Raw genomic sequence first — 121,896 nt, 5'->3', positions numbered from 1 at the left:
GTTATTAGTTTTTCTCAAAATGTGATTTGTGGGCCCCCCTCCTTGAGAATCACCTGGGAATTTTGTTGAAAATCAAGTTCCTGGGACCTATCTCAGTCCCATCAACTCAAAATCTTTGCAGGATGGAGACCAGGGGTGTGCATTTTAGAAATTTCCTGGGATGATTCCGACTTGTACCGAGATTCTGACCATCCTAGACAGAACAAAACTGCGGCCATGCTTTCTCATACTTCTAACATCTAGTATAGTGCTTAACACAAAGGAGGCACACAATGAACGTGTTCCAGTGAATGAGTTAAGTGAGCAGCACTAGTCAAGGCAACACAAATATAAAGCGAGTATTCAGCGACTGCAATTCCAGATACCAACAGATGGCGCTGTGTCAACATCTGTGTTTTAACCCGATGGGGAGGAGGAAGACGGGAAATTTTGTTTTACAGGAATTCAAGACTAGACTGCTGCGTAATTGAATTTTTTTTTTTTCCCTACCCAGTTTGTCTACCATTGTCCCACTTGAATGACTAAATTGATTTCTGAAGGCATGAAAACTTAGACAAGAAAAACAAGTGGAAAAAGTCTGGTCGCAGAAAAGAGCCGAGCAGGTAATGAAAGAGAAGGGAAGGATATGCTAATTACCCCTATTTCCATCCTGCTGATGGAAAGCTGCTCCCAGCCAGCACTAAGTGTTGTGAAATTACCCAGAACGTTCAAAAGAATAAGCGATTTCTGCAAGAGGGTGGAGTCATCCTGTAATTCTGTTAGTCATCCGCGTTTCCTTTACAGACTGTCAAATGACTACGTGACTAACCTTTTAAAATCCTTTCCCTAGTAGTATGAAGTCTGAAAGCCTGAGTATTCCTCCTGGGCTGAATACTTTATTCTCCTGAGGTGCTGGAAGCGAGCCTCACAGTCTAGAAGCCAGGGCCCCATAGACCACTCTTCCTCCTGCTTCCAGCCTGCCCTCTCGACCCCCAGGGGCATCCGTGTGCAAATAACTGATAGGGCTGGCATAGGGCACTGGGAAGACTATCAGCAGGGCCAGAACGAGAAGCTGAGCTGTCTTCCTCCCAGCACAGAGCTTTCTGCCAGAGGCCCTCTGGAGGTAAGGGGTGGGGGAGGGGCTTCCCAGAGCCTTGCATGGGGAGAGGAGCAGTAGACACAAAGATAGACACAAAGGAGAAGCAAAACCCTTGCTTTCTGCACAGCCTCCCAGCCTTACTGGGAAGGCACAATTGAAAGGCGTCACACAAATTTCGACCTGGTAGAAAATAACTTTCAAGTTCTGAATGACTCAGTATAAACTAGATGGAAGTGCTTGAAAGAAGTGAGAGACGATACAGTTTCCCTTTTGCTTTCTTTTTACTCCTTGAACTGTCAAGTTCAAAAGTCACTAAAAGTCATTTGGTGGGGGGCTAGGAAGTTGGGACTTCCTGGATGGCTCCTGGTCACAGCAGCAGGCAAGAGCATCTTCCCAGAACCCCCACATGGGTTTGGTTGTCCTCATGATGAGGGGTAGATGAGGAGAGTGGGGGGGAGGTTGGAGAGCACCAAGCAGGAGATTGCCGGTGGCAGATGTTCCTGTCTTTGTCCAGTGTCCCCTCCCCCAACCCAGGATCAGGGGCACGTCTGGGCCCAAGGGAGCTGTCCCCTGGAAGCAGGAGGGCCAAGTCTGCCCTAGCTGCAGGTAGCACCCAGTGTCTCTGACCAAACTGAGCACTGGGCCTCAGAGAACAAACGTGTTTTACAGAATCTGAGCAGCTTGAGGAGTAAAAGCAGAAGCACTACCAGTAATCTTTCCAGGAAGTTGAGGGCCTTGCCCAGGTGGCTGAGGTGAGAGTAACCAGCTGGGGATAGGTTCCAGGGGCCACACAACACAACCTGTGTTACAGCAACGGAAGCAGATCTGGCTCATGTGGTCAGGGAAGGGCAGCCTGGAGGAGAGCAGGAGGCCAGCCAGCCAGAGGCCCTATCCCTGTGGGCAACGCCCTGGCCAACAGGAGTGAACTGAGCAAGGGGCCAGGACTCAGCCTCAGGGTGGCCGTGGACCAATGCGGGTCTGACACTGTCTCTTTCTGCTGGTAGCAGGGAGAGCACAACGTCCAGACCAGAGACAGGGAGATAAACTTCCTCCTGACCCACAGGGGATTGTGGAGGGCAGTGCTTGCTCCTGGAAGGGATCCTGCCCATGGGAGGATGGGCAAGAAGAGCTTCCCTTCTATTCCACAGGCAATCCAGAGAGGGTGGCCCTGCTGGATGCGGGAGTCTTTGGGAGGAATCCCCCTCCCTTAAGTCAGGGGAGGGTTAGGAACAGATGCTGCTGGGGAAGAACTCTGACCAGACTCTTCCTGCCCTGGAGGCTGTAGAAGATAAACTTGACCTGACAAAAACTGGGCCAAGGTCAAAGTTGCTCTGGGCTGGGTCTCCAGCTGGGATAGGGATCAGCCACTGGCTGCCCAGAGGATTGGGTTCTCTCTGTAAGAGCTGGGTTTAAGGGATGGGGTCATGGGAGTCTGTTCCCTGGTGACTGTTACTCCTGTGATTGCAGGGCTGGTTCCTCCATCTTCTTAGATGGTTGATTAGGTGCAACATGGAATTCCTGATTTCAGTCCTCAAACCCATTCTTCTCTCATATTCCTCATCTCAACTGGTACCACCATCTACCAGATTGTTTAAACCAGAGAGCTAGACGTGATATTTGGTTCAGCTCTTCCCCTTCATATCAAATCCATTAACAAGTCCTATCATTTCTACTTCTTAAATATATCTCTAATATGCCCACTTCCTTCTCTCTCCACAGTAATCAAAACCATCTGTCATCTGCTGCCCAGACAATGGGAGGACCCTCTTTGTTGGTCTCCCCACTTCCTCTTTCAGCAACCCCCTCCCCCAGCCTGCATAGCACCCACCAACCAGTAGACCCTCTCTGTGATTCTTGGGCACCCTGGTTATTTATTTCCTTCAAGCACTTGTCACAAGCTGTATGTTTATTTTTGTCTTGCACTTTATTGTACATCTCCTTCACTAGCTTCTGGTACCGTGGGGAGGGGAATCTCGCCTGTTAACTTCTTTGCATTCTTGTATCCTTTCTGCCTAGCACAGTGTCTGGCACAGACTAGATAGTTTTTAAATGAATGACATTAGGTCTAAGAGTTTAGGTTTTAGTTAGTAAACAATGAGGACCTATGACACATTTCAGAAAAAGGACTAATAAAACATAAGGACGTGTTAGGGGGAATAATGAAGAAGCAATTGGATGGACATGAATTTGAATCCTCCTTACTAACATCTTTCCAGTTGATGAGGCCTAAAGTGGTTGGTGTTGTGAAATCCAAGACGGAATTCTGGAGACAGTTTAAAGGAGAATTCTTTTTTCCCCAGCTTTATTGAGAAATGACTGATACACGTCACTGTATAAATTAAGGTGCACGGCATGATGGTTTCATTTACGTACATTGTAAAGTGATAGCTATGTTAGGATTGGCTCATACCCGTCTTCTCATAAAGATGCAATTTAAAAAAGAAGAAAAGAATAAAGGAAAAAAATATTCTTCCCTTTATGAGATAAAAGGAGAATTTCTGTCTTTGTAAATATGTGGAGAAGAAAAGAGAGAGGCATTGATGTTGTAACTTTGGTGAACCAGAAAACTATCATTACTTCCTCTGTTAAAAAGAAAAGGGATGACATGACTGGAAAAAAACCTCAGATTTCAGCAGAAGATGAGTTCAGCTTTTAGACATGTTGAGTTTGAGATGATTATAAATATTTCTTATGGGCCACTGATAACAGCCTAACTGGGAAACTTCTTTGACAATTTAGTCAGTCATGAAGTAGTCATTGAGTTTATTAAAGTTAAGGAATTACAATAAGTTCTTTAATTCTAGCAGAAAGGAGAGAGTTAAAACTTTAACATTCTGAATCCTGTGTTTAAGGACACAAATAATTTTGTGCCATGATTTTGTTACATAAAACATGACCATTAATGGGTATGCCATTTGTCCATTGAATATAGAAAGATTTTATTGTATGAGTATCAGTCATATATGATTTAATTTCTACTTATGACAATATATAATGTTTTATAAATAAGAGGGAAAGGGGGAAACTTTTTTTAACTGAAAAATAACGGCTCATAATGTCTCTTGCTGACTATCTTTGGGGTGAGCACTTGCCTTTATACACCAAACATATGTAAGCACAGAAGTTACTAAATGTTCCCAGAAATCACTGGAAATTTCCCTCCAAGAAGTACACACATGTTGATGTTTCTTGGAATTCCCCGCAGCTGGTTTCTCCTCTCTGGTTTCCCTTCTCTGGTTTTAGACAGCCTTGGTCCCCAAAATCACTGGGCTAGAATTATACAATAAGTCCATTGTTCCAGTACTTCTCCCTGAAGGCAAAATTCAGGGGTTTGTCCTTTTTGTAAAAAAATAATAATAATAATAAATTATAGTCCCAGGCTTAACTATGAGCTATTCTCTGTGTGGTTTTTATCTCTTAGAGGATTGTCCCAGCAAAAGTGTTTTTTATGGTTTTAACTTGGGAAGGTGGTGGTGGGGAGGAGTGGGCAGGGAAGGGAGAAGAGACTAGTGCATGTCAAATTCAGAGTTATCCGGCTTATTAGAATGAACAACGGTTCAGAGGTGAGGGACTGGGAGAGAGAATGGTCTGGAAATAATGACATTGAGAAATAGACCAAATTCAGTCAGTTCAGTCACTCAGTCGTGTCCAGCTCTTTGTGACCCCAGGGACTGCAGCACGCCAGGCTTCCCTAACCATCACCAACTCCTGGAGCTTGCTCAAACTCATGTGCATCGAGTCAGTGATGCCATCCAACCATCTTGTCCTCTGTCATCCCCTTCTCCTCCTGCCTTCAGTCTTTCCCAGCATCAGGGTCTTTTCAAATGAGTCAGTTCTTCACATCAGGTGGTCAAAGCACTGGAGTTTCAGCTTCAGCATCAGTCCTTCCAATGAATATTTGGGACTGATTTCCTTTAGGATGGACTGGCTGGATCTCCTTGCAATCCAAGACACTCTCAAGAGTCTTCTCCAACACCACAGTTCAAAAGCATCAATTCTTCGGTACTCAGCTTTCCTTATAGACCAACTCTCACATCCATACATGACTACTGGAAAAACCATGGCTCTGACTAGATGGACCTTTGTCGGCAAAGTAATGTCTCTGCTTTTTAATTACTGCCCAGGTTTGTCATAGCTTTTCTTCCAAGGAGCAAACGTCTTTTAATTTTATGGCTACAGTCACCATCTGCAGTGATTTTGGAGCCCAAGAAAAGAAAGTCTGTCACTGTTTCCACTGTTTTCCCATCTATTTGCCATGAAGTGATGGCATGATCTTCGTTTTTTGAATGTTGAGTTTTAAGCCAATTTTTTCACTCTCCTCTTTCACTTTCATCAACAGACTCCTTAGTTCTTCACTTTCTGCCGTAAGGGTGGTTTCATCTGCATTTCTGAGGTTATTGATATTTCTCCTGGCAATCTTGATTCCAGCTTGTGCTTCATCCAGCCTGGCATTTCGCATGATGTACTCTGCATATAACTTAAATAAACAGGGTAACAATATACAGCCTTGACATACTCCTTTCCCAATTTGGAACCAGTCTGTTGTTCCATGTTCAGTTCTAACTGTTGCTTCTTGACCTGCATACAGATTTCTCAAGAAGGAGGTCAGGTGGTTTGGTATTCCCATCTCTTTCAGAATTTTCCAGTTTGTTGTGACACACAGTCAAACGCTTTGACATAGTCAATAAAGCAGAAATATTATGTCTTTCTGGAACTCTCTTGCTTTTTCTGTGATCAATGGATGTTGGCAATTTGATCTCTGGTTCCTCTGCTTTTTCTAAATCCAGCGTGTACATCTGGAAGTTCTTGGTTCACATACTGTTGAAGCCTAACTTGAAAGATTTTGAGCATGACCTTGCTAGTATATGAAATGAGTGCAATTATGTGGTAGTTTGAACATTCTTTGGCATTGCCCTTCTTTGGGATAGGGATGAAAACTGACCTTTTCCAGTTCAGTGGCCACTGCTGAGTTTTCCAAATTTGTTGGCGTGTTGAGAACAACACTTTCACAGCATCATCTTTTAGGATGTGAAATGGCTCAGCTGGAATTCCATCACTTCTACTAGCTTTGTTTGTAGTAACGCTTTCTAAGACCCACTTGACTTTGCACTCCAATGTCTGGCTTTAGGTGAGTGATCACACCATCATGATTATCTGAGTCATTAAGATTTTTTTGTGTGTAGTTCTTCTATGTATCTTGCCACCAGTTTTTAATATTTACTGCTTCTGTTAGGTCCATACTGTTTCTGTCCTTTATTGTGCCCTTATTTGCATGAAGTGTCCCTTTGGTATCTCTAATTGTCTTGAAGAGATTTCTAGTCTTTTCCATTCTACTGTTTTCCTCTATTCCTTTGCATTGATCACTGAGAAAGCCTTTTTTTTTTTTGCTTTCTGGTTTTTTTTTTTTTTTTTAATTTTTTATTAGTTGGAGGCTAATTACTTCACAACATTGCAGTGGGTTTTGTCATACATTGACATGAATCAGCCATGGAGTTACATGTATTCCCCATCCCGATCCCCCCTCCCACCTCCCTCTCCACCCGATTCCTCTGGGTCTTCCCAGTGCACCAGGCCAGAGCACTTGTCTCATGCATCCCACCTGGGCTGGTGATCTGTTTCCCTATAGATAATATACATGCTGTTGAGAAAGCCTTTCTTATCTTTCCTTGCTATTCTTTGGAACTCTGCATTCAGATGAGTATATCTTTCCTTTTCTCATTTGCCTTTTGCTTCTCTTTTCTCAGCTATTTGTAAGGCCTCCTTAGACAACTATTTTGCCTTTTTGCATTTCTTTTTCTTGGGGATGGTCTTGATCACTGCCTTCTGTACAATGTCATGAACTTCTGTCCATAGTTCTTCAGAAACTCTGTCTATCAGATCTAATCCCTTGAATCTATGTCTCACTTCCACTGTATAATTGTGAGGGATTTGATTTAGGTCATACCTGAATGGTCTAGTGATTGTCCCTATTTTCTTCAATTTAAGTCTGAATTTGGCAATAAAGAATTCATGATCTGAGCCACAGTCAGCTCTTGATCTTGTTTTTGCTGACTGTATACAGCTTCTCCATCTTTGGCTGCAAAGAATATAATCATTCTGATTTTGGTATTAATTATATGAAAATGTCCATGTGTAGAGTCATCTCTTGGGTTTTTGGAAGTGGGTGTTTGCTATGACTAGTGCGTTCTCTTGGCTAACTCTGTTAGCCTTTGCCCTGCTTCATTTTGTACTGCAAGGCCAAACTAGCCTGTTACTTCAAGTATCTCTTGACTTCCTACCTTTGCATTCTAGTCCTCTATGATAAAAAGGACATCTTTTTTTGGTGTTAGTTCTAGAAGGTCTTGTAGGTCCTTATAAAGCCGTTAAACTTCAGCTTCTTTGGCATTAGTGGTTGGGGCATAGACTTCGGTTACTGTGATATTGAATGCTTTGCCTTGGAAATGAACAGAGATCATTCTGTCATTTTTGATATTGCACTCAAGTAGTGCATTTCAGACTCTTTTGTTGACTATGAGTTCTACTACATTTCTTCTAAGTGATTCTTGCCCACAGTAGTAGATATAATGGTCATCTGAATTAAATTCACCCATTCCTGTCCATTTTAGTTCACTGAATCCTAAAATGTCGATGTTCACTCTTGCTGTCTCGTTTGACCATTTCCAATTTGCCTTGATTCATGGACCTAACATTCCAGGTACCTATGCAAATTTGTTCTTGACTGTGTCGGACTTGACTTCCATCACCAATCACATCCACAGCTGTGTGTTGTTTTTGCCTTGACTCTGTCTCTTCATTCTTTCTGGAGTTATTTCTCCACTCTTCTCCAGTAGCATATTGGGCACCTACTGACCTGTGGAGTTCATCTTTCAGTGTCATATCTTTTTGCCTTTTCATACTGTTCATGGGGTTTTCAAGGCAAGAATACTGAAGTTGTTTGCATTCTTTTACCCAGTGGGCCCCATAATTCCTACAGTGTTGTCATAGCAAAACACTGGAAATTGTTGTGGATTGTTAAATAAAATGGCCCATCCACACAAAGGAAGCTATAAAGAGAAATGAGAAAGAACTGTGTATTCTTCTGTGGAGTGATTTCTAACACATATTTATCAGTTGAAAACTGACATGAAGAAAATTCTGTATAATATGGTACTGCTTATCTAAAAAAGCTGAAAGAAGAGAGAATAAAACTATATTTTATAAAATAAGGATAAACTAAACTTAAAAATATCTGTCATTTATATGGGAGAGGGAAGGGACAGGATAAAAAGGATGGAAACAATAGCTACATTTTTCTACATATACTTGTGTTTTGTAAATTTTACCTAATTGTGAAACAAAGTTAAAAACTTTTTAAGTCCCTAAAATTGGAAGCAAATGAAACAAATAAGCCTAAGTCTATAATAAGTAGATGGCATAACTACAGAGAGTGGAACTATTTTAAGACTTTTAAAACATAGGAAATTCCCTATACATCCCTTCTGGTGTATACTCTGGGGAGAAAAACAAATGCTGTAAGTTCTTTTTTATAAGTGTATTGTTGATGTTATAATTCTTGTTCTGACACTAGTTTTGTGTTTTGTGGGATAAACCAAATGAGAATTATGTTGGGGTCCTTGGGAATCAGGTTTTTTGCGAGGGGGGCAATGGAAGCAAAGATACAAATGTAAGAATAATGGAGTTAAATACCTTGAATCCTGAATGGAAGTACCACTACAAATTCACAGTATATTTTTATCTTAAAAAGAAAAAGTATTTCTCTGCTTTGTCTCCTGAAAAAGACTAGAAACAAGGACAATACAGTAGATTACCCAGATCTACTTAGTGGCCTACAGTTCCCACTAAAAGAAGTCAGAACTTCTTAGGAAAATGATTGATTTTAGATGAGAGACAGAAAAGATACAGGTTGATTCTGGAACACCATCTCATCCAAGAAAGCAAGGATGTTATTAGGATACACTTGAATAAGGCAAAAAGGTTCAGCAACCAAGTAAAGAGTCACTTCTTGGGACTTGCCTGGTGGTCCAGTGGCTAAAACTCTGTGCTCCCAATGCAGGGGGCCCAGGTTCAATCCCTGGTCAGGGAATTAGATCCCACATACCACAACTAAGAATTCACATGCCACAGCTAAAGATCCTGCATGCTGCAACTAAGACCCAGTGCAGTTAAATAAAATAAATAAATATTTAAAAGAAAAAAAGAGAGTCACTTCTTAGAGAGAGGGGATAATTTGGTTATTATTAAGAATACTAACTGAAGTGATTTGAATCACATCAAATATATTTAAATTAATGAGCTCATAAAGGCTCACATACTCCCAAATCCCCAAAGGACACCTTTGTAGAACTCATTATTTTGAAAATTGGTAGATAAATGAAAAGGAACAAATGCAGATCTTATGTTTCCTCTGTGAACTGCACCTCAGCTAGCCAGATACTAGATGAGAAGAAGTTTCTCTTCATGGAGATATTCGACTTAATAAATGAAAAATAAATAATTGAGTTTGAAAAGTACCATTGTGCAACCCCTCCTGATGAATTAATGGAGGTAGGCAATGGTCATCCCTGGCTGCCAACATGAAAAAGAAGAGTCATCTAGACATTCTACGCCTCATGACAGAGGTGCACATCCTACCTATAGAGGATGCCTTCTGCTCCCCAGTGCCCCATTACCCCAGATTTGATCCTGAATCTCCTGAGTCCTCTAATATCTGTTACTCTCAATATTTTTGTTCCTAGGAGATATTTGGCAATATCTGGAGATTGTTTTTTGGTTGTCCCAGTTGGGAAAGGTAGTGCTCCTAGTATCTTGCAGTTAAAAACTGGAATTTCTGGAACTCTCTTGCTTTTTCCATGATACAGTGAATGTTGGCAACTTGATCTCTATTTCCTCTGCCTTTTCTAAATCCAGCTTGAACATCTGGAAGTTCTCTGTTCATGTACTGTTGAAGCCTCACTTGAAGGATTTTGAGCATTACTTTGCTAGCATGTGAAATGAGTGCAATTCTACGGTAGTTTGAACATTCTTTGGCATTGCTTTTCTTTGGAATTGCAATGGAAATTGACCTTTTCCAGTCCTGTGGCCACTGCAGAGTTTTCCAAATTTATTGACATATTGAGTGCAACACTTTAATAGCATCATCTTTTAGGATTTGAAATAAACCAGCTGGAATTCCATCACTTCCACTAATTTTGTTCATAGTAATTCTTCCTAAGGCCCACTTGTCTTCACACTCCAGGATGTCTGGTTCTAAGTGAGTGACCACACCATTGTAGTTATCTGGGTCATTAAGACCTTTTTTGTGTAGTTCTTCTGTGTATTTTTGCCACCTCTTCTTAATCTCTTCTGCTTCTGTTAGATCCTTGCCGTTCTGTCCTTTATTGTGCCCATCTTTGCATGGAATGTTCCCTAGGTATCTCCAGTATTCTTGAAGATATCTCTAGTCTTTTTCATTCTATTTTTTCCCTCTATTTCTTTGCATTGTTCACTTAATAAGACTTTCTTATCTCTCCTTACTATTCTCTGGAACTCTGCATTCAGTTGGGTGTATATTTCCCGTTTTCCTTTGCTTTTTGCTTCTCTTTTTTCTCAGCTATTTATAAAGCCTCCTCAGAAAACCACTTTGCCTTCTTGCATTTTTTTTTTTTCCTTTGGGATGGTTTTGGTCACCACCTCCTGTACAATGTTATGAACCTCTGTCCATAGTTCCTCAGGCACTCTGTCTACCAGATCTAATCTAATAATGATCAAAATCCTCAGACTAGGCTTCAACTGTATGTGTACCAAGAACTTCCATATGTACAAGCTGGATATAGAAAAGGCAGAGGAACAAGAAATCAAATTGGCAACATCTGTTGGATTAAAGAGAAATCCAGGGAATTCTAGAAAAACATCTACTTCTGTTTCATCAACTATGCTAAAACCTTTGACTGTGTGGATCACAACAAACAGGAAAACTTCTAAAGGAGTGGAAATCCCAGACCACCTTACCTGCCTCCTGAGAAACCTTTATACAGCTCAAGAAGCAACAGAACTTTATACGGAACAACTAACTGGCTCAAAATTAAGAAAGGAATATGTTAAGGCTGTATATTGTCACCCTACTTATTTAAATTATATGCAGAGTACACAATGCGAAATGCTGGGCTGGATGAATCACAAGCTGGAATCAAGATTGCCAGGAGAAATATCACCAACCTCAGATATGCAGATGATACCACTCTAATGGCTGAAAGCAAAGAACTAAAGAGCCTCTTAAGGAGGGTGAAAGAGGAGAATAAAAAAGCTGTCTTAAAACTCAACATTCACAAAAGCAAGATCATAACATCCAGTCCCAACATTTCATGGCAAATAGATGGGGAAAAAGTGTAAACAGTGACAGATTTTGTATTCTTGGGATCCCAGATCGCTGTGGACAGTGACTGCAGCCATGAAATTAAAAGATGCTTACTCCTTGGAAGGAAAGCTATGACAAACCTAGACAATGTATTAAAAAGCAGAGACATCACTTTGCTGACAAAGGCTTGCATAGCCGGATGTGAGAGTTGGACCATAAAGAAGGCTGAGTGCCAAAGAATTGATGCCTTCAAACTGTGGTGTGTCTGAATCTTTGCAGCCCTATGTACTTTAGCCTGCCAGGCTCCTCTGTCCATGGAATTCTCCAAGCGACAACACTGGATATGAATCTTTTACAAATATTTACAGATGAAATGTTATGTTGTCTGGGATTTCCTTCAAAATAATTTAAGATGAACATGGGTAGATGGATGGAGGTCTAGATGAAGTAAGATTGTATGTGAATTAGTAATTGTTGAATTAGGTACATAAGTACGTGAGGGTTCACTCTCTAGTATGTTAAAATGATACACATAAAAAGACTTTAATCATATATTTTGTAAAATGATGGTGATCACAGATGGTAGTTTTTTTAAAATGTCCTTTACTTTAAAATTAAAAGGTAGCATCTTTCTTTGTCAGTGTATTAACTATCTATTACTGCATAACAAATTATTCCAGAACTTTGTACCTTCAAACTATGTTATCTCATATGGTTTCTGAGTGTTAGGAATCTAAGGGTAGTATAGCTTCATGGTTCTGAGTCAATATCTGTCCTAAGGCAGTAATCAAGATATTGGCTGAGGCTGCAGTCACCTGAGGGCCTGACTGATCCTGGGTGTCCCTCTTTCAAGCCAGTTCACTCACATGGCTATTGACTGGAGGCCTCAGTTCCTCGTCGTGTGGCCTCTCTGTAGGGTTGCTGGAGTGACCTAATGTCAAGGCAACCAGCTTCCCTCACAGAGAGAAATCCAAGAGAAAGAACAGGTAGAAGGCTGCAGTGTTTTTTATGACCTAGTCTTAGAAGTCACACTGTCACTTCTGCCATATTTTATTTGTTAGAAGTGAGTCAGTGAGTCGAACCACACTCAAAGGAAGGTTAATTAGAATCTACCTGTTGAAGGGCATATCAAAGAATTTTTGACATTTTTAAGCCACCACAATTGATCTCCTTCTTTTTCCTTTTAATTTTATAGGTCTGTAACATCCAAAAGTGATAAAACTTTAGTCTCAGAAAACCCCTTCTAATATAAAATAGACTGCAGAGCTGGTTTTCAGTAAATTGAGGGACTGTACCTACATTTTACTCATGAGGTTAAGGTGCCTTCTTACTTATTATCAGAAGAGTCAATCTAAATTCTAGTACTATACAATAGTAAGTTATTTTAAAAAGTGAAAATGATATGTTGAAACAATTTGAAAGGAACACGTAAGGATGAAAATTCCCAGTTAAGAAAGTACTGAAGGGTAGGATAAATTCTGAAGGATAAATTCATTTGTAATATCAATAAAAATGCTCAGTGGGGTGAGAGGAGACCAAATATATAGGACTGTTACCAGCAATGAACAAAGGCCAACTCTTAGCTTCTCATCTTCCAAATATCCCCAGGCTTATCATAATGAGAAACATTCATAGTAGCTGGATATAATCCTATAGTTTCCTTTATTGAAAACCTTGTCTTGTGCAAAATGTGTGCTATAAGCTAAATAAGGGTACTACTTCCTCTGTGCCCTCCAGAACTTCATACTGGCTTATAGCTACTCTCATATCCCTTGTAACTTATTTTTTGCATGTCTTTCATCTCCATCATGTCAGAGAATCTGAAAGCGTAGTTCTTGGACCCCTTGCAGCATGAACACCTGGGAAATTTTAAAGATGCATTTCTAGAGCTGATCCCACACCTAACAAATTAGAAAATCTTAGATTGTGTCCCAGGAGTGTGCATATTTAATAAGAGCTCCAAGGAATTTTTGGTACAGTGAAGTCAAGAACCACTAGATTAGGCTGTGAATATATTGGAAACAGGGTCTGTATCTTGTTCATCTCTACATTCTTAGTCCTTTATCTTATGTCCTTGTACATTTGTTAGCATGGCCAACCCTGGCACTCTAGTAGGTGTTAGATAAATGTTTATGGAATTGAATTGAGTTGGGAAAATATCTACATATTATGAAGTTTTAACTTCACAAAGTCATGAAGAGATTCTGGGTGATGAGACTCTTGTGTGGGTTTGGTAAAGTTGTCACATATTGTTTTGCCTATCTAGCATCTGTTACCTCTTATGATAACAGAACTTTAATTTTCTTTAGGGGAGTCACTGCTCTCTGTTGCTCCATTCTTGTAGTTTAAGAGACACTGATGCTACTTTCTCTATGAAGGGTGTGAGCATGTGACTTAGATTTGGCCAATCAGAGCACCATATTCCTGCAGACAACAGTGATTGTGTCACAAATGGGTATGTGATCCAAGCAGGGCCAATAAGAGCTCTACTCTACATTTGCTGATGCTATTGGGAAAAAAGTGGCTTGTTCATGCCGAGTTTGCTCTGCTGGTAGAACATGAGTTTGGATTTTCTAATGACCATTTTTGCCTCCCTCTGATGTACTTTCTGTTTCTGTAGATTTGCCTGTTTTGGACACTGCGTTTAAATGGAATTTTACAAAGACTGTGTGTGTGTGGATAGCTTCTTTCACTTGACATACAAAGTTCATGCATGATGTAGCATGTATCAGTGCTTCTTTCCTTTTTTGGCTGGGTAATATTCCAGTATGAATATACTCTATTTTGTTTATTCATTTAGCAGTTAATGGGCATTTGAATACCTTTTAAGTTTTTACCTTTTTTTTTTTTTTAACTTTTGGTTCTTATTTATTTATGGCTGCACTGGGTCTTCGTTCCTGCATGTAGGCTTTCTCTAGTTGTGGTGCAAGGGCTTCTCGTTGCTGTGGCTTCTCTTGTTGCAAAGCACAGGCTCTAGGCTCACTGGCTTTAGTAGTTGTGGGATGTGGACTCAGTAGTTGCGTCACATGGGCTTAGTTGCCCCACAGAATGTGGGATTTTCCTGGACAAGAGATTGAACCTATGTCCCCTGTGTTGGCAGGCAGATTAATAACCAATGGACCACCTGGGAAGCCCCCAGTTAACTTCTGATGAATCAATAAATTCCTTTTTATGGTTAAGCATTTTTAATACAATGAAAGACTAGTTCTGCATAAAATATTGGGCCATATGATTGGGATTTGATGGAGGCAGTGAATAAAATATAGGAACTTAAGACAGTTCTAGAAAATCAAGAATGTATGATTTATGTAACAAAGCCACATTTATGTATTAGGCATCACTTCACACTGCAGGTTTCATAGTTGTAAATCCTAATGTTTCATAATTGTGATATAATGCTTGTTGCTTTAAGATTGGCAACTGGTGGGAGTTACCTGGTGGTCCAGTGGTTAAGACTCCTCGCTTCTACTGCAGGGGGCACAGGTTCCATCCCCAGTCAAGGAACTAAGATCTCATGCTGTGTGGCATGACCGAAAACAAACAAAAGGTTTGCAACAGGTGCCTTAAAAATTATACTCTGACTGTTTATCACCTGCTAATTATCCGCTTTTCTTTCATTTTCACAGTCAGTGAAGAGAATTTATGATTATCTGTGAAAGAGAGGTCCCCCACCCAGCTCCTCTCCCAAAGGCTATGAAACAAACACAGAAACTTTTTCACATTTTAATATTTATTTTTATTTATTCATTTGACTGCACTGGGTCTTAGCTGCAGCCCACAGGATCTTCTATCTTTGTATGGCATGGGGAATCTTTAGTTCCAAACTCTTAGTTATGTAATGTGGGCTCTAGTTCCCTGCACTGGGAACTCAGTCCCCCTGCATTGGGAGTATGGAGTCTTAATGACTGGACCACCATGGAAGTCCCCTCAAATTTTATCAATGTTTTTCCTGCTAACAATTATAGAAAAACAGAAGTTAAATATTGTAATCAGGGGGCTCTGAGAATCCTAAGACATCTTTAAAAGCATTAGTGATGGGTGTCCCTAGTTATCAATACACAGTGACTCAAATAACCATGATGGTGTAGTTACTCACCTAGAGCCAGTTATCCTGGAGTGTGAAGACAAGTGGGCCTTAGGAAGCATTACTACAAACAAAGCTAGTGGAGGTTATGGAATTCCAGCTGATTTATTTCAAATTCTAAAAGATAATGCTGTTAAAGTGCTGCACTCAATATGTTAACAAATTTGGAAAACTCAGCAGTGGCCACAGGACGGGAAAAGGTCAGTTTCCATTGCAATTCCAAAGAAAAGCAATGCCAAAGAATGTTCAAACTACTGTAGAATTGCACTCATTTCACATGCTAGCAAAGTAATGCTCAAAATTCTTCAAGCTAGGCTTCAGTAGTATGTGAACCGAGCACTTCCAGATGTACAAGCTGGGTTTAGTAAACAAGGGAATTCCAGAAAAACATCTACTTCTGCTTCATGGACTACACTAAAGCCTTTGACTGTGCAGATTACAACAAACTGTGGAAAATTCTTAGAGATAGGAGTACCAGACCACCTTACCTGTCTCCTAATAAACCTGAATGCAGGTCAAGAAACAACAGTTAGAACGGGACATGGAGCAACAGACTGGTTCAAAATTGGGAAAGGAGAACAACAAGACTGTATATTGTCTCCCTGCTTATTTAACTTCTATGCAGAGTACATTATGCAAAATGTGGGGCTGGATGAATCACAAACTGGAATCAAGATTGCTGGGAGAAATATCAGCAACCTCAGATATGCAGATGATACCACTCTAATGGCAGAAATTGAGAAGAAACTGAAGAGCCTCTTGATGAGAGTGGAAGAGGAGAGTGAAAAAGCTGGTTTGAAACTCCACATTAAAAAAAGCTAAGATCATGTCATCCAGTCCCATCACTTCATGGCAAATAGAACAGGAACAAGTGGAAGCAGTGACAGGTTTATCTTTCGGAGCTTTGAAATCATTGCAGATGGGGACTACAGCCATGAAACTAAAAGATGCTTGCTCCTTGGAAGAAAAGCTATGATAAACCTAGACAGTGTATTAAAAAGCAGAGACATCACTTTGCTGACAAAGGTCTATAGAGTCAAAGCTATAGTTTTTCTAGTAGTTATATGTAGATGTGAGAGCTGGACCATAAAGAAGCCTGAGCACTGAAGAATGGATGGTTTTGAACTGCAGTGCTGGAGAAGACTCTTGAGAGTCCCTTGAACAGCAAGGAGATCAAATCAGTCAGCGCTAAAAGAAATCAACCTGAATACTCTTTGGAAGGACTGATGCTGAAGCTGAATCTCCAGTACCTTGGCCACCTGAGATGAAAAGCCAACTCACTGGAAAAGACCCTGATGTTGGGAAAGATTGAAGGCAAAACAAGAAGGGGATGGCAGAGGATGACATGATTAGATTGCATCACTGATTCACTGGACATGAGTTTGAGCAAACCCCAGGAGATAGTGAAGGACAGATGAGCTTGGTGAGCTGCAGTCCATGGGGTTAAACTGTCAGACACAACTTAGCAACTGAACAACAACAACTAGTTATCATCCAAATATAAATGGGACTTGGGCTTATATAGCTCAGTAGTTCCAACCTTCTTAGATGTTCCCTTAGGAGAGAGGCATTTGTCATAGAAGGACAGACCATTTGACTTGTATTTCTTGAAACTCAGAAAGTCTATCACCTCCAACACCTTTAACACCTTTGATAAGACATTTAATCAGGTGTAGGAGAGAGCACAGGCTTTAGAAGTCAAACAAATCTGGGTTTGAAAACCAGTGTAGTAATTTTCCATTGCTATGTAACAAATTACCACAAACTTAGTTGCTTGAGCCTGCACTAATTATCTCACAGTTGTTGTGGGTCAGAAGTTCAGGCATGGCTTCATCGGGTTCTGTGCTTCAGAGACTGTCAACCTGGACTAGGTTCTTATTTGGAGGTTCTACTTCTACAACTTCAACTTCTAAACTAGTGACTTTACTTGGATGTGTAGCTTTATGTATTTCATCAAATTTGGAAAGTTTTGGCTCACATACTCTTTCTATCCATGTCTCTCTCTCCTCTTCTGTGAGACTCGCATTATGTGTATGTAAACATATGCCTTTTTTTTTTTTGGCCACACTGTGCTGCTTATGGGATCTTAGTTCCTGACTAGGGAACTGAACCCATGTCCCCTGCAGTGGAAGTTCAGAGTCCTAACCACCAGGGAATTACCCTCTTTTTTTTTTTTTGTTAAGCTTCTCAAAGTGTGATCCTTAGGCCAGAAGCATCAATATCACTTGGGAAACTGTTAGAAATGTAAATTCTCAGGCCCTAACCCAGAGGTACTGAAAAAACTCTGGGAATGAGACCCAGGAATATGAGCCCTCCAGGCAATTTTAATGCATGATAAAGTTTGAGAACCAATGTTTTATCCAGTTATAATTTATTAATATAGACTAGCCATGCGTGTTTCAATGAATTGATTAATTCATCAACTGTAGTCACAGTGATTAAACACCTACTAGATGCCAAGCACTGAACATACAATGAGATGACTTCTGCTCTAATTGATAGGATCCAGTCCTCAGGCACACTGGATCACAGAGTGTTGTTAGGAAGGCTGCCACATAAACAGGTTTCAAGAGGTAATAAGAGGGTATATATGTGGAAATGTACTTGTGACTAGTCATTGTGGGAGTGCAGAGAGGAGAGTGAAAAAGCTGGCTTGCAACTCAACATTCAAAAAGTGAAGATCATGGCATCCCATCATTAAGTGCCATCACTTCATGACAAATAGATGGGGAAAAAGTGGAAACGGTGACAGATTTTATTTTCTTGGGATCCAAAATCACTGTGGTTGGGACTGCAGCCATGAAATTAAAAGACGCTTGCTCCTCGGAAGAAAAACTATGACAAACTCAGACAGCATTTTTAAAACCAGAGACATCACTTTGCTGACAAAGGCTTGCATAGTCAAAGCTATTATTTTTCCAGTAGTCATGTACGGATGTGAGAGTCAGACCATAAGGAAGGCTGAGTGCCACAGAACGGATGCTTTTGAACTGTGGTGATGGAGAAGACTCTTGAGAATCCCTTGGACAGCAAGGAGATCAAACCAGTCAATGGTGAAATAAATCAAACCTGAATGTTCTTTGGAAGGTCTGATGCCACCTGATGTGAAGAGCCAACTCAGTGGAAAAAACCCTGATGCTGGGAAAGATTCAGGGCAGGAGAAGAGGGTGACAAAGGATGAGATGGTGGGATGGCATCACTCATTCAGTGGACATGAGTTTGAGCAAACTCCAGGAGATAGTAAAGGGCAGGGAAGCCTGGAATGCAGCAGTCCCTGGGGTTACAAAGAGTTGGACACAATTTAGTGACTGAACAACAACAAGAGAAGGAGCACTGGAAATAAAAAGGCATCCTAAAATTGGAGCAGTGTAAGAAAGAGTTCCAGGCTGAGTTGACTAAAAGCCCATTGAACCATTATGATTTGAATAAAGGAGATGATAAGATAGCAGAGTTGGTGGAAGTGTGGTGTTGAGCAATTTTCTCTATAAACTGGGAAGAATGTGTTTCTACCCTGGCCTCTAAATCCATTGCTGAGCTAAGTACACTTTCATCACTGTTGAAATGGGAGTAATCATGGAGGTAATTATAAGAGAAGATATTTATCATTGTGATATATATCAGTGTGAAAGAAGAATATATGAAGGGATTTTAAAAATTGTAATGGACAATTCTGAAAATAAAAGCAGAGAGAATTGTATCATTAAACCCCTATGTATGTATAACCCAACTTTTGAGGTAGTTGTTGTGACCAAATGAGATCATGTGTATAAAGCCTTTATACAGAGCCTTAATATCAGTTCAGTTCAGTCGCTCAGTCATGTCCAACTCGTTGCGACCCCATGAACTGCAACATGCCAGGCCTCTGTGTCCATCACCAGCTCCTAGAGTCTACCCAAACTCATGTCCATTGAGTCGGTGATGCCATTCAACCATCTCATCCTCTGTCATCCCCTTCTCCTCCTGCCCTCAATCTTTCCCAGCATCAGGGTCTTTTCAAATGAGTCAGATCTTCGCATCAGGTGGCCAAAGTATTGGAGTTTCAGCTTCAACATCAGTCCTTCCAATGAACACCCAGGACTGATCTCCTTTAGGATGGACTGGTTGGATCTCCTTGCAGTCCAAGGGACTCTCAAGAGTCTTCTCCAACACCATAGTTCAAAAGCATCAATTCTTCAGCGCTCAGCTTTCTTTATAGTCCAACTCTCACATCCATACATGACCACTGGAAAAACCATAGTCTTGACTAGACTTTATAGGAATTAAGACCATCCCCAAGAAAAAGAAATGCAAAAAAGCAAAACGGCTGTCTAAGGAGGCCTTACAAATAGCTGTGAAAAGAAGGGAAGCAAAAAGCAAAGGAGAAAAAGAAAGATATACCCATTTGAATGCAGAGTTCCAAAGAATAGCAAGGAGAGATAAGAAAGCCTTCCTAAGTGATCAGTGCAAAGAAATAGAGGAAAACAATAGAATGGGAAAGACTAGAGGTCTCTTCAAGAAAATTAGAGATACTACGGGAACATTTCATGCAAAGATGGGCTCAATAAAGGACAGAAATGGTAGGGACTAAACAGAAGCAGAAGATATTAAGAAGAGGTGGCAAGAATACACAGAACTGTACAAAAAAGATCTTCACGACCGAGATAATCACGATGGTGTGATCACTCACCTAGAGCCAGACATCTTGGAATGTGAAGTCAAGTGGGCCTTAGGAAAGCATAACTACAAACAAAGCTAGTGGAGGTGATGGAATTCCAGTTGAGGTATTTCAAATCCTGAAAGATGATGCTATGAAAGTGCTGTACTCAATATGCCAGCAAATTGGAAAACTCAGCAGTGGCCATGGGACTGGAAAAGGTCAGTTTTCATTCCAATCCCAAAGAATGCTCAAACTACCACACAATTGCACTCATCTCACATGCTAGTAAAGTAATGCTCAAAATTCTTCAGTCAGGCTTCAGCAATATGTGAACTGTGAACTTTCACATGTTCAAGCTGGTTTTAGAAAAGGCAGAGGAACCAGAGATCAAATTGTCAACATCTGATGGATCATTGAAAAAGCAACAGAGTTCCAGAAAAACATCTATTTCTGCTTTATTGACTATCCAAAGCCTTTGACTGTGTGGATCACAATAAACTGTGGAAAATTCTTCAAGAAGTGTAATACCAGACCACCTGACCTGCCTCTTGAGAAACCTGTATGCAGGTCAGGAGGCAACAGTTACAACTTGACATGGAACAAGACTGGTTCCAAGTAGGAAAAGGAATATGCCAAGGCTGTATATTGTCATCCTGCTTATTTAACTTATATGCAGAGTACATCATGAGAAACGCTGGGCTGGATGAAGCACAAGCTGGAATCAAGATTGTGGGGAGAAATATCAATAACCTCAGATATGCAGATGACACCACCCTTATGGCAGAAAGTGAAGAAGAATTAAAGAGCCTCTTGATGAAAGTGAAAGAGGAGAGTGAAAAAGTTGGCTTAAAGCTCAACATTCAGAAAACTAAGATCACGGCATCCGGTCCCATCACTTCATGGCAAATAGATGAGGTTACAGTGGCTGACTTTATTTTTCTGGGCTCCAAAATCACTGCAGATGGTGATTGCAGCCATGAAATTAAAAGACACTTACTACTTGGAAGGAAAGTTATGACCAACCTAGACAGCATATTAAAAAGCAGAGACATTATTTTGTCAACAAAGGTCCATCTAGTCAAGGCTATTATTTTTCCAGTGGTCGTGTATGGATGTGAGAGTTGGACTATAAAGGAAGCTGAGCACCGAAGAATTTATGCTTTTGAAGTGTCGTGTTGGAGAAGACTCTTGAGAGTCCCTTGGACTGCAAGGAGATCCAACCAGTCCATCCTAAAGATCAGTCCTGAGTGTTCATTGGAAGGACTGATGCTGAAGCTGAAACTCCAACACTTTGGCCACCTGATGCGAAGAGCTGATTCATTTGAGAAGACCCTGATGTTAGGAAAGATTGAGGGCAGGAGAAGGGGATGACAGAGGATGAGATGGTTGGATGGCATCACCGACTCAATGGACATGGGTTTGGGAGGACTCTAGGAGTTGGTGATGGACAGGGAGGCCTGGCGTGCTGTGGTTCATGGGGTCACAAAGACTCGGACATGCCTGAGCAACTGAACTGAACTGATTAGATGGAGTCTTTCAATAATGGCATGTGTACCAGTCAGGGTTCAAGCAAAAAAGCAAAAGAGGTTAATTGTAGGGATCTGACCTTATCAAGTGTGGGGGCTAGTTTCATAATCTATATGTGACTCTTGTCTTTGTACTTGGTGATAGAGCTCAAAATCAACAGGGATGAGCTGGAAGCTGCATCAGTCGCTCATTGACTCCAAGCCTCTAACTTTAGTGACCAGCAGAAGACAGCTGTCCTTTATCATGGAGCCCATGACAGCTGGGGCTGCTAGGATCAGGTAGGAGCTAGAGGACCAGTGAGCCTGGCTGCTGCTACATGCCAACAAGGTAGTTATGTGAGCTGCAAGGGAGCCTGGTACCTTGTAGTGACCTTTGAAACATAAAAAGTGTGGCTGTGACTTCACTTTTGCCTTTTAAATCTCATGTAAGGTGTTCTTTGCAGTTTGCTTGGCAACCCGCTCCAGTATTCTTGCCTGGAGAATTCCATGGACAGAGAAGCCTGGGAGGCTACAGTCCATGGGGTCACAAAGAGTCAGACGCAACTGAGCACACATACACAAAACTGAGAATTACACACAGAAGGGGATTCAGGGACATGGAGTTTTGGTTATTCATCACTGTGTAACAAACTACCCCCAGAGCCATAGCTTAAAATAGTAACAATCATTTATTGAGCTCAGAAATAGGCAATTTGGGCAGGCCTCAGTGAGGACAGCTCATTTGTGCTACATATGGTGTCAGCTAGGGTGACTCCAAATACTTGTCAGAGGCTGGCTGGGGACTGGAATCATCTGAAGGCTCCCTCACTCCCATGTCTGGTGGTTGATGCTGGCAGCTGGAACAGCTGGTGTTCTGTCTGTGTGGTCTCTCTGGCATCGCAGCTTCATGGTAGCCAGACTTCTTATTAGAGTTCAGAGTTCCAAAGACATGAGATGAGAGAGGCAGACAGACAGTGACAGGCAGACAAAGCTTTTGTTCCGGTTCTGCCATTTATTAGTGGTGTCACTTTAAGCAAGTATCACTTTAAGCATTTATTCTCTCTGATCCTCAGTTCTCAAATATTAAAAATCAGAACTTATATTGGAGTTGCTGAGAAGAAGACCCTTAGGCAATAATTTGAGTGAAAATAGTTTATTTGGAAGTTAATCCCAGGAAATATCAGAAGGGAGCTGGGAAGCTTGCAAGGAAGCCAGTAAAAGGTACTTAAGCAAGTAACCCATTTGGCAATGGAAGCTTAAAACCTCTGGGGAACCCTGGGGAACCACTGTAGAGCTTATGTCTCAGAACTAGGATATCACCTCAAACCAGCCATTGGGTGAGGACTGGGTGGAGGTGGAGGGTGGGGGGTGGGGGTGGGGAGTGGGAGGTGGCTGAGGGAGAATTAATTTCCAGCAGTTTTGCTCTGTTAAGTTCCACAGGTGAGAAGAACCCTCAGACAAAGAGATACAGGTGCTGTTGGAGGGAAATTAAGCAGGTTTGCACTGAAAATAGTAATAGCTGAAGGGATATGAACAGGGCACTGACAGGGGTTGATACAAAGAGTATTAGTTGTTTTTTTAATGTCGTTGAATAACTAAAGTGAGATAATACACAAAACGTCCTCTACTGGTGTGATGGTTTCAGTTTTTGCTTTGGGATCCTCCACATCAGGAGTCAAAGGAGGCATTCAGAGGTCTTGGAATTTTGAATACTGTCAACTTCCTAAAAGTAAGTCTCAACAAATGACATTAATGTATATGGATTACCACTTCCCTCAATGAACTTCACGGCTGATCATGTTAAACTCTGCATTGTTGTTGTTGTTCAGTAGCTAAGTTGGTTCTGACTCTTTGTGACCCCATGGATTGCAGTAGGCCAGGCTTCCTTGTCTCTCACTTCCCTGTCCCTCTCACGGAGTTTGCTCAAACTCATGTCCAGTGAGTCGGTGATGCTATCCAACCATCTCATCCTCTGTTGCTTCCTTCTCCTGCTTTCAATCTTTCCCAGCATCAGGGTCTTTTCCAGTGAGTTGGCTCTTTGCATCAGGTGGCCAAAGTGTTGGATCTTCAGTTTCAGCATCAGTCCTTCCAATGAATATTCAGGGTTGATTTCCTTTAGGACTGACTGGTTTGATTTCCTTGCAGTCCAAGGGAATCACAAGAGTCTTTTCCAGCACCATAATTCAAAACCATCAATTCTTCAGTGCTCAGTTTTCTTTATGATCCAACTCTCACATCCATACATGACTACTGGAAAAACCATAGCTTTGACTATAATAGGGATCTTTGTTAGCAAAATGATGTCTCTGCTTTTTAATGTGTTTTCTAGGTTTGTCATAGCTTTCCTTCCAAGGAGCAAGCATCTTTAACTTCATTGCTGCAGTCACTTTCTGCAGTAATTTTGAAGCCCAAGAAGATAAAACCTGTCACTGGTTCCACTTTTCCCCCTTCTATTTGCCATGAAGTGATGAGACTGGATCCCATGATTTTCTTTTTTGAATGTTGAGTTTTAAGTCAGCTTTTTCACTGTCCTCTTTCACCCTCCTCAAGAAACTTTTTATTTCCTCTTTGCTTTTGCTATTACAATGGTATCATCTGCATATATTAGGTTGTTGGTATTTCTCCTGGTAGTCTTGATTCCAGCTTGTGATTCATCCAGCCTGGCATTTTGCACAGAAATATAAAGTAATATGCACAGAAGGTAAATAAGCAGGGTGATAATTAACAGTCTTGATTTATTCCTTTCTCAATTTTGAAACAGTTCATTGTTTCATGTCTGGTTCTAATTGCTGCTTCTTGACCTGCATACAGATTTCTCTGGAGATAGATAAGATGGTCTGGTATTCCCATCTCTTGAAGAATTTTCCACAGTTTGTTGTGATCCACACAGTCAAAGGCTTTAGCATAGTCAATAAAGCAGAGTAGATGTTTTTCTGGAATTCCCTTGCTTTCTCCATGACTGAATGAATGTTGGCAATTTGATCACTGGTTCCTCTGCTTTTCTAAATCCAGCTCGTATATCTGGAAGTTTTCAGTTCACATACTGCTGAAGCCTAGCTTGAAGATTTTGAGCATTACCTTGCTAGCATGTGAAATGAGTGCAAATTGTGTGGTAGTTTGAACATTCTTTGGCATTGCCCTTCTTTGGGATTGAAATAAAAACTGACTTTTTCCAGTCCTGTGGCCACTGCTGAGTTTTCCAAATTTGCTGTCATATTGTGTGTAGTATTTTAATAGCATCATCTTTTAGGATTTGTAATAGCTCAGCTGGAATTCCATCACCTCCACTAGCTTTGTTCACATTAATGCTTCCTAAGACCCACTTAACTTCACACTCCAGGATGTCTGGCTCTAGGTGAGTGGCCACACCATCATGGTTATCTGGGTCATTAAGAGCTTTTTTATACAGTTCTGTGTATTTTTGCTACCGCTTCTTAATCTCTTCTCCTTCAGTAAGGTCCTTATGGTTTCTGTGCTTTATCGTGCCCTCATTTCATGAAATATTCCCTTGGTATCTCCAATTTTCTTGAAGAGATCTCTAGTCTTTCTCGTTCTATTGTTTTCCTCTGTTTCTTTGCATTGTTCATTTAAAAGGCTTTCTGTTTGCTATGCTCTGGAACTTTATATTCGGTTGGGTATATCTTTCCCTTTTTCTGTTGCCTTTCAGTTCTCTTCTTTTCCTGGCTATTTGTAAAGCCTTTGCTGTCAGACAACCACTTTGCCATCTTGCATTTCTTTTTCTCTGGGATGGTTTGGTCACTGCCTCCTATACAATGTTATGAACCTCTGTCCATAGTTCTTCAGGCACTCTGTCTACCAGTTCTAACCCCTTGACTCTGTTTGTCACCTCCACTGTATAATCATAAGGGATTGGTTTAGGTCATACATGAATGTGCTAGTGGTTTTCCCTACTTTCTTCACTTTAAGTCTGAATTTTGCAACAAGGAATTCATGATCTGAGCCACAGTCAGCTCTTGATCTTGTTTTTGCTGACTATATACAGTTTCTCCATCTTCAGCTACAAAGAATATAATCAATCTGATTTCAGTGTTGACCCTCTGGTGATGTCCATATGTAAAATAGTCTCTTGTGTTGTTCGAAGAGGGTGTTTCCTCTGACCAGTATGTTCTCTTGACAAAACTCTGTTAGCCTTTGCCCTACTTCATTTTGTACTCCAAGGGTAAACTTGCCTGTTATTCCAGATATCTCTTAGCTTCCTACTTTTACATTCTAATCCCCTATGATGAAAAGGATGTCTTTTATGGTGTTAGTTCTAGAAGGTCTTGTAGTCTTCATAGACTCTACAGATGACCATTATATCTACTACTGTGGGCAAAAATCCCTTAGAAGAAATAGAGTAGCCCTCATAATCAACAGAAGAGTCTTAAATGCAGTCTCAAAAATGACAGAATGATCTTTGCTCGTTTCCAAGGCAAACCATTCAATATCACAGTAATCCAAGTCTATGCCCCAACCAGTAATGCTGAAGAAGCTGAAGTTGAATGGTTCTAAGAAGACCTACAAGACCTTCTAGAACTAGCACCAAAAAAAAAAAGATATCCTTTTCATCATAGGGGACTGGAATGTAAAAGTAGGAAGTCAAGAGATACCTGGAATAACAGGCAAATTTGGCCTTGGAGTACAAAATGAAGCAGGGCAAAGGCTAACAGAGTTTTGCCAAGAGAATGCACTGGTCATAGCAAACACCTTCTTCCAACAAGAGATGACTCTACACATGGACATCACCAGATGGTCAATACCGAAATCAGATTGATTATATTCTTGTAGCCAAAGATGGATAAGCTGTATACAGTCAGCAAAAACAAGACTGGGAGCTGACTGTGGCTCAGATCATGAACTGCTTATTGCCAAGTGAAAAGTGAAAGTCACTCAGTTGAGTCCGACTCTTTGTGACCCCAAGGACTATACAGTCCATGGAATTCTCCAGGCCAGAATACTGGAGTGGGTAGCCTTTCCCTTCTCCAGGGGATCTTCCCAACACAGGAAATGAAACTAGGTCTCCCGCATTGCAGGCAGATTCTTTACCAGATGAGCCACAAGGGAAGCCCAAGGATACTGGAGTGGGGGGCCTATCCCTTCTCCAGCAGATCTTCCCAACCCAGGAATCAAACCAGGGTCTCCTGCATTACAGGCAGATTCTTTACCAATTGCCCTGTCAGGGAAGCAGAGAAAATTCTTCAAGAGATGGGAATACCAGACCACCTACCTGCCTCCTGAGAAATCTGTATGCTGTCAAGAAGCAACAGTTAAAACTGGACATGGAACAACAGACAGGGAAAGTGGTACGTCAAGGTCGTATATTGTCACCCTGCTTATTTAAGTTATATGCAGAGTACATCATGTGAAGTGCTGGGGTGGATGAAGCACAAGTTGGAATCAAGGTTGCAGGGTGAAATATCAATAACCTCAGATACGCAGATGACACCACCCTTATGGCAGAAAGTGAAGAGGAACTGAAGATCCTCTTGATGCAAGTGAAAGACGAGAGTGAAAAAGCTGGCTTAAAACTCAACATTCAGAAAACTAAGATCATGGCATCCAGTCCCATTACTTCATGGCAATAGATAGGGAAACAATGGAAACAGTGAGAGAGCTTATTTTCTTGGGCTCCAAAATCACTGCAGATGGTGATTGCAGGCATGAAATTAAAAGACACTTGCTCCTTGGAAGAAAAGCTATGAGAAGCCTAAACACCATATTAAAAAACAGAGACATTGCTGACAAAGGTCCATCTAGTCAAAGCTATGGTTTTTCCAGTAGTCATGTATGGATGTGAGAGTGGACTATAACAAAAGTTGAGCACTGAAGAATTGATGTTTTTGAACTGTGGTGTTGGAGAAGACTCTGAAAAATCTCTTGGACAACAAGGAGATCAAACCAGTCAATCCTAGAGGAAATCAGTTCTGAATATTCATTGGAAGGACTGATGCTGAAGCTAAAACTCCAATACTTTGGCCACTTAATGCGAAGAACTGACTCACTGGAAAAGACTCTGATGCTGGGAAAGATTGAGGGCAGGAGAAGGGGACGACAGAGGATGAGATGGTTGGATGGCATCACTGATGCAATGGACATGAGTTTGAGCAAGCTCAGGAGTTTGGTGATGGACAGGGAAGCCTATCCTGCTGTAGTCCATGGAGTCACAAAGAGTGGTACTCTACTGAGGGACTGAACTTAACACCTCTAATAGCCTATAGGAGTTCAGACCTTCCAGCGGTTCCTCATAACTCTTAACCCACATAAGACTAGCCACCTTCTTTAATCTTACTCAAACTCTGACCCCTTCCAGAAGCCCCTCTTTCCCCATATGTTCTGGAACTCATGATCTGGTAATATTTCCCAAGAATAGCTGCAAACCAACTGTATTATGGAATTGAACTCCCAAGTCTGCAGTCATTTTATACTTAACTGTGTTATCTTCGAAGATTTTTGAACAGAGGAGTGACATAATCCAATCTTTGCAAAGATTTTGGTGTGCACGATTAGAAGATGACAGAGGGAAAGAGGGAAAAGCTGTGTGTGTCTAAGGTATTACAGTTACCCATTTTGAGGCATGAGAGGCGGGAGAACCCGACTTGGTGATAGTAGAGGAAGCCACTGAGGTGAAAGTGGCAAAGCTTCGTGTCTAGTAAACAATGGCCTGGTATCTGAAGACTTCGGTTCCAGTCTAGCAGTGTTGCTGGTGTCTTCCTCAAGTGTAGGGAAGGAATGACGCTGCCTCGCCGGGTCACAGAGCAGAGCGAGGGGATAAAACTGGCTGCGTGCTCAGCACTGTGTCTGCAACAGGGTAAAGCGCGCCAATCCTGTTTTCTTTTCTATTAAGAAAAAGCGGGGGGAGATTATACCATCCACATCCCAGAGATTGCCGTTAGTGGTGAGCCTAAGTACCGGGCATGCTGTCCACTCCCCTTACCCCTACGGGGGAAAGACCCCGAAGAATCTGGCAGGGAGGGTGTGCTCCAGAGCGTTCGCTCCCCGGCCTCTCGGCAATCCACCCCCCGCCCCAAAGCTCCTCCAGCCGAGAGCTGTTGCCGGGGCCCGGGCGCCGCCCAACTCCAGCGCAGGCCAATGGTAGCGCGGCCTGGGCACCGCCCAGCCGCAGTGAAGGCCTATAGCGGCGCGGCACGGGCACCGCCCTGATTCTCCGCCGGCCAATAGCGGCGTGGCCCGGTGCGGGGGCCCGCCTCCAGCCGGGCGGGTAGGTGGAGAGGCGGTCACCGGCTCCGCCTCACTCCCCTCTGACCCGGTGTCTCGTCTCTCTCTCTTCCTGTTCCAAACCACGTGGACGCGCCGGGGGCTGCGGGAGGGAACCCAGGCCGCCCCTCCCGCTGTCGCTGCTACTGCCAGTACCGCAACCCCCTCACCCATCCGAAGTCGCCTCGTCCCTGCTACCCGCGTCTTTGCGGAGGGCGTGCACATGGCGACCCAGGCGCACTCCCTCAGCTACTCAGGCTGCAACTTCTTGCGCCAGCGTCTGGTCCTGTCCACTCTGAGCGGGCGCCCTGTCAAAATCCGAAAGATTCGGGCCAGAGACGACAACCCCGGCCTCCGAGGTAACTCCGGGGCGCGCAGCTCGCAGGGTGGGCGCAGGGCCCGAGGGGAGACCGCGCTCTTTCCCTGGGGGCCGGCACGCAGGGAGCCTCCGGGTTCCGTGGGCGCGTGGGGGAGGGCTCGCAGCGCGTCGCCCCCCGCCCCAAGAACGCGCCTGAGGTTGTGGGGAGGCGGGGTCGCGCCCCGAGGACTGAGCTCTGGTGCGCGCGGCGCTCCGCGTCTCGCAGCCGCTGGTAGTAAACAGCTACACGTTTTCCAGCATTACGTGTTGCAACATAGCCCAGGCATCGCCCCCTCGTTTGTCTTGAGTCCCTCTTGCTCTCGCTATAAACCTCTCAAAAGAGAGAAACAGTTTGTTGGACCGAAGTGTGGTGAATGGGCAGATGTAAAGACGGAGAGAGATGTGGAGAGAGCGAAGTACCACTGGTTGGTTTGGTCCCCTGTCCCAAAACAGGTCTCAGAAGCAGATGTCCCCTTGGTCGCCACCGGCTATCCCTGTCGCCATGATTTCTCGGCTGTCCTCACACATCTCCTTGCGTGTGGATTAAAGAATTTTTAAAAATTCTGTGTTTGTTTTCAGCCGTCACTGTGATTGGTTTGTGCAGGACAGAAGCTTTGAGATAAATTTGTAACAGTCATGGGCCTAATTGCCTTGACTTTAGTAAAGGGTTCATGACAAGTGCTAAACTATAGGCTTCAGAGCTCTCTTTTTGCCCTACAGGGGTGAATAGGTGAAAAATAAGGCCCCATTTAAATCCATATCAGGTTAACGGTGTCCGAATTTCAACTGGTCCCCTGGAATAAGCCTCATTATATTTAAAAGCTTCTGTCTGGTTATTCCGAATTGGGAAAATCACTTCAAGAAAAAAACCTCTCTGCATATTGAAGGAGAAGAGGGTTTGTGGTTGGTCCTGGGAGCTTTCTGGGCCCTGTTGGTGTGTTTAATTTTGCACTGGCTCCTATCGTCAGTGGCCAGCCCGTCTCATCATCTGTCTGAATGCATTTTCTGGATGTTTCTGCCTCTCTTGAAGGGTGATTGGTTGCACGTAAGGGGAAATGCCATGTCATTGATGGAGATAGAAGGTTTCTAAGGAAAGAACCAGATGAACCCCTGTACCATGGAGAGGAACCTGGTGACAGTGAGAAAGGCTTCTGTTGGTACATGATTATTAGTGCCCTCACTGTCCTGAAGAAGTTGAGGGGCCGCTAGCATGGTTTTTGCCAGATGCTCTTCCTCTCAACATTTCTTACCTTAATTTTGAGTCTGACCCTTGGGCGAAGCAATTGCTTGATTGCTCTACTCTGGTATTCCCTATCAACCCTCCCATTAGCCCCCTATATTAGCCTAGAGAACTCATAGCTACCTGGATGTGGTATGAAGACAAGGTTCTAGGAACACTGGGGATAGCATTTTTAAATAGAAGTACTTTAGCTCCCCAGGTGGCTCAGTGGTAAAGAATCTGCCTGCTCATTCAGGAGACGTGGGTTCAGTCCTTGGGTGGGGAAGATCCCCTGGAGGAGAAAATGGCAACCAACCCCAGTATTCTTGCCTGGAGAATCCCACGGACAGAGGAGCCAGGAGGGCTACAGTCCATAGGGTCACAAAGTCAGACAAGACTGAGTGACTGAGCATACATTCATACTTTAGCCTGTAGACCTGGGATTTCTATTGGAAATATCGTGCTCATGAGATATAATTTAGTGATGTTTCCCTTTCTCCCTCCTGAACTGTTTGTATCTCTTCACTGCCACACACATGAATGGAGCTTGGGCACTTGGCATTTTCCTGAAAAGATACAAGGCTCTGGTACCTGGGGACGGGAGTACTGGTTAGCAGAAGTGCTGGTATTATATGAGGAGCACTCTGTATAGCCTTATTTGCCTTACCTTATTAATATACTAGGGAGTAAAAAGAGACCCTTAATTTAGACCTTCTTGGCTGGATTCAAGGCCTCAGAAATTCTGTAGACATGTATTAATTTCTACGGAGAGAACTAAGATATACGTATATACGTTCATTCATAGACATATATATATATATATGTCAGACATATATATGTAAGTGTATTTACATACACACATATAAATACATGTAGCCCCTGACACATGATGTGATCATAGTCGAATGAGTCTGTAGTAACTTCAGTGGAGATGTAGCCAACGAATGTCTTATCTGTCATCTGTCCCTTTCTGGCTCTTCCTGACTTAGATTCTGAGAGTTAGAAAAAACTCAGCATCTCCAATAAAATTTTCAGCTCAAGTGCAAGAATTATATTTCCTGAAGGTGCTTACTTAAGTATCTTCTCTGGTGTGAGCTTTGGAGGGTGGAGGTGGCATCTCCAGAATAGTCATTCATAAAAGATTCATTGAGCCACAGGTTGAGCACAGCTTTGTGGAGGTGTAAGCATGAGAAGCTCATTGCTCCGCTCTCAAGGAGCTTTCTGAGGAACAGCTGAGAGAGTAGGTATCCTGAGTAACTTGAGGTAGCAAGTTGTAATGGGGCTCCGCAGAGTTAGAGCAGCGGCTTGCCCGGAGATTATGATGGAAGACTCTCTGGATCTTCTGATCTGACCGGACAGGACTGAGATGGTGGCTTCGGGAATCTGGTGAAAGAAACAGCTTTTAAGTCAAAAAGTTCTTCATTTTCTTTATTTTGTGGAGGTGTATACCCTCCGAGGTGGCACAGTGGTAAAGAATCTGCCTGCCAATGTAAGAGACGGGAGAGATGTGGGTTCTCTCCCCGGGTTGGGATGATCCCCTGGAGTAGGAAATGACAACCCACTCTAGTATTCTTGCCTGGAAAATTACACGAACAGAGAAGCATGGCAGACTACAATACATGGGGTTGCAAAGAGTCGGACAAGACTGAGCACACAAAGGTGATGAATAAATTCTTCATTTGTCATGGTAGATTGGGAGTTGAGAGCTTGGGCTCAATTAGATCTCTGTTTGAAATAGGGTTCTGCTTTTGCTGTTAGCTATTGGAGCTCCTGAGCCTCAGTTTTTTTCATCTGTAAAGTGAGGCCATTACTACAACTTCAGAGGGTCATGTGAGAATTAAATGAAATAGTGCTTGAAAGTACACTCAACAGAGCCTGGTGTGTAGGAAGAGTAAACACTAGCTGGTTTTATTTTTTGTAAAATAAAATTTTTGTTCACTGGTATAGTTCCGTTGTCTGGCATTCAAAATCTGTTCCTGCTTCTATATGGAAAATTTTCGAATATTTAATTGTACCTTCTCTGTTTTCTTTTTAGGCTAAAGGTTTCCTTTTAGGTGATGGCTTCCAAATATTTGTGTGTTATATGTATAATGCAGTAGTTCTTAGGCAGGAGCAGTTTTGCTTCCCAGGGATATTTGGTAGTGTTTGGAGACATTTTTGGTTGTCAAAACTGAGAGGCTGCTCCTGGCACCTGGTGGGTGGAGCCCAGGGATGCTCCTAAACATCCTACAGTGCACTGGACAGCTGCCCACACAAAGAACTATTCTGTGCAAAATATCGGTGCTGATGTTGGAAAACTCTGCTCTTCCAGACTTAATTGGGCTTTCCAGGTGGCTCAGTGGTAAACAATCCACCTGCCAATGCAGGAGATGTGGGTTCAATCCCTGGGTAAGGAAGATCTGGAGAAGGGAATGGCAACCCACTCTAATGTTCTTGCCTGGTAAATTCCATGGACAGAGAAGCTTGGTGGGCTACAGTTCGTGGGGTCCCAAAAGAATCGGACACACTTAGTGACTAAACAACAGCAAGAACTGAATTTAATTGTTAAGCTTTTTCTTTTCTTCATATCTGTAATGACTGGGAATCACAGCATGAGGTACCAAGAAAACAGCAAGAAGATTCAGAAGGGGATGAGACACAGATCAAATTGTGATTTCAGCTAGATTTGTTAATCTCTTAAATAGATTATTTTTCTCCTCTGAATGAGGAATTGTAAACAATGAGAAGAATTTGAATCCCAAAGAAAGAAGATCCTGGAATAGTTTTTATTAATTATGCAGCCACATGTGTAATATTTACTTCACTTTTGAGGAACATGAATGATTATATTGCCTCATTAGATTCTTTCCATCAGTGAGGAGGAAATAAATATTCTTCTGTTGCTGTTTTACTAAAGGTAGAAAAGGCAAGACATGGTTAAGTAAGATAGCTGGTGAAGTTAAATATCCAGTCAGTAACAGAGCAAGAGGCAGACGGCAGCCAGCTCCAGTCGGCAAGGCCTATTCCCCCAGCTGACTGCTTGGTGGACTTGAGTGTTCCTCAGATTATAAAGCAGCTGCCCAACATGCTTCTGTTTCTGGATTTCACGAGGGCTATATCCTGCAGGGTTCCGTTGAATTAACATTTTCTGGGCAAAGGTGAGCTCCATATGGAAAGAATTCACAAGAATGATGATTTTTTAAAAGTGGGAATACAGAAATGATGGACTTGGGTAAGAGCCCTGATTTAGCACTTAGGACATGGGATTGCTGCTACCCATGTCCCTGAGTAGGTCACATGTTTAAGCTTTGCTCTGAAACTGGAGAGAGGAGATCTTTGGTCCTCGGGGAGTACTGCACGTGGCTTAACCAGATGAGTTTCTGAAAAAGGAGGGGTAAGTGAAATTTTAATAAAAAGAATCCTTTAAAATGTGCTGAGGAAACATGCCACATGGAGGTCCTTAAAGGTAAAATGTCTTTTGGCAAACTGATACATTGTTTTGGGGATAAATGTGGGTGTTCATGAATTGGATTTTGTAAAAGGAGAATTGTAAGGGCAAATTATTTTTCTTCTCTGCTCTCAATACTTCTGACACCAGATGTGTGGGGTTTCCTTTCCACACCAGGCAGTTCTCCAATTCCCAGTGGACATTCACTGGGTGTGCTACAAATTTAACTCAATTGTGAACTACCTCAGTGGTAATAACATTAAATCCCACAGGTTAAGGACTTAATCTCAAATCCCAGTCACAAGCCCAGACTTCGTAGCAACCAGTTATAATTTGGGGGTTCCCAAACCCCCTCCTGAGGTCTAATAATTTGCTAAACTTATGTCTCATGAAGCTCAGGGAAATATTTATTTGCATTTACCAGTTCATAATAAAGGATATAAAAGATAAAGATGAGAAGTCAGATGAAGAGATACATAGGGTAGGTCCAGAAGAGTCCTGAAGGGGCTTCCATCCCTGTGGAATGGTGGGGGTTTGTTATTCTCCCAGAATGTGGATTCTTTTGTTTTGTTTTAAACTAACCTGAAGTTCTCTCCTTGTTCAAGAATTTTTACCAGGGCTTGATCTCCAGGCCCACCTCCGCACCACACCACCCCCGTAGAAGTCAGTAGGATTGAAAGTTCTAACCGGCTACTCTTTTGATTTTTCTGGTGACCAGCCCCATCCTGAGGCTGTCTAGGGGCTCCACCCTAAGTCAGCTCAGCAGCATAAACTCAGGTGTGTTCAAAAGGGGCTCTATGAATAGCTTTTAAAGTAGACTCCTGTCACTCTGGAACTTCCAAGGTTTTTTTTCTTTTTTTTTTTTTAGGAACTCTGTGCTGGGAACAAAGACTAACTGTATTTCTTATTATACCACAGGATGTATCTGTACTTTATTTCAGTATGGTCTGGGACTCAAAGTTGTTGATAGATAACTGGAATTGGGGGAGGCCTGACCACTATACTAATGATAAGCGTGGATTTCGTATTCCTACCAGTAGTGAAGGAATGATTTAGTTTCTGTGCATTCTTGCCAGCATTTGGTGTTGTCACTGTTTTTAACTGTAGCCATTCTGATTAATGTGTAGTGCTGTCTTGTAGTTTAATTTGCACATTCCTAATGGCTAATGATATTGAATAACATTTCATGTCTTTTGCCATTTTCTAGTAGGATTTTTTTTTTTTTTTCTGTTAAGTTTTGAGAGTTCTTTACATATTCTAGTCCTTTGTCAAATATGTAGTTTCCTAGTTCCTGGTATTTTATCTCACTCTACAGCTTGCCTTTTTATACTGTAACATGGTCTTTTGCAGAGGGAAAGTTTTAATGAAATAGAATTTATCAGATTTTTCTTTTACTGCGTGTACCTTTGGTGAAAAGTTTAAGAACTGTTTGCCTAGCCTTAGACCTGAAGATTTTCTTTTTTTTTTCCTGTAAGTTTTATAGTTTTACATTTTATATTTAAGTTAATATTTGTATGAGGTTTAAAACTTAGGTCAGTGTTCATTTTTTTGCTTATGAATGTCCAACTGCTCTAGCACCATTTGTACAAGTGGCTGTCTTCCATTTAATCACTTTTTAACAAATCACTTTGTTAAAAAAAAAATTGGGCACATTTGTGTGGGTCTCTTTCTGGGTTCTCTGTTCTGTTCCACTGACCTTTATGTCTGTCCCTTTGTCAGTACCACACTCTTATGATTTTTGTTGTTCAGTCCCTCAGTCGTGTCTGACTCCTTGTGACCCCATAGACTGCAGCACACTAGGCTTCCCTGTCCTTCACTATCTCCTGAAGTTTGCTCAAATTCATGTTCATTGAGTCAATGATGCCATCCAACCATCTCATCTTCTGTTGCTTCCTTGTCCTTCTGCCCTCAGTCTTTCCCAGCATCAGGCAGGGTCTTTTGCAATGAGTTGGCTCTTCGCATCAGGTGGCCAAAGTAGTGGAGCTTCAGTTTCAGCATCAGTCCTTCCAATGAATATTCAGGGTTGGTTTCCTTTAGAATTGACTGGTTTGATTTCCTTGAAGACCAAGGGACTCTCAAGAGTCCTCACCAGCACCATAATTTGAAAGCATCCATTCTTCTGAGCTCAGTCTTCTTTATGGTTAAACTCTCACATCCATACATGACTACTAGAAAAACCATAGCTTTGACTATACAGACCTCTGTCAGCAAGGTAATGTCTCTGCTTTTTAATACACTGTCTAGGTTTGACATAGCTTTTCTTTCAGGGAACAAGTGTCTTTTATTTTCATGGCTGCAGTCACCATCCACAATGATTTTGGATCCCAAGAAAATAAAATCTGTCACCATTTCCACTTTTTCCCCGTCTATTTGCCATGAAGTGATGGGACTGGATGCTATTATCTTTGTTTTTTGAATGTTGAGTATTAAGTGAGTGTTTTTACACTCCTCTTTCACATTTGTCAAGAGGCTCTTTAGTTCCTCTTTGCTTTCAGCCATTAGGGTCCTGTCATCTTCCTATCTGAGATTATAGATATTTCTCCTGAAAATCTTGATTCCAGCTTGTGATTCATCCAGCTCTGCATTTCTCATGGTGTACTCTGTATTTAAGTTAAATAAGCAGGGTGACAATGTACAGCCTTGATGTATTCCTTCCCCAATTTGGAACCAGTCTGTTGTTCCATGTCTAGTTCTAACTGTTGCTTCTTAACCTGCCTACAGAATTCTCAGGAGGCAGGTTAGGTGGTCTGGTATTCCCATCTTTTAAGAGTTTTCCACAGTTTGTTGTGATCCACACAGTCAAAGCCTTTGGCGTAGTTAATAAAGCAAAAGTAGATGTTTTTCTGGCATTGTTATGTATATAATATTTGGGTGGGCTGATCCATTCAACTTTAGTCTTAATTTTCATGAGTGTTTTAGCTATTCTAGTTCTTTGCCTTTTCATATAAAGTTTAGAATAATTTTGTCTTTATAAAAAATCTTATTAGGATTTTGACAAGAACTGTGTTAAACCTATATGATAATTTAGGGAGAGTTATCATCTTTACTGTATTGAGTCTCCTAATCCATAAACATAATGTATCTTTCCATTTATTTAGGTCTTTGTTTTCTTTCATCAACATTCTGTAGTTTTTAGCATTTAAGTCCTGTACGTGTTTTGTTAATTTACACCTAAATGTCTCACTTTTTTGAGCAGTTGTAAATGATATCTGATTTTAAATTTTGGCCTCTATGTGTTCATCAATAGTATATAAAAATACGAATTTTTTTTTTTTTTTTTTATGTTTGTCTTGTGTCCTGCAACCTTGGGCTTTCCTTGTGACTAAGCTGGTAAAGAATCTGCCTGCAATGCACGAGGCCTGGGTTCGATCCCTGGGTTGAGAAGATCCCCTGGAGAAGGGAAAGGCTGCCCACTCCAGTATTCTGGCCTGGAGAATTCCATGGACAGTATAGTCCATGGGGTTGCAAAGTGTCAAACACAACTGAATAACTCAATTCCTAGCCCTGCAACCTTGCTGAATTCATTTATAAGTTCTAAATGTGTAGTGGTTTTTTTTTTTTTTGGTAGATTCCTTGGGATTTTTTTATGTGGACAGTCATGTCATCTGTAACTTGGAACAGTTTTATTTCTTCTTTTCTGAACTTTATACCTTTTATTACCCCCTTATTGCACTGAGTAGGACTTCTAGCACTATGTTAAATAAGAGTAATGAGACCAAACTTCCTTACCTTGTTCCCTGTCTTAGGGATAAAGCATCCAATGTTTTGCCACAAAGTATAATGTTCAGTTCAGTCGCTCAGTCGTGTCCGACTCTTTGCGACCCCATGAATTGCAGCATGCCAGACCTCCCTGTCCATCACCAACTCCTGGAGTTTACTCAAACCCATGTCCAACGAGTCGGAGTTTACTCAAACCCATGTCCAGCGAGTCGGTGATGCCATCCAACCATCTCATTCTCTGTCGTCCCCTTCTCCTCCTGCCCCCAATCCCTCCCAGCATCAGGGTCTTCTCCAATGAGTCAACTCTTCACATGATATGGCCAAAGTATTGGAGATAATGTTAGTTGCATATTTTTTTTAAATTTTTTTTTTTTGATCAAACTGAGGAAGTTTGCTTCTATTTTTCTAAGATTTGTAGGTGTGTATGAATGAGTGTTGTATTTTGTCAAATGTACTTTCTGTACCACTGATGTGATCATGTGATTTTTCTTGTTTAGTCTGTTAATATGGTTTATTTCATTGAATGATTTTCAAATATTGAAGCATCCTTGCATTACGGGAAGAAACCCTACTGGTCATAATGTGTAATTGTATTTTATATTACTGGATTTTATTTTCTAATGTTTTGTTAGAGATTTTTTCGTATATATTCATAAATGATACTCATTTGTGGACTAACCTGGTGGCTCAGATGGTAAAGAATCTGCCTGCAATTCAGGAGACCCAGGTTTAATCCCTGGGTCAGGAAGGTCCCCTGGAGAAGGAAATGGCAACCCACTCCAGTATTCTTGTCTTGAGAATTCCATGGACAGAGGAACCTGGTGGGCTACAGTCCATGTAGTTTTCTTTTTGGTACTCTTAGTCTGATTTTGATATTTAAATAAGAATATACTAGTTTAAAATAAATTGGAAACTGTTTCCTCTTTGTTTTCTAGAAGAGATTGCATAGAATTGATTTTAGTTCTTTAAACATTTGGTAGAATTCTCCAGTGAAACCATAAAGGCCTAGAGATTTCTTTTGCAGGAGTTTTAAAGAATATATTTTCAATTTCCTAAATGGTTATAGGGCCATTTAAATTACCCATTTCATATGATGAATTGAGGTAGTTTGTGTTTTTTGGAGAAATGGTCCATTTCATCTAAATTGTTTTATTTATGTAGAGTTCATAATTCTTTCTTATTGTTCTTTTGATGCCTGGAGGTTCTGCATTGATATTCCCTGTTTCCTGATAAACTGTTGATTTGTCTTTTTTTTTTTTTTTCCTGTGTTGTTAGAGATTTGGGGTTATTGTCTTAAAGAACCAGCTGTTTCACTGATTTTTTCCCCCCACTTTTCTTGTTTTCAGTTTCATCTGCCTCTGCTATTTGTATTATTTCCTTCATTTGCTTTGGATTTATTTCGTTCTTTTTCTAAATTGAGGTGAGACAGGTTATTGGAAACCTTTTCTCTTTTGTAATATAGGCATTTAGTACAATAAACTTCCCTCTCAACACAGCTTTAGCTGAGTCCCATGAATTTTCAATGTGTCATATTTTAATTTTCATTTAGTTCAGTATGTTTTTTCTTGCCTTTAAGACTTCCTCTTTGATTCATGGATTATTTACAGGTGTGTTGTTTAACTTCCAAGTGTTGAGTATTTTCCTGTTATCATTTTGTTATTGATATAAGTTTGATTCCATTATGTTTAGGGAACGTGCTCTGTATATTTCAGTTACTTTGAATTTGTTGAGGTTTCTTAAAGGCCCAAGATACCATTATCTTGGCATGTGTTCAGTGTGCTCTTGGAAAGAATGTATATTCTGCTCTGTGAGTTAGGTGATATGTAGATGTTGATTAGATCCTGTTTGTTGGTGGAATTGCTGAGTTCTTTCTTCTGTCAGTTAGAACAGTTTTAGCTTCATACATTTTGCAGCTTTGTTGTTTGGTGCATGTAGGTTTGCTCTCTTTTCTTGATGGATTCACCCTTTTAGTATTATGCAGTGTTGTCCTGCTCTGCTTTGAATAATTTTCTAAGGTGGAGGAAATACTCCAGTGCATTAGGGTTAGAGAAAGGTCAGTTCAGTTCAGTTCAGTTGCTCAGTTGTGTCAGAGAAGGGTCACCTCCTCTCAATCTGTTTGAAGCAAAAAGACTAAAACTTAGGAGGTTGGATACAAATAGAATACTTGAAGGTGGTAAAAACAGCATAAGTCAGAGAAATAAGCTGTCTTTTGTTGATTTCATTTCCTCAAAGGTTTTTATTTAAGCACAATAAGCTATCTAGGAAAACTTGAAGGTTCAGTTCAGTTCGTCATTTAGTCATGTCTGACTCTTTGCATCCCCATAAATGGCAGCACGCCAGGCCTCCCTGTCCATCACCAACTCGCGGAGTCCACCCAAACCCATGTTCATCGAGTTGATGATGCCATCCAACCATCTCATCCTCTGTCATCCCCTTGTCCTCCTGCCTTCAATCTTTCCCAGCATCAGGGTCTTTTCCAGTGAGTCAGCTCTTTGCATCAGGTGGCCAAAGTATTGGAGTTTCAGCTTCAACATCAGTCCTTCCAATGAACACCCAGGACTGATCTCCTTTAGGATGGACTGGTTGGATCTCCTTGCAGTCCAAGGGACTCTCAAGAGTCTTCTCCAATACCACAGTCCAAAAGCATCAATTCTTCGGCACTCAGCTTTTTTTATATTCCAGCTCTCACATCCATACATGACCAGTGGAAAAACCATAGCCTTCACTAGATGGACCTTTGTTGGCAAAGTCATGTCTCTACTTTTTAATATGCTGTCTAGGTTAGACACAACTTTCCTTCCAAGGAGTAAGCGTCTTTTAATTTCATTGCTGCAGTCACCATCTGCAGTGATTTGGGAGCCCAGAAAAATAAAGTCAGCCACTGTTTCCACTGTTTCCCCATCTATTTGCCATGAAGTAATGGGAAGGAGGCAAAAAAAGTAATCTTCAGTGTTGGTTGTTTTAAATAGAGCACCATAGTTCAAAAGCATCAGTTCTTTGGTGCTCAGCTTTCTTTATAGTCTAACTCACAACCATACATGACCACTGGAAAAACCATAGCTTTGACTAGATGGACCTTTGTTGGCAAAGAAATGTCTCTGCTTTTTAATATGCTGTCTAGGTTGGTCATAGCTTTTCTTCTAGGGAGCGAGCATCTTTTACTTTGATGGCTGCAGTCACCATCTGCAGTGATTTTGGAGCCAAAAAAATAGTCTGTCACTGTTTCCATTGTTTCCCCATCAGTTTGCCATCAAGTGATGGGGCCAGATGCCTGATCTTCATTTTTGAATGTTGAGTTTTAAGCCAACTTTTTCACTCTCCTCTTTCACTTTCATCAAGAGGCTCTTTAGTTCTTTGTTGCTTCCTGCCAAAAGGGTGGTGCCATCCGCGTATCTGAGGTTATTGATACTAAGGTTCACATACTGTTGAAGCCTGGACTGGAGGATTTTGAGCATTACTTTGCTAGCATGTGAGATGAGTGCAGTTGTGCGGTAGTTTCAGCCTTCTTTGGCATTGCCTTTCTTTGGGATTGGAATGAAAACTCCTTTTCCAGCCCTTTGGCCACTGCTGAGTTTTCCAACTTTGCTGGCATATTGAGTGCAGCACTGTCACAGCATCGTCTTTCAGGATTTGAAATAGCTCAACTGGTATTCCATCACCTCTACTAGCTTTGTTCGTAGTGATGCTTCCTAAGGCCCACTTGACTTTGCATTCCAGGATGTCTGGCTCTAGGTGAGTGATCACACCATCGTGATTATCTTGGTGATGAAGATCTTTTTTGTATAGTTCTTCTGTGTATTCTTACCACCTCTTCTTAATATCTTCTGCTTCTGTTAGGGCCATACCATTTCTGTCCTTTACTGTGTCCATCTTTGCATGAAAATTTCCCTTGGTATCTCTAATTTTCTTTAAGCGATCTCTAGTCTTTCCCATTCTATTGTTTTCCTCTATTTCTTTGCACTGATCACTTAGGAAGGTTTTCTTATCTCTCCTTGCTATTCTTTAGAATTCTGCATTCAGATAGATATATCTTTCCTTTCCTCCTTTTGCTTCCCTTCTTTTCTCAGCTATTTGGAAGGCCTCCTCAGACAACCATTTTGCCTTTTTGCATTTCTTCTTATTGGGGATGGTTTTGATCACTGCCTCCTGCACAATGTCATGAACCTCTGTCCATAGTTCTTCAAGCACTCTATCAGATCTAATCCCTTGAATCTATTTGTCACTTCCACTGTATAATTGTAAGGGATCTGATTTATGTCATACCTGAATAGTCTAGTGATTTTCCCTATTTTCTTCAATTTAAGTCTGAATTTTGCAATAAGGAGTTTATGATCTGAGCCACAGTCAGTTCCTCAACTTGTTTTTGCTGTGTGTATAAAGATTCTCCACCTTTGGCTGCAAAGAATATAACCAATCTGATTTCAGTATTGACCATCTGGTGATGTCAATGTATAGAGTTGTCTCTTGTGTTGTTGGAAGAAGAACATTAAAGAGACATATCAGTTTTATCAAAATATATGGGAGTCTACCAAAGAAAAATTTACAACTCTAAACACTTTGGTAATTAAGAAGAAAAGCAACAGAACAATGAACTGAGATATTTAGAAATGGAACAAAATTACAAGCCGAAAACTAAATGAAAATAATTTCTAAAGAAGAGATAAACAAAATGGAAAATAGCAAAAAACATCAAGTTAATTCATTAAAAACAATACAATACAATCAATAGCCTCATTAATTTGTAAAAGGAAAGAAAGTATGAATTAATAAAAGATCAAGAACATTTGTGGTAGACTGTTCTCTGTTATTTACTGATACATTTGGAATTATCACAGTTATATAAAAAGATAACAAATCAAAATAGATAAAATGAAATTTTTAAAGACACCCAAAGATAAAACCAAAACAAAAGGAATGCAAAAATTCACCAAGTAATAAATAGAAAAGAGCACTGAAGTGCTAGAAATTTTCCCCCCAATATTCAAAGGAAAATAATTCTTATTATTTTACACATTCCAAAGAACAAAAAAGAATGTACAGAGATGACTTCAATTGTGGGGTACTTAAGAGCACCACACACACAAAAATTAAATTACAAAATAACCTCATTTAATGAGGCCAAATGAAAAACCCTAAGTAAATCTTTAAAAAATAGATTGTAACAAATTTTTAAACTATCCACTATTATTAGGAAGGGTACATCCCAAGCATTGGCTATGGATAAAACACATGGGAAAGTATAACATAATTAAATGTAAGAATAAACACAAAAATGAGAAAAAAAATCACATAACCAAGTTAACTGCTACTGAAAAGACACCTGACAAAATTGAACACCCATCTTTCAGTAAACTGTTTCAAAAACCATAAAGAATAAATTTATTAAATGTAATAGTTTCCACATGAAAATAGAAGTTCAAGGAGAACATCTTCATGACCTTGGTGAAGGCAAAGATTTCCTTAAAAGGCCACAGAAAGATTTATAAATTGGGTTCTCACATGCTAGCAAAGTAATCCTCAAAATTCTCCAAGCCAGGCTTCAACAGTGTGTGAACCTGAACTTCCAGATGTTCAAGCTGGTTTTAGAAAAGACAGAGGAGCCAGAAATCAAATTGCTAACATCTGCTAGATCATCGAAAAAGCGAGAGAGTTCCAGAAAAACATCTATTTCTGCTTTATTGACTATGCCAAAGCCTTTGACTGTGTGGATCACAACTAACTGTGGAAAATTCTGAAAGAGTTGGGAATACCAGACCACCTGATCTGCCTCCTGAGAAATCTGTATACAGGTCAAGAAGCAACAGTTAGAACCGGACATGGAACAACAGACTGGTTTGAAATCGGGAAAGGAGTATGGGCAGGCTGTGTATTGTCACCCTGCTTATTTAACTTCTATGCAGAGTACATCATGTGAAATGCTGGGCTGGATGAGGCACAAGCTGGAATCAAGAGTGCTGGGAAAAATGTCAATAACCTCAGATACGTAGATGGCACCACCCTTTTGGCAGGTAGCAAAAAAGAACTAAAGAGCCTCTTGATGAAAGTGAAAGAGGAGAGTGAAAAAGTTGGCTTAAAACTCAACATTCAAAAATGAAGATCATGGCATCTGACCCCATCACTTCTTGGCAAATAGATGGGGAAACAGTGGAAACAGTGACAGACATTATTTTGGGCTCCAAAATCACTGTGGATGGTGACTGTGGCCATGAAATTACAAGATGCTTGCTCCTTGTAAGAAAAGTTATGACCAACCTAGACAGCTTATTAAAAAGTTGAGACATTACTTTGCCGACAAATGTCCTTCTAATCAAAGCTATGGTTTTTCCAGTAGTCATGTATGGGTGTGAGAGTTGGACTATAAAGAAAGCTGAGCACCGAAGAATTGATGCTTTTGAACTGTGGTGTTGGAGAAGACTCTTGAGAGTTCCTTGAACTTCAAGGAGATCCAACCAGTCCATCCTGAAGGAAATCAGCCCTGAATGTTCATTGGAAGCACTGATGCTGAAGCTGAAACTCTAATACTTTGGCCACCTGATGCGAAGACCTGATTCATTTGAAAAGATCCTGCTGCTGGGAAAGATTGAAGGCAGGAGGAGAAGGGGATGACAGAGGATGAGATGTTTGGATGTCATCACCAACTTGATGGACATGAGTTTGGGCAAGCTCTGGGAGTTGATAATGGACAGTGAAGCCTGGCATGCTGCAGTCCACAGGATTGCAGAGTCAGACATGACTGAACCACTGAACTGAACTGATGTGATTTATAATATAGGAAAGATGTGATGTATTTAAGTTCAAGTAACTTATTATTTGTCACATTTTGCATAATTATATAAAATATGTAAATGTTTTATGTATATATTATTTCCAGGTGAGTGAACATACTTTAATTTATTCTGAGACTTGGTTATGCATTTGTAATTTCTACCTTTTTTGGATTTAATGTTGAAAATAGTAAATCCTAATTTCATGTGTTAATTGTTTGCTGTCTTTTCTTTTAGTTCTGTCTCTGATGGAATTGTAATCACATTGTATATATTACTTATAAAATTTTTTCTTTAAAATAGTGTGTATATTTTCTTTTGTAATTAAGCAGTTATTTAAAAAATGATGGCTGCATTGTATTATAAAGACCTTTCAGGAAGCAAACTAGATGTCCATCAGCAGATGAATGGATAAGGAAGCTGTGGTACATATACACTGTGGAATATTACTCAGCCATTAAAAATAATTCATTTGAATCAGTTCTAATGAGATGGATGAAACTGGAGCCCATTATACAGAGTGAAGTAAGCCAGAAAGATAAAGACCAATACAGTATACTAACGCATATATATATGGAACGCATATATATGGAATTTAGAAAGATGGTAACGATAACCCTATATGCAAAACAAAAAGAGACACAGATGTACAGAACAGACTTTTGGACTCTGTGGGAGAAGGCGAGGGTGGGATGTTTCGAGAAAACAGCATCGAAACATGTATATTATCAAGGGTGAAACAGATCACCAGCCCAGGTTGAATGCATCAGACAAGTGCTCGGGGCTGGTGCACTGCGAAGACCCAGAGGGATCGGGTGGAGAGGGAGGTGGAGGGGGGACTGGGATGTCAATGTATGGCAAAAACCACTACAATATTGTGAAGTGATTAGCCTCCAACTAATAAAAATAAATGGAAAAAAAAAGATCTTTTGTAGTCTATTTAATGAGAGCAGTGTTTATTGTTCTTTAAATTGTGTTACAGTACCTTTACTTATATTTTTTCAATTTAATTTTTATGTAGTTTTTAAAAATGTGTACATATGACATGAAATTCAAAACAAAGCGGTTTACAAAGTGTCTCTGTTTCTTTCCCAATCTTCCTTCCGTGTGAAGCAACCAGTGTTGTTGGTTTGTTGTGTTTCTTTTCAGGGCTCTTTTTTTTTCCATAAGGACACTGTTTCCTTTCTCAAATAGAGGCCATTTGCATCTTACTTTTTTCCCAGTCAGTATACTATGGAGATGATTCATATCAGTGTATGAAAAATCCCACTGATTTGATAGCTGCAAAGTGTTCTTGTTTATAGATGTGTCATAATTAATTTGAATCATTACAATACTTTTAAGTTGAATCTATTTCTTGAGATTTGCTCCTTGTTTTTAAAGGGTAGATCTTTGAATCATATTCCTTTTTTCAGTCCCCTCCTTTAAGACATGACTTTTTGCCTTTCTTTGGTGAGGAATGGGTCAGGCTTAGTGCCAATATTGAGTGCCACTAAGTCTTCTAGAAGTTACCAGTCCCTTTAAAGAAATGATGAGCTCCCTTCTTTGGGGGTCTAGGGAAGGGAGATCATTATGTATGGGAGGTAGTATTTAAGGATTCCTGAAATTAAAGGTCAATTTCCTTTTAATTAAAAGTCAAAAATCCTGAAATTAAAGGACAATTTTGTTGAAAGTGTGAAGTATAACATGAAAAATTCATAAAACATAAAAGTAGTTCTTTTTTTTTTTTTTTTTTTTTTTTGTGGGAACAACTTATTTATTCAGAATGTAATACTGTCTACTTCCTTTTGGAAGACGTGGAAAAGATCAAATGGGATCAAGTGTACGGATAATACTAAAGATTCAAATACTTAGGCAGAAATTCCCTCTTAACCCTTCCAGAGGTGTAAAAAAATAAAGTGTCAAAACCTATGAGTGACAGAAATCCAAAACAAAAAAATCTGTTCTGAAAAGGAAGACATCCAGCTCGCAGAAATGATAGTTCAGCGGACGGCAAGACGTTCCTGGTCTTCCTCTAGATCCGGGCAGATCGTTAACTTTCCCAAGTTACAACTGAGTTGCTCTTTCCAGGCTTTTCGAAGCATCTTTAAGTTTTCCTACTAAGTCCTGTAATTGTTCCATGCTGCAACTAAAACTAATCTCTGGGTGGGATCGGGAGTCAGTGTTCTCTACATTTAAGGTCACCAAATATGCAGGTCTGTACATCTTATCAAGTTGATTGGTCTTTATCTGATATTCCAAACGCCAAGAAACATCAGTTATATGAGGGAGAGATCTGCCTATACTTCCCAGTAGGATTTCTAGGGAATTCCTATTATTCTGATATTCTGTCCAAAACAATTCTATTCTCTCGCTGTCAAATTTACAGTCTTCTAGATAAGTGCTTAGAGTTGATTTGTCAGCTCTTTGCTTTCCAGCCTCCAGTATGTAAGTTGCAGCTGCTGCATGACAATGTTTTAAAACCACTGGGTCGATATGTTTCAAGTCTGGGTGATCTAACACGGCCTCGTCCGCCTGGGCGTCCAGCAGACTCTGGAAAGCCGCCCGGAGGAGAAGCGTGAAGGTGTTGGAGTCGAAGGAGCCGGGATCGGCCAGCATCTGGAAGCCTTTCTGCACATACTCCGAGAGCTCCATCAAAAGTAGTTCTTATTGGATTAAAAAATGAGCATCCGTGTGATCCTATCCAGGTCAAGAAATAGAACATTGTGCACACCTTCATTGACCTGTTTTATTTACCTCTCCCTTCTATGCCCCTAGTGGTAGCCAGTCTCCTGACCATTGTGGCATTCATGTTGATTCTCCTTATAGCTGTGTAACCTAATTATGTATTCTTAAACCATCTAGTAAAGCTGTGCTTTTGGGGAGAACTTCCTCCCTAATGCTAGATATCTGAAATTCTGTACTCCTAGGAGCAGTCTTGAAGAAGTGAGGTGGCAGGGAATCCTACACGTCTTGTTTTAAAAAGTTTGAGGCTTCAGTCTGACTATTATTAGGCGAACTTGAGATCTTTTTCGTACCAGGTGATGGAGCTGTATCTTCACTGTTACTAGGATTCAGGAACTAGCTCTGCGTTGGTTCTTTGAGGTACTGCTTCTAAAGCACCTGTTTACTGTGACCTGGGGATGGTTTTGTCTGGAGGTCTTCATGAGTGCTCATTTTCTTCCTACTTGTGTTCCACTGCTGGGCATTTTTAACTGTGTTCATGCTCAAGAGCCCCTGTGGATTGCAAAAAACAAAAACACCTACTTTCAAAGTAATTTTTTGTTTTCTTTTCTTTACTAATTTATAAAAGCTATGGAGTTTATAATCTTGGACTTTATTCATAAATGCTTATTTGTCTCACCCATTTAGGCAGCCTGAAAGCTTGAGCAGGTCAAGTTTTCTTTTTTTATGCAGAATACCTTACATTTTCTATAAACATAGTAGACAGTGGCATGGCATTATACATCCTGCCTACATTAAAAACATAGAATATTCTATATAAAAAGACCATAGAAATAATATGTAGTTTAGTTTTGTAGCTGATTTAACCTTTGAACTTTTGTGGTGCTACTTCTACTGTAACCTAATACATATACAAGTATATATTGAACTGAGACTAAAATTTCATGAACAACACCCTTACTATGTAACTGGTAGTGTTTATTCTGTTCTAATTCATTAAAGATAAATGTTGACCGGGGACTCATTAAGTCATCTGTAGGACCATCAGTAAATCACTGCCTGCGGTTGAAAGGTAGTATGATTTTCTAGAGGAGGAGGTTAGCTTTGAGAGATTAAGCTGAGTGGGGCAAACCCAGCCCTGGTTTGATTTAGAGCATGGACTCTAGAGGAGGGCAGACTTGGGTGCAAGTCCTGACTCTGCCGTTGGGCCTCAGCCTCCTATAAGACCGGAAGCACTTCCTGCTTAGTGGTTTTGAGGATTATATAAGGCAAGCATTAATACACAGCTGCTGTTATTAGCCATTACGCCTTATTTCAGGACTTAAGAGAGCTTCTCTGACTTCTAGCCCAGTGCTCTTTGTACAGATTGCAGAATCTGCTGTGACATGAGTTATGGGACAGCGTTAAGTAACAACAGGTGGATGGGAATTGCTTCGTTGATCTGCTCACCCTTTGGGATCAGTTTAGGTTACTGTTAAGGTCTGTGCTCTCAAACTCTGCTAGTTTATTAGAGGAGTAGGAACTGCCTGATGGAGAAGGAAATGGCAGCCCACTCCAGTATTCTTGCCTGGAGAATCCCAGGGACAGAGGAGCCTGGTGGGCTGCTGTCTGTGGGGTCGCAGAGAGTCGGATACGACTGACGTGACTTAGCAGCAGCAGCAGGAACTGCCTGAAAACATCAGGCGGTCACCATGCTTTCAGTACAGAAGACTTGGTCTTCCTGTTTCCGTTCATGGGAGGGATGTTGAAGATAAAGCTCCGTGCGTGTGTGTATGTATATAATATCAATTCAGGAGAACAGAGAATATATACTCCTGATTCTTCTCTCTGTCTTTTCATATTTCACATTTACAATCCACCCCCTCACGTTTTAGAGAATAACCAGCTTTTGTATTTTGTTTTTTTAATTAATTTTTTTATTGCAGGTTAATTGCTTTACAGAATTTTGTTTTTTGTCAAACCTCAACAGCTTTGATAACAATTTATTCATAAAAGTAACTGAAGCAAATTTAAACAAGAAAAATTCATATAAAATGTTACTGTGAAGAGAAGCCCGTTTATTAACATTTGGTGTTTTTTTTCTTCTAACCTTTTTCATGCATTAAAAAGGTGGTGATAATACTGTATATTCAGGTACCTTGTAATAAAATTAAAAACTGAACTGATTAGAAAGTTCTAGATCAATAAGATGATAAAGGAAAGGAGAAGGGGCACTTTGTTGAATGAGAGAGGCAGTGACCTTTTACTGTCTCTGAGATTGAAGGGTATTCTGCAGCAAGTAAGAGTTTGATTTTAAAACTCTTTCCTGCTTTCTGTTCTTTCTCTCATTTGGTGCACACTTCTGAGATCAGAACAAATGGGTGTTATGCTGCTGAAATTAATATCCCATTAGATCACTGGTAGAGTTCCTATTTTTTGGTGGAGTACAAAATCTGAGTTGTTTTTAATAGTTCTACTAAACCTGCATATGGACTTGCCAGGTGGCTCAGTGGTAAAGAATCTGCCTGCCAGTGCAGGAGATGCAAGGGACACGGGCTCGATTTCTGGTTTGGGAAGATCCCCTGGAGAAGGAAATGTCAACTTACTCTAGTACCCTTGCCTGGGATATCCCATGGACAGAGGAGCCTAGTGGGCCAAGTCCATGGGGTTGCAAAAGAGTTGGACACTACTTAGCGACGGAACAACAGCAACAGCGAGACATACAAATGCTAGTCAGTGCTTCTCAACTGCTTCAGATTCCTTAGCCAATGTGCTCTCCCAGGTGCTGTGAAGAGCCCAGTGTGATGCAGGAAGTAACCTACCCCGCACTGCAGTACTTGGATGGGATGTGCTGTCTGGAAATGAAGACCTAATTGGAGGCCAACCAGTTTTCTTTTCTCCCCACAGATTTTGAAGCCAGCTTCATAAGACTGTTGGACAAAGTAACTAATGGTTCTCGAATTGAAATAAACCAAACAGGTAAGCTCCTGTTCGTCCCATTCCTGAAAGCACTTACATGTACTACTTAAATATTCCTCTGTTACTCACTCTTTTTGATGGTATAAATATTGTATTGGAATGGAAAGGTCCAGTTTCCTGTCTGTGATATGATTGTATGAAGACAGTATGTGAAGTTGCCAATTTAAGGGACATATTTGTGACTTAAGGAAGTGAGAAGAGTGAAAATTTTGGATAAACAGACAAACACCTCCTCTCTTTTAAACAATAGAAGTGTTTTATACCTAACTTTATATACAGCTTTTCAATGTCCACTTAGCTTATGTTGTCACAATAAAATCTTAGAACAAACTCTCTGAGGTAGCTGTATGTGATGAATTTTATTTTATTTTTTTATTTTATCTTTTAAAATAAGTTTATATAAGTATGTGCAAAAAAATGTGAAAATCTCTTCCCCTGTTTCCCGTTCCATTCCCTCTCCCAGGGGCAGCCATGAGGACTTTGTCCTGATCTCCTTTATATGTATTTGCTTTCATGGGCACTTTTGTATCTCAAACCATCAACAGGATCAGGCTGTTCATAGTGTTCTGCAGCCAGCTGTTTTTTCATTAGCACAGATGTCTCAGGGAATTTGCTTGCCAGGCACATGCAGGTCCATCTCAGTTTTTCAGCCTTACATTGTATTCTGTTGTATGGATACATGATAACTTATTTGACCATTCCCTGCTGATAAACATTTAGGTTGTTTCTAGCTTTTTGTCTAGTTTTTTTTTTTTTCCTTCTTTTTTTTTTTCTCGCTATTAGAAACTTTTATCTACATTGTGTAGATGATCATGGCAAACATGCTTTGATTGTCTCCATGAGCTATGTGCCTTTGCACATGTGTTCAGCAGAGGAAACTGAACTTTTCTGTGCGTTGGCTCTGTTAAGGGAGAAGATGAGCTTGGCTTTATAAGTGGCCATGGGACTTGATCTGTAGCTGCATTCAGCCATACCTCACAGAGAAGGGGTTTCAGGAGTAAAACATCAGATGCCCTTTGCAAGCTGTGATTGCTTTAGTCTTCCTTGACGCCTTTACTTTGGAAATTGCTGGGGATGTTTTCAGTGATTTTTGTTGGTGATTCAGAGGACAAGAAATTCTGTTGTTTTGGGGTCATAGCTACAGCTTAGTTGAGAAATAAGGTATTTATATGATCCTGCTTCCTTCCACCTCATCTGTCTACCCGCCCTGCCCCCCTCACCGCCTCACTGCTACAACGTGCCCCACCCCCCCACCCCAGCCTTCATTTTGATGATCTGGTTAGTTTCTTATTTGGTTAATTTTCTGGCATAGACAGATTTTGGTGCAGACGTGGTTATAGTCTTTGGGAGTTGGGGGCTTTTGGACCTAAAAGATTGTTTTGTGTCGTAAATAGTATTTAGAATAAGTAAAGTACAGTTTTCCAACTTTGATTAGACTATGATTCTGATTGTGATTATTGTGATTTTGATTTTTTAATATGGTGAAACCTGTATTTCTTGTGTGAAACTCCCAAGAACTGCTTTCCTTTTGGTGATTGAACATAGCTCCTTCCTCTAATGTTAGATTTCTTTATTGGTAGATTGTGTCAGGAGAATTATTAGTATCAAAAATATATTGTGTTCATTTCTTCATACCCCCTGAATCATCTAGCATATTTTATTTGGTTTTTCCTCTAATATGTAAACCTAGTAAGAAATTTTTTGGATGACATGCATATTTGAAAGAATAAAGAAAGATAAAGTGTTTCCACTAAAGCAGTTCAATAATTTTAGACATTTCCATTTGTTACTATTAAATTAAAATAGTTACTATTAATGGAAGTGAGTACCATAAAGTACTTGCCTTCTCCAGGTACCTAGTTTGGTGACTGTGGTATTGGGAAATCTGATTTCCTGGGCCTAGAAGAAGCTGATTGCTGGCACGATGATTTCAGAACATCATTTGTAAACCCCAACTTTGGCACAATCTGAGAGCATGCTGTTGGGCGACTAGGGTGCCTGTTAGGATATATCTCCTCTGTGCCCTGCTGTGATTCTGGCAATTCAGATGGCTTAGGGAGGGGTTTAATTTATTACTGTTTATTAAATTACACTCACAGTTTATTATTGTTACAAGGACTTGACAGTAATGAGTCAGCTTTTAGAGTGAAGTATGTGGGCTCTCAGGAATGGCATTTTGAACTCTTGGATGCCCTTGCCAGACTTTCCCCTTGGGACTGACTGTTTCGTTGCTTTTGTGACACTTTTTTTTTTTTCCTTCTGCTGACTTTCTTTCCTCTGTTATAAGGAACGACCTTATATTATCAGCCTGGCCTCTTGTATGGTGGGTCCATGGAGCATGACTGCAGCGTTCTTCGCAGCATTGGGTATTATCTGGAGAGTCTGCTCTGCCTAGCTCCATTTATGAAGCACCCGCTGAGAATAGTTCTGCGAGGAGTGACCAATGACCAGGTTGACCCTTCGGTGAGTAGTGAGGCCACACCACGCTGTGATTTTTGTCTCCTGTCACACCTAACTTCTGAGAAACTAGTTCCTGATAAAACACAGTTTATTGTTGAGTGTGTTTGTTTTGTTATTTTTCTTGAAGTTTAGAGATTAATCACTCCAGAATGCAGATGAGCCAAGACTCATAATCCTCAGATTCAGTGATGACTGTTAATCTTCTTCAAGGTGCCTTTCATTGTTATGTCTAAGAACCTTCCGAACAGATGCTTGCAGTCTCATCCTGTTTGACATGAAATATGGCTCTGTTGACTGAAGTGTGTGAGAGTGGAGTTTTCATAAGGTCATGTGATGGTTGAGGCTGAAAGGCAGCAGATCAAAATTTTAGGCAGAGAATAATATCTTCTTGACATGCTGCAGCATAATCTTGACTTAGGCTTCAACTGTACACTTTAGGACTTTCTTCTTCTGAGAAGAGTTTGCAGATTTAGAGAAAGGGCATAAGGGCAGGGAAGGTATATATGAGCTTTGCCAGTTTGTGAGCATCAGCAAGTTTCTTATTAAGCATGCTGCGTGTGTGGGGAGGATAGTTTAATGTGCAACTAGAATATTCATCGTGGCAACCACAGCTGTCTTAATGCCAGTCTGGGATGGGTTTTATTGTGTGTATGTGTGTGTGTGAGAGAGAGAGAGAAAGAAAGAAAGACAGGTTGGGGAGAGGGAGATTGATGGATTGGAGCAGGCTTGCCTTAAACCTTTCATAGTGAGGCAACAATCCCTACCTTTGGATGCTCTGCTATCCAGAGAAGGTATCTTCAAGCTGAGGACCATGATGTGAAGTTCTAGCCGAGGATGCTTGTCTTCACCTCTGCAGACATTAGAACAAGACCCCTGAAGGGGTGGCTTTGGAGGCAGACGTGTGTGGCTTCCCTAACCAGGGAAGCCCAGTTAGGTGGTGCAGTGAGCCCCAAAGCAGAGGCTGCTGGTATCCACCAGGGTGCTGGTGAGGTTATAAACATGATCGATCTGTTCTTGGGCAATAAAAGGTTTATTCCTGAATTCTTAGGATTTGGGTACACAAACTCTTCCCAGGATCCAAAGTAGAGTGCAAGATCTGATATTCTTAACTGTATATGAATGCTGCTTAAACTGTGTAGAATTTCAAAGTAATTTCAAGTGGTTGCTTATTTCTCGCATTTTTCCGGAAGATTCTAGGAGATGGGTTCTTCAGTTAAAAGTAAGAGAGGAGACCTCTACTATTTCAGATTGGGAGGGCGAGGGGTAGGTGCCTTGACTCTTGGGAAAAGTCCCTGAAGCAGACAGGCGATGTATCCCAGTTTTGTCCTCTTTCTATAATTGCCAGTGATCTTAAAAGCTGTTATCACTGACAGTACTGAAAATTTACATATTTAACATATTAACAATGCCAAAGATTAATTGACAGATTCCCTAGAAATAGTATTTTATTCTTTCTAGCAGCATATTAAAAGGCTTTCTTGTTGTTTTCATATGCTACAGAACTAAAATGACCTTGGTTAGTACCTGGCTCCAGCCCAGGATAAAATAAATACACCTAATCCTGGATAAAGAGTAACTTCTTCAGCCTGTGGCTTCTTCGTTTTGAACTTTCTCTTTAATGTGTGGTTTCCCCATCAATTTATGTCCACACCTACTGTCTGCATACAGGGATGAATACGATGAGTTCTGCCCGTAGGGAATGTGGTTTCATGGGGTGAACAGCTGTGAACACAGCCAGGGAGACCACAACGTTGGATGCCTCTGGGCTCTGGCAGACGCACAAGCCAAGTGCTGAGGGCTGGGGAGGGCTTTCAAGAGGAAGCGAAGCCCCAGAGTCAGTCATGGTTTTAGGAAGATAACTGTAGAGCTGAGAGAAGGGTGAATTGCCAAGGTATCAACCAGTATGAACTTGATGCAGAGGGAAGTGGAAGGGTAGGGACAGATATGAAGGACAGTGTGGAGGGAGGGGTTTCATAACTCGATAACTAATTTGAGATGGGATAGGAGGAAGGGGTCACAGGTAACTCCATGATATCTGTCACAGTTGACTTGAAAGGATAGTGATCAGAAAGAGTTTGAGACAGGAAAGAGGAAAATTGTGATGGGGTGATAGTTGATGTGTCTGATTTTGGTCCTGTTCTCTGGGATATTGGTGGGATATCCGTGGGGGATGTCCAGTTGGGAATTACTGTTTGGAGCCTCAGATCATCAGGATCTTACCTACTGATACTTCACTCTGTAGGAGAATGAGGTTGACTAGTACCGAGGTTGATCTCTGGTGGCTTTTTGGCTCAGTAAGTCTGACAGGTGTTTTTCCCTTGGGCTGCACAGTGTGTGGATGGTGTTGGTGTTGGTGTATGTATCTGAATTGGTTGTTCTTGTTTGAAACCCCAGAGTTTTTCATTGCAGTAGGTCAGCGTGGCTGTTCCTCCACAACGGCAATCCATCGGAGCTGAGTAGCACCTGCCCTCTTAGGAAGAGGCGTGAGAGCTCTATTTGGACACAGGTCTTAACTGACCTCATCATTCATTTAATGTCCCTTTCTGGCCTCAGTGGGCCAGTAGAGTTTTGGCATTATGGTTCCAGGGACTGAGTATAGATGAAGAAGAGGAATAAGTGTGTAAGGAGTGAGTTGGGGAAGAGGAGCTGGAGACAGTGACTGTGGAAATAGAAGGATTTGGAGAAGCCAAGGAGGAGTTGAGTTCTGAAAAACTAGGGATGATCCAAGAGTCAGTCCTTACAGGAGTTGAGTTGGGATTGGGTAGGGAGATGCAGCAGTGAGAAGTTCTGTTGACCTTTAAGAGAACAGTATCATTAGGGTGCAAGATCATGCACAGGTTCAGAATGAGTAAGAAATAGAACCATAGAAGGTTGGGAGATTCTTCCAGAAGGCTAGATAGGATGTCTCCTTAAGAACTGAGGTTGGGAATTTTTAAGTGAGAGAAACTTGCACTTGTTTGCAGGATGTAATGGAGAAGGAAAAAGTTAAAATGAAAAGGGTAGAGGGGCTTAATAAGGCCACTGACAGATATTCAGAGGATAGAAGCAGCAGTGATGGGATGAGCCTTGTAAAGGGGTAGGGACATTTTGGAGACAAAAAGATAGGAAATGGGGGGATATTTTGAGAAGAAAAATTCTAGGAGGTCTCCTTTGAGTCTCAGTGATTTGATACTAGTGCCCCCAGTTGATATTTACTGGTGCCAGCAGTTGGCCAGATGGTGAGTGAAGAGTCCATCCTCTTTCAGGGCTGTCCTGGCAGGGAAAAGAAGTAGAGTGAAGCCTGCTGTGTCCCGGCCACTGGTTTAGGTGAACCTCTGTCAGTATCCGTATTTATTTGATTTATGAGGGTTAAGTAGATGTTCTTATCACTGTTTCAGACAAGGGAACTGAAGGGACCAGGTTTCTTCCCTTTTTCTGTTTGTTGTGGTGTGTGCTGAGTTGCTTCAGCCATGTTTGACTCTCTGAGACCCTATGGATTGTAGCCTGCCAGGCTCCTCTGTCCGTGGAATTCTCCAGGAACAAATACTGGGGAATACTCGATTGCCATTGCCTTCTCCAGGGGATCTTCCTGACCCATAGATTGAACCTGAGTCTCTTAGATCTCTTGGATTGGCAGACAAGTTCTTTATCACCAGGGCCACCTGGGAAGCTATGGGTCTGATCATATTTCTGCCTGTTGACTGATTGGACTGTAAGGGTGATGCCTTTCCCCTGAGGTTCCACTTGGGTCAGACTTTTGCCTTTCCTTTCTGACTGCAGAGTAACAGATAGGTTTCCTTGAAGTAGAACCCACAGACCACCCCCACTTTGCTAGATCCAGTGTGTGGAGCGTGAGGAGGTTATGGAACTTTCCAGTCAGGCCCCTCTTTCTACAGCAGGCAGCTAAAGCCCTGAGGAGAGAGTGTCCAGGCCTCAGAGGCTGTAAGAGGCTGAGTGGGGCTCCAGCCCACAGCTGCCTTTCCAGCCCTTGTCCCACCACGGCGAGGGGCCTGCCCTTCGTGTCAGATGGAGAGTGACCCAGGAGACAGGACCACACCTGGAGTTATATTTGGGCTCCTGACTGGCGCTCAGATTCAATTTGACTTCCTCCTATTTGACTCCAGGTGTGGGTAGGAAGAACCAGCAGGGGTGTTCTGTTCTCTTGCCTTTCTCTTCCCCTGGAGAGCTGGAGGCCACCTAGCTCCAGGAGTTGTGCTCGTGGAGTAACCGGCATCCTTGCAGCCCCCACCGTTTCCAGAATCTGGCTTGGTCTTCTCCCCAACTGCCCTTTGTACTAGCCTTGACTGAATTATTCTTGGTTTCGGCAATTCCAGATGCCTGTTTTAAGTTTCTGAGTTGTGTGTAGCTTTAATATTTAATTGAAATTAGCTAATCTTTAATGGATTTTCCCAGTAACTGCTTCTGCCCCACCTGATCCATGCTGAACATGTTCCTAGGCTACACAGGTCATTTCTACCTCTGGTTAATTTTCTGATATATGAATATTTAGTTGGGGACTGTTCTCTGCCATAAAGCCCTGTTGGAGTATTGTTCTGTTGAATCTTAGCATGTAAGAGTTGGTAGCAACTTGGAGACAGGCAGGCTGATCTCCTTACCTTAGAGACAAGGGAATTTAGGAGTTGAGATTTTCTTGTTTGAGGCCACACAGCAAACTCGAGCCTGGACTGGGACCAGGGCTTTTTCCCAGAGCCTCTGCTTGCGCTGCTTGCCCTCAATGCTTTCCGTTGTAGGATCAGCCCCCACAGGGCTGAGAAACGTCTCTTGTTCCATTGGGAACAAGCAAGGGATTGCTCTTGTTTCCCCGGTTGCCGCTGAGATAGCAGTCACTGACTTCTTTGAAAACGTGATTTGAATATCACCTTATCCTCTGTGAGGAATCTGCAAATGAATAGGGAAGGATCGCAGGCCTCCTTGGAGTTTTGAATGAGGAGATGATAACAGTTACACTTGACAGTGTCTTGCCATCAGCTGTGGATGTCTTCATTGCACTTAGGGGTTTGTGTTGTTTGGCGCAGTTTGAGGCTGCCCTCCCTCTGAGACCCCCACTGCCTTGTAGAATCACCACCACCTTTAACTGCCTGTGTGTGGGTGTCAGCAGCTTTCTTACGTAGAACTGTTAGGTTGAATAGTTGATTCACTTTAGCCTGGAGTGCCACCAACTCTAAACATGAAATAGTCATAATAAATAAAGAATACTTAAACAGGCCATTTTTTTGCTTAGTGTTTATACTTGTAAGAATGAGCTGAGGTCTCAGTTTGTTTTCTGTATGAGCCCAGCAGTTTCTTGGTGCTTTTTGCATGGTAGCATGTGATGCTCATGATGACTCATAACGTAGGTGGGTAAAACTATAAATGTGGAAAAGGGGCTCAGAGAAGCCAGTGGCTTATAAAATCGTAGTCTATAGTCAAGAGCAGAGCCAACCCATGCCTTCAGTTGTAAGCCAGCCTCTTTTCTCTTTACCAGACTGCTTCATCTACCTGGAGGCTAAGCCTTAACCTGCTTTGTGGATTCTTCTTTCCATCTCAAGGTTTAACTAAACTTTTTTTTTCCTGAAATTATTCTACAGGTTGATGTTCTGAAGGCAACAGCACTCCCTCTACTGAAACAGTTTGGGATTGATGGTGAATCTTTTGAATTAAAGGTACGAATGTCCAGATTGTTGGTGGCATAAATCAGTATGAAATATTTTCTTACCAACTCACTGGAGGAGCTGTATGGCTCAGTGTGTGTGTGTGTCACATTTGAAGTCACCATTATAAGAAGACCCACAGGATTCTTGAACCTAGCATTGCAGACTTTGAGCTGAAAGGGTCCCTTTAGTAATGACAAGAGTAATGGATATATTGCACTTATTTAGTGGTAGTAGATGTTGTCAGCATTCTACATACATTAACTCCTTGACTCATAACAACTTAGCCAATAAGTCACGGAGCTGGGATTCTGACCATGCTACCTCTCTGATCGAGATCATTTATTTTAATTTGTGTCCAGAGCCTACCAGTCTGAATGTCCCTGAGACTTTTTAGTACTTTACTTTGAAAACCTAGTTGAACTAATTTAAGCATCTGTTTGTTTGTTATTTAAGGGAATTATATCAATCCAGTGTGATAACACTGGATATCTTAAGCTGTTGAGCATCTCCGCTTTTTGAAGTGATGTTTTTTAAACAAGGGAAATTACTTCATTTTTATTTAATAACATAGAGTTTTGATAGACCAGTTAATTCCAGAAGAGGAGAAAAGGGTTCTTGGTGGTTAAGAAGTGGGTAAGCTGATGAGCTAGACTAGTCCCTCATTTTAAGGTTGAGGAAACAAGTTCTGGTGGTGGAGTGACCTCTCTGGCTTTGACTGGAACACGTAGAGTCGGTGTCTACTGCTTTTTCTGACACACCACATGGTCCCCTTGCTCAGCATGTGCCCCTGTGGAGCTAACATTAGGTGCTGTTGATCTTGAAGAGATGGACAAGTTGGGTATGAAAGCCTTCTGCATTCTAATGTTGGTTTTCATTCTTGGTGTACACCAGCCTGGCTGGGTGTCATCCACTCTATTGAATCCCAACCTCTTCTTTTTCATTATGCCTACAGGTTGTACGACGGGGAATGCCTCCTGGAGGAGGAGGTGAAGTGTTTTTTTCATGTCCTGTGAGGAAGGTCCTGAAGCCTATTCAACTCATAGATCCAGGAAAGATCAAACGTATCAGAGGAACGGCGTATCCTTTGCACTCGCTTCAGATTTCTTACATTTTTTTCCTTGCCTCAGTAAGATAAGAATGACTCATAACAGTTTACTTCTTCCCAGGGTTATTTACATTTCAGACAACAGTTCAGTTCAGTTGCTCAGTTGTGTCTGACTCTTTATGACACCATGGATTACAGCACGCCAGGCCTTCCTGTTACCAATTCCTGGAGCTTGCTCAAACTCATGTCCATCGAGTCGATGATACCATCCAACCATCTCATCCTCTGTGGTCCCCTTCTCCTCCTGCCTTCAATCTTTCCCAGCATCAGGGTCTTTTCAAATGAGTCAGTTCTTCACATCAGATGGCCAAAGTATTGGAGTTTCAGCTTCAGCATCAGTCCTTCCAATGAATATCCAGGACTGATTTCCTTCAGTATTGACTGGTTGGATCTCCGTGATGTCCAAGGGACTCTCAAGAATCTCCTCCAACACCACAGTTCAAAAGCACCAGTTCTTCAGCTTTCTTTATAGTCCAACTCTCACATCCATATATAACTACTAGAAAAACCATAGCTTTGACTAGATGAACCTTTGTCGGCGAAGTAATGTCTCGCTTTTTAATATGCTGTCTAGGTTGGTCATAGCTTTTCTTACAAGGAGCAAGCGTCTTTTAATTTCATGGCTATAGTCACCATCTGCAGTGATTTTGGAGCCGAAGAAAGTGAAGTCTGTCACTGTTTTCATTGTTTCCTCATCTGTTTGCCATGAAGTGATGGGACCAGATGCCATGATCTTCATTTTTTAAATGTTGAGTTTTAAACCAGCTTTTTCATTGTCCTCTTTCACTTGCATCAAGAGGCTCGTCATTTCCTCTTCACTTTCTTCCATAAGGGTGGTATCATCTGCATGTTGGAGGTTATTGATATTTCTCCCTGCAACCTTGATTCCAGCTTGTGTTTCATCCAGCCTGGCATTTTGCACGATGTACTCTGCATACAACTTAAATAAGCAGGGTGACAATATACAGCCTTGACATACTCCTTTCCCAATTTCAAACCAGTCCATTCTTCCATGCCCAGTTCTAACTGTTGCTTCTTGACCTGCATATAGATTTCTCAGGAGGCAGGTAAGGTGGTCTGGTATTCTCATCTCTTTAAGAATTTTCCACAGTTTGTTGTGATTTACACAATCAAAGTCTTTGGCATAATCAATAGAGCAGAAGTAGATATTTTTCTGGAATTCTTTTGCTTTTTATATGATCCAACGGATGTTGGCAATTTGATCTTATGTTCCTCTCCCTTTTATAAATCCAGCTTGAACATCCGGAAGTTCTTGGTTCACGTACTCTTAAAGCCTGGCTCGGAGAATTTTGAGTATTACTTCGCTAGGGTGTGAGATGAGTGCAATTGGATGGTAGTTTGAACATTCTTTGGCATTGCCCTTCTTTGGGATTGGAATGAAAACTGACCTTTGTCCAGTCCTGTGGCCACTGCTGAGTTTTCCATATTTGCTGACATATTGAGTGCAGCTTTAACAGCATCATCTTTTAGGATTTGGAATAGCTCAACTTGAATACTATCACCTCCACTAGCTTTGTTTGTGGTGATGCTTCCTAAGCTTCTCACTCCAGACAACAGTCTTGGGAAAATCTTAACAGTGAACTTATAATTATTGGCTGAGATAGGGTATTTTATTATCTGCCTCATCATAACTATATTGACTGATTGATTCACTTATTTTTTTCAGTTAACACTTAAGCAAACAATTCCACTGTTTGTGACACTCTCTTGAGGGCTTTGATTTTAGGACCACCAATGCACTGCAGTCCCTGCTTCAGAAGAGCTCGTCGTCTGGTGAAGGAAATGAATGTATAGATACATAATGCTGCTATAATGTATAAAGTGATGTAGATGATGTTCAGTGGGTTGGAGGAACTAAGAGTAGAGTGGCATATTTGTCTGGAAGATGTGAGAGAATTGAGTAATAATGAATAATATCTACCATTTAGTAATTGCTTACTCTGCACTATGATAGTTTATATACTTAATTTATTTTTTAAACTATTGAGATGTGGTTGACATACAAAAAAACTGTATATATTTAATGTTTACAACTTGATGAGTCTGGAGGTGTATACACACACACACACACACACAACTGTGAAACCATCAACCCAATCAGTGCCATAAACATTTCTATCACATCCAGAAGTTTCTTTTCATCCTCTTTATTATTTTACATTTTTTGTGATAAGAATACTTAAGATTTACCCTCTTAGCAAAGTTTAAGTATGCAATGTAGGCATTACAGTGTATAATAAGTATCTAGGGCTTATTTAGATTCCTCATATAAATGGGATCATGTAGTATTTGTTCTTATGTTTCTGGTTTATTTCATTTAGCATAATATCCTCCAGGTTCACCCATGTTGTTACAAATGATAACATTTCCTTTTTTGAGGATGGATAACATTATTGTATCCATATACCACATTTTCTTTATCCATTTGCCTGTTGGTAGACATTTAGGTTGCTTTTATACCTTGGCTATTGTAAATAATGCTGAAAAGAATATAGGAATCCATGTATATTTCTTTGAGATCCTAATTTAAGTTTCTTTAGATACATATCCAGAAGTGGGATTGCTGGATCGGATGGTAGTTCTGTTTTTAATTTCTCAAGGAATCACCATACTGTTTTCCATAGTGGCTTCACCAGTGCATGTTCCCACTAGCAGGTACAAGGACTCCCTTTTCTCCATACCCTCACCAACACTTCTTACTTATTTATTTATTTTTTGATAATCACTATCCAAACGAGGTGAGGTGATATCTCAGTGTAGTTTTAATTTGTTGTTCCTTGGTGATTAGTGATTATTGAGTGCCTTTCCATGTTTTAGTTTGCCATTTGTATGTCTTTTTGGGAGAAGTGTCTATTCAAGCCCTTTGCCCATTTTTAAGTAGAGTTGTTTGTTTGTTCACTTTGCTACTAAATTGTAAGACAAGGCGTTCTGTATCTTTTGAGTGTTAATCATATGAATTTCAGACATTTTCTCTTATTACATAGGTTGTGTTTTCACTTTGTTGTTTATTTTGCCTCCTTTTTTTTTCCTTTTTGGTATTCAAGAAATCATTGCTGAAGCTAAAAATCTTCCTCACTGTTTTCTTCTCAGAGTTTTACAGTTTCAAGTCTTACTTTTGTCTTTAATTCAGTTTGAGTTTATTTTTGTACGTGGTGTGAAATAAGAATCCTGTATCATTCTTTTGCATATACGTATTGTTTTCCCAACAGTGTTAATTGAAGAGGATATCCTTTCCCCATTGTATATTCTTGGCAACCTAGTTGAAGGTCAAGTGCCTAGATATGCGTAGGTTTATTTCTGGTCTCTCTGTTCTGTTGTCTTTTTTTTTTTTATGTTAGTACTACACGGTTTTGATTTTGGTAGCTTTGTAACATATTTTGGTATCAGGACCTGTGATGCCTTCAGCTTTGTTCTGCTTGCTCAGAATTCTTTGGCTATTTGGAGTCCTTTGTGGTTTCATATAAATCTTAGGTTTATTTTTTTCCCATTTTTATTAAAAATAAATGTGAGATTTTGATAGTGATTGCCTTGAATCTACAGATTGCTTTGGAAAGTATGGACATTTTAACAATATTAATTTTTCCAGTCTTTGAACATGGACTGTCTTTTCCTCTAAAGTCTTTTAAAATGTCTTTTATCAGCATTTTGTAGTTTTTAGTGTGTAGGTCTTTCACTTCCTTGGTGAAGTTTATTTCTAAGAATTTAGGTTGTTTTAAATGCTATTGTAAATAGGATTGTTTCTTTGATTTTTTTTGTGGGTAGTTTTGTTGTTAGTGTGTAGAAACTCAACTGATTTTTGTATGGTGATTTTGTATCATGCAACTATATTGAATTCATTTATTCTAATAGTTTTTGTTTTTTGGATGCTGTTCTTTAGGATTTCTACATATAAGATTGACTTCTGCAAAAAGAGATAATTTTACTTTTTCCATTTCCATTTGAATGCATTTTCTTTTTCTTACTTAATTACTCTGGCTAGGACTTCTAGTACTATGCTGAATAGAAATGGCAAGCGTGGGTGTCTATCTTTACTTTATTCTGAATTTTATAGGAAAAGCTTTCAGTTTTTCACCATTAAAAATAATGTTAGCATTGGGCTTTTTATATACGGCCTTTATTGTGTTGCGGTAAGTTGCTTCCATGCTTAATTTGTTGAGAGGTTTTTTTTTAATCATGAAAGAGTGTTTTTTGTCAAATGCGTTTTCTGCAGCTATTGAGAAAATGGTGTGATTCTTATCCTTTGTTCTGTTAATGTGATGTATCATATTGTTTGATTTGCATATGTTGAACCATTCTTGCATCTCAGGGATAAATACCACTGTGTCATGTTGTATGACCCTTTTAATATGCTGATGAACTCAGTTTCTTCATGTTTTTGAGGTTTTCTGCATCCATGTTGTCAGATATATTGGCCTGCGGTTTTCTTGTATTGCCTTTGGCTTTGGTGATCCTAATCTCATAAAATGAGTTTGGAAGTATTTCCTGTTAGATTTTTTTTTTAGAAGTTTAAACATTGATATTTGTTCTCCTTTGAACGTTTGGTAGGATTTACCATTAGATTCATCTGCTGAAGCCGCCTGGTTGTGGGCTGTTCTTTGTTGGGAACTTTCTGATTACTGGTTTAATCTCTTTACATGTAACTAATCTGTTCAAGCTCTCTGTTCTTGATTCAGACTTGAAAGTTTTTAGGTGTATAGGAGTTTGTTTCTTCTCAGTTGTCCAGTTTATCAACATATAGTCATTTATAATAGTCCTTCATCATCTTTTCCAATTTCTGTGGCATCAACTGTAGTGTTTCCTTTCATTTCTGATTTTACTTACTTGAGTCTTGTCTTGTCTTAGTCTAGCTAAAGGTTTGTTTGTTTTTATCTTTCCAAAAAAAATCTACTATTTCATTAATTTTTTTTCTATTGTTTTACTGTTTTATTTATGTCTAATCTGCCAACTTTGAGTTTGGTTTCTTTTTCTAGTGTAAAGTTAGGCTGTTTGAGATCTTCCTTTCATAGAAAGAATATTAGCACTTATCAGTATAAAATTTCTTAGTACTTCTTTTGCTGCATTCCATAAATTTTGGTATGTTCTGTTTTCATTTTCATTTGTCTCTTGTTGGATCTTCTTTTATCCATTTTGCCACTCTATGTCTTTTGATTGTGGAGTTTAATACATTTATATTTTATATGCTTTATTCTTAACCTCAAAGTGAGTCTGAATTCACTTCCATCGTATTTTGTGGATGTAGAAACTGAGGCTTCAAACGCTTAAGAAATTTGCTCCCATATAACATTGCTAGTAATGGTAGAACTGGGATTTGAACCCTGTCTCTGTGGCCCAAGCCTTTAACCTCTGCTTTTTCCTATAGAGAGGACAGGGCATTTGGACTGAGCTTAAAGAATAGAGGCCTGTAAAGTGGGACAAAGAAGGAGGAATGCTGAAGACAGAAATGTGGGCCTGTGTGGGGGGAACAGTGCACATCCATTCTGGGGAGTGGCAGGCAATGTGGTGTGGCCTGAATGCAGGTCAGTCAAGGATGTTTGGTAGTGGAAAATGGGACAAAAAGTGAGAGCAGGAGCCTGTGAAGACTGGAGGCTGTGTTGAGGAATTGACCGTCTTTCAGAATCAGTAATTTTCTTTTGGAGAGAGAATTTGCACATTAACCAAATAACTCTGGTGGTACAGAAAGAACTTTTGGCTGTTTTTGGCTCATTGTATAAATTTTGGTAGATACGAGTTGCAAAACAAAACAAAACAAAAGCACCTCTTCAACGCACTCATTTAGAGGCAGAGATAGTAGGGAATTATAATGCCCTAAAGAGAGCTGGTGACGGTCGTGGCTTGGGGACGGATGAGGACTGCTAGTTTTTGGAGGTCTCCTAGAGGCAGAATGGATAGGATTCAGTGATCACCTGGGTCTGTGCTAGAGGAATAGGGAGTCCTTGCGTATGATTTTGATGCTTCTCACTTATGCCCCTGAATAGACATATTTGTTCAGATGGAAGCTGCAAATGTTTGGGGTGGGGTGTGGCCATGTGGTTGGCAGTGAAAATAAGTTTAGTTTTATTCATGTTGGGTTTTATTCCAGGTAAGTACATGGATAAGTCCAGAAAGGACTGAGAAATTGGGAATGCAGAACCTCTTAGGAAATGTGGAATTCAGGGACAAGGAAAGCTAGAAATGGATGGTTGTGGCATCAGCCACCTTGTAGAAGGCAAAGAGAAGAGGGTGGGACCCTGAAAGGTCACTAAGATTTGAAAGCAGAAAGCAAAGTAGGTTCTTCCAGGAAGGGAGACTAGGGAAAATCAGAGTTGAATGGGGAATAAAGAAATCAGTGATCCTTCATTAAAAATAAATAAATTAAAACTACACTGAGATGCCATCTCTCACTAGCTAGATTGGTAAAGAAACTAAAGCTTAACATCATATTATGATGAAAGGTTGGTGAGAACACAAGACAATGTGACTACTATGATTAAGAATTTGACAGTATCTAGCAAAATTCTCAGACATTGAGGAAGCTGTCAAAGGCTACCAAAGTAATGTCAAATGGACATAGAAGCCAACTTGAAGTGTCTCCTACTAGCCAAAGATGGGACAATTGAACTACCAATAAAAATAACTACAGATCGATTGATTACACATTAAATAAGGTTACATCCACAAATTTATTATGATACTTAAAAAAAAAAATCTGTATTGAGCATCTTTGGAAATCAGCCCATTCTTTTGAAAATCGATAATAAGAGTCAACCATTTATTCTGCTTTTCCTATACAAACTGGTAAAGGGAAGTTGATGAGGGGAAGTCTCTATGTATCAAGGTATTGACTCTTTGTTTATGAATAAATTGCAAATAGTTGTTTTCTTAAAAAGCAAGAGAGAGAAAAGAAAATGCAGCTTATTAGAAGCCAAGTCAGTACCTTCAAGGGCCCAGAGGAGTAAGCATTAGGCCAAGCCGAGGGACTCACAGGAGGCTGCCACTGATAACCCCGAGGGCTCTTTCCAGAGGGTGTTGGAGTCAGAGGCCAGATAACCAGTTCTGGGCTGCAGAGCGATGGGGGGAAATGGTGGTAAGCAGAAGCTACTCTTTCAAGAACTTTGACAGGAAAGAGAATGGAAAGAAAGATATGGTGATAACTTGAGGAAAAGAATTGAGAACATCCCCTCTCTTTAACAAAAAGATTGATGATTTGAGTATTTTTGTAGGTTAAGTAGATTTATACATGAGAGAGGGAGACTGACAAAGCAAGGTAACAAGGTGATTAAAGCTAAAGCACAGGTGCTAGAGTCAGACAGATGTGGGTTCTCATTTTGGCTTTGCCATTCACCGATGTTGTGATTTGGGGCCCAAACTTTGGTTGACACATTTATCATTGGGCCGGTTTATGACTGCTGTGGGGGGCTGTTGGTGCTGTGCCGTGCTCAGTCTTGTCTGACTGTGACTCCATTAGTCCGCCAGGCTCTAATGAAGTTTAAGTGAGTAATAGATGTATAGTACGAGACACTGGGCTTGTATAAGTAAGTATTTGGTAAATGGTGGCTGCTCTTGTTTCTATTATTATTATTTAAGAGGAGATGGATTGAAAATGCAGGTGTATGGTAAGAATGGCTCTAGATGGAGCATCCTGATGATAATCGGAAAGAGGCATTTTCAATTTTTACTGAGTTAGCATGGGTTCCAGGATGAGGGGACTGGCAGGGGTGTGATAAGGGAATGTGACAAGGGTGGCGAAGGTATGGGCCACTTAGGCATTGTGAGGGGTGTGTCCAGCGGGGCATAGTAACTCAGGATAAGAAAAAGGCTGTGGGACTGCAGTAAGGGCTCAGTTGAAGTGAGATGTTTTCATGGTGCTAGCTGCGTGGTGTGTGGCTAGCCCAGCAGCAGTTGGCAGCCTAGAAGGAGGAGTGGAGGAGGCAGGAGGGCCATCTTCATGCAGGACTGGGTGTGGCTCGACCAGGTGAGTGAGATGTGCAGAAGGGTGGATTACAGGGCGTATGGGTGAGTGTGTCATTAGAGTGACGGCTGGTGCACTCCTTACTGGGGAATGCAGCAGAGGCTGCCGGCCTGGAGAAAGCACATGGTCATGGGGTTAGAAACCTTCACAGTTTTGTTTTTTTTTTTTATAGTTTTAATGGAGATAGATGTGTGTGTTGTGTAGAAGAACATGACATTGTGTTTAGGGAGTTGTATTTCGGGGTTTCAGATGTTAAGTGTGGTAGAATTCTAGGTGCCAACAAGATCATGGTAAGGGCAAGTGTTGGAGGTGGGGGGCTGGATGGGGTTGGATAATGGCTTTCCTGGTGAGGATTTGATATGAGTAGAAAGGATGTGTGCTTCTAGGGGTGATAGGGCTTTAGAGTCAAGTTTTGTATTTTTCAGGTTTTGGGGTGGTCTTACTTGGAGGAAAAGAACTGTAGAATGGATTGGCTTTTCAGAGGTGTTGACTATATTGCATAGTGAGTAGTGAGGGCAGAATGTAGGGTGGATTGCAGAGCCACAGGACAGAGAGAGCTGTTGTTGAGATAAAAGATCAAACTTGGGTTGCTGCCTCAAGTTCTTTTGAGGAATCATCAAAAACAGAGGAACTTTTAATAGCGCTTCCCTGGATTAATGTCTGTTCTCTGCAGGGCTGTCCTTGGGCCCAACCATGGGCCAAGACTTGTGTGTGCAGGGGGAGAATGGCTGGTGGAGGAGAAATGGTACCTTTCCCAGGGAACCCCCAGGTTGATGGATGCTTACATTGACGTCTGAAGGTGATAGTTGACTCTCATATTCTCCGACTCTGAGGAGATAGAAACCGGTTATAGAGGAATGGAAATGTGATACAAGTGTGTGCTAAGTCGCTTCAGTTCTGTCTGTCTCCTTGCAACTCTGTGGACCGTAGCCAGTCAGGCTCCTCTGTCCATAGGATTCTCCAGGCAAGAATACTGGAGTGGGTTGCCATTTCCTCCTCACAGGGGATCTTCCCGACCTGGGGATTGAACTTGTGTCTTTTATGTTTCCTGCATTGGCAAATAGATTCTTTACCACTGGTGCCACCTGGGAAGCCTGGTGATGCTAGTAGGTGGGTTTTCTTTTTAAAAACTAAAGATACCTGATTTGCTTGATGCATGTTAGTTACTTATGTGCATGTTTAGTCGTTCAGTGGTGTCCAACTCTTTGCGACCCCATGGATTGTAGCCAGCCAGGCTCCTCTCTCCATGGGATTCTCTAGGCAACATTATTGGAGTGGGTTGCCATTCCCTTCTCCAGGGGATCTTCCCGACGAAGGAATTGAACTGGGGTCTACTGCGTTGCAGGTGGATACTTTACCGCCTCAGCCATCAGGGAAGCCCCCCTAGTTACTAATAGCTTGACCTCATTCTCCTTAACAATGAATTTCACTGTGTTCAAATTCCAGGTTAAACCCTGTTGATGGCCATTGCGATGTCTTCTGTTCTTCACTGTTGCCAAAAATGTTGTGGTTAATGGCCTCGTACACAGAGTCCTACACTTTCAGAACTATTTCAGTTTGTTTTTTCTATTTAGAGATTTGTTTCTCCGGTGCTGTGTCAAGGCAGTGAACTCTGCTTGGAGTCCGTTCTCTCTAGTTTGGAAATGTGATTTCCAGTGTGTGCGCTCTTTGTTTACCACAGTCTTGTGGCAACAACACGGGTTGCATGGAGGCTGTTACACTGGGGTCTCACATGTGCTGTGTACCAGGTGTACAAAAGCCTCGTGAGTTTTTTGATGCCTTTGATGAAGATGCCAGGAAACAGGGAAAGCTCTGGGATTGTACAGGGTTTTACATAAAAGCTGAAGCAGCTGTTGTACCCTAGGCATCTGGGATGTAACCTTGTTCCTCCCCTGCTTTTTTCTGGTGTTCTTCGAACCTTCCCTGTGTAGGCTCTGAGCCAGAAGGATGCTGGTGAGGTCCCAGGCGGTTCCCCCTCCTTGAGGCTGGGGATAGGACACCTGTGCCTTCCCCCATCTAGCCCCAGCTCTAGTCCTTCCTCTAAACTCCCCAGGAAAGTCGACACAGCGCCCTTGCCCAGATCCCTGTCTGCAAACCAGACATTCCAGCTGCTGGTCTGCAAAGCTGCTCATTTCACAGATACCCAAAGGAATGTGGATTTGAATTGAGATCACCTTCTTGGCCAGCTTTGGAGCCTGGGAGAAAAGAGCTGCCTTTGGAAAAAGCTTTAGCTGGGATTTGTTACTTGCAAGGCTGGTTAACAGTCAGGCTGAGCTTGGAGGTTATATTCCCCATAGGAGGGCTCGAGCTGGGAGAAATAGTCCCATTCTCTTGTATGTGTTTGTGGTTTTAACTATTCCCCCTCCCCCGCCACCCCCATCCCTACAGAGTGCATCTCTGACTGGCCAGGGCCTGGGAGGGAGCTGGTGGTGTTCCTGCCAGCAGCTGTGACTGGACAGTGTGGTTGCCTTTTATTTACTGCCACCCACTCTCATTCTCCCCACTGCCTGAGAGAGAAAGAAACACTGTCTTTCAGTTTTGTGATGCTGTCCCAGTAGTTCATAATTGGATGTATAAGAGTCAAGACAAGAAGCTGGGGTGGAGGCAGGAGAGGGGCGTGGGGTGGAGTTTGTTGGACGATCTGGTTTCCTTTCTCTTAACTGTAAGGAGGGTACTTAGAGAGTCAGTCTCTTTCTTTGTGTTCACACACACCCTCACTCCTTAGCCTTCTCTGACTTGTAACACCAGGGAGGGTGAAGGGTAGGAGTTCCATATGCCTTGTAGTCATGAACTTGTCTTTCTTGGATATGAGTTCTTAGTATGGTAGTCATAAAAGGCCCCTGAAATGGTCTGCAAAATTGTGTGTTCACGTGTTTCTTGAGACAGGGTTCATGGCTTTTATCAGATTCTCAGAGAGGTCTCTTACTCCTAAGAGGAAAGAACCTCTGCTTTGGGATTTGAACCTTGGACTACCAGTAGGAAAAGCAGTAGTTGACATTCACTGGGCTCTGACTACACACAGGGCATGGCTGAGCACCTGACATGCATTGTTTCAATTGAGCTTCCAGACCTTCTGAAGGAGAGTATTATGATTATTATTTTTGCAACAGTGAGGATGCAGAGGCACCAGGTTTTCAAGAAGCAATAATCACACCTTGGATAAAGCTCATTGACTATGATACCACCACTCTGCAAAGCTGGAAGCACCAAGAATAGCACATTGGTTCCAGAATGATGCAGTTTGCTGGAGCTGGGACTTAACACAGATAGTCTGATTCTAGAACTCTTAGCTAGTCTTGGTAGGACCTCCATACCAAGCCAGAGAGCTCTATAATGACTTTGGGACGCAGCTGGCTTTAAAGTTCCTTTCCTTCATTTCTCCAGTGCTTGAATTCTAGTACACACTTCCATTGGCCCTGATTAGCACTTTGACCTACCGAGTTTCCACATCCCTGGAGGGATGGGGGAAGGAGGTTGCCTTTGGGAAGTTGCATCTGTTTAATTTTGAATCTTGGTTCTGTGATTCAGTTGTCCTCAGTGAGAGCCCTGAAGCAGAAACCCATGGCTTTACCTCAAGGTTACTGTGAGCATAAAATAAGATGATCATGTACCTGAAAGAACTTTGAAAGCCACGAGCACCATGGGATTATGTGTCAGGATAGTGACATCTGTATTTTCCTGCAGAATGCAGGCAGCTTCAGGCCTCAGAGGGACAGCACCCTCCTGGTCCAAAGGGTATGAGACCTGGGACTGTTTGTCGAAGCTGCCTGTGGTCAAAAGTACGTTCTGGACAGAATAGGTGGTGATGTAACTGGCTGTGTGTGTGTGTGTATTGAAAAATCCCTCTTTACTCTTTCCTCATTTCGGGTTTGTCCTTTGAGTCAAGTCAAATATTTATCGAATATTTCTGAGTACAAAAGTAGTGTATGAGAGACTTGTGAGGGATACAGAGGTAGAGCCCCTTTCGTTATGAAGCATGCAGTGTTATCGGAGAGCAAGGACGGCCTGAGTGTATATGAAGGGAGACGTGTGGTAAGTTCAAGTACAGACCACAGTTGGGGCATCCTGGAGGATTTCAGGAGAGGGGGGACCTCCAGGTTGGAAGAATGGAGGCAGGTACCTCAGGCTGAGGGATTTGGACACTTCGGTTCATGGAGCTCGGGATGGTGGTATTGGGTTGGGGATGAACCAAGAAGACTAGGGGTCTGATCTCAAGATCTGGGAGGGCCTGGAGTTACTGGGAGCTTCTTCCTCACACGTGGGAGCTGCATCTTTTGGTGGATTGTCCAGGATGGGTCAGAAAGGGGAGCTTGATGCCAAAAAGCTTTGCTTTTTGTTTCTGCAGCTGGAATGAAAATTAAATGTGTTATTGACAGTAATTTTTGAACAGTTGGGCTGGGCTGGGGAGACCACACACCTGGTTTTCCCTGTTGGACCTTGTGCCTGGGGTTTGGATCAGAGTAATGGGAAGATCATGTGTTGTTACTTCTTCGTTTCTTTAGCCCCTCGTTCCACATGCACAGCCAGCCCCTAACCATACATCGGACATTGGAAGTGCTTAGTACATACTTACTTTTTACTTGGTTGGTTGCTTTGGGGAGAACCAGTCTCTGTAATAAAGTTTAATTTGAGGCAGTAGTTTCTAGTTCCTCAGGCAGCACTCTTAATTTGAGTTGATTTGAGTTGCCAATATCTTTCCTTTCCTTTCTGAGGCTGTCCTTTGTAAAAGTGCTAATTATCACTATTTGGGCCATTAGGTAGCAGTTGCAAGGAGCCTATATCATCCATAAATAGCATTGTCGACACTTAAATAATTGAAAATAGGCTCTTCAGTTGAAAACCTGTTTAGACCTTCTTAGACAGCCCCACTATGTTCTTTTACTAAGGTTTTTTCTGCTTCTTTTGTCAGCATACTGTGGGGGTGGATTCACCCAGGGGCCCAGGTCAGTCCCAGTGGGGTGTCTGTCCTGGTCTTAGGTTTCTAACAGAAAGGCTTAATGGTAACAGCAGTGGGGATTTTCAGAGAATACTTCAAAGGGAGTCTGGCTCATGCCATACAGGGGGGCAATTGCCTTTACTTGTTCCAAAATTGAGGTGAACCATTTCTAGGAGAGAGGGAATGGCTAGACAGTCTAGAGCAGGGTTGGCAGCTTTTATTTTATACTTTTCAAGTGTCTATACTGTTTGGATGTTTTTCATCAAGGACTTATAACAATACAAAAATTATATAATAATAAAAATAATAATGTAAAAATTGAGTTATGATACTACAAAGTAAGGTAATTAAATACAAGTGGACAATAGAATGAAATTAGAAGCATCATTTTGTTATGGCAGTACCACAAATATTTGCTAGCTTTATGACTGACTTTTCTCCGCTGTGGAGTCCAAGCAGAATGACACCCTTAACTCCAAGTTGCAGGTATTCAGTACGTGTATCACCTCAGATGGCAAACCGGATTGTGGATTCTGCAAGGAGCATCCTCAACAAGTTTATACCCGATATCTATATTTACACAGACCACATGAAAGGCATCAACTCTGGGAAGTAAGTGTCTGTGCATTTTGGGAGCCTAATTCTGCAGCCTTCCTAAGCATTTTTCATACACCTGGTCTCTGATTGACGCTTAAGCTGCCAGCTCTGAGGTTGGGCAGCCAGAGGAAGAGTGATTCACATTTTTTTTCCTTCTGACTTACTGCCATTGTCACCACCAGTACACCTATCACATGGAAAACATCACCATGCCCAGGGCTGGGTGATGAGGGTTTGAGATACCAGCCTCAGGGAATTAAAACCCAGCTATTAATAAACAGTGCCTCCAGCTTTAAATCCCATCTGCCCTCTGTTCCCACTATAAAGTAAAGTAAACAAAGTTCTCCCACCCTGAGTAAATAATAATTTAGGGAAAAAAATCCTTTGTTGGTCTAAGTGCCAGTTGGCTTCTCTCTCCATCAAGGGGAACGACACCCTTAGAGCCAGAGAAACTTGTTATTACAGATTTTAATTTGGTTTAGTTAGAGCCTTTGTGGAAAACCTCACATTAGAACATAAAAAAAGTTAATAATGATGATCTATGTAATGAAAATATCTGTTTTAGGCTTTTGTTATATATTTAGAAACCACTGATTTTTTATTATGAAAATATTACATGTACAGAAAAGTTGGAAGGATAATACAGTGTATATGTGTATATTTTTCTTACTTGTAGGTAGAGATTATTTTGCCAAATATGCTTTCCTTGTATGGGAGTTTTCTCTGTTTTTGCTGAGCCATTTTAGTGTGAATTACAGTATCTTTACACTCTGGACCCGAACTTTGCAGGTTGTATCTTATAAAAGTAAGAACATTAGAGATTGACAATTGTGAGATAAGAAATCAGTTTTTTTCCTAAGTTGTACCACAGCTCATCCTTTTATAGTCCTTCCTCTGAGCTTTCTTTAACCTCAGCAAAAGAAGGAAAGAGAGGGGAAAGAAGGGGGCGAGTGTGTTATGAGATCTCTGACCTTCATGAAGCCTAAGGAAAAGATAAAGGAGATTTCACAAATGCAGTGGTGGCTCCTTGTCCAGAGCAACAGAGGAGGTGATGTCAGAGCTTAGAGTTGGGAAAGGATTTGTGCGCAAAGCTGGCCTTTTCCCTTGGAGTTGGAAAGGTCAGTGATGGTCCCAAACTTTTGGTGTATTGCTCAAATACCATTGGTGTTGTCCTCATTCCTAACATGTGAGTGATAACGCCTACATCCCCAGGTTACTGTTACTGTAAAGATGAAAAGATCCCATATGTAAGCCCCTAATGCAATGCCGGGCACATAGTAGGTGCTGCAGAAATGGTAGCTGCTAATGCCTGTCTTGCCTTTTCCCTCCCTTCTTGGCTGCAGGTCTGGAATTATGTGTCAGCTGTTTTCTGGGGAGAGGGAATTACAAGGGATGGGGGAGGAGGTGGTGTCAGCAGCTGTCTGAATGGCCTGATCTCTTCAGTGCCTTGTCATCTGGCCTCTCGCTCTACAAAGAAGCAGAGCAGACCAGAAGACTGTGCTCCCAGCTAGAATGTGGCTTTTCATAATGCCATCATTGACCAGCCGACCCTAGTGCTGCTCAAGGCCCATGCTTGCGAATAATGAGTAGGAAGCTCACATGTGTATGGAGATGTAGGCATAATATAGCCTTGTTTTACAGGTAAAATTTACCTATAAAACCAATGCACGGTGTTAAATTTGCATTCTGTTTTCTAAATAACAAGTTACGGTTGGCAGACAGTGATCTTCCTTCTCCCTTATGAAATTATAGTCATGAGTAGGTCTTTTCCTTTTCTCATTCACTGAAGCGTCCTCGTAAGTTAAGCTTGCTGAACTCTGGGAGTGAGAGTCCTGTGGGAGCCAGCAGTTCTTGGTGGCCTGGGTCAGCTCTTGGTCTGGTGCACATTTGTCCAGCCTGGTCCCATTTTGATTCCCAAAGTCATGACTTTTTGAAAAATCTAACCCTTTATCAATTAGAAAGTTTTGGAGCCCGTTATCTATAAACTGTACTAATGCCATCTTCAGTGAGGTCACTTGGTGATCAGCTGCTTTGTCAGCATAACTTGAAATAGGCCTGATAATATACATAACCCAAATTGAGGGTTTTCTGTAAAACAAATGTGGTATCAAATGGAACAATCTTGATTAAATGTGAAGTTCATTGTAATAAGTACACATACCTCAAAAATTTTCCACACGGATGGAAAAATTTGGAAGTGCTTAGGAACTACAAGTTAAGTGGGTTAGAGCGGTGATGGTGGCTTGTCTCCTGGCCCTTCCTCCCTCCTTTTTCTCCTTGTCATTTTGTGCCACTGCCTCTGCTGATGAGCTGGGCACCCCCTCCCTCCTCCTGGTCAAGTGAGTCATAGGCAACTTGAGATTGTGCTTTAAATGTCCCATGATCATGCTGGGAAGTACAGTGTTAGATTGTTGAGTGTGACTCAGAGTGCCCTGGGACCTGTGTTCTCACTGCTCCCTCTTCCCTTGGCAGGTGTTATTAACCCTTGGCTGCATAGACAATCAATTTTTTTTCTGAAACAAATATTTTGGGTAGTTTTGTGCTAGATGCATAGAAGGTGCTTCATGAACACGTATGTTGAATTGTGTTAAAGGAGGCAGGGCTGTATCGTGCTTGCATGTGGAGTGTACTGCTGGGAGCTGGATATAGCTAACCCTGGAACAACGCTTGGATTAGGAGTGCTGAACTTCCCTGTAGTCAAAACCAGCAGTCGGCTCTCCATCTTTGGTTCCTCTGTATCCGGGGTTCATATTTAATGAAAAAAAGATCTGTGTCACTGGATCCGAGCAGTTCAAACCTGTGTTGTTCAAGGATCAGCTATATTTGTTTAAAAGGCACTGAGCAAGGTAGATGTGAGGTGTCACGTCTAGAAGTTTTGTGGGGAGATGCTTGTGTTTATTATTGTCAGCTGATTTTGTTTTACATCAAACTGGTTGTCACTGAGCTTCATGAGAGCAGGGGCCTGTGTGTGCCCCAGTTCCTGGGTATGTAGAAACTTTCTCCTAAATGTTTTTTGTGTGCATGAGTGCACGAAGCATATGTGGTCCTGGACTGGAAGGATGTTAGGTTCTGGCTGCTGGTGGCCAAAACACCTGGCGAGAGCATGATACTGGCTTCTGGATTATATTCATTGAATTCTGAGTTAGCGACGTCCCGTGGGGACAAAAACATAAAGGTGTACCTTCTCTAGGCCCTTTTCTCCTTGGGTGGTCTTTCTCATCACAGGGCAACAACTTGCTGTTTCTCAAGAAGAGCTGTAATCAGGTGGTCTCCAGGCTGCTTACATTTCTGGGGTGGTTGAGTGAGGGCCAGGGAAGTGGAGAACTTGCGTGGGCTTTGGCTTCTGGAAGATCTGTTTGAAATGCATATCAGTCTCTTTCTGGCCGTGTGGACTTGGTGCTGGTTGCTTGATTTGTCCATTTCCTCAGTTGTAAGGTAATATTTGATGGTAATATTTACTCTGCAGAGTCATGTCAAACCCCTAGCTCAGAAACTGCTGAGAGTAGGAACTCAATATCTGGTAGCTGTTAGGGAGGCTGTATGCATGGAGTGTTAGGAACTCACACCGTGTACGGTGTGGGGGAGGGGAGGGCTGAAAGGGAAAGCAGTGCAAATTCTCATCACCTTTGGTTTTGCCATGTGTGTGCTCTCACTGAGTCATGTGTATTTCCAGTGTGAGCTGGTGGGAACTCTAATAAGGCCTGATGTAACCAGACAGAGTGCCATCAAAGGGATGTTTGTCTTCTCTTTTGACTGGTGAATGCAAACCCTGCTTCATACGCTGCTCACTGTCTGTGCCTTTGAACCTCCAGGTCTCCGGGCTTTGGGCTGTCCCTGGTTGCGGAGACCACCAATGGGACTTTCCTCAGTGCTGAGCTGGCCTCCAACCCCCAGGGCCAGGGCGCAGCGATGCTGCCTGAAGACCTCGGCAGGAACTGCGCCAGGCTGCTGCTCGAAGAGATCTACCGGGTATGTCCTCAGCTTCTGCAGGCCTGGGAGAGGAGCACCCAGAAGCAATTCCCATGTTTCTTCATTAGCAACTTTCTTTCTCTTTTAAGGGCTTCAGTCAAGGAGTTAATCTCTTGCTGCCCTTTAGACAGTTCAGCATTAACTAGCTTAGTGGGTTAGCTGACTAGTCAGTGAGCAGAGGCTCAGCCACATTGGTTTGGTAGAAACAGCAGGTAAGTTTTAACAATCGGGAGGGCAGAGAACTAGAACAGAGTCATGCAAGAGAGAGGAGATGAAAAATGAAGCAGGTTAGGCAGTGACTCGCCAAGTAAAGGGCACACACTGCCCTGCCTAGAGCAGGGACTTTCTCTCAGCCCCCCAGTCGTTGCCACGCCATGGGTGAGGGCTCGTTCTCAGATTTTTCAAGAGAAACTGGAAAGCTGGATTTGTATGTGACAGTTAATTCAGATAAAAAACAGTGTCATTAGGCTCGACTTTGCATAGTGTTTGGGAGCATTGACGACTGTCTAAGGAAGGCAGGCCTGTGTCAAGAGCACAGTAGGGGCTTGGGAAGGTGAGGCAAAGAAAAGGTGACAGGAGATGCTGAAGACAAACCTGCACCAGTGGTCATTTTGCTTAGACATTCGTCAGTGCTGCTGCCTCTTTCCAGTGGAACTGGGAGACGTGGATGTATCTCAATACAGAACAGCCCAGTGGGAGCCCACAGGCACAGCTGGAATGTGGGTTTTATATCTCCATAAGTGGCAGATTATAAGCCTCAGGGTGAAAGCACAGTCTACCAGTCCCCAAGACAGAAAACATGCAATCTGGATTAGGTTATTTTTTTTTTTTCTTTGCTCTAGTTAAATTCTACTTTAAACCATTTAATTGTGGCTGGACTGTGTTTTTTGTTTTAAATCATTAAGAAAATTTCTTTTGTGTGGATCTGTGATCTTTAATTGCTAAAAAGGATGAAGATGCTTCATGTTTTTATAATAATTCTTTGTAAAGTCTGTGATGTGACATGATTTAAATGAGTAATAAAAATCCATCTCCTTTGGTACTGTTTATTTTTTACCAAAGTTTTAATCCTCTGATCTAAGTCCTCTTGTTCCATTTATGTCTCATCAGTTAGCAAGTCCTCTTGATTCCATTCCAGACTTTCTGGAACTACCCTAGCCTATCCATCTCTCTGCCACCATCTACTACCCTCTTCCCTTCCACACCAACCTCCTCCCATTAGACGTACTGGCTCTCCTTTCTTACAGAGAGGAAATCCTTTCCACATTCTCTCCAACATCCTCTTCAGTCTAAATCTCCCCCTAAAACAGTGATCTGATCTTGTTACTCCTTTGCTCAGATACCTTCACCAGCTTCTCACTTTCCCAGGATAAAGTCAAAACCCTTGACCCAGTGAGAAAAGCCCTGCCTCAGCCTTCCTGCTCCGCCTTGTCCCTGCAGTTCTCCTCAGAGAGCACTCAGCCACTTTCAGGCTGGCCTCCTGGCTGTTCATCACTGGTCCTGGGTCGTATTTTCCCCCATCCTCCTGTTCTTCTTCCCTCTCCAAATCCTGCTCATCACTCCAGGGCCAGCTCAAATCCCCACCTCCACAAAGCCTCTCTCTGGAGCCGGGCGAGTAACTACCTCTGCCCCACCACCTTGGCAGTCCTGGTGCCCTCAGTGGCATAGCTTCATCTTCACCTTGACCTGTTACTGGCTCCTGCTCACACCTCATAGTGACATTGAAGCTACTTGGCACAAGGATCATAGCTTCTGCTCTTGGAGTGGCCCCACCACTCCCTCCACGGTGTCCTGTATACAGACCCTAATATATTTATTTAGTAAAGTGTTGGTTCAGCGCATAATAAAAATCAGTTGAGGAACTTTCCTAGTGGCCTAGTGGATACGAATCTGCCTGCCAAGGCAGGGGACACGGGTTCGGTCCCTGGTCCAGGAAGAACCCACATGCCTTGGAATAACTAAGCCTGTGTGCCACAACTACTGAGCCTGTGCTCTAGAAACTGTGCTCCTCAACAAGAGAAGCCACTCCAATGAGAAGCCCTCACACCGCAAGGAAGGGAAGCCCCTGCTAGCTGCAACTACAGAAAGCCTGCACAAGCAGCAATGAAGACACAATGCAGCCAAAAATAACAAAATTAATAAAATAAATAAAAATCAGTTGAGAATGGCAGAATAGCACTATAGTGATAGGAAGCAGAGACTAAAAAGATCAGTTTTAATTTTATGAAACGGAGTGAGTTCTGTAAAACAGAAATAGTGTTGTTGGTCCATATATTCTCCATGGGGTCAGGTTTTCCTTTTAGATGGAAATATATGTGCTATAACTCTTGTTCTAAAATTTGCTAAAGGAGATGAATAGTGTCCTTTATCAACTCAGGTAGATTTAAGAAGAGCAGTAGATTTTCATAAAGTCTGGCTGGAGGATCCACTTCCATTGTAGGAAGTTTTAACGGCAGAGAATGAGTGTCTGCATGTGGGAATTGACTTACTTCCTACCCTACACACATTGAAAAGGAGAGAGATGTGCTCACATAAGCAGCAGTGGGCGACCACCTAGCCTGTTCAAAGTCTGGGAGATTCTAGCCTTGAATGATGAAGTGTCATGGTTAAAAACTAGATTTCTTATGATGTGTGCAAAATATGTTGATGTGCAAGGTGATCCTGCTTTCGCTATTTACATTGCAAGTTTAAATTGTTTTTGGAACTTCCCTGGTGGTCCAGTGGCTAAGGCTCCATCCTCCCAACACAAGGGGCCCAGGTTCAGTCCCTGGTCAGAGAACTAGATCCCATGTGCTGCAACTAAGAGTTTGCATGCCACACTAAGTATCCTGCATGCTGCAACTAAGACCCAGTGCAGCCAAATAAATGAATAAATATAGCTAACTAACTGGCTAAATAAATTGTTTTAAATAAAGTTATCCCAGAAAGAATGATCTGAAATAAAGACATTGTTTAAAGCACAAATGGAAACAGCAGGAATGCACACATCAAGTGTAAGAATGGCTAAAGTGGTTGAGAAATTCAAGAATGAAAAAAGAAAGGCAACCAAAGCAGTTATACTTCAGGAGAAATTTTTGAAAAGAATTTTGTTCTGCTTATTGATTTGGAGGAACAGGGAAAATGAAAGATAATGCATAAATAGTAAGAGTGGAGGGATTGGATTTGGGAGGTTCTCCAGTTCTAAGGCACACAGGAAGAGCTGAAGAGGGGAATCTAATGGGACATGGCATGGAGTTTCTGAATGTAATTAAATAAGTGTTTCAGGTAAGACCCTTGAAAAGGAAAGGTCCTCTCATGTCAGATTACCTGTGGTGGTCTCTGAAAGATATTAATGGGTAGAAATGTCATTCACTTAACCCTTGTTAATTACCTGTGCTTTGCCTATAAATGATTATGCCTTTTTGCTTATAGGTCCTGCTATTGGTTTAATTACAAAGGGAAAGTTTCATTTTTCCTTAGATATACCTCAGTAAACTTCAATGTTTATTGATTCTGATAGTCTCAACTCTTACAATTATTTTGATTAACTGTTTAAGCCCCTACAGTTGTTAATATGAGGATAAGTCTTGAAAAAACCCTTATTCTGTTTTATTATTGCTTGAACTTTGCAGTCTGCTCTTCTGTGTGTCTGCTCTGGACATCTGTGTCCTTTTTTTTCCTCCCTCTGTTTGATTGGTTTTTCCATTATCTGACTGGTACGATATTAATCTTTAAAGTGTTTTTATTTACAGGGTGGATGTGTGGACTCGACCAACCAGAGCCTGGCTCTATTACTCATGACCCTTGGACAGCAGGATGTTTCCAAAGTCCTGCTCGGACCACTCTCTCCCTACACGTGAGTTGTTTTCTTTCAGCCTCCTATGCTGTCCACTTCTGTTCCCTGATAGCTCAGTTCGTAAAGAATCTGCCTGCAATGCGGGAGACCCCAGTTCTATTCCTGGGTCAGGAAGATCCCCTGGAGAAGGGATAGGCTACCCACTCCAGTATGCTTGGGCTTCCCTTGTGGCTCAGCTGGTAAAGAATCTGCCTGCAATGCGGGAGACCTGGGTTCGATCCCTGGGTTGGGAAGATCCCCTGGAGAAGGGAAAGGCTATCCACTCCAGTATTCTGGTCTGGAGAATTCCATGGACAGTCCATGGGGTTGCAAAGAGTTGGACACGACTGAGCAACTTTCACTTCATTTCTGTCTTCCAGTTGCATGAAACCACAAAAGCGTTATACTGAACACCATCCTGTGGACACCTGATTGTACTAATCCTAAATGAGCTGGGGGTTGTCATTTTCATCTGGTGTCTCAAGGATTCAGCCTTCCTTTCTTTCCTGCAGTTTCTTCCTCTCTATCTGTCGCTCCCTTAAAGCTGCGTGATATGTATTTGACAGTTCTGTCTGTGCTTTAGACCTTATTTCCATTTTCAGTTCAGTCGCTCAGTCGTGTCCGACTCTTTGCGACCCCATGAATCGCAGCACGCCAGGTCTCCCTGTCCATCACTAACTCCCAGAGTTTACCCAAACTCATGTCCATCGAGTTGGTGATAACCATCCAACCATCTCATCCTCTGTCGTCCCCTTCTCCTCCTGCCCCCAATCCCTCCCTCCCAGCCTCAGAGTCTTTTCCAATGAGTCAACTCTTCGCATGAGGTAGCCAAAGTATTGGAGTTTCAGCTTCAGCATCAGTCCTTCCAATGAACACCCAGGACTGATCTTTACGATCTCCTTGCAGTCCAAGGGACTCTCAAGAGTCTTCTCCAACACCACACTTCAAAAGCATCAATTCTTCTGTGCTCAGCTTTCTTTTTAGTCCAACTCTCACATCCATACATGACCACTGGAAAAACCATAGCCTTGACTAGACGGACCTTTGTTGGCAAAGTAATGTCTCTGCTTTTTAATATGCTGTCTAGGTTGGTCATAACTTTCCTTCCAAGGAGTAGGCGTCTTTTAATTTCATGGCTGCAATCACCATCTGCAGTGATTTTGGAGCCCAAAAAAATAAAGTCTGGCACTGTTTCCACTGTTTTCCCATCTATTTCCCGTGAAATGATGCAACCAGATGCATGATCTTAGTTTTCTGAATGTTGGGCTTTAAGCCAACTTTTTCACTCTCCTCCTTCACTTTCATCAAGAGGCTTTTTAGATCCTCTTCACTTTCTGCCGTAAAGGCGGTGTCATTTGCATATCTGAGGTTATTGATATTTCTCCCAGCAATCTTGATTCCAGCCTGTGCTTCTTTCAGCCCAGCATTTCTCATGATGTACTCTGCATATAAGTTAAATAAGCAGGGTGACAATATACAGCCTTGACGTACTCCTTTTCCTATTTGGAACCAGTCTGTTGTTCCATGTCCAGTTCTAACTGTTGCTTCCTGACCTGCATACAGGTTTCTCAAGAGGCAGGTCAGGTGATCTGGTATGCCCATCTCTTTCAGAGTTTCCCACAGTTTATTGTGATCCACACATTCAAAGGCTTTGGCATTTCCATTTTGGAGGTATACTGTTTATATATAGTTTGGGTGTTATTGTTAGTTTTAAAAAATTCCTCTTTTCTCTAGCTATAGGAAAAAAGACTGCCTTTTTGTCCAAAAGACAAAGTTCATAGTAACACCACTGGACTAGGAAGGAAATGCAGAAGTGAGTTTGAGGCCAAAGGGTTGCTGTCAGAAGTTGACTGCTGGATTATTAAAGTAGGCATTCTCCAAAAAGAGCAGATCTTTAGAAGACTTGAATTCTAAACAGCACAGTGAAAAAGCATTCCTGTGAACAGCCCCTTTGAGCACTGATATCCCTGTACGTGTGTCTGTGTCCTTGAAGATTGTTCTGGAGCCGCCTGTGGGAGGGTAGCTTGGGAGGAGTGGGCCTTGGGGGCAAGGGAATATTCAGGTGGGTAAGAGACTGAACTGCCCTTTTTCGGTTATCATGGTACCGATGCTGTGTGTCTGAAGGGTACAGTACTGTGATAACTGAAGAATGGCAGTGCCATCACGTGGAGGAAGGGGCGGGCGCGCCCCCGGGCCGTGCTGCCGTGCGCAGGGAGACCAGGGGACTCTTCTGGAGGCTTTTTTTTTTTTTTTCCCCTGTAAGTTGATGGTGGAAAGCTCTCTGAAACAAGGAAATGGAAGAGAATACATTCTGTTAGCAGTGTGGAAAGACAGATAAGCAGAAAACTGGTGAGGACCACGTTATCTCCTGATAACTTGTGTAAAGTTAAATGTTTCACAGGACAGGAAATCTGAAATTGACTAGTCCTAAATGACATGCTGACATGAGGAATCAACATTGCTGAGAGAGACTTTACAGTTAGCACAGCACCCTAAGTGCAGAGATTGGCTTTCCGGTGAGGGTTTGCTGGAAGTGACTGGCGGCCGTGTGACCACCACAGCCCACTCCAGCTTCTTAGCCAGTCTCACCGCTGCTGCTTTCCCAGCCTTGGTTTCGGGGCCTGGCCGCTTACCCAGCCTGAGGCAGTGTCTAGAAATGTGTGTGGTCGTGGGGCATGGGGTTTGGCAGAACATTATGTGAAAAATGGAATGTATATTTTTATTTTTCCTTGACACTGTTTTTTTTTTCTCTCACTTTTAGGGTTTTGTTTTGTTTTTTCAGTTTCCTACAGAGCCTTGTATAGTCTTTTTAAAAAGTCAGCAAACTCTGTGGAGATGGTGAAGATGTGACTGGACATTTTAAAAAGTTCCTGTGTCCTTGACACACTCCCTCACTCAACATTAATTGCAGTGTCTTGTCTTCCAGAAACCTTGCCTAAAATTACACATCTCCTGGAAAACAAAGTAGCCTGCTCTGAATGGAGCTTTACAGAAGTGGGACAAATTGCAAAATTTTGTGTTTTGAGCCCTGGGGCTGGAGCTCGCAGGACATGTTCCTCTGGGTTACCCACATCCCAGGGCTTCCTGCAAGAGGGGTGGCCAGGGGCTTGGAAAGGGCAGCCTCTCATCTTTCAGTAAACTAGCACAGGGTGGTGGTGGGAGGGGGTCTCTTTTTGAAAACTGTTTCTGTTTGGGACCCTTCTTCCCTTAATCATCATGGAAAGCTCCAGAAGCCCAAAGTGATGCAGGTCAAAGGTGGGAAGAAATACAGGGCAAAGGTGGGAAGAAATACATGAGCTGCAGGGCAGACAAAGTTATCATCCCCTGTTTACATACAGGAGTTACATACATTATGTTAATGGTGAAAAGGACAGAATCCACTGTCAGGTAGATGGTGGTGAGGGGACAGCTTATCCCCATTGGATTCAGGAACTTTGGAGACCAAACTATCACACTTATTTTTATGTGCAGTTAAAATAATAAAAATCTGCTTTCTGTATGTAACCTCAGATTTCTAAAGAAAACCAGAAGCAACATCCTCCTTGGTTTAAAGAAATGTATTTCTTCTGGCAGTTTGCACATTTTGATTTGTATAAATAACTTTAAAAATGTATTTACAGAGCACTGGGATCAGGCAGGATAGTTTTTTTTCCAGCAGTGTTGCTTTCAAAAACCCTTTCTGGAAAATAAGAGTCCCTTGTTTTTCTCCTTTCATCTTCTCTCTTATTGCAGGATGTGACTGGTAATGATTTTCTGTGTTACTTGAGAAAGTAAGTCAATATGTGTGAAATTCTTTGGGAAAGCCAGAGATTTTTTCTTCCCCTGGTAGAATGAAATAGTATTGGATGACATGGTGGTAATATGGATAATCTTATTTCGTTTCAGTTTGTGGAGTTCTGGGTGGTTTACAATTGGTAATGGTGATTCTACGTTCTCCTCAAAAAGCTTAGTTTTACAGTTTGGGGACAGTTTGTACTTCATTTAAAATTATGGTTACATATCAATGAGCGTCTTAATTAGCACTTTCAGAAACTGTTTATGATCGGAGACTGCAGTGACCACGGCTCTCTGTGTTCTTCCAGTGCACTGGTGTTGGAGCCCAGCCTATCTGGATTTCAGTTCTGGCTGTACCTTGCGGCGCTGGGAGACCATGGACAAGGTCCTTGGCATCTCTGAGCCTCAGTCTCATCCATAGAGAAAGTCATTGGTCCTGAAGTCATGGGCTTGTGGAGGTGGAGTGAGTTTTTTAGAGATTGGGTGCTTAGCGCTCTAAAAAGCATGCCTGGTGAAGCTCCATCAGTGCTCGACGCACAGGGAAGTCCAGTCTCCTGTTTAGGTTATTTTCAACACCAGGAGGAGTTGCTTTGGGTGATCTCAGGCCTGAAGTCAGCTGTAAATTGTCTATCTCTAGATCTGCATCCACTAATTTTTAAAATTTATGACAGCTTCCTTCAGTCACGTTAATAAATAGATTATACATATTTTACTTACTGTTCCCAAGAATTCTGTAAGTGGATGTTTATTTAACAACATTTACAGTGTTCACTGTTGGGCAGGTGTTGTTTTAAGTGCTTTACAAATAACAAACTCATTCAGGTTTCATGATAATCCCACAAGGGTTTAGATAAGGACAGGTATTGTTGCACACTCTATTTTACAAATGAGGGGATTGAGACACAGAGAGGTCGAGTCACATGCCGAGGGTCACTCACACAGTCAGCAACTGAGGTTTTTGAACTCTGACGTCCTGTCGCTGACCCACTGTGCTCTTCAATAAACTGGGATTCATGTCTGTTATTGGACTCCAGGTGCCTCCCTGCCTGAGCAAGGGTGCCATGCTATATCTTCTCAGAGTCCTTGTTTCAAATTGTCATGAAATAATTTCCTTCTGTCTTTCTTTGGAAGTCTAAAGTAAACCATGTCACTTTGTTTTATTCCAGTTTTAATCATTGACATCTTTATACGATTTTTGAAGTGCTGGGGAGTGAGAGCCCGGTGTCCTTGTCAGACGCTGACTGATGGGGTTGGCTAACCCAGCATGTAGCACAACGATGTGAGGATCAAGGCGAGTGATGCGCAGGAGTACTGGGAGCTGCTGGTCGAGCCTGCTGCTCTTTGGGTTCGTTGCCTAACTGCTCTCTAGGAGCCAGCACAGCACATGCTGCTATATTTACATCTGGGGAGTGGTTTAAATGCTGCAAAGCCCTGCCAACTTACTATGCTCTTTCAGCCACAGAACACATTTGGAATATGGTAAAAACAAGTGATATCCTTACTTTTCAGATGAAAAAGAGGTCAGCCACCTGCTCATAGTTAGTTCTTGGCTGCACTTGGCCTGGGGCCCACATCTCGTGAGAGTGCCGCCTGTCTGGCTCTCTGTTTCCTGTTGCCTTAAAATGGAGTTTAATAACATCATTTCTGGAGCAGAGGTCAGTGGGCCTTTTGGAAAGTTGCTCCGTGGCAGAAGAAGTACCACCAATACATCTAAAAGCTGCCGTGTAGTGACTTCAGTGGGCCCCATTGAGCAGATTCTCTTCCCACCCCCAGATCTTCCATCCCCTCAGCTTGCAGATCAACTCCTTAGACCCCAGAGGTAGGTGATTCCAGTGTCTGAGAGGCTTGGTGGAGCAGTGGGCAGGACCCTCTGGCATGGTTTGGTCTGTGGAGCTGCCAGAGGGAGCTCACTGTGACTCCTCTCACTGCCAGGCTCTAGCAGGCTTTAGAGGGGGACCTGCTAAGAGGGGCTGTATTTTAAGGGGCAGTGCCAGGCAACCTGGCAAGTTCTAGGCAATTGGGATCAAATGGGCAGATGACCATGAGCCCAGTGGCCTTCACCTGTTGACCAGTAGTGGTGATGGGAACAACCTGCTCTTGGAAAATATCCAGGAAAAATTACCTCTGTGCTCTAGGAGTCTCTGAAACCTGCTTGTCAAATGGACTTGAGACATTCACAAAAAGTAGGTTGTTAATATGTATGTGTATATATATATAAATCACTTTCTTCTGGGGTGGGGGAAGCTCTCTCTGGGTACTTCTCTGAGTCAGGATTTAAATTCTCTGCACAGGAGTTGCGTAGTCCCAGTTGCCTAAAATGGTTAATCTGAGAAGCTGCCAGTCAGTCACACCATGTGGGGGTTATCGTAGAGGAGCAGCAGGGCTGTCCTCCGTATCCCCTGGGTGCCTCTTCTGCCTGGCTCTGTGGCTGGGGTGTATATCTAGGAGGTGTGGGTCTATTGTATGGTGTTTGGAAGAGAAGGAAAGGTGAGTGGTGCCTTGAGGGCCAACATGTGGCTGCGGCCCTGCTGAGCTATGCGGCTGTGGAGGAGGATGTGGACCAGCCCTGAACGTGAGGCGGGTGAGAGGGGGGTGAATTTATTCTGTTTGATTTTCATTTTCTTAAGGAGATTATTAGGATTCCATATTGTCTGAGGTTATTTCTCATAGCAAAAAAAAAAGCTATGTTTTCTTTTTGCTATCCCATGCAGCAAGAGACTTGGGGATAATGAGACTGGAGGTGAAGGGGATCATTAAGACATACCTTAATCCAGCCCTTACACAGTCTTCTTCAGACTGGCTGGAGGGTTGGCAGAACATTATGTAAGAAGTGGAACGGACTTTGCTTTTTCTAACACTTCCAAAGGCTACAAATATCCCATGCAACTATTCAGGCCTGCACACTCAAGCCTGTGTTTCTGTCCTCCTTCTCCAAGAGATCAGAAGCAGGCTGCGGCCTCTTAGGAATTCTGCCAGATGGGGAGGGTGTCTGGTTTTTCTAGCACAGTTGAGCGATTCAGGTGGAAGAATGAAGTAGGCTGGGGAGGCTCTCGGGCCTGTATTAGAACCAAGGCAGCAGCAAGAGAGAACAGGCTGTTTGCTTCTTAGAATGCAGACAAGTGGGTGAGATGGCTGGCTTTTTCTTCGTTACTGCCAGCTGGAAGCTTTGCCCACAGATGTGACTGTTTATCTGTGGGTTTGATGTGTTTGTTTTCTTTTTACCCTAGGGCAGGGTTGTAAGAGTTCTTTATATGTTCTAGACACCAGACCCTTATGAGGTAAATGATTTGCAAGTATTTTCTCCCTTTCTGGACATGTCTCTCTACTTTCTTAATAATGTTCAGACAAGATTTTAATGTTAATGAAGTTCAGTATATATCTATTTTTTCTTTTATCACTCTGCTTTTGATTCTGTATCTAAGAAATCATTGCTTAACCCAAGATCATAAAGATATTCACCTGTTTTATTCTGTGAGTTTCATAGCTTTAGCTCTTGCATGCAGGTCTTTGATCTGTTTTGAGTGAATTTTTGTGTGTGATATGAGGAAAGGGCCTAGCTTCATTCTTCTGTGTGTGAAGTTGTTAGAACACCATTTGTTGAGATTATTCTTTTCTTGTTGAATTACCTTGGCACCTTTTAGAAAATTATTCGACCATAAATGTGTGAGCTCATTTCTTGACTCTCAGTTCTGTTCCATTGGTCCTACATGTCAGGATCAGTATTTTGGAAGCTCTTGGGGTGATTCCACATACATTCTGGGTGGCGAGCGTTTGGACAGTTTGGGTGGGAGGCAGCACAATGCCAGGTTGCTGAAGTACTTCATGAGAGACGTGCAGATCGTCTGTTGTTAACTAAACCAGTGTTTCCCAAATTGGGCTGGTAAGAGTCACCAGCGATGGGGAGTTACCTGGGGAGACAAGGCCTGGTAAAGGGTGGAGAGGGGACCTGTGGCCTGTAGTTCTGGGCTCTCCGACGTGGACATTTTCTCTTCACCAATTGCCAGGTGGTTGAAACCTCCAGGAAGCTGCTTGTTTAGTGAATTGTGGTCAGTCCTATGGTCAGTGTGCTGGAGTGACGCAGGATGTGCTAGGCCAGACCAGTAGAAGACTGTATACCTGAACCATGATCCTTCCACAGAATTGTTTTTCTCACAGTATTCTTGGGGTGAAGCCATCACTCTGTCTTAAGGAAGATGACAAGAGAGAGCTCCTTGGAACTCCTGTCCATGTTTATTGTGAGCACTTCCCTGGTCACCTTATTTAGCCTTCTGCCATATATGGGGCTTCCTTGGTGGCTCAGAGGGTAAAGAATCTTCCCCACAATGGGTGAGACCCAGGTTTGATCCCTGGGTTGGGAAGGTCCCCTGGAGAAGGGAATAGCTACCCATTCCAGTATTCTTGCCAAGAGAATTCCATGGACAGAGGAGCCTGGCGGGCTACAGGCCATGAAGTTGCAAAAAGTCAGACATGATTGAGAGACTAACACTTTCACTTTTTCTGCCATATACACACAAATATTTTATACCTACATTTCCTTCTCATTTGCCTTGTTTATTTAAATTTCTGATTATGGAGGAAGTATATATAATTCAAGGACATTTGTGTTGTCTGCCCCACTAGCCTGAAAGCTTCATGAGAGAAGGGAGTTTTGGTTGATGGGAATGTCTCCAACACCAAGGACAGTGCCTGGCACATAGTAGACACTCTAAATATGTTGAGTGAATGAAAGGCCTGTCAAGATCAAACAGTGGAGAGGGCAGCTTATCTCTTTCAGCATCAGCAGCAGTCACTCTGCTTAGTTTTAGCTTCACGATACTGTGAATCATCAAAGTATGTGTTTCTCTGTATGAACCACTTGAAGATTAATGCCATATTCATGTCCATTCTAATGTGCTTGTAGGACTAACCTCCAAACTTTTCATTTATTTACTGAATTTGTCTTGTGTGCATCTCTGCAAGCTGTCTAAAATCACCTTTGAAATCTAGTAGGCTGTAAATAAACACTGTTTAATTGGTTTTGATGAGAATTTCTTAATTTCAATCTTTCCTCCTGATCTTCTAGGTTGGCAGAGGAGAAGAATTTTTTTTAAATCAAATTCCTCTTTCATTCTTCCCTCCTTTTTTTCCTCCTCCCTTTTTTTAAATTTTAATTTTTATTTTTTAGGATAGAATTTTTGCGGCATTTGAAGAGCTTTTTCCAGATTATGTTTAAAATCGAAACCAAGCCATGTGGTGAAGAACTCAAGGGAGGAGATAAAGTGCTGATGACCTGTGTTGGCGTTGGCTTCTCCAACCTTAGCAAGACCCTCAAGTGACATTGTCAGAAGATGAAAGGCCCAAAGGCTTCTAGACAACGCAGAAGCTGCCAAGGAACCAAAGGGACCAGATTCACCCAGGACTTTCCTAACTTTCTGTTTGAAAACAATCAGGATATCCGAACAAAAGACGTCTCTCTACCTTGTGGTTTTCAGCCATTTCTCTGGGGCAGACATTCCTCAGGAGGCCCAGTCACAGCGGGAGCTCCCTCTGCTTACCTGGATGAAGAGTGTGCCTTTGGGACACAGTTGTACTGCTGCAGCATCATGGCTGCGTTTTAGCACTGCTTCCTGAGCCCACATCCTCAGGCTTCCGCCATATGGCTATCTTGCAGACCTTTGGAGTTTCTTACAGTTCCTTCTGCAAGGACTGACCCCCTTGAATCTTGGTTTCTGTGTAGGGATTAAATGAGATACTATGAGTGGAACCCCTTTATGAATAATGTCATGTCATGCAAATGTCAGAAACTGGTGTGTTAGACTATTTTATCCCTTGTCTTCTGAATGGACTGCTATCTTGGAGATACACTGCTCCCCATCTGGTTCATTGTATGTGGATTTTGGGGGAATGAATGACTAGGGAGTGCAAGGGTCCAACAAAAGTTATTGGATGTTTTCCATATCTCGGGTGTGCTATGCATGTTCTCATTTTATTCTCCCAATAGCCCAGTGATGTAGATTTTATTATCTCCACAAGAGAAATTAAAAAAGGATATTTTGTACCTTTTGAAACTTGCTAATATAGTGATATTAGCTCTCCTGATTTCAAGATCTAAGTATCAGAGTCTGGAATTTATGCTGCTTGCAAGCTAGTAAGGTAGATTATTACTGTTTAATGGATGCTAGCAGAAAACATGAAAATCTCATGTCATAGACAGAAAGCTTTATTACTCAGAGCACAAGAAGCAGCATGAGCTTCACTGGTTTCTTTCTCCAAGTCCCACAAGATGTGGAGGGTCTGCAGGTATGCTATGCACACCAGTGGTCTGCATCACAGGCAAGGAACATGCACATGTGGGAATTCCACCTCTTATAAGCCTGCTCTTTGTTCCAGATGGGGACATTACTTCACCCCTCAAGACTGCTTGGTGTGAACACATGATAATAAAGGGCCAGGATAAAAGCCTACCCAGCAGGAATGTGCAGGAACACTCAGGACTTGTGGCGATTGTACCTGCTGCTAGTAGAGGCTACATGTGGTGTGTGTAGGGGGTTCAGAGTTATTGGTTGTAGGGGAAATACCTGATATTTCCATTAGGATTCCAAATGATACTGTCTACCAGGATGGACTTTTGAAGTAAGGCATGGTCTTTACCTCCCCAGGTCGCTCAGTACCCTTTTCTTTTTTCAGTAAAAGGGGTCCAGAGGAAGTTTGTGCTCTCATGTCTGAGGGTGTGGGAGGATGTGGAGTGGGGAGCTAACATTGACAGATCAGGCCATTTTGAACTGTGGTTGTCTACTTACTGAGAGCTCTACATGCTGTATTAGATTTCTGTTGCTGCATAACCAGTTACCACAAACTTAGTAGCTTAAAGTAGTACCATTTATCATCCACAGTTCTATAGAGGTCCTGGTCTGCTTGCTTGGATTCTCTGGTTATGGCTTCACAAGGCTGATGTCAAGGTGCTGGGCTCCGGGCAGGAATACATTTCCAACCACATTTGGATTGTTGGCAGAATTGTTGGACTGGAGTTCCTGTTTCTGGCTGGCTGTCAGCTGTGGGCAACTCTCAGCTTGTACGTAGAGGCTGCCTGCATTCCTTGTAACTTGACTCCCTCCATCTTCAAGCCAGAGACGATGCATTGAATCCTTGTCATGCTTTGAGTCTGACTTCTTGTGATACCTTATATTAAGGTCATCTGGTCACAGCAGTACCTAGGTTAGTGTTTGAATAGCCGGGGCCAGGACTCTTGGACATCTGAAAATTCTGCCTACCACACATCAGTTCAGTTCAGTTCAGTTGTGTCCGACTCTTTGCGACCCCATGGACTGCAGCATGCCAGGCTTCCCTGTCTACCACCAACTTCCAGAGCTTACTCAAACTCATGTCCATTGAGTTAGTTGTGCCATCCAACCATCTCATCCTCTGTTATCCCCTTCTCCTGCCTTCAATCTTTCCCAGCATCAGGGTCTTTTCCAGTGAGTTAGTTCTTCACATCAGGTGGCCAGAGTATTGGAGCTTCAGCTTCTGCATCAGTCCTTCCAATGAATATTCAGTACCGATTTCCTTTTGGATGGACTGGTTGGCTCTCCTTGCAGTCCAAGGGACTCTCAAGAGTCTTCTCCAACACCGAAGTTCAAAAACATCAATTATTTGGTACTCAGCTTTCATTATAGTCCAGTTCTCACATCCATACATGACTACTGGAAAAACCATAGCTTTGACTAGACGGACCTTTGTTGGCAAAGTAATTTTATTTAATGCTGCTGACGTTTGAACCCAGATCCACCCATGCTCAGATATAGAACTAAGGAACCACATGGCTTTGGCTGTGTCCAGCAGGAACTTTCTGTCCCTTGGGACAAGATTGGGAAATGGGTCCTGTTGGTCAGTTTAGGGTGACATGTAGACACTGGGCAGATCATTACAGCCAGTATAATGGACGTGAGCCTCCATTTGCTGTCAACATGAAAGTATCTGGTGGTCTCCAGCCCTCTGACTGGTAACAGCTGCTTCTGGAGTGGTAGTGGTGATGCTGTAGGCAATAGGAAGACACATTTAATATTAATATTTATTTAAGCAGCCTACTGTCAGCTCCTTCTCAGGTGCCCGAGAGAAGCAACAGGTCTCCTTGGGCGGAGGTTACTGGCACTTCTTAGTGACATTCTGCTCCTGCGGTCTCTGCCTTGTTCTTAGCTTAGTTCCTGGTTGGTGCAGCTACTGCTAGTATAGTTTGATGGGAGATTCCAGCACTTTGAGCTTGGTTGTCTATCCTGACCCCTTTACTTCCCTCTGTTGACAGAGACAGACCAGTCTGAATTCAATAAGACTAGTAATTTTTTTTTCTTTTTTAAGACATGTACACATGTTTTAGGGATCATGACAAAATCATGGCCTTGCCTTCCTGTCATGTTCCAAGCCCTGCTTCTGTCTTCTACCATCCTTCTCTGTTACATTCTGGGTGGACACCAGCCAGCCTCCTTCCATCATGATTATTTACCATATTCAACAAGACAGTTGATAAGGATGGGGGGGGAAGCTAGGGTGTTGCAACATGACATGCGGATGGGGAAACAGCAGGAGGAGGCACTGCTGAAATCCAGATTGCCCTCAGAGGGCAGCTGAACCTTGTGGTTTGTTTGTTTGTCTTTATCTTTTCTGATAAAAAGTGGTGAAGGACATCATTGATTACAGACCCAACCAAAAAGCCCCCAAACTTAGGTTGCACTGTGGTGCCTGTCCTCTCGTTGTCACTCTACAATGAAAAATGGTGAGGTAGCCATCCCGCTAGGTCTTTCCTGGGTAAGGCCAGTGCTGACAGTTAGTTTCGAGGTGGCCAAGTGGAAGAGATAAGGGTGTGAGAAGGCAGGGAAGAAAGTAGACAATTGGAGCAGAGGAGGCCTAAGGAAGTGGACAAAATTATAGGTAGATGGAGAAAAGGAAACACCAGGAAACTAAGGGATTACTTTAATTTTGGCCGTGCCTGAGGTGGGGGTGGGATTCAACTGGTGAGGTGAGGGGGCCAAAGCAGGGTGCAGAAGTGGATTTTTCCAGGGTATTGGTTATGGTGGGCGGATTAGAGTGTGGGGCCTCATTAACTTTACATGTTGGTGCTTTTTTGGAGACATGTGCTCGTGGGTGATTATAACAGTCTGTGATGGATGGAAAAGCAGCATCACAGGCCTTGTACCCAGCCTGGTCCTCTGCTGTTCCTCATCTGACTCCAGAGTGGAGGAGAAGTAACTTGCACTCGATCAGAGTTTCCATGTTTAGACCACCCTGGCCTGTTCTTTAGAAGTGACCAATAGTTAAGAGGAATGTCAATAGGCAAGCATAGTTTTTCTGTACTCTAGTTGACTAGGTCTGTGAAGACATTTGAGTGGGATAATTTATCAGTGTTTGGCCTCTTACAGAGGCCAAGCCACTTCACTCCTTTACTCAAGCAAATAGGGCTGTCGTATTTGTCAGGAGCAGCCTAGGTCCAGGACTCCTCTAATCCATGTCTTTCACTTGGCCCTTAATAGTTAGATAGCCTGACTCCATGCCCGAGGCACTGGCCTTTGGTCAGCATCTGTTGATGGACTGGGGCAGAGCTTTTGGCACATGGTCCACTTCCTGTCCTTCTGATTCTTCTGATACTGGTAGTTCTAGATGTGGATCCTGCTCTGCTGACGCCCTTGTGTTAAGTCTACAGGGGAGGGGATGCTGATCTTGGGAGGTAAGAGGCCCAGCTTGCTTTCTGGCCCATTTCAGCTACTGACCAGCCGTTATGGCATAAGTATTTCACTTCCGCACACTTGGATTGCTTTTGGGAAATCAGGGTGGATGTATGAGGCCTTGTACCCAGCCTAGACCTCTGCTCTTCCTCACCTGACTCCAGAGTAGGGGAGAAGTAATTTGCACTCCATCGGAGTTTCCTGGTTTGGGTGCCCCCAAAACCAGAAAGATGACCTTCATTGCCTCCTCCATGCCACTCACATCCTCATAACATCGAGATGTTTCTCTGAAATCTCTTAGACACTCTTTATTACTGTGTTTTTCCCCCCATTCCCAACCCTCTTAAAGAGCTTTACATCTAAAATTTTCAAGTTGATTAGTTTGCTAATAATTTCTACTGTGATATGTGAAATCATGTATTCAAACTGATGAAGGTAGGTGAATTTCTAGAAATCAGAGACTGACTTAAATGAACTAGCCCAACAATGACGCATTTGGCAGCTTCATGTGTCTACTCTCTGAATACCCTGTCACCACACGGTCCTGAGGGTGGTGGACCTGCTGTTGGACTCACCAGCGGCCATTTGGGTAACTGGTCTCCTCTTGGGAGTGAATGCTGCTCCAAAGGAAGAGGAATGTTCGAGGCAGGCGCCTATTCCTGGTGCATCTTGGATGGTAGGACTCCTGAAGATATCACTTTAGTCTTTAAGGGAAGATATTGGTGGGACCATATATTTTGAAATGGTGCCTAGCTTGTTGCTTGGAGGGGTCCAATTTCAGGTCATGACAACTGACCTCAGGTTGTTTTAAATGCTGGGTACACTTGGCTCCCCATACTTCTCAAATTCTCCTCTCTCTGTCAGTGCTCTGTTTCCACCTCTCTGCTGTTTTAGCTGTTAGGCAGTTAAAGGCGTTGTGCCTAATATCTGTAAGCTTTGAAGAACCAATGGGAAGGCTTACCAAAAAAAAAAAAAAAATACTAGCTTCAAGTTAGGCAAAGAAAAAGAGCAAAAATAAATATCTACAAAATGAAACATTTTCAAATTTAAAATGTTGAAAACTATAAATGAGTTTGTTTCTTCACACACATTTCCAAGCACCTGCAGTAATTGCAAGGAGTTATTGCTAGTCATTTATTAAATGGGTTGCTGGTCAACCAAGCAGTTTAAAAAGCAAAATTATAAGGAGCCTTTCAGAAATTTGCCACGTGGCTGTATTTTAACATTTGTGGTTTGGTGACACTGTCATAAGAGGCCTAGAAAATAAAACCATGTAAGTCCTCCCTCCTCACTGAGCCACCTCTGTAATGTTAAAGCCTCAGCATCTCCGGAGGGACTTCCCCGGCCTATGGGGCATCCCTGACTATAGGTTCTCATACACTCCTGGGTGCCTTCTTCACACTTCACACCCTCAGTTATTGCTTAATTTTCTGTGTTAACCTCTTTTGATGTGAAGCGTGTTGATCTTTTACAATTTGGTGTGGCTATGGTTTTAAAGTGTTTTTTTAAAAGACCTTTAAAAAAAAAGATGAATTCAATCATTTGTGAGGAAAGCTTTTGGCTTCTTGAATTTCAGTAGAGCACTGCGGAAGTAGCAGGCATAGGAATGAGACTGTGTTTGCATATTATTAAATAGCTGAGTCTGTAGCCACATGGCATCGGGCAGATCCTCTACCTCATCTGTAAAATGGAAAATAGCTGCTGTCCACCCTGGTACTGACAGGACTTATTAAATGGTTATGTGTTAAATGCTTAGGATTCCTTTTAGCTGTTAAACCCCTGATGAGGATTCAAAGCAGTCTTTTACCTAACAGATTCATGTCTCCATGGGTCATAGGGTTTATCTTTATATCTGATACTTGGATGGACTCAGCCAGAAAACCAGAGGCAAGATGTGGCACCTGTAATGGGTTGGGGTCACACTGCTCCATGACATGTTATAGAGTTAAAAAGGGTGCCTACAGGCATCTCTGTGAAGTTCGCCATGTTCTAGCAGGACCCACTTGTCAGGGTGAAGTGAGCAGGCAGGCTGCCTCAGGGCTCAGCACTGCTCGGCTACTGTGTGCACCAAACCAAATGAAGAGCTCCCGTGTCATCATGCCAGAGTGTTACCTAAGGCTACCATGTGAGCAACTGCATGTCATCAGAACTCAGCTCTCTCCCTTCTCCCAGTATTGCTTTCAGTGTTTCTTCTCCATCAGGCATTCTCTTTAACATTCAGTTTTTAGCAACCTTGTGGTCAGAGAGATTCTACCCATTATTTAAAAAAAAAAAAAATCCTCCAGAATCATGTCTCCCTCTGGTTGACTCCAAAATGACCAGATCTGAGTCCTGTTCTCATCCCTGGAGTGGTAGGGATGTCAGCCTCAACCAAACTGTGTAGATTGAAAGGAATGGGTAAAGTGGTTCCTGAAGGAAAACCTGAATGATTTTACAAAGAGAAAAGACACTGGGAAGGCAGAAATAATAGTTGTCTACTATAGACTGCATTACCTAGTTCCCTGAATACTCTTGGGAGAACATCCTACATAACTACTTGCCCACTGCCATCTTTCACCATCCAAAATCTTCCAGGATCATGGTATAGGATAGGGTGTACAGAACTTCCCTGGTGGTCCAGCGGTTAAGAATCTGCCTGCCAACGCAGGAGTCACAAGTTTGATTCCTGGTCCGGGAAGATTCCACATCCCGTGGGGCAACTAAGCCCATGCTTCACAACTGCTGAGCCCATGCACCCTAGAGCCTATGCTCTGCAACAGGAGACGCCACCGCAGTGAGAAGCCCGTGCATTACAACTAGAGACAGCCCTCGCACAGCAACGAAGACCCAGCACAGCCATAAATAAATAAAAAGAATTGAGTGAGCAAGAATGAATTCAGTTCAACACGTGTTTCCTGACAGAAGGCAAGACTTTTGTACCCGGAAGGCCAAAGTTAAAATGGACACTGGGCAAAAGTTTATCATTTTAGCTAGTGGTATTCTTGGGCTGGGAGGAGGAGTATACCAGGGTGGTAACACAGAGGGAGGAGAACCGGCAGTGGGAACACCATGTGGGCTGTGGACAGGAGGAAGGGTAGGAGGCCAGCTTGAAGAAAGGAGGACATGCAATGTCTGTTGGTGCTTTCCATCGTGGTTCTGTCTTTTTCCACCTCTGGAAAGACAAACTCAGAAGTGGGGAGGAAGATCAAGGCTTTTTCCCATTGCCAGGAATACAAGAATTAAAATGATAATGACAGTGACATGAAAAGCTAGCCCTAGAAGAGCACTGAAGACATATATAAGTGATGACAGGAATTAGGATGGGGACATGATGGGTATTATTCTTATTTCCAAATAACTTGCACTATTTTGTTTTTATAGTTATATACCTGTTTCTGTGTGTGTATATGTTTACTTATATGAAGAATCTCAGGTGCAACTCCCATTATTTTTCATCAGCTGCAAGGCAAATAAAAGATTAAGCATCCTCTTTGTCCTACTCCTCTGCACCTTCCCTTAAAACACACACAGACACACACAGACACACACAAGCAACTTACTTATGATGTAGTTGGGGCCTGTGGAAGGAAGTGCCACAGATGGAGAGGAATCCAAGGCCTGCTCATGATACTGCCTAAGTGGCTTACCTCTACCCTTGCCTGTCTTCAGGATTCTGGGTCAGAGCACTGTTTCACCTCTTAATTAGATTACGTTAGGTCTGCTGTAATGTTTCCCAGAGCATGTTCTGTTGTACACTAGCATCATACAATGCTTTCCCTGAAAAAGTGAAAAGAAAGTGTTAGTCGCTCAGTCGTGTCCCACTCTTTGTGATCCCATGGACTGTAGGCTGCCTGGCTCCTCTGGGTGAGAATACTGGAGTGGGTTGCCGTTCCCGTCTCCAGAGGCTCTTCGTGATCCAGGGATCAAACCTGGGTATCCCACACTGCGGGCAAATTCTTTACTGTCTGAGTCACCAGGGAAGCCCTTTTCCCTGAAAAGCCAACTTAATATAGGTGTAGATGGTGTTGCAGTCTCTAGTGCAGGTTTGGAGGCCACAATGTGTACTAACATAGCAGAAGCTCTGAGGAGTCCTGTAGCTGAAACTGTCTTTGTTTTACTACTGCTTTTCAAACTGACTTGGACATTGAACTTTCCATACCTCCACCCACAAAAAAGTATTGCATGTAGTGCTTTTATTCTGCAAATCATATTTGACAGGTACTTGGTCTTCAGGTACTTGGTCTAGTAGGATTTTTTTTTAGGAAAGATAAACTCTGCCATTTGTGATTGGAATATTTGTAAGAAGTCAAGCAGTTGGAATAATAAGTCAAGCGGTTAGAATCTAGTGACTAACCCTTGCCCCCATCTTACAGCATTGACACCCACACCCATGAGCTTCAGAGTATGGGCCCCACCTAGTCCTATACCATCTTACCTTCTTATCGGGCTTCTGGGAATTACAAGGGTCAGAAATGGGACTAGGCTGGGATTTTGTGTGTGTGTGTTGTGATAAACTACAATGTCCCTAATCTCTTGAGGGGGCTTCCCAAGTAGCTCAGTGGTAAAAAACCCATCTGCCAATGCAGGAGATGTGGATTCAACCCCTGGGTCGGGAAGATCCCCTGGAAGACAAAATGGCAACCTACTCCAGTATTCTTCCCTGGAAAATCCCATGGATAGAGTAGCCTGGTGGGCTACAGTTTATGGGTCACAAAGAGTCAGACATGACTTAGCAACTGAGCACAATCTCTTTAAGAGTCACATTGACTGTTCTTTCCTTCTTGGCTCAGAACCTTAACATGGCAGTGGAACCCACCTGAGCTCTCAACGGGAGGGGGTCAGAAGATGTTCTACTGACTTGGGAGCCCAGAGAGAGCGCCAGAACCCTGTGAGGGCTTAGCCCAAATCTTGGTAATAGGTCAAGGAGAAACCCTTGGGGAAGGAGCACCATAAAATGATTGGCCCATATTTTTACATTTCAAGCCATATTCAAGCCTGAGCGCCCAAACACCTGGATTTTCAGAACTCTGACCTGGGCACCACTTGCCAGCAGCTATCACCAAGATGTGAAGACTGGGCCCTCAAAGCAGTGGGTCTGGGAATGTGGAGAGGCCTTGGGCTTTTTAAACAGGCATTTTAACAGATGCTGGTTTAGTTGTTGTTAAGTTGTGTCCGACTCTTATGACCCAAGGACTGTGGCCCACCAGGTTTCTCTGTCCATGAGGTTTCCCAGGCAAAAATACTGGAGTGGGTTGCCATTTGAATTGCACTTGCAACAAGCCCCTACTGGCCCTGCTCCTCTGTTAATAAGCTGTCCAGAAAAGAGCCTGCCTGGATACTCTCTGAGTGTCTTCTTCAAAATGTACAACTTAAGTAGGAGCTTTCTTTTTTTTTCTCCAGCATGTTATTTTTTTTATTTCAAGGAAGGTAAAAATGCAACTGAACCACAGAAAAAGATTTGTGTAGTGTACAGAGAAGGTGCTGTGACTGATAAAACGTGTCAAAAGTGGTTTGTGAAGTTTTATGCTGGTGATTTCTCACTGGACAATGCTCCATGGTCGGGTAGACCAGTTGAAGTTGATAGTGATCAAATAGAGACATTAATTGAGAAAAATCAGTGTGATATCCAAGTGGATGCTTTTTAAAGCTGTTGATGCTGTACATAAAGGAAAAGCTTTTGCATCTCTTAACAACCTGAGTGGGTACTATTTGCAGTTCTGAGTTTTGTCTTCTGGGAGTTCAGAAGGTGAAATAGCAAAGGTTTAATCAGAGTCCTGAATGTGACCCAGGTTAGGAAATAACAAAACAAACTTGAACTCCTGTTCACCCACCTGAGAGGAAGAAAAATGTAAAAGGAAGTGGAAAACAACCAAACCTCAGATGGAGGGAGCAAGTGGCAAGTGCCCTTCTTAAGAATACCAAGAAAACAACATTGGCATGGAAACCAGACAGTGGCAGGGGGGAGCTGCCAGGGGAACAGCAAGGAGTCAGTCCCGCAGGGACTGTCCTGGTTGTCTCATCTGTTTGCCCCTGACCTGAGGGGACTGAACACCAAGCATCTCATATGACTTGTATATTCTTGTGTGACTCCAAGTGTTAGGAACTGCCACTGTTATGAGTAATATACAGATTCACTTTAAAGTAGCACTGAATTCATAATTCATAAAGTATTTTCTCAGTGAACAGGTTCCTTCATGTGGAAAGAGGTCTGTGAAAATTTTAGATGTTTAAAAGAGGTTCTCATGCTTTCTTAAAAAGATTAGAATGACTGTTATATTGAATGCAATTATTTTCTCCCCAGTGGTAGTCTTCCTGTTGGTTACCCATCTGGAATGTTTGAATTTGTTGGCACAAATCTTGACTGTCTGCTTGTGTCTGGGGAAGGGATAGGTTAGGAGAGAGAAGCAATGGGAATATAATAAAGAGTGGCCCTTAGCAAACTGTGGATGCTGTGTGCCATTACCACCATCCTCCTTCCAGACCGCCCACCCTGCTACTAGGCAACAGTTAGCACAGGACCTTTAGTGGTCCTGCTCAGCCATTGGTTGTCTCCTCAGTGGCTCCGCCCCCCCACCCTGCCCCCCAAGCAGCCGTCAGTGAGTGACCGTTAATGATCCTGCTCAGTCATCGGTCGGTGCCCCAGTGGGCCCCTCCCACAAGCGACCAACTCTCCAGGAGCAACCTTAGTGAGGCCATTCAGCCAACCTTCAGTGGAGTGGTTGGTGGTCGTCAGGCAGAGAGTAAGGTAAGGGGTGGATCCTGGCCTTCTTCCCCGTGGCCCTCCAGCTTACCTGGCTTCAGGCCAGTAAGTGAGTGGAGGGGCCCAGAGAACAGGCTGGGGGCTGTGTCCTAGAGGCTGTCCTAGAGCTCTCACCAAAGCCACCGGCTGGCTGGACCCAGACCTTGAGGCTACAGTGAACCTCTCCCCTACCCCCACCCCTGTGACCTAATGGCAGCAGCCATATGCCTAGAATGTCATCTGCGGGACCTGGCCCCCCCACCATTTGGGCGGCCTGAGGAGCTGAAGGCGAGAGGTCCTGGGCACCTGGCTCCCTCAGGGATGACAGCTGAGCAGGGTCTAGGGTCCTGGTTCTGAAGGAACCATCAACTGAGAGCTTTTCAGCCAGGACCTGGACCTCACAGGGGAAAAGTTGAGCCTTGGGACCTCATCATTTCTTGTCAGAATGGAGAGTAACATTTGTTTGGTGGATATTTACAGGAACATTGTTATCTAACCATAACCTGACCTCAAGGCTCTGACACCAAGAAGTCTGCAACAACTAACCCTACTCCTTCACTTTTCCTAGAAAAGGACTTTGCTGAGAGCTTTTGTTGGGGGGGAGATTTGGGAGTTTTAAGGCATGAGCACCATCTTCTTGCACACCCCTGCAATAAACTTTTCTCTGTTCCAAACTCCCACGTTTTGGTATTGTTTGGCCTCACTGTACATTGGACACATAAACTTACTTTCTGGTAACAGGAAGACTGGAGATCATATCAGTTATTGAGCTGTTCTCAATCATCATTCAAAGAGAGGACGTTCCATTTGGCATCATGATCTGCTGATACTAAAATGTGTCCCAGCTCAGCCTTCTTGCTTTGAGATAAAGTGCTGTGTTCTTCCCTCAGGATGTTTTCTTCTGTAATGTAGCAGCCTTGCAAGGTGGTAAGTGTTCAGATTTCCCTGACTCACAACTCCTACTCCTTTATGGATTTCAAAACACTTCCAGGAACATTATCTCCTTTCATCCTCACAGGCACATATGTTTAGGCTTAGAGAAGCTGTGAGACTAAATCAAGTTTACACAGTTAGTGGAGAAACTGGAAATGAACACAAAGTCTTTGGTTCCATTAGATCTGAACCATGGTATACATGTGTCTCAAGCCGGCCATACCTCTGTGTGCTTTCAAATGGATATTCTTAAATATTTGTCCAGTACTTAGAGTTGAAGAAATAACAGAAGTAATTCCTGTGAGGAAAGGGTGGAAAAGGAGAATGCTAGAGGTAACATCCCAGCTTTTGCACATCTCAGCAAAACAAAAGCTCTGCTTTATCATCTTTGTTGCTCAAGCATTCCCCTTGGAAGTTGTGTTAGTCAGGATTGTGTGTGTGTGTGTAAGTGTAACTAAGTGAAAAAAAAATAGGCTTAAGCAAAATCAGGAATATATCGATCGTTAAACTCTAGGGAATTAACTTGCTTTGGGCATAGCTGGATCCATGGACTTGAATGATGTCATCAAAGGGCATCATGTTTGCTCCATATGTCTGTTCTTCTATTTCATTCTCACCAGGATCTTCTCACTGATGGTGGCAAGAGGCTGTCAATTCTTTGCTTACATCCTATCCTTTGAGCAGTTGGAACAGAGTCTCCCTAACAGTTTCCAACAATGTCCCCAAAGAATTGAGCATCATGTGATTGAGTTGGGTCATTTGCCCAACCAGAAATCAATGACTATAACCAGAGGAATTTGCTGCTCTGATTGTGCTTGCCTGGGTCACGTGCCAGTTCTTACAGCCTGAAAGAGTCAAGCTCCCAAACCATTTGCACTGAGGGTGGGGGAGGTGGTACATCACAGATGTACCTTAGCTTCTGATGCCAAAAGACAAGAAGATAGATACTGGGCAGGCCAGAGCAACAAATATGGACTATAGAAATGTTCTTCTGTCCACCTTAATGGGCTTTCCTGATAGTTCAGTTGGTAAAGAATCTGCCTGTGATGCAGGAGGTCCTGGTTTGATTCCTGGGTCAGGAAGATCCGCTGGAGAAGGGATAAGCTACCCACTCCAGTATTCTTGGGCTTCCCTTGTGGCTCAGCTGGTAAAGAATCCACCTGCAAGGTGGGAGACCTGGGTTCATCCCCTGTGTTGGGAAGATCCCGTGGAGAAGGAAAAATCTACCCACTCCAGTATTTTGGCCTGGAGAATTCCATGGATTGTATAGTCCATGGATTCGTAACTCGAGTCAGACATGACTGAGTGACTTTCACTTTCACTTTCCACCTAAATACCTGGCAGCTTATCAATATATTCCTTTAAACCAGACTCAGGATGCTCCCTGAGCAGAGTGCTAATTAATACCATTTTCTCTGTTCCATTCCATTACAGATTAGTTTCCTGGGCATCTTAACAACTGGCTCCCTCTCATTCCGCCTCTGTCTTTACCAGGTGAGGTAGCTGGAGAGCAGAGGGACTCATCCAGGACAGGGCAGAGTTCAGATCAGATCCTGGCCCTAGACCTTTGGCTGCTAGACCAGCAGTTACCACTGACTTTGTCACTTGAGCAGTCCAGCAGCACAGCCTCTCGTATCCCAGAGCCTACCTGGGTTCTGCTAGGACCTGAGATTGGTATGGGTTGTAGCTTCACTGAGAGTTCTATAGACTTAGAAATTAAGCCATCCTGGCCTGAGATAATCACAGCCGACTTAAGGCTCTGCAGAGGATGGTGGGTCACTGTGCTCACTGCAGGGTATTCTTCCTGTCATTCAAAATATGTGCATTGATTTAGTTAAAAGAGCATGCTTGAGTCCCCAAAAAGAAACCATGTGGGAAGAAATATACTAAGTATCACTAGGAGCAGCCTAGGCTTGTAAGACTAGGGAGGGGACTTGCATTTTTTGCTTTATCTTTTTAAGTGATTTGGAAGCAGACACCAAGCCATAGTAGGATATCTGGGGGAATCACTTTTGGCCCTGAACACAGGGTTGAAGAAAACTGGCAGAATACCACTGATGGGGAACTGGGTGAGATCTGGGGATTGAAGAGACAATTAAGGACCCAAACGTGAGTCTGCTACAGACCCAGAAAAGCGAAGGTGTTCCAAGGATAAGAACTTTCTCTTGCAGTGACACTGATCCTGCTAAGCAATGTACTTGGTCCACTGGACCTGACAGTGTCAAGACCCTATTGGCTGGTGAGCAATGGTGATCATGGTCCAGCCAGCCTAGCCTCCTCACTTCTGAGAAATTTACAAATAAGAGAAAGATAATTGTTGAACCAGCCTCACCTAGATTTTGACCTAAAAGGGACTTGCCCAGCTTCTTAGTAAGGCTTTCCTCTACATGATTCGCTCCTGTCATCAAATGTGTCCTGAAATGGTAAAGATTTGCCATTGCTGAGGATATCCAGCATTATGAAATATAAATCTGTGTAAATCCTATAGGCAGCAGAGGGTTTCCTAAGTATTACACAGGACTTCTCTGTGGAAATAAAGTTCTCACCTTCCCAGGTGATTACTTTGGGAAGATCCTTTTCATTTACACAAGCAGGGGAGCACTTTACACCATTGCCTGAGAATGGCTGGTGGCCCCAGCTATCCTTGGAACTTTCCTTCTTACTCTTCTCTCCCTCTGCTGATTGCTTCTCAGAATGGGCCTGGGTCTGTCTCCACCTTTACTTTGTCTTTCTTCTTTTGTACCAAGTGAAATCTGCAGAGACTAGACTGGCAGAGGCCATGGATGTATCCTTTTGAAGCACTAGTACATCTAAGGATGCTGGTAGTTCTGGACCACTGAATTTTTTCTTGTATTACAAGAAAGGAAGAAATGGTAAAGTTGGATAAAATTGAGTCATTTTTTTCCTTTCCTGTTTTTTCTGATCAACCATAAGCAAACCCTTTAGAAAACCACAGAAGAGATGTACCTGGAATAAAATGAAACTTTAAACGCCCATGGAGGAGGTGAGGTGGAGGTGGGGGTGGGGAGGGGTGTGTGGGCAGAGGCCCAGATGGGTGTGCACAAAAGCTTGAAAGCAAGCTAGGGATGGGACAGCTGGCCAAATCTCTACCGTGCCTCTGCTGGGGTCTTTTGATTAAATTTTCACAGGCCTACAGCAGTGCTGGTACATGGCATGGTGGAGTGGGTTATCTTTAAAGATAATTCCACCTTCAAAATTTGATACACTTAAAACAACTGGTGGGCAGCTGATGTACAGCACAGGGAGCTCAGCTGTTATGACCTAGAGAGGTGGGATGGAAGCTGGGAGGAGGGGAGGTTCAGGAGGGAGGGGATATATCTATGCTTATAGCTGATTCATGTTGTACAGCAGAAACGAACACAAAACTGTAAAGCAATTATACTCCAATTAAGAAAGAAAAAAGATTTGACACACTTTCAAGTGGTATATCCAAGACTGAAAGCAATGCCAAAAAAAAACAAAAAAAATCCCAGACCCAGGATTTTATTTCTCCTTCCCAAGACAGTCTCCACTGAAGAACCGTCTTTGGTGACTGTGGAGACACCAGCCTTCCTCAAGCTGAAGAACTTGGTGTGATGTGATGTGATCCTCTCCCACAGCACCCTCATCCCTATAGCCAGGTGCCCAGAGATTTCTACAAGCTGAGGCCTCAGGTTGGGCTCACAGGTGAGTGAGGGAAGAGCTGGGGCTGGACAGGCCCTGAGGCATGGGCAGGCTTGGGTTGGGGTGAGAGAAACAGAGAAGAGGCTGCTGGCCCCTGACAGTGCCTAGGGGAGACTCTCATTGTACAGAGAAGCTTGACCTGGATTCACTTACTTCCTGTGGGATCTTGATCACCAAAACCATCTGGACTGAAGGACAAGAACAGCTTGATCTCCTCCTTAGAGCTGACCTCATTTGAACACTAAATCAATAAATGATGATTTAATGGAGCTGTTGCTGGGAATCAAGTATCTGACATCTCAAATAGAAGATTTTTTTTTTTTTTCTAAAGCCACAACCTGTTCCTTGTTGCCCTTTGGGTTATTCTCTTTCAGTGGGAAAGTGGCTTCCCACTGTCTTCCCTCCATGCTCCCACCCTTGAGGAGGCTTGAAAACACACTGAACAGCTGCTCCCACAATTATCTGAAAGGGCCCATAGTGTCCGGGTCAGGAGATTCTCCCAACATGTAGAATGAGGAGTTAGAGAATGAAAGAGGAGATTATGGTCTTTTCAGAAGAAAATCTCTAGAGGAGAAATATCCGAGTAACAAATACCAGTTCATATTCTGAGTATCTCCCCAGTTCTCCGAGACTCTACTTTCAAGGAAATTGTGTGGCTCTGGGCATGGTGCCTTTCATCCAGTACTGGTGATGTGCCACTCATTTCCATCTTCTATTAGTTTGCCATGGAGAGCAGGCAGTTAAGCTATGTCTCTCTCTGTGTGTCTTATCCTAGAGACAAAGATGCCAGTTTCTTACTTCACTTCTTGTCTGTCTCTCTGTTCCTCTCCCTTTCTTGTGCCCTGAGAGGTAGTGTTGGAATGTGGAGTTGGCTGTTGGGAATAGAGAAGGATGAGTCCCATGTTCTCCAGGATGGTTGCCAGACAAAATGCCCGGGCAAAGGCTGGGAATGGGGCCTTGGGTGCCAGCTGTTGGGTGCCTGGCATGCTCCCTACTCTGCCAAGGCACATGGTTCTCATTGTCTCTGTTTTCCCAACTTGCAGCCACTCTGAACGCCCTCTTCTTCAAATACTTGAACCTCTTGGAAACTGGACTCCGAACCCTATTCCACTGGAGTTTAGGCTACCCTATCAGAATTTCCATCTAGGCTTTCAGTTATTTTTAGAGAAAAACTGTGAGAGGGGAGTAGTGGAATAGGAAAGTGGTCTAAGGACAGTTATTCTGTTGTTGTTCAGTAGCTAAGTCATGTCTGACTCATTGCGACCTCATGGACTGCAGCATGCGAGGCTCCTCTGTCCTCCACTGACTTCTGGAGTTTGCTTAAATTCATATACATTGAGTCGGTAATGCTATCTAACCATCTCATCCTCTGCGACCCCCTTCTCCTTTTGCCTTCAGTCTTTCCCAGTATCAGCATCTTTTCCAGTGAGTCTACTCTTTGCATCAGGTGGTCAAATTATTGGAGCTTCAGCTTCAGCATCAGTCCTTCCAATGAATATTCAGGGTTGATTCCCTTTAGGATTGACTAACTTGATCTCCTTGCTGTCCAAGCAACTCTTAACAGTCTTCTCGAGCAACACAGTTTGAAGGCATCATTTCTTTGGCACTCAGCCTTCTTTATGGTCCAACTTTGATATCTGTACATAACTATGGGAAAAGCCATAGTTTTGACTATATGGACCTTTGTTGGCAAGGTGTTGTCTACCTTTTAATATGCTATCTAGCTTTGTCATAGCTTTCCTTCCAAGGAGCAAGTGTCTTTTATTTTGATGACTGCAGTCACCATCTGCAGTGATTTTGGAACCCAAGGAAATAACATTTGTCACTGCTTCCACTTTTTCCCTTCTATTTGGGGACTGGATGCCATGATTTATTTTTTCAATGTTGAGTTTCAAACCAACTTTTTCACTCTCCTCTTTCATTCTCATCAAGAAGCTCTTTAGTTCCTCTTCACTTTCTGCCATTAGAGTGGAATCATCTGCATATCTGAAGTTGTTGATATTTCTCCTGGAAATCTTGCTTCTAGCTTGTGATTCATCCAGCCTGGCATTTTGCATGTTGTACTCTGCATAGAAGTTAAATGAGAAGGGTGATAACATACAGACTTGTCTTATTCCTTTCCCAATTTTGAACCAATCACTTGCATCATGGCCGGTTCTAACTGTTGCTCCTTGGCCTACATACTGGTTTCTCAGGAGACAGATAAGGTGGTCTGGTATTCCCGTTTCTTTAAGAATTTTCCACAGGTTTTTTTTTTTTTTTTTGTGATCCACACACTCAAGAGCTTTCACATCGTCAGTGAAGCAAAAGTAGATATTTTTTTGGAACTAACTTGTTTTCTCCATGATCCAACAAATGTTGGCAATTTGATCTCTGGTTCCTCTGCCTTTTCTAAACCCAGCTTGTCCATCTGGAAGTTCTCGTTTCACATACTGCTGAATCTTGGCTTGAAGGAATTTGAGCATAACCTTGCTAGCATGTGAAATGAATGCAACATTTCCCTTCTTTGGGGTTGGAATGAAAGCTGACCTTTTCTAGTCCTATAGTCACTGCTGAGTTTTCCAGATTTGCTGACATAGTAAATGCAGCACGTTACCAGCATCATTTTTTAGGGTTTTAAATAGCTCAGCCAGAATTCCATTACCTCCACTAGCTTTGTTTGTAGTGATGCTTCCTAAGTCTCACTTGACTTCACACTGTAGGATGTCTGAATCTAGGTGACCATGCTGCTGCTGCTGCTGCTGCTAAGTCGCTTCAGTTGTGTCCGAGTCTGTGCGACCCCATAGATGGAAGCCCACCAGGCTCCCCCATCCCTGGGATTCTCCGGGCAAGAACACTGGAGTGGGTTGCCATTTCCTTCTCCAATGCATGAAAGTGAAAAGTGAAAGGGAATTCGCTCAGTCGTGTCCGACTCTTAGCGATCCCATGGACTGCAGCCTACCAGGCTCCTCTGTCCATGGGATTTTCCAGGCAAGAATGCTGGAGTGGGGTGCCATTGCCTTCTCCAAGGTGAGTGACCATACTATCATGGTTATCTGGGTGATTAAGACCTTTCTTGTATAGTTCTTCTTTGTATTCTTGTCACCTCTTTTTAATCTCTTCTGCTTCTATTAGTTACTTACCATTTTTTGTCTTTGATTGTGCCATCTTTGCATGAACTGTTCCCTTGATATATCCATTTTTCTTGAAGACATCTCTAGTATTTCCCATTCTTTTGTTTTCCTCTGTTTTTTTGCATTGTTTATTTAAGAAGGCCTTCTTATCTCTTCTTGCTAGTCTCTGTAACTGCATTCATTTGGGTATATCTTTCCCTTCCTCCCTTGCCTTTCATTTCTCTTCATTCCTCAGCTATTTGTAAAACCTCCTCAGACAACCACTTTACCTTCTTGCTATTTCTTTATCTTTAGGATGGTTTTGATCACTGCCTCCTATACAGTGTTATGAACTTTTATCCACAGTTCTTTAGGCACTCTGTCTACCAGGTCTGATCCCTTGAATCTATTTGTCACCTCCACTGCATAATCATAAGGGATTTGATTTAGGTCATACTTGAATGGCCTAGTTATTTTCCCTACTTTCTTCAATTTCAGCCTGAATTTTGCAATAATGAGCTCTTGATCTGAGCCACAGTCAGCTCCAGGTCTTCTTCTGGCTGACTGTATAGAGCTTCTTGATCTTTGGCTGCAAAGAACATAATCATAACTAGAACATGCAAGCAACCTAGATGTCCATTGACAGATGGATGGATAAAAAAGTCGTGGTACATATACACAATGGAATATTACTCAACCATAAAAAGGAATGACTTTGAGTAAGTTCTAATGAGGTAGATGAACCTAGAACCTATTAAACAGAGTGAAGTAAGTCAGAAAGATAAATACTGTATTCTAACATATATATACAGAATCTAGAAAAATGGTACTGAAGAATTTATTTACAGGGTAGCAGTGGAGAAACAGACATAGAGAATAGATTTATGGACATGGGGAGAGGGGAGGCGAGGGTGAGATGTATGGAAAGAGTAACATGGAAACTTATATTACCATATGTAAAATAGATAACCAAGGGGAATTTGCTGTATGGCTCAGGAAACTCAAACAGGGGCTCTGTATCAACCTAGAGGGGTGGGGTGGGGAGGGAGATGGGAGGGAGGTTCAAAAGGGAGGGGACATATGTATACCTATGGCTGATTCATGCTGAGGTTTGACAGGTAACAACAAAATTCTATAAAACAATTATCCTTCAATTAAAAAAATAAATTTATATATAAAAAAAGAACATAATCAATCTGATTTTGGTGTTGACTATCTGGTCAAGTCCATTGTGGAGTCTTCTCTTGTGTTGTTGGAAAAGGGTTTTTGCTATGACTAGTGTGTTCTCTTGACAAAAATGTTAGCCTTTGCCTTGGTTTATTCTATATTCCAAGGTGAAACTTGCCTGTTGTTCCAGGTATCTCTTGACTTTCTACTTTTGCATTCCAATCCTCTATGATGAAAAGGACATCTTGTGTGTGTGTGTGTGTGTGTGTGTGTGTGTGTGTGTGTGTGTTAGTTCTATAAGGTGTTATAGATCTTCATAGAACTGGTCAATTTCAGCTTCAGCATCAGTGGTTGAGGCATAGACTTGGATTACTATGATGTTGAATTGTTTGCCTTGGAAACAAACCAAGTTTCTCATTCTGTCATTTTTGAGATTGCACCCAAGTACTGCATTTCAGACTCTTTTGTTGACTTTGAGAGCTACTCCATTTCTTCTAAGGGATTCTTGCCCACAGTAGTAGATGTAATAGTCATCTGAATTAAATTCACCCATTCTCGTCCATTTTAGTTCATTGGTTCCTAAGACATTGATGCTCATTCTTACCATCTCCTGCTTGGCCATGTCCAATTTACCTTGATTCATGGACCTTACATTCTAAGTTCCTGTGCAATGTTGTTCTTTACATCATTGGACTTTACTTTCACCACCAGACCCATCCACAGCTGTGTGTTATTCCCACTGTGGCCCAGCCACTTCATTCTTTTCGGAGCTGTTAGTAATTGCCTTCTGCTCTTCCCCAGTAGCATATTGGACACCTTCCAACCTCAGGGGGCTCATCTTCCAGTGTTGTATCTTTTTGCCTTTTCATACTGTTCGTGGGGTTCTCTCGGCAAGAATACTGGAGTGGTTTGCCATTCCCTCCTCCAGGGGACCATGTTTTGTCAGAACTCTTCACTATGACCCATCTGTCTTGGCTGGCCATGCAAGGCATGACTCATAGCTTCATTGAGTTATGCAAACTCCTCTGCTATGATAAGACTTCCCAGGTGGCTCAGTGGTAAAGAATCTGCCTGCCATTGCAGGAGATACAAGTTCAGTCCCTTTGTCAGGAAGATTCCCTGGAGATGAAAATGTCAACCCACTCCAGTATTCTTGCCTGGAAAATCCTATGGACAGAGGAGCCTATGGGGCTGTAGTCCATGGGTTGCAAAGAGTTGGACACGACTTTGCAGCTGAGCACACATGGAAGTTATTCTGACCTACATAAAATTAGAACCTTGATGGAAGGCAGTGAGTGCAACACCTTTTTTCTAACCTGCAACTGTCTTCCAAATAGCATGTCGTTATTTGGGGACTGTGTTAGTTTCTAGAGCTGCCACAATCAGGTACCACAAATTAGGTGGCTTAAAATAACAGAAACTCATTGTCAACCAAATTGGCAGATTTGGTTCCTTCTGATGGCTTTTAGGGGAGAATGTGTTCCATGCCTCTCTGCTAGCTAGGTGGCCCTAGGCATTCCTTAGTATGTGAATGCATCACTCTAATCCTCCATCTTCATATGATATTCTCTCTTGGTTTCTGTCTTCATATGGCCATCTTGTAAGGACACTAGTCATAATGGATTCAGGGCATACCCTACTGCAGGTTAACCACATCTTAACCAATTATATCCTCTGTGACTGTAATTCCAAATAAGGTCACATTCTGAGATACTTTGGAATAGGACTTCAACATATCTTTTTTTGGAGGGCAATGGTAGTTGGGGACAACACAGTTCAACCCATAATGGAGACCAAAAATGGACTGGAAGGAGTTATGGGGTTGGGAGCCCCTGCCAAAATAGTGGTCTTTCTAATTCTTTACAAACAGTTGTCTTAATCCAAGACTTCCTAAAACCTTGTCTTTTCTTATATTGCTCCTTTAGTTAGGATTTTGGAGGCAAGTTAATAAAAGTGAACTTACATGAGCCATGGCTGCTTGACTGCAAGTGATGGAAATCCTATGCTAGTTGACTTAAACAAAGCAATAATTGACTAACGTAACTGGAAAATCTAGGAATGGATCTGGCTTTAGACAGGGTAGAATCTAAGGTTAAATGTTTCAGAGGTCTTTCTCTCTTGCTCTCCTGCCATCTCTTGGGTTTTGCTTGTCTCTGCTCAATGTGTCATTCTGTAGACAGGGCCTCTTCACAAAGAAGTAAAAATGGTGGCTGAGTCCCTAATGCACATCATCTCAGTTTAGCCATCTAAGTGGAAAGAACTTTCCAACTTCCTGTATCAATCTCAGGGAAGGCACTGATTGGCCTTCCCTAGGTCATATGCCCACATACCAACCAATCATTCTGCCATGCAGATAGAATACCCTGATTGGCTACCCTATTATCATGTACTCACCCTTGAAGGGAGTATTCATGATGATTTATCCTACTCATGAAAATTAGAGGAGGAATTCCCTAGGAAATCCAAAGAGTGGGTGGGGAAACACGTTGTTAGACAAACATAATACCTGCAATGATCCACTGTATAATTCAAACTAGCTTATGAGAAAAAAGGAATTTATTAAAAAGATATAGAGGTATCTTGTATAATATAAGGACAGGCACATAGCTGACCTTAGGGCCAGTGCCCAGACAGCTTCTTTCTGCCAATACGTTTTGTTCTTTTCTTTCTGAAATCCTTCTTTCTGCTTAGTCTACCCAGTGGGAGGAAAGTGGTTTCCCTACAGCTTCCCAGTTTTTATCTCCTTCATTCCAGGAACTAGCCTCGTTTAAAATTCCCCAGTGATAAAATCTACTTTGCTCAATTGAGTAAGTTCACACCCTCAAACTAATCAATTATGCTCATGAGAGCTGAGGGACGTCATACCCTAGAAACACAGTATACCCAAGAGAGGAAGGTCTAGTAAATACCCAGTATATTTCTGTTGATTTCCCTGGTGACTCAGATGGTAAAGCATCTCTGTTAATCTCCTAACAGTGTACAGGGTTCCTAGAATCTTCCTAAAGATCATTTATTCTAAGACCTTCATTTTGCATGTGAAGAAACGGAAGCCCCCAAATGTTAAAGACTTAAGATGTCATATATACACATAGAAGTGATAATAACTTGCCTGGATAATGACTAGTGCCCAGAATTTCCATTCCAACTTCTTCTATAATATCATGTTTAGACTTAATAAGTCCCATGATTTTAGTCCATAAAGAAAGGTAAAAACAACAAATAAAACCGAAGATGCACACAAGCACTGGCAAACAGTAAACTTGCCTTGCTTCACAGTCCTTGCTCCTACTGTTCTCTTTGCTTGCAGTGGTGCATCAACTTCTCCCTAAGTCTTGGTTTAGTTAATTCTTACCCATGTTTCAAAATTCTGCTTAACCATGACTTGCTCAAGGATATTCTCTTGACCTGTCAAACCGGCTTAGTTCCTACCCTGTTTTGTGTTTTCATAGTGCTTCTGTTGAGCCCTTCTTTTGTCATTGAATTATTAGTTAGTAAATTTTGTGTAATTTGTTCAGTATGTTCCCTACCCTTGAGTCACAGGTGCTATAGGAACCAAGACTATGTAATATCCTGTGTTCAGCATAATGTCTCACAGTGGTAGTGTGTGATGAATTGTTCAGTTGCTCAGTCATGTGATGAATTCAGGAAAACCATAAAGAGTGGGAAAAAAAAAAACAAGAAAATGTGAGCCTCTACTGCCACCTTTTCTTTAGAAGGAAAGAAAAGTTTCCTTGAGAACCTGTTTATTTGCTTATTATTCCTGTGAATTCTAAGAGATTAGAAATAAAGCTTCTGAGATGAAGGTTACATCACAAATAATTTCAGAGATAAGGTTCCAAAATTTCCAGCCTCCATAATGATGCTAATGGCTAACATTTTGGAGCAGCTATCATCTCCCAGGCTCTGGGCTAAATGGATTTTCTCTTCTAATCCTCACAGGGAGTTGGTACTGTAGGCTCTGAACCTATTAATCCAGAGCAGTAAATATCCTGTCAAGCAACTGGTCTCTTGAAGAGAGCGCTGGGTCTCATTCTTCTTTGCACCCATCTAGAGACTGGCTAGAGACTCAGCATGGTCAGAAGAGGGAGTCGTGTGTAAGTAGCTCCCACAGAAAGCAAGAGCCTTACTTAGATCCTCTGACTCCAGAGCAGGATTATATAGAATTTGCAGGAAGGTGCTGACTGGTGTTTTCACTGGAGAAGGGCCAAGGGAATTTTCTGGAATGCTCTAAGCTGTCGTAAGAACTGACTTTGCTTTGGATGGAAAATGTGGGTGCTGCTATTTCCTTGTAAATGAAAATCTTTTGAAATTTCCAGTCACATAAAAGTTACAGTTTATTTGATTTTTCTGAATCTTTTCTTGATAAATGGGTACTTATAATAACAAACTAAGCCCAAAATGGAATTCTCCAGGCCAGAGTACTGGGGTAGGTAGCTGTTCCCTTCTCCAGAGGATCTTCTCAACCCAGGGATTGAACCCAGGTCTCCCACATTGCAGGCAGATTCTTTACCAAGCGTGCCACCAGAAACTGGTTAATTTTTTTTCAAACCCTTTGGTGCCCAGTGTCTCACACAGTCCTTGTAGCAGCAGCCATCTGAGCTATGGATGAAAAGTACCAGATAGGGTACCTGCAAGGGTGGACAAGGAAGCTTGAGAACCAGTAGGACTTGTTTCTGGTCTTTCTTACTTTGAATGTGAAGTCACTCAGTCGTGTCCAACTCTTTGCGACCCCGTGGACTATAGCCTCCCAGGCTCCTCCATCCATGGGGTTTTCCAGGCAAGAGTACTAGAGTGGGTTGCCATTTCCTTCTCCTAACAGATTAAGTCTTATCATAATTACAGAGGGCAATTGTCTTCTAGCTGATTAAATTAATTTCTATTTCCCACTGTACTTTTTTCCAAATTAGTTTATGCAATCTTAAATAGCTTTTTCCTTTCCTTGAGTATACAAAATTATTTCTAAAATCTTCAGTCCTGGGAATTTATATTAAAACATTTTGATCCTTTTTAACATAAGAAATGTGGTTTTAAATTCACAATTTTTCAGTAAAGTATTCATGATGAAACTTCTCACCAGTGTGAACGAGAAGGCTCTATTGTAAGGTTATCAGTTGTCAGGTCACGATACGTCTGGTTGTTATGCACAGTAAAGTAGGTTTAGCAAGCCTAACATAAATATTTCTAAATTTGAGGGTTTTTTCTCTTCCTTTCCCAGGTTTTCATAATTGGTTCTGTGGGATATGGCTCATACTGTTGCCCAAGATGTTTCACATTTAGTCTTTACTGAGATAAAATTTAGATTGTTCCAAAACAATGATCAACTTATGCCTTTGGTCTAATTTACCAAATGATTATATATTTTATACTAACATGACAGTGGGGATGATATGTGCATAAAACATTGTGAAAATAAGATGTACAGTATTACTTTGGGAGTAAGACAAAAACTGCATCTGAATCTAATCTCTCAGCCCAGTGGCCCCAGGACCCTTAGAATCTCCTGTCTGCCCATCACAAGTGTCAGGATCTTACTTTTTTTTTTTTTTATCTTGAGCATCGTCAACATGCAGGTTAAGTAGGTAAATTAGTTCTGAGCTGAATGTGCCAGCACAAAGACCTAAGATTGCCCTGGCTGATGCTTTTCCAAGGAGCCGCCATGCTCAGCAATGATGTTATGAGTTTGTATTGGTTAGTTTGCTCATTTATTAAAAATTCACTGAGCACCTTCTATATGCAAGGCACTGAACTAGACACCAAAGATAGAGAGATGAACAATATATACAAATGTCAGCTCTCACTGAGCTTACATCTGGTGTGGGAGAGAAGTATTAATTAATTATAAAATATTCAATTGCAGTTGTGAAAGTGGTTCCAAGGAAAAAGCACAAGGGGAGTAAGGAACCCAACTTAATCTGTAGCATGGATGTGAGACTTCAAAGCCCTTTGGAGATAGGACTGTACTAGGCAGAGAGCTGATGTGAGAGACGGTGTGGGATGGCTGTTGGGCAAAGTTGGCTGAGATCCAACTGAACTACTCTAGGGCAACTTCCCTTCTGCTCAGCCTTAGTCTGGTGCCCGTTGGCACCTTCACCAATCTCTGGTCCAAAGAGCAATGGCTAAGGCAGCACATTTGGCTTCCATTTGGCTTCACCTGATGGCAGTAGCTCAAGTCATGACAATTTAGGCAGGGAAGAATGAGTTTGGTTGACCTGTTTCAAAAAGAAGTATGTGTTTGCACCACACACCTAGGCTTTCATTTATTCTTACATTTTTTTTCTTGTCCAGTAAGGAGACCTGGGTTCGATCTCTGGGTTGGGAAGATCCCCTGGAGAAGGGAAAGGCTACCCACTCCAGTATTCTGGCCTGGAGAATTCCACGGACTATACACTCCATGGGGTTGCACAGAGTAGGACATGACTGAGCGACTTTCACTCACTTAAACACTCTCAATAATTTAACTCAGTAACCCCAATAATTAGTTGCTACTTGACTTTCTGAGCATCTACTCTGTCACATGCCTTCTTTTAAACTATGAGATCTCATGTGAGCCTCGGCCAATTCCTGTGATGGAATCACTACATTCCATCATTACTCCATTAGGTCTGGGTTGTGGAGGGCTCTGTAGTAAGGTTCAGTGTGTTACTGACCAGGGTTCTTGGCTGCCTTAATAGAAGGATCAGAGGCCAGACAAGAAATTCAGGCCAGGCTTTTTTGGGGCCCTAAGAAGTTCAGGCCAGACTTTACTGGGGCCCTAAGAAATTCAGGCCAGGCTTTGTGGCAGGGGAAATAAGAACAAACAGGTTCCCTTGTTTGCTCTCTCCCTGAGTGGGGGCAAGCTTGGAGCTTATTCCTTGTTTGGGTTGAAGGTAGAGATGTGTCCAGGTGTCAGGCCAGAGAGATGGCTTCGGTGGTTTGCCCACCCCTTAGGTGATGTGTGTAGGTGGCATCCGCAGTATCCTGCTTTTGTTCCTGGCTCTTCAAAAGTGGCAGTTGGTTTTTTAGTCTCTTTGTATCTTTTATTCCACTGCATGCAGGTATTTTTAGTCCCATGTAGTTGCTTTGTATTTTGTTCCTGAGGAAGGTTTGTCCAGGTACAAGCATTGCAGCACTGCAGCAAAGGGTCACAAGCCCTAGCCTGTCCCAAGTGCAGGAAGCAAACACTCCTCCAGGTATATCAAGCGGGAGATTTAGGATAACGAGTGACGACTTTACAAAGGGCTGGAGAGGAGGAAGCCACTTGGCTTTTGGTCTCAAGGTCATTCCACTGGAACTGAGATCTAGAGGTCGGCTGACCTGGCCGTCTGCCCCTGTTGTTTGTTAAGCTGTCACTGTTGTCCCTAACACCGTCCCCCTCCACCAGCTACAATAGAGTGTGGAGTCTGGCCCCTGCCAGCATTTGCTGGAGCCCACTTATTGTCCTGAAGCTCCGTGGAAAGATGGCGAAATGGAGTTACCTTCTTTCCACTTCCCAAATCTCTCATGAACACACCTAACTGACAGAACCAGTTCACACCCAGAAGCCTAACTCTGAGGATACCAGGGAAATATATTCTCAGCTTTCCAACTTCTCCATAGAAGAGATGAAATAAGTTTGAGAAAGCCATTTAAATATTCAGCCAATACTGAAAGTGAAAGTCGCTCAGTTGCGTCCATTTCTTTTCGACCCCGTGGACTGTAGCCAGCCAGGCTCCTCTGTCCATGGAATTCTCCAGGCAAGAGTACTAGAGTGGGCTGCCATTCTCTTCTCCAGGGGATCTTCCTGACTCAGAGATCAAACCCAGGTCTCCTGCATTGCAGGCAGATTCTTTCTGTTGAAGCCACCAGGGAAGCCCATTCAGCTCATAAAGCAGGCCCAAATCTGCATGATTTCTGCAATCCATTTTTTAAATTGAGGTCTAATTTTCATATGAAAATGCATAGGTTTTAAGTGTACAGTTTAATATTTTGACAGATACCTGAATTTTTGTTACCTACACCCAAATCAAGATGCAGATTTCCATCATGACATCCTGTCCCCTTGTTCCTCTTCAGTCAGTCCTTCCCACCTCCCAGTCAGAGCTGATCACTACTCTGATTTCATTAGTTTACTTCATCTGATAATCACAAATCAGTATTACCTGTTCTGAGACTTAAAATAGGTATTAATAGAACGTGTAATATATATTCTTCTGTGTCTGGCTTCTTTTGCCCAAAATTATATTTGAGAGATTCAATCATGTTAATGTATCAGTAGTTCTGTCCTTTTTAGTGCTGAGGAGTATTCCATTATATGAATATATCATAGCCAGTGAATATATGTTGACATTGTTTCCAGTTATAAACAATTATTCCAGCTGTTTTAATAGCCATTGTTCTAGATATTATAAAAATAGCTGCTTAAGACTATTTAAAAAAATTATTTATTTTCTCTATTTGACTGTGCCAGATCTTAGTTGGGGCATGTGGAGTCTATTAATAGTTGCCTGACCAGGGATCGAACCTGGGCCCCTTGCAGTGGGAACATGGAGTCTTTGCCACTGGACCACCAGGGAAATCCCAAGACTTTTTTTTTTTTTTTTTAAATAAAAGTGCCTAGTATTTCTAATGCAGGTAGACCACATTTTAAGAAACACTGCTCTAATGCAGAAAAACCGATGCTTAGAAAGGTTAAGTAAATTGTCCAAAGCCCCATAGCCAAGAAGTACTTGATGCCAGAGCCCAGGCTCTTCCTTCTTGAAGAACAGACCTTAGTGTAGCAGCTTGAAAAGTTGGCTGGAGACCTTTAGGACTGAAATGGAATTCTTCCATGACAGAGTCAGAGAACGGCCTTGAAAATAAAGCATATGTTTCAATTACCAATTGCTGCATAACAAAACAACTAAATCTTTGGCTTAAACAATAGTTATTTTTTATGATTCTGTGGCAAGGCTGGGAGGTTCTTCTGTTGAACTTGCCTGGGCTCTCTTATGGCTCCATTCTCCTGGGAGGACCACTAGATGCTGGGCTCAGCTGGACTTCTCTTTCCAGGAGCTTTCGTCCTTAAGGAGTTTGGACCAGGCTTCCCCGCGTGTCAGTGACAGTATTCCAAAAGACTACATCGAAATGCACAAGCACTTACCAAGTCTGTGTTTGCATTGTGTTTGGTGATGTCCACTGGCTAAAACTAAGTCGTGTGGCCAAACTCAGAATCAGTGTGGGAGGGGGCTATCCTCGTAATGGTGTGATTCTTCAGGGACTGTTAGTGTAACAGTCTATCATAGCCTGGAAGTTTATATTTCAGAGGCAGTAGGGAGCTAGAGAGGGTAGAACTAGGGAATTAATAACAGAAGATTAAAGAAATTTCAATAAAGGCAGAATAGGTTAAAAGAAATACTCTATGAAGGAAGGGCCAGCATTCTTCCCGGTCATCTTTGTGGCCCCCACAGCGTTCAAGGAAGAGTTTTACACAAGGTAGGTGCAAAGAGTTGGACACGACTGAGCGACTGAACTGAACTGAACTGAGGTGCTCAGGAATATTTTCTAAATTGAATCAAAGTATCTCTGATACTCTAAAGTGTTAGAACCTAGAGGAAGGATGGCTAAAAGATAATGCACTAAAGGAAGCCAGATTTCTTTTTTTAATTGAAGTATAGTTGGTGTACAATATTATATAAGTTACAGGTGTATAATATGGTGATTCACAATTTTAAAGGTTATACCCCATTTATGGTTATTATAAAATATTCACTATATTCCCCACTTGTACAGTATATCCTTGTAGCTTAATTAATTAACTTAAAAAATTATTTTTTCCATACCACATGGAATGTGGGATGTGCGATCTTAGTTTCCTGACCAGGAATCGAACTTATGCCCCCTGCAGTGGAAGTGCAGAGCCTTAACCACTAGACTGCCAGGAAAGTCCCTTTTGTAGCTTATTTTATACCTAATAGTTTTTGCCTCTTACTCCCCTGTCCCTATTTTTCCACTCCCATCTTCCCCCTCCCTACTGGTACCCAGTGATTTGTTCACTAATCTCTGAGTCTGAGAAGCCAGACTTTTTAAAGTGTGAAATGAAGACAGACATGATAGAGAATATGAAAACAAACTTGTTCCATAAACAAACTGTATGTCTACCATTTAAATCAATGTTTATGGTTTGTTTATTTCAACCAATGCTATGCAAAGGACTGAAGATGTGTTTCTCAAAATGTGGGTCACCAGAGCATATGGTATACACCCAGACAGTTGGTTAGAAATGGCTGAGAGAGGTGTCTAAGTGGACAAGGCTAAGACAATGTCCTTGGTTCCATGATCTTCCCAGAACTTGTAGGGGGAATCTCAAAGTCACTGCCTACCCCAATAGGGGACAGTAGATATGTGTGCCTTAACCATACCATCTCACCCTTATCACTTCAATGCAGGATAGAACTTTCAACTGCCAGCACCTGGATGTTCTGCCTGAGGGCTCTCTCTGTCCATTCCTCAGCCAAAGATTAGCAGATGTTGGTGTAGAACATTAAAAGCAAACCAATTTTAAACCTACAAAAAGGCAAAGATTGCCCATTATTCCACTAATCAAAATACAAGTTCTGCTGAAAATACAAAAGAACAACGACAAAAAAAAGTCTTTCTAATGCCCTTCCAGTCAGAAATGTTCAGTGAAGGTTACAGACCTCCTCCTTCCTTACATTTCTGAAATTGCTTCCAAGATAATGATCTGGCTCCAATGTTGTTTTCCTCCAACCCACTTTCTGCACATGAATGACCTTTGAAATATAAACATGATGATTAAGCTTTGTGAAAACAGAGATGCGGTCTCTCAGTCTCCACTGGAACTTCAGAACCTAGCAATGCCTGCTCATAGGAGGTACTCAGTAAATATTTATTGACTAGATATTATTGGAAACTTCCAAGTCATGAACAAGTTATATCCCAGTTTCTCTTGTAAGGAGGCCCTGTGGAATTTGGAAGATGTTTGGCCATCACAATAATAGGTGATTTTTAGCTTGTAGTCTACTAGCATATAAAAAATTCACCTATGATATAGTTTAACAGTAGTCTCAGCTTTCCTAGTTCCTTGGAGCAGGAGAGCCTACAGCGAAGGAAGGAAAAAGAAATGGAAGAAGGATAGGCCTTAGGAGTCATTTGGAATTCAGTAAGTTATCATTAACATCCTCTATTTTCATACTTCCACCTTTTCACTTCTCTGCCATTTATGAGTGCTTTCTCTGTGCCTGTTCCCCACCAGGCCCTCCCCCAAGTACAGTAACCCCCTTGCCACCCGGGTCCTCTTAATGCCAGTCACAGTCCTGTTCCCTGAGTGCAAGTAATTTCAGCTATTAAGAGGAAAGTGGCCTGATTAAGGAAATTCACACTCAAGATGAATGTATCTTGGTTCTTTAACCTTTCTAAAGGTATTTCCAATTTTCTAAAGTCAACTTACAGTAAATCAGTCTCTAATTAGTGAAATTCACTGTAGCAAGATAAAAATGAAAAAAAAAATGGTGAAAGATGTTTTGGAGCACGTGTTCTCACCAAAACTCTTCAGTCTTTTTTCAGACTACACCCCCTGCCCCCTGGAGTAAATCATTCTGCATTTTTATAACTTCATGTTCTTTAAAGATCCCGCCCTGCCTCTTTCCACTCAACTGTTCCCATAGGCCTGGGTGGGGAAGGAACATTTGAATAAACGCAGCCATAAGTGGGAAGGCCTACAAAATGGACCCATCACTGACATCCATGATGGCCTTGCCCAGCAATGTGCACCTTTGAAATCACTCTGCCTGTGGGGACACTGGAACCAAACCTAACATCAAACTGCAGTCAGTACTCAGAGAACAAAAACGGGGATAAATTGGAGGGAATTTCTAACTGGACAATCTGGGGTTTTCCATCCTGACATTTGTATCCTCTTTAATTCTGTGTTACTCAAATACATTTATATTTGGCTACTGCAAAGAACTCTGTGACCAGGGGATTTCTGCTTTTATAGCTATAGGGGAGGAATTGGATTAGAAAGGATTAAAGTGGTAGTTAACCCAAGGTCACACAGATGTTTTATATAAAAGAGCACATTTTCAACCTCCTCATGGTTCTTTCGTTCCAAAGTAGATGCTTCATATCCCTTAAAATATAGTTCAGTCACTCAGTCATGTCTGACTGTTTGTAACCCCATGGACTGCAGCATGCCAGGCTTCCCTGTCCATCACCAACTCCCAGAGATTTCTCAGACTTATGTCCATTGAGTCAGTGATGCCATCCAACCATCTCATCCTCTGTCATCCCCTTCTCCTCCTGCCTTCAATCTTTCCCAGCATCAGGGTCTTTTCCAATGAGTCAGTTCTTTGCATCAGGTGGTTAAAGTATTAGAGTTTCAGCTTTAGCATTAGTCCCCCCAATGAATAGTCAGGGTTGATTTCCTTTAGGATTGA

General features: G+C 42.2%; 2 protein-coding genes and 1 long non-coding RNA gene across 5 annotated transcripts; 1 reads left to right on the top strand and 2 right to left on the bottom strand.

Moving 5' to 3' along the window:
* The first annotated feature begins 889 nt into the window (after positions 1–889).
* On the top strand, positions 890–90,265 carry RCL1 (RNA terminal phosphate cyclase like 1). Of its 3 annotated transcripts, XM_043890894.1 has the most exons (10): positions 29,091–29,210; positions 34,461–34,632; positions 49,890–49,961; positions 52,249–52,424; positions 57,989–58,063; positions 59,007–59,131; positions 72,551–72,676; positions 76,474–76,630; positions 80,362–80,465; positions 89,383–90,265. In XM_043890894.1, exons 4-10 carry the CDS (start codon positions 52,293–52,295, stop codon positions 89,531–89,533), a joined length of 870 nt encoding a protein of 289 aa, XP_043746829.1. In that variant the 5' UTR covers positions 29,091–29,210; positions 34,461–34,632; positions 49,890–49,961; positions 52,249–52,292; the 3' UTR covers positions 89,534–90,265. The 3 variants fall into 3 exon arrangements, with proteins under 3 accessions (XP_043746828.1, XP_043746827.1, XP_043746829.1); XM_043890893.1 differs by lacking the exons at positions 29,091–29,210; positions 34,461–34,632 and adding an exon at positions 890–1,102; XM_043890892.1 differs by lacking the exon at positions 34,461–34,632 and having other exon boundaries at positions 28,888–29,210.
* LOC122685857 (COMM domain-containing protein 3) lies at positions 46,082–46,973 on the bottom strand. Its single transcript, XM_043890895.1, has one exon. The coding sequence runs from the start codon at positions 46,971–46,973 to the stop codon at positions 46,386–46,388; it is 588 nt and encodes a 195-aa protein (XP_043746830.1). The 3' UTR covers positions 46,082–46,385.
* A 1,617-nt stretch (positions 90,266–91,882) lies between the features above and the next one.
* On the bottom strand, positions 91,883–97,664 carry LOC122685858. The gene is made up of 3 exons (XR_006338560.1): positions 97,537–97,664; positions 94,486–94,866; positions 91,883–92,229 (listed from the first exon to the last, which is right to left on the bottom strand). It is a non-coding gene; the product is annotated as an uncharacterized LOC122685858 (long non-coding RNA).
* Between the last annotated feature and the right edge of the window lie 24,232 nt (positions 97,665–121,896).

The sequence above is a fragment of the Cervus elaphus genome, chromosome 29, assembly GCF_910594005.1.
Source record: "Cervus elaphus chromosome 29, mCerEla1.1, whole genome shotgun sequence".
NCBI lineage: Eukaryota > Metazoa > Chordata > Mammalia > Artiodactyla > Cervidae > Cervus > Cervus elaphus.
Note: the sequence above shows the minus strand (reverse complement) of the source record. Positions and strands in the feature narration are given on the sequence as shown.

Excerpts from the sequence above, each read along its gene's own strand:
- RCL1 (XM_043890892.1), top strand. The coding sequence starts at position 29,075 with ATGGCGACCCAGGCGCACTCCCTCAGCTACTCAGGCTGCAACTTCTTG. Across the intron at positions 58,064-59,006 it reads GTGAATCTTTTGAATTAAAG|GTTGTACGACGGGGAATGCC; the intron begins GTACGAATGTCC and ends TTATGCCTACAG. Across the intron at positions 72,677-76,473 it reads AAAGGCATCAACTCTGGGAA|GTCTCCGGGCTTTGGGCTGT; the intron begins GTAAGTGTCTGT and ends TTGAACCTCCAG.
- LOC122685857 (XM_043890895.1), bottom strand. The coding sequence starts at position 46,973 with ATGGAGCTCTCGGAGTATGTGCAGAAAGGCTTCCAGATGCTGGCCGAT.